The sequence below is a fragment of the Amblyomma maculatum genome, chromosome 11, assembly GCF_055883805.1.
Source record: "Amblyomma maculatum isolate TAMU_Amacu chromosome 11, ASM5588380v1, whole genome shotgun sequence".
NCBI classification, from domain to species: domain Eukaryota; kingdom Metazoa; phylum Arthropoda; class Arachnida; order Ixodida; family Ixodidae; genus Amblyomma; species Amblyomma maculatum.
In genome coordinates this window covers 27,724,663-27,841,508 of record NC_139354.1, presented here as the reverse complement: position 1 = coordinate 27,841,508, position 116,846 = coordinate 27,724,663, and the positions used below count along the sequence as shown (strand labels likewise).

Here is a 116,846-nt window from a genome sequence, read left to right as displayed (position 1 = left end):
CTGAGGCCCTGATGCTTTGGCTGGGGTATAGTGCTCTAGAATAGCTGGGGCAGCGGCTGAGCAGCTGAAAACCCAAACACACCAACTCCCAGGGACGTCCCGTTCAAATCCCTACATCCCACATCCTAACAGGGTAATCCGCAGGACGTCCCTGCGAGCTCTCTTCTGGGCTATGTTCGAACCTCCAAAGAAGGATCTCCGTGGGACGTTCTATTTACTTCTCAGACAACACACATGCGTCCCAGGGACATCCCAGGGATTCCGATTAACGGAGATTCGGATGTCCTAGAAAGTCCGGAAAGTCCCAAAAAAGTCCCGAAAACATCCCAAATAAAAGAAGTCGCTTCCTCAGGACGTCCCCAACAATACCGAAGTGGGACATGTTTGGGGTACTTTAGGAGCTTATTGGGACATTATTTAGATTTTCCTCTGCATGTTATTCTAGGCCCTGTCTTGTCGAGGCCTCATAAGAAGCATGCAATTATATGAATCTCAGCTCATGTTGGGTGTTATGAGCAGCCTCAAGTTGCCATTAATTTCTATTGGGGCTATTAGGGCAGGGATGATTTGGGAAGAATTAGAGGCAGAGTTGCATTTTAACTGGAAAACCACTATGCTGGATGTGACCATTCTCAAAATTTCTAGTTATAATTATTTTCTGTTGAACTAACGATTCAAAACATATATTATTTGCCTAAAAACCTTTTACTCGATAAACGCCCGCGTGCAAAGCAATATTCGGGAGCATTAAACACTGCATGCTGCAACATGTACTATACAGGCTTTCAGCATGTGCCTATATACTGGGTGTCGCATAGTATGTATAATAACCACACAGCGAAAACCTTGCGGTTCTTGACAAATTACGTACACCGAACTTACGCACATTATTCACAATTTGCAAAGAACAGAGGAGTCGCAATTTTGAGACCACCACACTTCTCAAGCACTTCAATATATACTCCACAACAAGGGTGTCCTGATATGTGCAAGCTTACACTGTATATGTGTAAAGCTATATAATATTAACCGGGTTAAGTGGAGAAATATGGGAGAGGCCTTTGCCCTGCAGTGGGTATAGTCAGGCTGATGATGATGGTGATGATATAAAATTATCTGTTGGAGTTATATTTTTTAGCAGTACAGTACAGTTAACCAAGGTCACATGTCACATTCTGTTAACTGAGCTTCTTCATTTCTTTGCCGACAATGAGAATAAAGCCATTAGAGCTGATTTGTGTTCTTCGGAGAAGTTGGGCACCACGTGCTAGTTGGGTGCCACGTTTAACTGTTGCAATTGGCATATGCCCTTTTTGAAAACACGATTACCATTGAACCTTACCTCTAATATCATGGTAGGCTGCATGTAATGCAGCATATTTTGTGACCGCCTTTTATATATTTTCCAAAGGGGCCAATTCCCATGCATCAGCTAATGCAGTTATGAGCTTACATTCGCTGTTCATATGCTCTGAAAAACCACGATGAACAATAAGTTGCAACCCCCCAACATAGCCTCTTGGAAAAGCGCAACTGAAAATTAGCAACTGTTGAGTGTCGTAGCAGGGATGGCGCCAATTTCTAGTTATAGTGATGATGCTTTTCGTTTTTTTACATTTCAGGCGAATTTGTGTAGTTCTTGTTCACTAGCTTTTTTGCGACAGGGTGCATGATCTCTTACAACTGCCCTGGAATGGTCTTATAAAAGAACAAGTAAATGGGATGTCCCACGGAGATCCTTCTTTGGAGGTTCGAAAATAGCCCAGAAGAGAGCTAGCAGGGACGTCCTGCGGATTACCCTGTTAGGATGTGGGAAGTAGGGATCTAAACGGGACGTTCCTGGGGGTAGGTGTGTTGTCTGGATTGTCCTTTTGTAAGCCCATGCTAAAAAGATTCCAAGGAAGTTATAAGGGATCATGCACCCTGTCACACGATAGCGGATGAAAAGAACCCCACAAATTCGCTTGAAATGTCAAAAACAAAAGACATACTGGTCATCACTATAACTAGAAATTGGTGCCGTCCCTGCTATGATACTCAACAGTTGCTAACTGAATTTCAGTTGCGCTTTTCAAAGTCCATGATTGGGGGTTGCAACTGATTATTCATTATGGTCTTTCAGAGCATATGAACTGCGAATGTAAGCTCATAACTGCATTAGCTGATGCATGGGAATTGGCTCCTTTGGAAAATATAGAAAAGGCGGTGACGAAATATGCATTACATGTAGCGTACCATGATATGAAAATAAGGTGTAATGTGAATCGCGTTCGCAAAAAGGGCGTACGTTATGCAACAGTTAAACGTGGCACCCAACTATAACAGGGTACAGCTTTGTGGCGCCAAACTAGCACGTGGTGCCCAACTCGCCCGCAGAACACAAACCAGCTCTAACTAATGGTTTTATTTTTATTGTCGACAAAGAAATGGATACTCAATTACCAGAATGTGGTATGCTACCTTGGTTAACTGTACTGCTAACAAATTATATAACTATTGAACAGATTATTTTATATAGCTTAATTTGCACATATGCAGATTATTGCTTGTACATGTCAGGACACCCTTGTTGTGGAGTATATATAGAAGTTCTTGAGAAAAACAATGATCTTAAAATTGTGACTAATCTATTCTTTGCAAAATGTATGTGCATAAGCTGTGTGAGTAATAGGGTACAACTCTGTGGCGCCCAACTTCTACGAACACAAACCAGCTCTAACTAATGGCCATATTTTTATAGTCGACAAAGAAATGAAGAGGCTCAATTAACAGAATGTGGCATGTGAACTTGGTTAACTGTACTGCTAACAAAATATATAACTATTCAAGTGATTATTTTATATAGCTTTGCAAATATGCAGTCTATTTCTTGCATATATCAGGACACGTTTGTGGAGTATATATAGAAGTGCTTGAGAAGTGTGATCTCAAAATTGTGACTCTTCTATTTGCAAAATGTGAGTATGTGCATGTAATTTGTGTGTTTTAATGCCCCCAAATATTGCTCTGCACATGGCTGTTGAGTGCGTAAAATGTTCTTCGCTAAATATTATTCCATATGTTTTGAATCATTAGTTCAAAACAAAATAACTGCAAATGTTGAGAATGGCCAACTTCAGCGTAGTGGCATTTCCTGATAAAATTCAAGTCTGCCTCAAATTCTTCCCAAATCATCCCTGCCCTAATTTTTCCAATACAATTAAAGGTGGCAACTTAAGTCTACCCATAACCCCAACCTTAACTCAGATTTATTTTGAGAACTGGAAACAAATGATTTTTGAAAAACATATAATTGCATGCTTCTTACGAGGCCTCTGCAAGACAGGGCCTAGAACAAGCAGAGGAAAATCTAAACAATGTTCCAATATAAGCTCCTAAAATACCCCAAACATGTCCCGCCTCAGTATGTTTTGGGACGTCCTGAGGAAGTCACTTCTTATTTCATTTGGGATGTTTTGAGGATTTTTGTGGGACTTGTCCAGACTTTCTTAGGACATCCGAATCTTCCATAATCGGAATCCCTGGGATGTCCCTGGGTCACATGTGTGTTTGGGAATGCACGAGCAATAGGTATCCCATGTCCTTTCCGTAACAGCAAAATTTTTAAGCTAGTGGTTTTAGTACGAAACCTATCTGTGATCGGAAATGATGCTCCTCCTCTAGCTCGCTGAACTTAGCAAGAAAAAAATTCTAAGGGGGACTTAGGTTAGTAGAGTGCCCGGTCGGCCCTGACCGCCGGCAGTTATGTTTCGATGGAGGCGAAAACAAAGAGGCGTCGCTGTGCGATGTCAGTGTACGTTAAAAATCTACAGGTGGTTGAAATTACTTCGGCACCCCTTTCTCTTTTCGTTTTTCACTCCCATCTTCCTTCCTTCCTTTACGGCACGGTCAGGTGTCCACAGAATAAGTGTGACAGATATATACTGCCCTTTTCCTTTCAATGAATTATTATTATTACCTTTGGACCACTAAAGTGTGATGAAGCGAAAGCCTTTATTGCACAGTAAAAGGAGGGATAGGGATTACCATGCTAAGAGGTGCCTTTAGTAAAGGCACCTCTTTCCTTCTTATATAGCGCCTTTTTATTCCTGTAAAATCAAATTGAAATGTCGCTGATTCCTGCTTTACTGCATCTGTGACGTTCGAGGAAGTGCCAAATGAAAGACGGAGCACGGACACCTGGATCGGACGCCAGGCATTGCGTGAATCGACTCCGACCAGACATGATGTCATGATGACATCAAATTTGTCACATCTCTGTGATTATTCCTATTAACTAACACTATCATTATCGGTAACTATATCTACCTAATGTTCTTTACTGACAGCTTTAAATGTAAACAGCTGGGCGACGGATCTCCATAGCAATCGTGTTGGCATGACACTAGGGCCATTTGTTTAAACTCAGCTACACCAGTGCAGCAAAAGTCCAATTTCCTACACTGGTGTAGGCGAAATTGCGTTTCTCGCGGGCCCGGCGTGGATGTCAGGATGATTGACAGCTATAGTTTGACGGAAGTGTACGTGTGACAGAATTGTGGCTGACACTATGAACTAGCCGCTCGCTTTCGCCTTAAAATGAAGAAAGCGAGTCACTTGGGAATGAGGGAGCACATATATCCAGCATGCTCAGTGACGCCACTGCGAAGGAGCGCACGGGGACATGTAGCCCAAATCGGTTGCAAGCGCCAGGCCGGAGCCCTTCATAAAAAAAAATATTCATAAATTATATAGACTATGCAAAACTTTTAAATTTATCTCGGATACTTACAAAGACCAGCTCTATAGACCTTTTCAAAATTGGCCAAAGGGCACTGCCATATTGGAGACTGGGAGGAAAAAGCTGCAGATTCTCCCCCCAAGCCTGCTTCACAGCCCAGTCAAACCGGTTTCTCCCAGGGTCATGAAAAGGTCTATACAGCGCGTTGCACAATTACATGCGCGCTGTAGAATGCTTCTCTCCGCTAAACTGCTGAATCTTCACAGCTCAAATTTCGCACAAAAATGGCATTTGGTCGGCAGCATTTTTGTATACCAAATTTGTTTAGGGTACTTCAATCAGAAGAAGGCGGCAAGTTCCAAAGTACTTCCAAATTTAAGTTCCAAACGCCAACTACAGGGTAGTTGCAGTGGTCTACATTTTTTGATAAGTAATTTAACATTAGAACTTGCCTAAATTTTCTGAAATCGATGAAAAAAAAAGCTACCAAAAAAAGCTACCTTGTCGTTAGCCTTTAGGCCCAAGTAGTCGAAGAGTTTGAGTGGGATAATTTTTTACAACCTGGACAGCTAACTACAAACACCCTGTATATAATAAAGATTGCATGACATAAAATTATATGATATGCCATTGATGATGAGTCCTAAAGACCAACACAGCACTGATTCACCGGCTGTGATTCACCATCGTTCCGGCGTTCAATGCGCTGTACTGTGGCAAGTCATAACTTTGTAATTACATAACATTAATATCTTTATTCTTCTCCATTTGTAATAAAATTAGTGCAACTGTGCAGTGATGTAGACTAGGTGCTGTGCTGCTCAGAGCAGCACGTGGAAGCGCGGGACACGGCTGCTGTCGTTTGCCTCCCAGGCATACACGTCGCCCTGGCTGTCGACAGCGTATAGATGCTGCTGGTCCTGAGAGTAGGCCAGACTGCACAAGAAAGACCGCACATGGCATTAGTACGCTAGCACACCGAGGAAGGCATACGAAGGATGTCGTCAACTATTTCCAATTAGACTTTTACTGTTACAGCAGTTCAGGCAAAGAATATGACAAGACTCCTCAACCATCAAAGAACGTCACTCCATAACATGTATATCATATATGTACAGAACAGAACAGTGATCCAAACAATCAAAATTCAAATCTGCGCTTTTTCATCACCTATGTTAAAAACTCTCTTTATTTTTTTATTTTGTATAATTAGTTAACACTCCTATCTGTAACGTCTCAGTGGGGCTGATAGTAACCAAATAAACAAATAAACAATGCATCAATCTATTCAGCTAGTTCACCTCTTCATTTTTTGTCAAAATTTCGACACTGAACGTCTTAAACAAAAGTCATAACATGTTACAAAAACAAATAAAAAAATTGCAAAATAGTTCGATATAGCCGAAACTCATAATAAAAAATTTCATAGGAAATACACGCAAGAGCACTTGCAGATTAGTTACTGAAGGGATGGAAATTCAGGTGAGCCTTGCTAGAGAAACAGAAAGGCCTTTTCTCATGTTTCATTGACATTTTCGAAGATGCTTGTGGCTATTCAAAAGATGCGTTGCTGCTTCCATAGTGCTTTCGAAAGGTTTGAGAGGCGTGGACTGGTGCTGACCGTCGGGATTAGAAACATTCATGCCACATTATCTTTCGTGGCCCTTATGGCGCCTGTGAGGTAAGTTCACTATAAAGAGCGAACCTTTGCATGAACGCTCACTGAACTATCAGTCATCAGAGCACTCCAGAGAAGCCTGCCGCCCGAGATCTGAGCAAGATGTGTGTGTTTTGTGGTGAGCTGCATTCAATACAGAAAGTATAAATTACACGTGTTTGTTAAAAATATTTAAGAAGGGTTTGAAACAGCCAATAATTTGTAATATTGTTACTTAGCGGTGTTCGCTGGTTTGTGCTGAGGATAAAGAAGTGCAACAAACTCCCAGAAGAAGACGACGCAGACGGGTGCTGAGATCTGTGCTGTGATCATCGTTAGTGGTGCGGACAGCTCTCAGACTGTGGATCTTCCCTGTAACATCTCTTAGTGGAGGTGAATCCTTCGATCCCCTGTGACAAGCTGGATATCCGCAGTGGCCGCCACGTCAGTACCCCTATATTGACTACAGACGCTGCTACATCTACGGCCGCTGCACCTGCTGTCGTCATGGCCCATCCCCGTGACCCCGGAACCTTCTGTGGGGCCAACGAAATTGATGTAGACTGGCTGATCCTATACGAAAGTGTCAGCAAGTACAAAAGGTGGGATCCCACACGTATGCTCGTGAATGTCATTTTTTACTTCACTGGGACCGCGCGGGTGTGGTTTGAAACCCATGACGATGACCTCGCATCTTGGGATATCTGTAAGAAGCTCCACGACCTGTTCGGAAAGCCTAGTGGCCGCCACCTTGCCGCCAAAAAACCGCTCGCATCTCGCGCCCAAACGTCTACAGAGTTTTATTTCACTTATATTCAGGATGTCCTATCTTTGTGCCGCAAAGTCAACCAAGCCATGCCTGAGGAGGATAAAGCCGGCCACATAGTAAAAAGCATTGCCGACGATGCCTTCAATCTCCTGTTATGCAGGGGTTGTTCCACCTGCAGGTGTACTGACGTTTCGAGCAAGCGAAACAGAGGTGCATATCTCACCGTTTCTACCAGCTACTGAACACTGCTATCGGCTCCTCCTGTATCGATCTTCCAACTTTCTGATCACCTGCTAAAGACAGCACTTTGACCCGCATCGTCTGCCAAGAGCTTGAGGAAATGACTCCCGCAGCCTCACTATAGCAATCACCCGACAACACCCTGGCTACAATATCACTCATTCAAGCTGTTGTTCGCCAAGAGGTTGTGAACATGGGTCTCCCTTCTACCAGCGCTGCCGACACCGTGGATTCCGGATGCCCCAGCAGTGATTGCAGCTGCCTCATCCAACGCCGGTTACTCACCCCGATATCAGTACCGCAATCCAAATGAATGGCGTACCCATGACAATCACCCCATTTGCTTTACTTGTTCATGTGTTGGCCACATTTCCCGTCACTACCGTAGCCGCTGGTACACGCCATCTCGTCAGTTCACCTACGTCGACCGCCACGAAGACTATGCCCCTCGCTATTTCTCACCTTGACCCGACCAGACCCATGTTGACCCCGGTGTCACTGTTCATGCTGCCAACCGTTCACTATCCTCGCAAACTCGATGCTCGCATTCTCCTCTTCTTCGCCGCAGTTCATCACCGTCCTATTCCAGCCACATACCGGAAAACTAGCCAATGCAGCTCCAGGAGATGATGCTGCATTTGTGACCCGGACTGATAAACCTCCGCTGACCCCTGCTCCCGTTTCTGCTCTCATTGATGCCGGCGCCCAACTGTCTGTTCTCAGCTCCTCACTTCGCCGTCGCCTCAAGGAAGTCCTTACTCCAGCCGTCTCGCCCACAGTTCGCATCGCCAATGGCAGCTTTGCTGCGTCATTGGTATGTGTATGGCGCGAGTTACCATTGGTGGTCATCCCACCTCAGTGTTGCTCATCGCCCTACACGAATGCCCCCACGACGTTATCCTCGGCATTGACTTTTTAACAGCCCACTCTGCCCTCATTAACTGCTCTACCGGCCTACTTAGCTTGGACCATCTGCTCTGCTCTGAAGACCCCTCCTGCTCACCCCGCCTTCAATCAGCACAGTTCTGCCGCCTTCCTCCTGAAGCTGCCATTTACATCCCTAAGTCGCCATTCCCACCCGTCCCCTACGGCAACTATCTCGGTTGCCCCATTACTGATGTCATCCTGCAGCGGCACATCACCCTTCCTCATCTAATTGTGCATATCTCCCAGAACCGTACCACTCTTCCAGTCCTTAACTTCAGCTTGTCAACTCAAATTCTGCCCGAGGAAATTTAACTAGCTGTGCTCTCCCCGATGACCGATTGTGCCATTTCAGCTCTGACTACAGATCATCCAACTGCCGTCCCTGCAAACCCTCCCTCGTCCTCTACATCGCGCCCTGATCTTGTTAACAGCATGATTGCAGCTGATCTCCAACATAATTTGCCACGGAGTTAAACAAGCTTTTGTTCACCTATAGTGACCTTTTTGACTTTGGTACCCGCCCATTGGGTCAAACTACAGTTGTCAGCCACTGCACACCGGTGACGCCAGTCCTATTCACAGGCGGCCCTAACGAGTTTCGCTTGCTGACAAGCGATGCGTAACTCAAACAGAGGTCGAGAAAATGTTGGCGAACGACATAATCGAGCCTTCCAGTGGCCCCTGGGCATCCCCTGTTGTGCTGGTCAAAAAGAAAGATAGCAGTTGGAGATTCTGCGTTGGCTACTGTCATTTAAATAAGATAACCAAAAAAGATGCCTATCCTCTTCCGCATATCGACGGCGTACTTGATACTTTGAACGGAGCCAGCTACTTTTCGTCCATCGACCTTCGTTCCGGCTACTGGCAGATCTCCGTCGACGGCCTCTATCAATTCAAAGTCATGCCTTTTGGCCTTTGCAATGACCCAGCAACCTTCGAACGCATAATGGACTCTTTGCTCCGAGGCTTCAAGCGGACCACTTGTTTGTGTTATCTTGATGACGAAATAGTTTTCTCCTCTAAATTTGAAAGCCATCTCCTTCACCTTTCTACAATCCTTGCGCTTTTTCACCCCGCCGGACTTCAACTCAACTCCAAAAAGTACGGCTTTGGTCACCGAGAAATCAAAGTCCTTGGCCACTTGGTTAATGCTGCCGGCATTCAGCCTGACACCGACAAGATTCGTGCCGTCAAAGATTTTCCGACGCCACGTTCATCCAGCGATGTTCGAAGCTTTATTGGCCTACGTTCCTATTTCCGACGATCCGTCCCGAATTTCGCAGCACTTGCTCGTCCTCTCATTCATCTCCTCAAGAAAGACGTTTCATTCTCTTGGGGACTTGAGCAAGTTGCAGCTTTCTCGGAGCTTATTGCTGTTCTCACTAATCCATCCGTCTTGGCCCATTTAAACCCATCCACCAATACTGAACTCCGCACCGATGCAAGTGGCCATGGGATTGGAGCTATACTCGCCCAGCGACAACATGGCCGCACAAGGGTAAATGCATATGCCAGCCGCCTCCTATCTACGTCCAAACAAAATTACTCTATCACAGAGCGAGAGTGCCTGGCGCTTGTTTGGGCTATTTTAAAATTCCGCCCTTATTTGTTTGGCAGTCTTTTTACTGTTATAACAGACCATCATGCCTTGTGTTGGCTTTCCTCCCTCAAAGATCCTACTGGCCGTTTGGGGCTCTGGGTGCTTCGATGACAAAGATATACGTTTTCCAACGTGTACAAATGAGGCCGGCTTCACCAAGATGTAGACTGCTTGTCCTGTCATCCCGTCGACTCCCCTAGTCCTATTGATGCTGACGATGACGCATGTGCTTTGTCTGTCTCGGCCTTTTCTAACATTACCGACGAACAGCACTTAAATCTTTCGCTCCATTCCCTTTTCCTCCGTCTTACCTCCGGCCCCATCTCTCGCCTTATTTGCACTCCGCAAGAACACCCTATACCGACGCAATATGCAACCAGATGGTGCAGACCTTTTGCTCGTCATTCCTCAACATCTGCGTTCCACCATCCTTGAACAGTTTCATTATGCTCCCACGGCTGGCCATCTGGGTGTCTCTCGCACATACGACAGCCTGTGCCGACGTTTCTGCTGGCCGGGGCTCAACCACTCCGTCCAGCAGTACATTTCTGCATGTGAATTGTGTCAGCTTCAGAAGAAGCCAACAATTTTGCCTTCAGGCCATTTGCAACCGATCCCCATACCTACTGTCCTGTTTTCTCGTGTAGGCGTTGACTTTCTTGAACCCTTCTCAGTTTCCACCTCAGAGAACAAATGGATCGCCGTCGCCACCGATTACGCCACGCGGTACGCTATTACCCGAGGCATCCCGACCAGCTGTGCCACAGACGTCGCTGACTTCCTTCTAGAAAATGTAATTGTTTATCATGGTGCCCCTCGTGAACTCCTAACTGACCGTGGCCGCTGCTTCCTGTTGCGAGTGGTTGACGAAATTCTCCGTTCGTGTTCCGTCCGCCACAAATTCACCACCACCTATCACCCCAAGACTAACGGCCTCACGGAACGTCTAAACCGTACCATCACAGACATGCTGGCCATGTATGTGTCTGACGACCACTGGGATTGGGACGTTCATCTACCCTTTGTGACATTCGCCTACAATTCATCTGTCGAATCTACCGCTGGGTACTCTCCATTTTATCTGTTATTTGGCCGACACTCGTTGCTGCCCTTCGACACCTCACTACCAGCAGAAAATGCCACCAGCACTTACGCTAGTAATGCCGTCGCCTGCGCTCATGATGCCCGCCGGATAGCTCGTGCCAGGCTCTCTGCATCCCAAGACTCCCAAAAATTCCGGTACAACAGTCACCACCGTGATGTCCACTTCACTCCTGGATCTCTCGTCTTGCTGTGGCTCCCGTGCCATCGAGCGGAGTTGTGCGAAAAACTTTTGCCCCATTACACAGGCCCTTATCGAGTTTTGCGCCACGTGACCGAGGTCACATGCGAAGTTGAATCTTTAAATCCGAAATCCTCGTCCAGAGGGCCATCCTCCGGAATAGTGCATGTGTCCCGTCTGAAGCCCTATTATGCACGTTCTCTTTCACAAAACTAGAACGCACCGGGACAGTGCTTTTCCCAAGGGGGGTAGTGTTACTTAGCAGTATTCGCTAGTCGTGCTGAGGATAAAGAAGTGCAACAGACTCCCAGGAGAAGACGACGCAGACAGGTGCTGAGATCTGTGCTGTGATCATCGTTAGTGGTGCGGACAGCTGTCGGAGTGTGGATCTTCCCTGTAACCAATATTCATGCTTGTCATATTGGGGTTTGATTGTACTGATTTTGAAGTAAAAGTGCCTCCAGGAAGCAAGTATGCTTGTGTTATGGGACTCACAGATTTGCCTTGCTACTTTACTCATTAACTATTTTACTACACTGCAACACTCAACTTCTTAAACTATTTCCATTCATATGCAGATGCTTCCTTGTGAAAGCATTATGACACTCTAAATGCAGTGTGTGACTTGGAATCAGTTACATCTGTGTAGCTGACCTGGCCAGGAGGCTCTTTTGGTCTCATGAGGCGATAAAACAAATAAACAAACTAAAAAAGAAAACATATCAGGAGCTCGACTACACAGACAGAAAAGGAAACATGTGAGAAGCTTGACTACACAGAGCTTCAAGCACCCAACAACTTTAAGGGCCTCACAAGACCCTCAGCTCTACCATTATCATATTCATACGAATATAATAAGTCTTTTACCTTAATTCATTGGTTTTAGATTGTACGAAGGCAAGTCCACTTGTCGAAACGTTGGCTCGACCTGCTAACTGCTACCCTTCTTCGGTGCTCTTTCATACTAAGTTAGCTATGAACCTTGTGGCACAGATGCTGAGTTGAGCAAGACAATCATGTGTTGTCCTTTGCTAAAGCAGAGAATTATGCATTATATTTCACTGCAGGTACTAAAAGGAGTCACTGTGCCACAATTTCACTGTGAAAGGCAACATGACATCACTCTGAGTTGCAGTGCGTTCAGCAGTACCCTATCCGATAGCCTCAGTTTCATGCACCAATCACAAATATTTTTCCAATTGAGATGCAAGCTGAAAAACCCAAAAAGTTTGCAATCAAGCCTGCAAAACTGGATGGCTCTCTGCCTGAATAGTCCTGCAAATATTTCGCAGACAGCACACCATGGAAGTGTGCACTGAAGTTCATTTTATTAGTCTATTAACTGCAAAACCTCAGGATATATAGGAGTGAATGCCACGCGACAGTCATATTCACTAAACTTGCCTTCAATGGGTCTCAACGTTTTGAACCGAAGAATGCTAAAGGTTCGAAAGCAGCAAGTCTGGAGCAGTTTAGCACATTTTGTTCCAAATCTTTACCAATTTGATGAAACTCGTGCGGTTTAGCGTATTACAGCATATTTGTCACAAGGGTAGTACCACTACGGTCATCCTCAGGTAATTTCTCAGCAAACTAGGCTTTTGCTCACCTGATGATGGGGAAGACACACTTATCAGAGGAAATATCTTGCACTGGACTCAAGTCCCATGAGCTCCAGAGCCTTCAGAAATGACCGGAAAAGTAAAAAAAGACAGGCCACAGCATGAACACATTGAGTTCAAATATCTAAGAGTAGCCAGGCTCACATCAGCATGCACACAACTACAGTGAAAGCTCATTCATTTGAATCTCGATAATTCGAATTTCCGGATAATTCGAACTACACTACTTGGTCCGGCCAAGCTCCATAGAGATCTGTGTATAAAAAAGCCTGTTAATTCGAACACACGTCGGTTCCGCTATGGATAATTCAACTACGCGCCGCCGCGTCTGGATGGCTTGGCGCACATCACGCGGCACGAAAAAAAAAAAGTAAAGAAGCACCTCCGCGATAGGAAGGCATAATTAGAGGCTGCGCACGTCCAAAACGGGGACAGAAGATGGAACCAGGTAAAACTATGGAAGAGTAAGTAAAACTTAAATGGTGCCATGACCGGCGCGGCGGCCAGCGGCATTGGAGGGGGACGGCGGCCACGGCCATGGGCGCCGGCTGCCTGCTCTCTCTTCTGCGCAACCTCCGTAGCTCGCAACTAAATACTCGTTAATTCCAGCCCTGTGATAAGCGCTGTCGGCATGGTCCCAGCCAAGCCCAAGAAAGGCTAAGATATCGGATGAGCACTATGGGTTAAAGTTTTTCTTTTGCGACAGCTGTCCATCCTTCCACCCATCAGTCGTCAACGTAAGCATGCGAGTCAGCCGCGATCATGACGCCAGCTTTTAGCCTCGTTCGAATCAAAAGCCACTTGCTGCTATCGCGTGTTTCAATGATTGGAGTGGCAGTAGATGGCGCCGGCCTCAGTCGCTCATAGCATGATAAAGCAAATGTACTGAAAAGAAGCCTTGCACAACCGGACAAGCGCCGGCACTTTGCCAAGTTTGCTTTCCCCTCCCTCCCCTCTCCTGGAGCGAAAGTCAAAAGGTAAGCACGCCGTTACCGCTGCGCAGCATCTTGGAACACTGCTAATAAATGTGTTGTGGACCGTGACGGTGTGAAACGGAGGGACGACTGACGCCATTTTTTTGTTCAGATTCGTAGACACAGATCGGGGCAGGGTGGGTTCATTATGCGAGCGAGTTCGGTATACGACTAAATACAGTACATTTACCATAATACAAATGGTTCTTGTCAGTTTTTTTCGACGCCATTTGATAATTCAAACATAGGATAATTCGAACTTTCTTCCGGTCCCATGAAGTTCGAATTAACAAGATTTACTGTACCTGTCTGTGGAAATAAAAAGCCCATGCAGTATCTTACCCTTCCCAAGAGAGCTTCCGTAGCATCTTAACACCTTGAGTGCCGAATATTTAAAAAAAAATTTACACACCTGTAAATTTTTTTTATTGCTGTTTTTCAACAAAAATAAGTGTGAAAGTCCAGATAAATAGGCAAAAAATTTTATACAGAGAGAGAGTACTACAGTCAGAGCATCAATGAAACTAAACGGGAGAGCAATGACACCCCGTGAGTGTCAGTAAGCTGAGAGAGCAGAACAAAGATAAAATCAGCCTTTACGGCCCTCTGCTAGCGTCCCAACAAAGACAGAGGTCAACTTTCGCATTTCCGTTGCGATCGCGTGGAGAAAACGAAGCCACGAGGGTGAGTCGTCGCAAACCATGCGTAGCACAGAAGGTCACAATCATTTTTTTTTTTGCTCTAAGATGGTAGCTTAAACAATTTTGCAACACTTCCTGTAAGTCCTAGAAGGTCTTCATGGGCCTCCGTTAAAGTTCAACAAAGACAGAGATCAAATTTCCTCTGTCTGTTACGGTCACGTGGAGAAACTAAAACCGCGAGGGAGCGCCACCGCAACACAACAGTCGTGATCAGTTCTATTTTCCTCCGCAACACGGTAGCATAGACAGTATTAATAACGCTTTGAGTTCTAGAAGATGGTAGCATGTCCCAGTTAGTGCATGTCTTCAGGAGGGCGCGAAATTCCAAACGCACTCTCAGCGCAGTATGCGTACGGCAAAAACCCTGCGGGACAGAATGCCAGAGTACCCGTACGGCAAAGACACTCAAAGGACTGAACTCGGGCAGGTGGGGTTGCAGCGCCCAACACGCTACCCACCGAATACGACCATCCGCGCAGCCGGCAGCGAGAACATTGATGGAGGTTCCCTCGGGTGCAGCAGAGTAGCAGATGGCTTCGATGACCACCTCTGTGCTTAACTGGCCCACGCGGGCACCGTTGATGGTGTGAACCTGAAGACAGCTGCCCCAAGAACCTGCCGCAAGAACAACCAACATTTTAGACACCTGACATTCACAATGACAAAGGAAAGCGGCACTAACAAACAAATAATTGCAAGCACACAAGCGTAAACAGAGTGCCCATCCTTCTGGACCTCTGCAGTGAGTACAAAAACTAATTCTACCACAGCAGTGTAAGTTTAGAATGGTCATTTTGTCAAGAAAATGAAAGAGGATAACAAGAGAATGGTAGCAAGATGCTGGGTTGATTAGCAACTTGCGCCAAAAAGCAGTGCCAGTTCGATATGCTTGAAGGAAACGTTCTCAGGGTCAAGCATAGCTGAGAATCACAACTTATGCTTTTCATTTGAACATGAAAAATTTGAGAAAGCAATGTAGCCTTTATGCATGGTTGCATATACAGTCAATTTCAAATGTACTGAACTAGAAGGGAATCACAAAACAGTTTGATATATCGATAATTTGATATATAACACATGGCCCGGATGCATGAATGTGGTGCACCCATGCTAGCAGCATGCTTTCTTTAGCAATGTATTGCCCACCTGGACACTGGCAGCACCCCCCGGCATAATCAAAGATGAACAGCAAACGCACGCTTTGAGCGCCATCTTGTGCAAGGTATCAGGAACAGGAGCACCATTACGTGCCACTCCATGGTTGCGAGTGCACCCTTTGGCAGATGGCGCAACTTAGAGGCCCTAACAATCAGCCCAATGCTGGGGGTATGTTGGCAACAGTCGGCCCTATATAGAACCGGTATATTGCCAACACACGCCAACATTGGACCAATGGTTTGTGCAGCCTAAGAAGTGGCACTGGGGTTGGGGCTCGTAACAAAACTGCAGCGGACAGTGCTTTGGGAAAAGCCGCTGCTGATCTTAACAGGACGGATTCTGTTACTATCAAACTATAAATGCAATAACTGAATTAAAAATGGGCCAATTTGATTGCTGCGTCACCTTTAACAGCGAAGCAGGCCATGCGAAAGCTGCCGCAAGCCCTTAGCCAACACGGTCGACTTCACTGCACGAATTTCGGTGCATCAAACACCGGCTTCCCCGCATGACAGCAGCATGCCAGATCAACGGTCACTTTAAGTGGACTCGATGTCCACGTCGCCGCATTGTTTTACAGCTTTAGCGATTCTAGCCCCAAGGCCACGAAGTTAGCTCGACTCCGCGCACAAAAATTGGCAGTGGCAGCCCCATTAGGAAAAGCATCCTTTGCATAGTTCGATATATTGGATGTTCCGTTCAATGAGAGTTCAATGAAAGCACACAACACTTTATTCTTATGCATAAGCTTTTCAGAGGGATATCTTGAGAGTCTGATGTAAGTAATAATTCTATATATATTCCAGACAGACTATTAGCTGTGCTAAAATAAACATTAATTGGACTTCTTTCTTAGGAACCTACTTCACAACTAACTGCACCATTAATGTTACCAATCCCTCCACCACTGCTTCCTATCATAGCTAACTATAAGTGCCAGTTCATCAGTGCTATCGTTGACATATTAATGCGGTAGCGTTAGAGGCCCCATTCACCAGAAAATCTGGCGTCAGTGCTATGAGCAAAAAATGACAAGCATGGCGATGGCAGTTGGTAGCTGGCAGCTGACATGGCCAAGCATAGATATTTTGATGGTTTGCGTGACTTAACGAGACTATACGAGATCAGAAAGTTGGGAGGAGCAGCAAACTCTGGTTGCTCAAGCACGCTACCCCCAGGCCGCGCAGGCGTGCTCATACGGCTCAGTTAAATCGCAGCTTTACATGTCGGGTGGTAGCCTACGCTATCGCACCATACCCTTTAAAGGCGGAGCCTAAGTGTCCCCCATCATATTTTCTTTCTTGGCATCCTAGTTAACAAGAAAAGAATGTCCTTGCCAAGGCCGCGACAGAACTCAGAACAATAAATGTTTCCGCTACGAATTTCCATCCCTGCTCCCACACGCTAGCTACGCTAATTTTCTAAAGTACATCATATAAAAAATTTGCACGACAAAATGCTTAAAGATACAATGGGGCACCATCTGAATCCAGATGTTTATGTACGGTTGGTTTTGAGAGTAGAGCTCTCATCACAGCATGCGTGCACAATTTCTAAAATGCTTTCTTCATTTTTAACAGCATCATTTCATGATTCTTGACAGCTCCATAAAATGTCCAACACTGTAGATTTACACAGACTTGAATTGCTGAAAGAAACATCTCAAAAGTAGTATGCAAAGCAACTTCCATTTTTAGATCATTAGGAATTCCATTCCAAATTTGAGTACGATTAAATTCTATTAGTATTCGACCATATTAGAACGTTTGAAGTTTATATTACAAATAACTTGAAATAACTTATACTGGACGAGCCACACTAAATATATCAGCAACAATGCTAATCACAAGTTGTATTATCTCGACCACAATTTTTCACGTGCTCCATTCCCCCTTAAATAGCTGCTTTTTAAGATGCTAATATGACCAAACTTGATTACATGTTATCAGTATGTGATCCTGCTCAAGTCACTCCAACCTGTTAGCTAGAACTTGTTTCAAAATAATTCTACACGCTCCTTTTTTCCGATAACAACCAAACACCTAGGACTTCAACCATGAAAAATAACCTTGAGCCATGTCTTAAGCCTGTCGCTATAAACTTTTGCCCTTAGTCTTATGAACCGTTTACACAACCTCGTTCTTATTAAAAAAAAAAAAAAAAATTTCTTAAACCGCTCTATCATTCCCATCAAACTGATCACATTCATAAATTCAGCCTCAATCAGTGTAACAAAAAAAAAAAAAAAAAAAAATGTCAGTCTTTTATACTTCTTGCATCTTACAACTGGAGCCACCGTTCTCTTGTAATTGTGTTCATAGACAATAACCAACTTTCTCCCAACTGTTTAGCTAAAATTTAGATCAGAAGAAACTCGTTTCTGTAATGTTTTACTGCATTCTTTTATTCGCTTAAGTAGTATCTTTTAGCGACTTTTTTCTGTAATGCCTGTGGCCCTGAGGGTAAATAAACAAGTACTAAATGAAGCCGAAGCTAGAGGTGCAGGTTCTTAAGAGCAAGCAACACTATGTCTTACCCTCGGCTGCTTGAACAGTGGCAATGTCACCAAGAGTGCTGCTGATGCATGCCAGCACAATGGGAGAGTTCCCTCGGACCACTGTGCGGACGTACTCCAGCCTGCAACAAAAAGTCAATAGAAAGTTGAAAGTGTTCACTGAAAGCTTCACTCATAACCGACAACCTGTGTGGAAACAATATAACAGTAGTGCAAAAGTCGCATCCATTTGGCGCTGTATGCCAAAGAATTCAGCGGTGTTCTTGACACCACTCCCACCCCATGTGGCCTTCTATGCTACAGCCACCCAATGCATCAAGTTCCCATACTAAGTGATGTACAGATAAAGGCCTCTCTCAAGGCCCATTATCAACACATCAAGCCCTACACAACCCACCAAACTCAATAGTCACTCAAGCGAGTTGTACCAATAATTTCCAGCCCCAACACACTGCGCTTTACAAACACAGCAAGTTTCATCTAACACACAAAGTATTCACCATTTGAAATTTTTCAGAAATGCAATGGTCAAACGAACGGGCACAACTGAAGACCTGCTGCAAAATTTTGTCAAATTCTTATCTGTATTCTGTATCCTACAGGCTAGCACCACCCGCAAATAATTCATGCACAAGATTACTTCCCTGGCACTTCATCTATCATTCAGACAAAGAAGACATGATCTGTTTAGACTGTACACACTATGACTCCCTCGGTGCAAGCTGGCATTTTATCGCTTGTTCTCGGCAAAGCTGAAATTGATAATGGGCAAACTTCATCAAGAGGTAAAAACTCCAAAATCGGTTGGAAAATAATATTAGTACTTCTTAAGGGATCAAAAGCAGAGATTCTACACTGGTGTCTGAGGAGCAAAGCATTCCTCAGCATTTTTTCAAGACAGAAGGAAGAGTTCCTCAAGACTGACATCAGACAAAAAAGTCACAACCTGAAAATGGTAAGTTAATTATAAAAAGAGATAATACTAATACAACCCACTCATTCTGCCTTGTTACACCCTGCACTCCTTCTACAAGCCAGCTAAAAGGTGGCACCCCACTCCATATTCAAACTCCCAGTCGCCCCCCCATGTTCCAATCCAGTATTCAAACCAAAATTCCTATCCCAACTTGCTCCAGTAGCTCAGATGCATAATACATGATAGCATCATATCTCTACTTCACTCTATGACTTTATTCCGCTCTAGGTTACTGATCATCACTCCCATTTTCACACTTACAGTCAAAGGATTGGCTTCAAAATTAACCAAGAGCCCAAAAGTTTCACCAAACCATCCAATTACGCAACTACCCTGTCACCATCTCTTGCAATTCAATGCTTCCTCTTTCGATCCCCTGTCAACATATTCATCTGTTTGTCGTAAACAGAGACAAAAGAAACTGCAATTTTCATGGCATGTCATCATCAGTTCGTTTCTGAACACTAGCAAAAGCGATGCCTCATCTGGTCCAATGCATCTGGTGCTTTGATTCTTTTCGCAAATATCCGAGCTTCCATTGTTACTTGACTATCTTCAATGGCCTCTACTAAGTGCGACTAACCAAAAACAGCAGGCACCGTAGCGACGCTAGACATGCAATCACTACCTATTCAGATCCCAGGCAATACAAGAACCGTCACGGCTGGTCGTGACCACAAGGCCGAAGGCCACGCAAATCTCGATCCTCGTGACAGCGTCCGTGTGACCCAGCAGACAGGTGGGCTGTGAAGAATGCTCCACCTGCCATGGGAAACGAAATAAAAAGCAACAAAATCTTGTGCGTTGCCTTGGACGTGCCCTCGCACAGGAACATAAAATTACACATTCTTCATTTTACTTTGGTCACCTGATGAGTGATCATAATCGAAGTGTTTTTCAGGCCACAATGTACAATGTGAAAAGTATTCATGGCCAATTTGCAGGTCAACATCAAACTTTGCACGCTTGTGTGCAAATAAACACAAATAACACTATGCACACTGTAACAGCCTAACGACCACACAGAACATTTTTAACTGTTGATTTGAAGGGCCACTAAGAAAAACTGCGAAATAGGTTGATGAATCAACAGTTTGATGCATGTAAAATGGCGGTAGACATCTTCTTCCTGTCTATGCTGACATTAGTATTAGGCAGGAAAAAGAATTTATTGAAAAAAAATGTTGAAAACCTTCCTGCCAGTCAATTAATCCAAAGTGGCGATGTCCTCACCGAAAGTGACGTGCTGCCACGGTTTTGAACTGAACGGTGATGTTAAGTAGCCTAAGAGGTCCATGCCTTAAAAGCTGATGTCAATGCAACCATTTTACTTGTGAAACCTATCAGTGATGATGACACCTGCATTCTTTTTTTTTTTTTTTTAGCCTTTTTCTAGCTGCAAAAAAGCCCCGTATTCAATGAGAGTGTTCTCTCTGTGATAAGAATACGGCACCCCATCAACGCAGGCCCGTATTATGTCTGTCCCAAGTGTATCTTAAAAAGGTCTAAATGTCTGCACTGGACTGTTATGTGGATTTTAATAAATATTTTTTTATAAATAAATGTATAAATATGTATAAATAAGTTTTATACACAGAAGTCTGAGACCAGCATTTTTCGTCATCTTTACGAATGCCACAGAATGTGACACGGGCTACTAGACCGACTCCACAAATATTCACAACTGGTTCTTGTATTGCCTTCACTGCACCATGTGCATAGACAGAATCCACGTCTTCGCATCCTGTCTCATTTTCGCGTCACCAGTTTTGATGTCGTCAATGTGGTGAACATCGTGCTTAAAAATTTTACGTTCTCCGATCTGCAAGAAATTAGTGTTGGCCTCTTAACTTTGCTGCAGCACAGGCACCATACCTTTGAATTATTGAGCTTGATTTCGTGGGCAGTCAGGAGACCCGAGGCATAGCCCACGAAGACAAGTGGGCTGCCAGGGGCTGCGGCACATGTGGACACCTGGTGCAATATAATAACAATAGCAGCAATGTGAAGTACAGATCGTTATGTGAAAATGTCAAAGCCACAAACAATCATGTAGGTGATAATCAAGAGAAGCAGCAATCCGTATGCAACTTGCGTAACTACTCGAGAAGTACACCACATTACGCAGCAAAGAGGCCACACAAAACAAAAAAAAAAAAACAAATAAGTACACAAAAAAAATAAAATAAGGTGCAGTGTAACCAACACACTGTACAGTGCTGCATGGATGCTCTGCAAGTACAGTGGTTAAGCAGTCGCTCCAAAAGTTTGCCTTAACCAAAAGGTTAAAAAAGTTGTCTTGAGTGCACTTCTTATTCTTAATGAACTTTATTCAGAACCAACTGGATATTCTCATTTGCTTATCGTCATAGCATTCACCTTAAACAGGCTGGCATTTATGAGAGTTGACTCTATTATGCCGCAAGACCCTCCTTGAGACCGTCTAGGAAAAGCTCCTTGTAGTAAAGTCAGCACTCGTACAAAGAACTTGTGTGACATAACAGTATAGGCTACACATGATTTAACAGCCTCGTGTGATTGAGCACGAACATACCTCAAAGCATCGTCACACTGCAGGCTACCACTTGGGGTAAAGCAGCAATCATAATAGAGAAAGGGAATCTGCAAAACTACCTCGATAAAATCCCTTTTGATCAGTATTACAGCACGCACCGTGAATTAGATGTGCCCGCAATGTACTCTCCATAACTGCATGACATGCTCATATTAGAGTGTTAGCCCTCAATGCGAAGGGCACAAGTGCATTTCAGAGGTACCCTATCAAAGCATAGTTGGCAACTTCAGCCTCTCAACCAATGCCCCCTTCCTTTATGTCAGCACAGCAGTCTACTCACCATGTCACCGGGGCAGGGCGAAAGCAATGGCTGCGCTGGCTCGTCCTTTTGCACTTTGAGCCGAACAAAGCCGTCCGCGTGCTGCCAGGACACGAGGGCTGTGCTCTGGATGTAAGTCTGCAGAGCAGCCTTTGAACCCCCTGATGAAAGAAGGAACGAAGGATATGATTACCAGCTCAACTATTTCCCAACAACAGTTCCCTGCTGTCAGGGAACAACAACTGTTGTTTCCTGACAGCAGAGAAATGGCAGTCAGGAAACCGTTGTTGCCTGACAGGGTGGAGCTATCATATCACTCCTGAATACATCAAACTTTCGTTAATTCAGCCTTCAAGGAATTAGAAAACCATTTGTATCACAGTATTTTTGTCTGATGAACACCTGTATGATAAATGGCTGCATACAAGATGAAACTGAAGTAAGAACAAAGTTTTTTTTCCCAGTCTAGCCAAGCGCTTAAAAACCAAGTATTGCATATATAGAAGCGAAAATTCTGATATTTATAATGCTTTGCTTAAAAAGCACAAAGTAAGGGGCAATTTTAAGACGAAAGATTTATTGCACCCCGTACCGCGAGTTTCGACGACTCAGTGGCTTTTACCTTCAGCGACATTCAGCCACTCCGGGGCTGCACAGGCTCGACCACGGGACTAGTCGCGCCACTCGCTGCGGTGGTTCCGTCGCTGGCGTGCGCTCTCTGCCGTTGCAGCTGGAGCCACAGCGCATGCAGTCGCTGGCTGTCAGACCATGTGACCCATCGTGCGCTTGGCCGCAGTTTGAAATTAAGTTCACCCCTCTCATAGGCAATGTGCGCTTCGCCATGAATAAGAACAATTGAGCAATGCTGGGCCATCTTGGAACATTAGGCAGAGGACCTTGCAACGTCATCAGCAAGTGATGTGCTTTCACTTTGTATAACTAGGCTTAGAAGAGACAAACCTTCAAGATTTTTTTTATAAATATTTCCTCTCCCTCTAAAAGTTACAAAGTTATGTTTTTCATTCTGCAAGATGATATGGGCAGTAGTTAAGATGCCCAATTTCTGTACCGTAGTACCCAGGTTCGATCACAACCGCCGCCGGCTGCATTTCAACAAAGGCAAACCGGAGAGGCGTCCGAGTGCTGTGCGATGTCAGTGCCCATTACAGATCACGAGGTGGTCGAAACTACTCGTAACCCTCCACTACGGCACCCCTTTCTCTCCTTGCACATTCAAGCTCACCTTCCTGCTTTTCCTTACCATGCTGTTCCCGTGCCCACAGAAAAAGTATGACAGATAGTACTGCACCTTTCCTTTCCTGTAAACCAATTATTACTATCATTAAGATGATATGGATCAGAATTTAGCAGGGTGAGATTGCAAAAATGGATGGATGGAAGAGTGACAAGAACAGAGTACTGTCTTTCTACAGGACTTCTATTTATGAAAGTTATGGCAGGACACAGCACACATATTTACAGAAGAGGTGAGTGTTATTCTTCCATCCATGCTTTCAATTTCGCTGTGCAAGTTCTGCTGATCATCAACTTGTCCGAAACGATGCCCTTACAGGATGAGGACAACTTCAGACATTATCTCAGCACTATCTCCACGCAAATGCTGTCTTTCTGTGGGTTTGGGGTATTGCTGAAGGGTACTTCAGGCACCATCTCAAAGCCAGCAGGCCTAGGGAGCAGGGGCAACCTGTGACTCACCCGAGGACTGGCTGTAGGTGAGCAGCAGGCAGGAGTGGGCAGGCAGGCCCCACACGTCGTTGGTCCGGAGCGATGCCAGCTGGCTCACGGGGCCCTGGTCTTTCTGGGTGAAGCGCCGGAGCACTAGACGTGGCGGCGGCTCGCTTGGGCTCCCCACATAGCTGCCCCATCTCAGTCCACGCACCTCCGCCATTGCCACCTGGATCATCGTGGAAAGAGGTGTTGCGCTCCACTGATGTCACACCACACACATGCTCCAACAGTACCATGTCTTATTTCCTGTCATTCCACAACTTATTCACCCGCTCGAGCCACGTCTGCCCCATTCATCATCATCATCAGCCTGACTAAACCCACTGCAGGGTGAAGGCCCCTCCTCCCATATTCCTCCAATTAACCCAGTCCTGTGCTAGCTGCATCCACTTGACCCCTGCGAACTTCTCAACTTCATCCGCCCACCTAATTTTCTGACGCCCCCCTGCTACGCTTTCCTTCCCTTGAAATCCATGACCTCAACTGCACTAGAGGCGAGCTGCTACTCCATGATGATGATTAACAGCTAGCGCCCTCCTGTGACATCGCCTGGAACTATATCCTCCTCAGCCGCCACATATCCTAACAGAGTGGTAGTCTTGCTTTGTGCTGCAAGCTGCTTCGCCTACAATCATTGCATTAAGTATGAGGCGTAATATCACAGCATCTTCCTTAGCGGACACTTCATCAACCATCAGTTGCAGACAGATTAAGAGCAGGGCCCGTATTCCGAGTTTGCGTCATTATCGAAAGTGTCGCTACCTCCGCGACCTTGCACCATCTGATTAGTCGAAACGCCGGAACATGATGTTGTCACCTCTTCTGGTTTCGCAGTGGCAACACCCGGTTCTGGTGTTTCGACCAGTCATATAACTCGAGGTCACGTGAGATAGCGACACTTCGATAACGACGCAAACTCGGAATACGGGCCCAGGAAGCACACCTCCCTCCACAGCAGCAGTAACAAGGCAAGGCTTCACGCTGCATAGTGATGTCCTTCATCTCCACATTGCATCTTCCTCCTCACAGTGTTAAGCAAAGCTTAAGTGCTGAAGGGTTGGTCCTTCCACAGCCCTTCAACTTTGCAGGTCACTAGGTAGGACATGCTACTCGATAACAATGCTTGCACTGCGTTACCCGAGAGTTCATGTACCGACAGGTGAACTATAGAAGTTATAGGCTCTTAGAGGATATCGGCACTGCACAGAAGAGGTAGTAAATATACTGTGAAAGCGGAAGCTGGCCACTGAGCTAAAGGAAGAAGGAGCTTCCATATGACTAACATGACCTTAGACGAATGCAGGGGCATCTGCCATTTTTTTTAAGCAAGAGAATGCTCCCATGTTAAGTTGTGGCCTTTTGACACCTTCATTTGGTAGACCTGTGCTCCAGGATGTGGGTTCAGATGACCTGGTACACTTGCCTAAAAAAGTAGTCTGCGCTAAAAAGACTAAACAACACTAGAGGACAGAAGCGCAACATCCAACTTTAATATAGTGAAAGCTCGTTAATTTGAACCTCGATAATTCGAATGTTCGGAAAATTCAAACTACTCTACTTGGTCCGGCGAAGCACCATAGAGATCTCTGTATAAAATAAGCCTGTTAAATAGAATGCGAGTCGGTTCCACTAAGGATAATTCAAACTACGATCCGTAGATTCTGCGCGGCTAGGCACACAGCACGTCGAAGAAAAAAGAAAGCGCGCCATAGTTAGAAGCTGCACACGCGTCCGAAACGGGAATAGAAGATGGAACCAGGTAAAACCACGGAAGAGTGGGTAAAGCCTAAGTGGCGCCATGACGGCATGGCGACAGTCGGTGCTGGAGGTTAGGGGTGGGCGGCAGCGGTGGCGGCTGCCTACTCTTTTCCGCGCAACCTCCGAAACTCGCAACAAAATACTAGTTAATTCGAGCTCTGCTAATTCGGAAATACGAATAAGTTCTGTTGGCGCAGTCCCAGCCAACGCCCATAAAAGGTTATGACTTGGATGGGCGCTACGAATTGCACGAATTTTTTTTTTTTCTTGCGAGAGTCGTCCATCCTTGCACCCATCAGTGGTCAACGGAAGCAAGTGGTCAGCCGCAATCATGACGCCGACTTTTATCACCCATGGCATGATAAGGCGAACGACTGAAAACGAGGCTCGCAAAAGTGGACAAGTGCCGGCACTCTGCCAAGATCACTTTCCCCCCTTGCAAGAGCCAGAGTCCTTCAATGTTTTTACTGGTCCCGAAACTCTTCAACGCTACGGGAGAGGTTCATACACTGGCCGCGAATGCTGTGACGTGCCGCCACTGGGCACTGAAAAGCACCGTTGAGGAGCTCAGCATTGTCGCGACTGATCAGAAAGCATCGGCACTGGTAATTAGAGTGCAAATTTAGACGCCTCTTGTTAAGCTGTGCATTGACATCATGCAACTCGTGCGCATGGAATCATGCCGAACACTTGCTGCGTACAAGGATACCATTTCGGCTACAAACGCGCCAGCGAGAAAGTCCCGTTATTTCGCTTCCCAGCTGACAAGGAGCTGTTACAAAAATGGGAGCGTACAATACCACGGGAAGAGACTGGCGACTTCACTTTTGGTTCTAAATATGCGTGTTTGTGAAAAGCCCTTTCACATTGCGGACGCCATTCGTCTCGAGGAATTCACTGTGAATGGCAATGCGGTATCATTGCAACGGGGGAGGCCGGTGCTCCGGCCTGACGCTATCCCAAGGATTGCCGAAGGCCTTCCAAGCTATTTGACAAAGTGTAAAACACGTAGGCGGTCGCCAGTACCTCGGAAACGGGAGAGACCGCGGTGGTCTTGAATTTAGTGACAGCAGAGGGAATTCAGCTGGCTCAGCTTACGTTTTACGTGACGTAAACAGCGATATCGGTTTGTAAACAGCTAGTAAACAGCCGTAGTGCCGAGGTGCAGCTGTTGCCATCGGTGCATTTTTGAAAAACATCGCGCACACTCGCAAAGTGCAGAATCTTGTGCTATTATCCTTAAGCACTCATTTTTCAAATTCATGACATAGGTAACTGAAAAACAAGAACCGGAAAAATCTTGAAGCAGAGATCAAAATCAATGCCACGGGAGCCGTAGCAACCGCGCATCGCGGCTGTGGGTGGGCCCAAGAAAAAACGGCGACAGAGAGGACAGCAGGGCAGCGACGACGTGCACGCCTGCGAACTCCAATCTCGACGACGTGGTGGCACAGGTGGCACTGTACGCCGAGATCGGCACACCGCTGACCATCACCATAAAGCAACAAGGGCAAAGAAAGCACAAAAAATATGTTTGCTGACAATCTGACAACCGATATCGGCCGACGAAGATCTGTGACTGCGCCTTAGCATAGCGATCACGCGCTACGTGTTCAACACGGGCTGCGGTGCCATTTTCGCTTGCGTGCTGCAAGTTTTGCGATTTGAGAGAACAGCGTGTAGGCAGGAAACAAGTAAACGGTGCCGCAGATCGTTCAGTGAATGATAAGGGTGCCCTGCAACATTATAAAGTTCGTTCATAGCAGGTTTTATACAGCGCAGTTAGTTTCACGTCTGGCGTCTGCTCTGGTGTCTTGGTCTTGGTTCTCTATGTCTTGGTTCACGCATTGATATGCAGTTTTCTTCCTGATACCAGCGATTATATAAGCGCACCTGTATCTACCCTTTTCTGTCATTAAAGTTAGAAATTGCACTTCTTTCTTTTACCCTATACTTTCCTGTGTTCGTCTCTTTAGTGCAGAGTACTTTTCAATTATCATGTACCAACTAGCTCGTCAGAAGGTTTTACTTTGGCACACTTACCTGGGACGAGGCAGGACCTGCAGCGTTGCGCTGGCTCTCGGCCAGGCTGAGAGTCACCAGGGGGTGAGGGCTGCTAAACAGCTGCTTGGGCATCTGGCCGTACGTGCGGATCATGGTCTCCAGCGCCCTCTGGGACACCACGTCGTGAGTGACCGAGCTCACGTCCACACCGTAGTAGGTCTGCAGGATGCAACAAAATAGAAAACCCGAGTATGAAAAGCAAATTTCAATCTTCAGGCAAAGCTGCCGTGTACAAATGAGAGTTTGCATTTGACTTGCAGAGCAGTGTCATCTGCTTTTGGTCATGTGCGTCGTCTATAGCAAACATTTCTTTTTATGCTGCGTGCTTAAAGCGGCGTCGTCTGCTTTTGTCATATGTGTCGTCTGTAGCGAACATTTCTTTTTATGCTGCGTGCTAAGAGCAGTGTCGTCTGCTTTTGTCATACGCATCATCTATAACAAACATTTCTTTTTATGCTGCGTGCTTAGAGCAGTATCATCTGCTCTTGTCATATGCATCGTCTACAGCAAACAATTCTTTTTATGCTCTGTGCTTAGAGCAGTGTCGTCTGCTCTTGTTATATACATTGTCTGCAGCAAACATTTCTTTTTACGCTGCAGCTAAGCACAAAGACAACACAACTGTCATTAAGGAAAGAAAAAGAAATGAAACCATTGGAAACGGTCTGCTTAAGTGTTGAGAAAAAAAAGAAAAAACTACGAACAAATGGCTTCTTAGCGCAAAACAATGTTCCTAAGCACTAAAGTCGCATAATACACAGTCATGTAGTCCAATTGTCCAATTTAAACCTGCTTCTGTTAGCCCTGCCTTACACTACCCTACACACATCACAGACTATTGGTTAGTGACTTTCACTTAACACTAGGGAGACCAACGTTACTCACTTTGCAATGCATCAAGGTTATTGCATAAAAAACGGAGCCAAAAAGTGCATGACCTTCATTGCTGCGGCTAATGTGGTGTTATTAGGATGCACCTTTATGATTTCTGTTTTTTCTCCAATGTCCAAGGTTCGCCCTTCCCCTCTGTAATGCATTTTTAACTCTGAAGGTACTGTAAATAAATAAATTATGCGAGGTGCTAAAACTGCTTGCCAACCTCTCAAGCAAAACTCAAGAAAACTATGATTGAAATCAATGCTTCAATATGTGCAGCGTTCGTCCGGTTTCGTGGCCGCCCAAGTTGTATCATCCGTCTTGGCACCGAATACATGCAGGATGCTGGCAGACAGCGTGCCAATGAGCCCTGATTATGTACTTTAGATACCTAGATACCTTATATACCTTATTTTAGAGCAAATTATGTTCCTTGTAGCACATGTATGAAAGCCTCCCAACTCAAATCTGTGAAACTAAGAAAAAGACAAGAGACTGACAGCAGGATGGAAGACATTGATGGCTTCTTCAGCAGCCTTCCCAGTCTGCTTGTAGCCAAAGACCAGGTCAATCCAGTGGCCCAAGTGCTCCGTCACATAGTCTGACTCCAGGACTTGTCGGTGGATCAGAATAAACAGACGAGGGTCTCCCCGACACCAGGGAGGCAGTTGTACGTCGGAGACAAGCTCTCCTGTCTGCCGCTTACCAAAGTCAAAGCCTGCATCCAGCATCAAGGCAGATTAGAACAGACTATAGCGATCAATGAACAAAACACAATTAAAAAAAAAGCTTCTCAATGGCTGCTGCTCTGTTTCTTCCTCCCAGTGTTTATTATATCATTCTGGTGCAAATTACGCTCTTTATCTCCATCAATTGGTACTTGTAACTCTTACACCAGAAATATGTTTTGCTTCTTTCCTCATGAAGGGGATGTTAATTGCACATTTTCTTTCTCCAATACAGTCAAACTTTCACGATGCTTCATTTTAGAAGTTTCTTTAGTCACTAAGCTAACTACCATTCCGTATAGAACATTATAATACACGTGAATACTTTAATGTTGCGTACACTCATAGCTATCTATGTGCTTCAGTGACATGTAACATTTAATAACTAGAGGCTGTTCAACATTAAATTAAGTAAGTGAAGTAAACCTCGTTTTTACAAGATGAGAATACATCTGGTCTACAGAGGATTGTACAGTGTGGAGCTACGGACTCGTTCCGACCATGAAGACACTGCAGCTCGAGAGCACAAGCATTCTTGTTACTCCAGTTTGTCAAAATGCAGCTTCCACAGATGTGAAGTGAAGATCGAAATTCATGCTCACAATCAGTGAATCACCAGGGGCATACAAGGCAAGAAAAATAAAAGGAGTTAATGTCATTCTAGTGGAAACCAAGAAGAAGAAATGGGCAGGGGCAGAGCATTTATTGCGTAGAGAGGATAACCGATTGTCACTTAGGGTAACAAACTGGATTCCTGGGGAAGGAAAGCGTAGCAGGGGCGGTAGAAAGTAGGGAGGGCAGATGAGGTCAAGAAGTTCGCATGGGGTCAAGTGAATGCAGCTAGCACAAGATCAGCTTAATTGGAATAATATGGGAGAGGACTTCACCCTGCAATGGATATAGTCTGTCTGACGATGATGATGATAATGATGATACAAGGCACACACACACACTCCTAGAATCAAGCCTTGCAAAGAGGACAAGAAAAACTACACGGTAATAAAGGACCACGGCTGTCTCAGCCCTTACCCTGCATGTTGACAAGGAACTCGGGTAGAAAAAAGAACTCGGGAATGAGTTCCTTGACGTCCGTTGTGGATTCGCTGCTCGCCAGTCGCCATGTTGTGTGCATGCTGTGGAACGTGCGGTCCGGAAGGTCGAACTGCTTGTCTGCACAAAAAAAGACAGGAATACCAAAGTGGAAGCAATCGCTTGGTCTCCCAGCCGTCACACCATGCATCCAAGCTACAGAGGAAAAACACAAATGCCCAAACATAGAACTTACGCGTACTACCCGCAGATATTTAGAGGCTGCATTTGCACAACACTGCCAATGTCGAGCAGCAAAAATAAAGATTACGCAATTTTTGCAAGTAACTATTAATAAACCCTCAAGGATAGCTTGACAGCTTTTTTTGGAAGCTTTGCAGCTTAAGAGCAATCTGTTCTTGCCCAGAGTAAAGCAAGGGCCCCCATCTACGTAGGCCAGTCGTCCTTCCAACCAAGCTAACCTAGACGGTCATTACATGGCAGGGCGAGGGCAAATTAAACACTTTATAACCACTTTTCTGCGCTCGAATGGCTGTCGCAGAGTGATCACCATTCAAATCGGTTACCTTGGTAAGTGAGGAACATCTGGGTGAATGGTGGCAACCGGACCAGAAAGTGAAGCACAGAGCCACTGTTACTGTAGTGTGATCCATAGTGGTAGGGACCCAGCCACGGGTGCAGCCGTTCCATTGAGGTGTTAGCCGACCCTGCACGGAAGTTCCGCCGATAGTGCTCTTCACGTGCCGGATCCTGGACAGCCATGGGGCGCTCCAGGCACCTAAGAAAGGACAGACCAAAAAATGCTTCCTGTTTTATTTCATTCTTTTTTTAACAACAAAATCATTTCGTTAATTCACACTGCGCTAGTGTACCCGTGCAGTTCAAATCAGTTAACAAGCTTTAACAGATTACAGCTTTAATAAGCTGTAATCAAATACCTGTACTTTCGCGATTTTAAGCACTCCATGAATCTAAGCATTCCCTTTTGTTAACTAAATGAAATGAAGTGTTATTTCTAGCCCCCGTCTGGTCGAGATAACAAGTTATCACTGCGATAACACGATGACAAGAGGGGGGGGGAGGGATGTGGCATTTTAGATATTTTGAATCTAAACAGCCCCCTCCCTATCTCGACATCGTGATCGTGAAAAAAAGGGGGCGCTTAGAATCGAGTAAATAGGGCATTTATTCCAAGAGTGCCAGTTTTCAAATGCGAACAATATGTATCGCTTGTCACTGGAGTTGTGTAAACTAAATCAAACTTTTTTGAATACCTTTGAATAGAATGAACAACACAAGTCGAAATACTTGGCTCATAAATGGAGATTGAAACGCTGCAAACAACTTGCACAGAACTAAGGAAGGAAAGTCAAGATTCTTATGCTGTACTATCAACTAAAGTTTATCGCTCTAACCTTACAGTCAAATATTCCTTATTAACGTGTGATATCCACTTACCAAAAGGGCACAGCAATAAACTTCAGTTAACGATTCAGCGTTAACGTTTCATGTCACATTCCATTGTCCTGTCGAAGTTTACTGCACCGTTTTCAATTTTCAAATATCAGTAAGGTAGTTCAAACTAAAGACAAATGCTTTTCCACAAAAACAGCTAAAAAAAAAAAAAGAAACAGAGACCCTGAAAACCAACTACATGTTAGCACCAACCGGAAGCTGGCCGCATCCCGCAGATCCAGAGTGTCCTCAGCGTATTTGGCGAGCACAAAGGGGAACACGGGGTACTGCATGAGGTCATTGAACGAGCGGCCGGCCAGCTTGTTCAGCTGGGTGAGGTAGTCAAAGTTGCCCAGGTAGCGCTCCTGCCACCGATGGCTCAGCGACTCCAGCGACTCCGACGGCTCCAAGTCCAGGTGGGGGCACTGCCACAGCTGGCGGCAGAACTCATTCCTGTCCTGGGAAAAGAAGAGAAGGAAATGTATCGATAGGCACATCACGGGCTGGTTCTCTCACGCTTGTCTGCAACCTGTGGCAATACCAGTGCAGATTACACTAAAACAAGCACTGCTTATATGGACCAGACGCGCATAAACTGCCAACAATCGCTAAGTGGGTGGAAGTAAACATCAGCGTGTTACAAAGCAACTGCAAACGTTACGATAACGGGAATGAGGTAGATGACATGACGCAGATGAAAACGTGAGAACAAATGCAGAATCAATACCAATAGCATAAGCAAGGCACGAAAAGTGGGTAAAGACGACACATTTAAAAGCAACCAAAAAAAAAAAAAGCTCAGGAAAGACAGCAATCAAAGGTGCAAATAAAAACAATATAATTGTGCAGAAGTAACAAAAAAAAGAAAAGGCAGAAGAAAAAAAAAAACCTTAAGAGTCACGCAGACAGAAACAATACCGTATACACGCGTGTAATGGCCGCACCCCGAACTTTACAAAGAAAATTGGAAAAAAAAACTTTTAAAAAATTTCCCGAGTAAAAGTCGCATCATGAGTTTCAGGAAGTTGGGCAGTGCCGTCTACTGTGCGGTGCAAGAAATATGGAACGTTTTGTGGTTACTGCCGCCAGGTGGGGCCCAAAAATCAAGTGAAAGCCAAAATGAAGCGTAAGGTTAGAAGTAGAATTGCCAATAAGAATTAAGAACAAAATATTTGAGAAAAAAAAAAGTCGAGCATGGGGGCAGCGGCCACCACCTCCGTTACAACGGGGGCACTCCTAGCCGCAGCAATGCCCACCCGTTACGAAGGGTGAGGCCAGCAAATCCAATCCAATCCAATCCAAGTCTGTTCGCTCCTCCGTTTTACAGCCATTTCCTTGATCGCCCGAAGCATATCACGTGCGATCTCGCAATCGGAACGCATCGCTGCCCTGATATGTTCTGCACTCGTGAGCTGAAGATTTTCTTTTTTCTCAATGGGAAAATATGTTAGTTATACCGCTCACTTTAAGCTGAAAGTGATTCACTACGCGAAAGAAGAAGGAAAAAGACGAGGAGTGATGTTTTGGACACGGGACGAGCCTGAAATCCCGACGAGTTTAGCGGAGGAGGACGAGGAGTTTTTTGACAATAATAAAGGCAGGTACCACCGCAAATAATTTTTTCGCTGTCTTTTTTCTCATGTAATCGCCGCAACCCCTGATTTTCACCCCAATCTCAGAAAAAAAGGTGCGGCCATTATACGGGTGTATACATATGGTAATTGTCTCTGCAGGATAATGCATTCTCATTCCAACTGCTCCTTGCTTTGTCCTATATTCTGAGCACAATTAAGCTTAGGATAGCAGCCCTCGCAACTTCGACAGTGAATGGCCAGGCATGGTACCCCAGACCTTTCTTTTTCCGTTTTTTGGAACAAAACCAAAGGACTGCTCCTACCAATACTAAACATATTTTCACAAGATGTAATCTTCTGCAATTGTTTTTAGGACAAACCCTACCTAAATGCTCATTTCCATAAGACAACAGAGTAATCCTCACAAAGAAAAAAAAAACATTGAATTTTGCAAAACACCAAATGGTCTTAAAGCAATGCGCTTCTTTCTTCAAAAAGCATAGACTTATCCAGATGAATACTAATCTTTGTCTAGTAAGCTTGGAACATACTTGGAACAACAAAACAAACTTGAATCACACTTCCGAATATTTAAATATATATATATTGTTCGTAATCACTACGCTCCCAAAGATGCGGCTTTTTATCACCACTACACAGGCATGCAGCATACATCTTCTCTGAGGAAAAAAATCTGACCCAGTCTCTCTAACTAAATTTAAGGCTACAACACACAGGACTGTAACCTTTGTATAACCAGGGAATGTTTTTATTTCCTTATGCAAGAATATCTCTGCCTTCTTTTGCTTGCCAATTTCCTGCCTCAGCGTGGTAAATTCAAAGATGAAGTTTTTAACAATGAGCAGTTGACGTTTAACTGTAAACAGTTGTCTCTTCTTCTTGTTTCCCGTTTGTGTTGTCTGCCAGCACTGCTCTTCCTAAGGCCCAGGACAAGAAGAGCACGTAGAAGCTGTACCCCACCATCCTCTCACCTGTGTGGTGTGGAAGGCGAGAAGTGCAGTAACCCCGTTTCGAAGGAAGAGCTCAACTGCGTTGTCACGAAGGCGGAACCGTCGCAGGAGTACCTCCTGGACGTCCTTGTAAGGCCACACTTCGTGCCTCGCGTCCACTTCCCCCAGTGAGCCCTGAACAAGGTCACGCAAAGCAAAAGCCAATGCCAGTGGGTGAGAACAAGCACGATTTATTGACGCCACTATAAAACCAATGCTTTGGCAAGTTGGCGGTGGCTATTAAAAAAAAAGTGCAAGAAAGATGAGGGTAAGAAAGAATGACAGAACAATGTTCGTTATGGTTGTTGTCATCAGAGTTTCATTAAGATGAAAAATTTAATTACTAAATGTTTGAATAGCTAGCCATGAAATGCAAGGTATGATTGGCTAGGCTAGGCTAACCATTCAACCTGACGTCTCCATTCCCTTGACGTAAACTTTCAGTACATATTTGTCCAAATAAGTGTGGTGGTATTCCTACCTCAGATAAGCATTTAAATATCCTACACTGCCTCCAACATCTCTTGCTCAAGAATGCAACCAAAGCATTCAAGTAATAAAAAATTAGTTGTGGTTTAGTTCTGGTTAACCCTAGTTGAATTGTGAAAGCAACGGCGGAAGCTTCTTTTGCCTGCTACATTATTCCCCTATCACGCCCTATCAGTGTAAGGTGCTAGATTATTGGGGACATTTAAGCTCATCCTTTAAGGGTGTGATGTGAGAGCATAAGCTACCAGCCCACATATAAAGTCACGCTCCAACCAAGCCACATGGACGTGCCTGCGTGTCGTATGGGTAACGAGAATGCAAACAGTTCTGGCAGGCTGCTTCTGATATCACCCTCCCATATCAAAGGAGTGACCAGAGTTGGCAGCTCCTGTCCGTGGCATAGGGGTAACGTGAATTCAAATGTCATGGCAGGCTGACCGTAGCTACACCTTTTCACTGTGTAGCTACCCCTCTTCACGGCGTGACTGCGGCCACCCGAGGTCTCGCTTTGGCTTTCGGAGTATTGCTTTCACAATAATAATTAAAAGTTTGCACTTTCATTAACGATGTGCCTACTTTTTACCCTTACATTAGGATTCGAGGCACAGCATGGCAAATAGATTCCACAAAGCAAAGCTGTATGGCAGGACTACTTAATGGCAAGACAGCAAGCAGACAAACAGATAATTTACCATAATGATACTGAGGGAAGTTCAAAGTACATACTGATACAGTTCATAATACCAAATGCAAAAGGTGGCTTCAGCTATTTATTTGACGTGCATCTTTACACTCACCTGAAATTTTCCCAGCTGGTCGGGCACAAATTGAAGGCTTTTTTCACCTGTATCAAAGTAGATATAGATATAAACGATCTGAGTAACAGTAGTTGGAGCACATAGCAATGCAATGCCTGTCACTCATATCCAGCCTTACCAAGCAAAACTTCGCCCGGCATGTCTGACGAGGGGCAAATCTTGCTGCACTTGCAAGTGTGACTATGGGGGAGAAAACAACTCAATTAGGGAGCTCTGGGGAAAAGAAAGGTACCCAGGAGCCAGGAACGCCTACTCACGTGATCCTTTCATTGATGTACAGGTGGTGGAGAAAGGCAGTGGACTCCATGTGAGAGGTGTTCGTGTCGTAGAGGAAATGAAGAGGAGGCAAGGCTGTCTTTTGACCTGCGCCATTAGCCAGGCACGATTTGAGACCACCAACCAGCCACCATATACGAATACAGCACTAAACGAAGGAAAACGCACCCACTGGGCCAGAGTGATACACAGCAATGTTCTTCACAAGTCTCAGACATTATAACCAATAATCGGCAGTGAGCTATCAAGACCATACGATGAAATTTGAACGTGATCACTTTTAGCTCAACCTAACCAGATCAAAGTGCTCTAGCCCACCTTATTTTTACTAGAACCTGGAAAAAATGCTTGTGCTTAATTAGTATTAGCTTGCTCTTGCAGTGTAATTTTTAGTCAAGAATATGAGTGACCATTATGGCAGGAAAACATAGACAACACTCAAGTAACCTTATGTGTTGATGCGCTCTAGCCCACCTTATTTTTACTAGACCCTGGAAAAAATGCTTGTGCTTAATTAGTATTAGCTTGCTCTTGCAGTGTAATTTTTAGTCAAGAATATGAGTGACCATTATGGCAGAAAAACATAGACAACACTCAAGTAACCTTATGTATTGACGCAATAGATTTGCTGCATGGTCTCAATTAAATGATAATTAGTAGTCCTCATTCATAGTGCAAAATTTCAGTACTCAGTAGCAGGACAAAGAAGTACCAGTGCTACTTAGCAGTGTTAATTAGTGGTCTTATGTACTGCTATAATATAACGTGCTCCTGCTATCTATTTGACTGTATGAAGCAGACACGCAAGGTCTTCGACTATTATGCTGAATGAGCACTCCTCACTCGTGCAGAGGCAGCACACACCCTACTCACACCCCAGAGAGCAGCCATAAGATTCTGCTTGAGCACCCTTTTTGTTTTCAGGGAAAGTGCTTTCCTTTCTTTGGAGGCACTATTTAAGAGGTTGCGAACCTGTGGAGGATGCCAAAACCTTCCATAAGCCCCTTACTAGAGCACCTGCCACCTATGCCATGACAAGCGGTCTTGTAATGCCAGATACCTTGCTGACCAATCAGCCATTCAGCGCTCTGATAGGTCACCTGCCAACTTAGCTATATGCATTAAAGCAAATAACGGCAGTACTAAAGAAAGAATCTTTCCCATGCAGATTTCATCTCAAAAACAGATAGCCAGTACTGGGTGCTCTGGACTAAATTTATAGTATGGTGCAACTGGTTTGGGGCCAATCGACAATTCCCAACTTTCAAATAATTCGAAAATTTTTTTGCCAATGCAATGAAGTCTGAATTAAAAAGCTTTTACTGTACATTTCCAACATATCAAAGGAACTATACTAGCATCTGGACAGCTCGAACAGCAAAACGTACCGAGTAACCTATTCAAGCAAAGCCCACAATATTGCCTGACAGGCATCAGTGAAACTGACTTTTCTGGTGCTCGGGAAGCATGAATTTGGGATCGACAGCCAAGAAAGCCCTCCGCAGACGCCGGCGAACCCGAGAGGGTCCCTCCGTGGGGTCCAGCTCCCACGATGTGGGGAAGCTCTCCGGGAGATGCCATGGGGCCCTGGGTGCAAGCCAATAGCACAGTGAATTATTAAAAAATAGCGGTACGATCACCACTTGGTATCACCTGCACAAATAACAGCAACTGCACTGATAATTTGCATCACACTGCACAAGATATCGGGCCAATATTGGTACAATATTGGATCAATAACGTACAATATTGAATGTTGTAACATGTTGGTAATGTACAGGTCCCATGTAGGGCCAGATATTGCCAACTCAGTCCCAACATTGGGTTGATGTTGTGCTGCCTGTCAACTCCACAGCAAACAATCACACAGCAATACAAACCCCATAAAAGGTAGTGGATAAGTTAGCTGCAATAAAACACATAGGTGCATTGAAAGCAGATTGCAGGTGAGTGCAAAAGAACCTAACAGTAATGAAGTCACAGTGCTTCGAGAAGCAGACTCCAGACATAATCTTATGAGCGACAGATCATACTGAGCATGATGCTTCAATCCCATGACTTGGGATTCCTAAACGGACATCAATGAACTGAGATCATTAAGCTCACTGCATAAATGCCAGGACTATGCAGGCCCCAAGGCACCAATGTTCCCCACAGCTTTGCTTAGATTTGCAGCAGCACTGAGACGGAAGCTAAGTGTGGCCACACTGTACTTTTAAAACACTGACAAATTCCGCTAGGCAGCACAAACTTCTTAGTAGACACAGCGTAACAGGTTTTCAACAAGGGGTGGATAGAAGGTACAATGCACTAAGCGCATAATTTTTTACATTGCAGAATCAAGCAAGAGAAAACATTTTTTCACAAAATTCCTTTATTAACTGGGACTTATTTCAGAAAGCACATTAATTGCACTAAATATGGGAGAGCTGATCTTTAAAGAGATAATATTTCTGTTCTCATACACTTCCAAGTTTCAATTACAGTTGATATCAAAGTGTCCCAACGAGTTTCCTTTGGTGTCGTTATTAGCCCACATACGCCCAGCATCACAAACCATGGTCCGATATTAGTTCTTTGTTGGCAATGCCTGGCTCTACATAGGATAAATGCATTGTGAACATAGTGCCAATATTGGCCCTGTGGTCTGCGCTGCCTGGGTAAAAGCCACACAACAGACATGCACCTTTCATGCGTGAGCTGAGCGGCCAAGCGTGACCATGTCTGCTTGAGAACCAGGTCCCGGCCCGACCTGGCCTTGGCTTCGCGAAGGACCTCCTTTCGGAGAGCATGCAGCAGCTCTGCCACTGAGCGGGTCACCTTGGCACCCTCAGCGACCACCTGTGATGCCTTTGCTTCCAACTTTCGCAGCCTCCCATTCTTGCTGCGATGAGTAAAAAAAGAAAAGAAAGTAACATAAAATGTGCACTCCACTGTCTAGCACAAAGTATCACTTCATTTTTTGCACATGCCTGGGATGCTGGATTCAGATTAATAGTAAGGTTGCATAGTGGCTTGTATGGCCTTTATCTTGCTGCTTTCAGTACATGTTGTAAGTGGTTAGGTCTAAGAAATGCTCGTGTACAGAAAAAACAAACTGAAAGATGGGCAGATATTGACGCAGATAGTATGCTAATATGGCATGGATAATTTGTAAAGGAACAAGGTTCATGGTTGTGTAAGGTTAGAGTGATGTAAACAAAATGCATGGTACAGTGAAACCTTGTTATAACGAACAGTAAAAAAATCGAAAAATAGTTCGTTCTATCCATAATTCGTAATATAAAATTTCGTAGAAAATACATGCAAGAGCAGCAAAATTCAATCAGAGAAGACACAGCAACTCGGAGGGTGCTTACTTGGGCCACGTCCATTTATTTAGGCGCAAAGAACTGCGTTATCGCGGCCTGCTTTTTTGAGTTGATCGCGTTCCGTATCACGCCCCATTCCACAGTTTGCAAGCATTCAACAAGGGCAAACCCACTGCCCTCAATAGCACTGCAGTGGCGGTGCAGTAAATCCAATGCAGCGAGCGCTTCTTGTGAACTCGGAATGTTCTCATCGTCTGTAGGGTCAGCCTGAGCTTCGTCGGGATATTCAGAGACTTCCGCAGCTATTTCGACGTCCGTGAGTACAGCCGTGGTCGGTGCGATGTCGTCGCCACCTACAAAGTCTTCTACAGTCATTGCTGCGGGCATGTCACCAACATGATGGGAAAAATCGTTCCAGGCCTCATCGAGCTCGCGGAGCTCTGCTTCTGCTTCGTCGGCATCAACATCGTCACTTGCTGCATGGGCCTCTGCTGGAACAAAACCAGCGTGCCGAAAGCAGTTGGCAATCGTTTCGCCTTTCACATTGTACCATGCCGCTTTAAGCATCTGGATTGCTCCCAGCAAGTCAATCTTCAAGTCCTGCTTCATACAAAGCTTCACGAGAGGAGTGTCGATCAGTCTTTTCTTGTAAATTGCCTTGAAGGCCCTGATGACGTCCTGATCTAAAGGCTGCAGCTTGGCTGTAGTGTTAGGCGGAAGAAAGCGAACTTCAATGTTATTGAGTGCGACATCTGTGTTGTGTGCGGTACAGTTATCAACGAGGACGCACACTTTGCGACCCTCGCGCACAAGCTCGCAGTCCCAAGCATGCAGCCACTTCGCGAAAAGTTCACGTGCCATCCAACATTTCTTGTTGGAAGCATACTCTACGGGGAGTATGCGGCCCCCTTTCATGCATCTCGGGGTTTTAAATCTCCCGATGAGGAAAGGTCGCAGCTTCACAGTGTCGTCCATGTTGGCGGCAAGCAAAACAGTGATCCAGGCCTTTCCTTGCTTCCCGCCATGGCACAGCTCTCCACGCGCGTCAAGGTTATGTCTGGGTAGCATCTGCCAAAATAGGCCCGTTTCGTCCGCATTGAAGATGTCCTTGGGCTGATATTTTGCAAGGATTTGCGGCCACTCTTCTTCCAACCACGTTTTGATGGTCTCGCAGTTGACCGCTCACTTTCACCAGAGATCGCTTTGCCTACGATGTCGTAGCGTGCCTTGAACCTTAGCAGCCATCCGGAGCTGGCGACGAAGTTTTCGGCATCGAGGATACAGGCAAAGTCTTTCGCTTTTTGTTGAAGCATCGGTCCTGACACCGGTATGTTTCGAGCTCTGACATCCAAAAACCATTTGTAGTGCGCCTTCTCCACGTCGCCGAACGCAGGGGGCCGAAGACGCTGTGCACTTGTCCGTGTGGTCTCTTGTGCCTGTGCCTTGATGACTGCTTTGTTCTTGAGAATGGTACTCAAAGTCCTCCTTGGGATGCCAAATAAGTCCGCAAGAACGCACTTCTTTTCGCCGTTCTCCACACGCTGAATGATCTCAAGCTTGGTCTTTAACGTCAGTGCTGCTCTTTTTTTGACGTTCACAGCCACCACAGCACTACGCACACCCACACACCACACTCGACTCAACCACTGACACAACCTCCACAGAACGCTCTATGCTACGACCTACGACGGCCACGCCGCTGCTAACACTAAAACGCAAAAGACTGAAAAGGACAAAAGCACCAACATTCGATTGTGCCGCTGCCACCGCTGCTGAAGCGGTGCTGTCAGCGATTGTGAGATGCGAACAATGTTTTTGGCTGTCTACTCTCAATGCCGACGTGGCGGGTGTGGCGCTGTCAGCGCCTGCTAGGTAGTCCGGAACGTTTGCTGCGCCGCATGACACACCTGTAGTGCAACGAAGCCTGCCTCCTGCTAATAAAGTGAGGTAGTGCTCGGCGTCCCGAAGTTCGTTTTATCTGTTTTATACCGAACCGCGTTCGCTATAGGAAGTTAAAAATACATGTGTTTGACAAAAATATTTTAGAAAAGTTCGCTATATTCAATAATTCGTTATATGCGTGTTCGTTATATCGAGGTTTGACTAAGATGCTGGAACGCAATGTTAATGAGACTTTGTCAACCACTGGACTGACAAGTTAACGGTCACTGTATGTGTATAGTGTTTCTGATGATGAGTGATTTTGTTTAAATCCCTCTAACTTTGCATGAGTGTGAACCTTGAGTGAATCCCTTTGCAAGTTGTCCATAGCACATTAGCACACCCCCTATATCAATATCATCCCATCTTTCTGTTTGTTTTCTCTGTGCATGAGCATTTCTTAGACCTAAGTCCCTACACTGACATGTACTGAAAGCAGCAAGATAAAGGCAACACCAACCCCTACAAAACAGTTTTGCTCTTTCAAAAGCTCTGAAGTATCCTGAAACAATAATGTGCTCGAGCCCAATCATTAATTAGAATTTACACTGATTTTTCATTACCACAGTTTATTCAAACAAGTGTTTCAGTACTCTTCAAACAAATTATTACTCTCACTCATTCAAGCAAAACATAATTCGAACATATTTTCAGTCAATCCCATCTGAGACAAAATTAACAACTGCATGAACTGCATGTGTTCAGGCACCCTTCGCAAGTAATCATCACATCTGCCCAAGACTGTTGCATCCCAGCCCACTTTCTCGTACCGGTCGGAGCCGAAAGTGTTCTGCAAGAGCCAAGCGTCCCTCTGAGTTGTCCACTGGTTCAACCAGCGCTCTTTGATCTGATCGTCGTCCAGCTGCACATCCTGACGAGGATTCCGGGGCAGGACACTGGGAAGCTCTTGGGCCAGTACAGCCACGAGTGACACGACCGCGCTGCTCGCGTTGGCATCTGACCGGGATGCTGAGGTGCCAAGCATCTCTTGCACAAAGGTCCTCACTTGCAGGCGAACCTGAGCATGGCATGTTGCGTGTCTCCATGATAGCAGGAACATGCAGAGCTCTCAATTCAGCACCCAAAAGATAAAGTTATTTGAAAGGGCTACAAGCCTGCTAAAGTAGCAATCTAAAAATTTCGAGGAACAATTAAATCACCTCGCATGTAGCAAGGGGCTACCCTGCTGTGATCCTTGGTACGCTCCCGATTCCTCGAGACAGAGAGAAAGAGGAAAAGCGTCTCCCTCTCTCTCTACTCACTGAAGTAAGGTTGAGGAGAAAGAGAAACAGGAAGAGAGTCTTCCACTCTAGAGAGAGAGAGATTCTCTCTCTCATCACTGACAGTAATTATCTATCACAAACTATAATATCAGTCACTATATACCAGAACCCTGCTGATATCTCACGGAATCTCACAGATACATCTCGCGGACACAGCTCACCCATGCGATTTTCATGATGAGTAAGGCTTTCGCCTTAAAAGTCTCATACACAGTGCTACATTAGAAGCACTTGTGCAAACATACAACATAATGCACTTATCTTCCCCAGAGTGTCATTTAAAACGAATCTTAATTGTGAGACATAATACTTTTACCTGTCATGTATCTAGCATTCTAACCTGTTCGCTTCTGGGTCATGACAAACACCTCAGTTATTGCATAGGAGCGCTAACGATGCTCTGTTTGCTTGCCAGTGTTATGCACAACACAGAGAGGGAAGCTTTGCTTTGGAGACCAACACATGAGGCAGTGTGCTTACATCACTGGATGATCCCAACGTGACCTTCAGGGCCTGCCTGTGGTGCTCGCAGGACATGAGGACTTCGGCAACATGAACACGTAAGCCAGAGTCTTGGTCAGGAGCTAGAAGGTTGACGCAGAGCCTTGACAGCTGTTATGAAACAAGATACAGTTATATGTAGCCTGACACTTGGAGTCACCTAGCAATGCTTAATGCTCATGTGCAGTCAAAACACGATTTAAAGAAGACATCCAGATTCCCCCGAAGACATTCATAGGGTACAATGCTTTAACTAGAAATAAAGAAGCCGATTTCGTGACTTATCCTGATTTAACCAAGCTTTCTTTTTCAAAAAAAATGAAGTGTTGAAAAGTGTTTAATTTTGTCTTTTTTTGTAGACAACTCCAAAAGTTTATTGATCCCGAGCAAACGGTAACATCACGGAGCACCCATGTTCCGCTTTCAGCAAACTGTGCCATACAGAATAAAATTTATTTATTTATTTATTTACATTACCCCTCAGGGCCAGAGGCATTACAGAGGGGGAGTGGTAATTACACAAAAATGAAGAATAATTTTGAAGCGAATTCATCACATGGCGGCTGAAGTGGTGGGCGCTCTTTATCGGCTGCAGCAGTTTGCCAGGCCACCCAAGGGGATGATAGAAGCATTGGACACACTTCAAACTTTAGCGGGATCCGTGTGGACACTGTTTAAAAAGCGCATGCAAGGAAAGATCAATTCATTTGTCCTTGCCTGCCTTGTCTCTCAGTGCATACATCTGATCTTTGCCTACGCCTAATTTCCTCATGACTGCTTTAAGGCTACCCCTATTCTTTAAAGCATGCTCGATTTTCTCCATGTTTACCTCCTTATATCAGTTACTTTGTTCTTATTGATTAACTTTGATATCTCTGCCAGTTCTATCCTGTCTGTTGGATTGAAAGCTTTCATACTTTGGCGTTTCTTAACGAAATCTTTCGCTTCCTCAAACAGTTTGCCGGTATCCTCTCTAGCTATCCAATTGCCTATTTCTACGTTTCTACCACGCACTCAGTAATGATCTCTGAAATTGTTGTTCATTGCCTCTAGGCTAAGGTTGTCATCCTCGGTTAGAGCTGAATATCTATTCTATAGCGAGATCCTGAATTCTTCTGCCCTCCCCCTCACCGCTAATTCGTTATGGACTTCTTTCTTACAAATCTGTTTTGTTTCCTCTTCAAACCCAGATTAACTCGAGACCTTACCATCCCGTGGTCACTGCATCGCACTTTGATCACCTTTACATCCTGCATAATGGCGGGGTTAGAGCACAGTGTGAAGTCAATTTCATGTTTAGTTTCAAAAATGAATGAAGTGCTAACGAGACATCCACGCTCATTTTTTAAATATTGCACCAACTAGCCCAGCAAAAAGTTCTTGAATTCATTTTTAGTCTCCCTGTTAGGGCTGTTCTATGTCCACTTCTGGTTCTTCCGTTTGCTGAAGAAGGTATTCATTCTTAAGGAAGGACGTGGCGTTCGAGATCAACTTTGCCATTTCTTTATAAATTTTGATGAAAATTGGCAGAGTTACTGGTAGTGTTGTTGTGATACTACCATAAACATTTCAAACCAATATCTGAAAACTTTTTAATTATACAATTTTTATAATTTTCATCTTGTACCAAGCCTGAGCGGCTTGCAAAACATGATAGAAGACTTCATAGTGCTTCATAGGTCGTGACATTCTCAGATTTTTTTATTTACAACATAAAGGTTTCCAGTTTTCATTTTTTTAAGGTGACCGTACAACAGGCCTCTAGACTCTAAACAACCAGATGAATCAAAAAGTCAGCAAACACTGTGCCAAGAAAGCAAGAATGTCCCGACCTTTCTAAAGGAATGCAGCGAAAAGATAGCATTGAAATAGACTCAACGGTCGCGAAGGAATCAGCAGAACCAGACCAGGTGACAAAAAAAAGCAGTTCTGAGAAAATAGCTTCCAAAGTTGTACCTCTTATTGCACTTTATCAAAAGGCAACAGGGTTGTAGTCTTTAGTGTCCTTTTCAACACTGGGTTTTTAAAATGCCTTGCCTCAGGACTGAAGTGCTTTTGCTGCCTTTCTTTTTCGCAATACAGCCTTTTCCGCTGCTCTGCGATGAGCATGCTGGCCAGTTTGCAGACCAAGTGTGGCACAGTATTCTGCATAAGCACGGCGGGTCTTTGCATTGTACTTGCATACTGCCTTTTTGACGGTCATCTCTGTTGCAATCAACAACAAATTTTTAACTTTTGGCAGCAGAGACCAGATGACTGAACGCAGGCTCTCAGCAGCATTTTGCGTTTTTTCCCCCAAAACAATGGCTGAAGAGCTCGACATCAGAAAGCCGCTGGTACACATGTAGCAATGCATTTGCAACATGCCTTGCAAGCTGGTACTGATGAGGGGGTGGAGCTTTGCCCTGTTCTTTGGCAGCCTGGTGTTTGTACCAACTCTGCTGTCCTTGTGGGCAAAATTCATGGCGTGGGTCTTCATTGGTGGATGGTATGTGATAAAAAATTGCCATCACGGCTTTTTGCATTTCTTCAATTTTGTCATATTCGTGTGGGGCCTTGCCATAGTAGTCTGTCAATTTCTTTACAAGGTTTTGAGTATGGCCACCTTTTGTGACAAGCGCACGCAGGGCTGTGCCCATACTTTTCTTCATGTGGTTCACGCAATTCTCCTTTGTGAATGGGATAAAACCGTAGGCCTCATCTTCGCAGACTGCCACGAAGGTTCTACTCTCCCTATCGCAATGTTTGTGTATCGCAAACCAAGCTTATCAAAGGACCTTCTAAACAGGAGTAAGGCAGTTTTAACTTCCATTCAGCCAGGTTTCACAGCAGTGCTCTTTTGGTAGATATGTGATGACTTCCACTCATTACAACCATCATCTCCTTCTTTGGGGCCTAGTTCCCATCCATGACACCTACTTGATAGCACGACAAAGTCGAGCTTAAGTCCTGCGTAAAACTCTATCACAGTGACAACACCTATGTGAGATGTGTGGCCCCGTGTCAACCATGTCCCATCATAGACCACAGTTATGTTATTGTGAAGTTATTGCACACTGCAAACTCAACTAATAACTCCCCCTGCTATTCCTAGAGCTAATGCCATAGTCACCCACAGTCTGGTCTCCAGCCTGCTGTTTCCCTTGTTTATGCCACTTATTAAGCTTAATTGCGATGCCTGCCACCCTCTCATTAATGCTACAGAATTCATCTATATTACCAGCTATATATCCTTATTGACAAGAAACCCTAGTTCTCGTCTCTCCAGTAAATCTCAATAACACACAATACATGCTCGCCCTTCAGTACAGTATTTGCCTCATTTGGCCTCCTAGCCTCACTAAGCCCTATGATATACCATGTCATGCCCGCTAGTTCTTCGAAGAGGACTGTTAAACTATCCTCACTAGCTAGGGTACTAGCATCCCCTCACTGTGCCTTCATTCCAATGCCCAAACATAACATCGTGACAAAGCAGCAACACACTTGCAAAGTTCAACAATGCGGTAATGCCTACCTGAGGTTGAAACACGTGCTTCAGAGACGACAGCACTTTTTCTGGAGACGAGAGCTTGCGCTTCGATTTCTGGCAATGGAGATAAATATAACATGAATGCAATGAAACTGCATCCCATAATTTCTTCAATACAGATATACACTTCCAAAGCCTTTTGATCAAGAGCACAGAAAAGCAATGATATAATAGTGAATAGTGATTTCACTTATTAAATTACTATATTAAATCAGAAGCAAGGAGAGATAACAAAAGTTGGAGATTTCTCTACATTTTTGCTGTTATGCTACTTTGTAGCTGCAAGTGATTAACAAGGGTGCTTTCCTACACACTATAAATAGCATTCAGCATCGAGCAAATAAGTCAATCCTCACTTATATTCTATGCAAAAACAATTCTAAACACAGTCTCACACTGATTCCTGTCAGCAGGTATTTGGCGGGCAGACACTACCACAAAGCCCAGTTTCGTATTTATATTTTTATGCCATGCCTGCACAGATGCAATAAAATGCAGGTTAACGCCCCAAACAACTAAGACATAATTCAAGCCATGCGCTGGCTTGAACAACTCTATACAGCAGTAGTCCAGCTGCATTCAAGTGCAAAAAAAAAAACAGGTTTCCATTCATGTCTGAACACTACAGCTGTAAACCCTGCTCAGATACTTTATATCAGACGCAGACATAATCTGCTCCACAAAGCAAACTGTACTCTCAGCATAGCCTCTGATATCCCATCTGAACATTTCCAGGATAATATAGAATAACAATAAGGGAGCATCTCGAGGTCCACAGATGTAATGTGTGCCGAGTACTGCATCGAAATTCAACCCTCATGCACAGCATCCTATGCAACATAGTGCTGCGGCTGTACGATGACTGTGTAACCGCTATAGTTGAACTTAAAGCGAAGATAGACAAAAGACGTAGCCTTGCTTTCAAAGGATGCTGCAGTGGCAAAGGACACCAGAGGGCTGAAATTTATCCGGAGCCCTCCACTACAGCACCCCTCAAAGCACCTGCATGCAGCTTGACATCACACACCTACTCACCCTAGTTTCTATTAGTTAGCTGGGAACTTCTCATTCAGCCCTGCGCTGTAAGTGGCAAGCTCTTTACACAATCCTAGCTTCGATTAAAACCGGATAATCATGTAAGCCTTGTTTTCAGAGAACAGGCTACCTCCTTGCTCACCTTGCTTAGGTGACCCAAGGCGGTCGCTGCAACCGCCTTCTTCAACAGCACTGCAACCAGTGAAAGCTCCGATGGTGGCCTCTTGGAAGACAGTTCTAAGACAGTAAAAGACATGCCAATTCCGTGTGAAAAATGCCCAACTTGGGGCCAAGTCGTAACAGCCGAAAAACAGGCCTAGCACTAATATGTGAATGCAAATACTACAAGAAAGCATACACACACACACACGTGCATACACATCCACGCACATGTGTGTCACGCACACACGCACACATACACATGCAGACAGGAGAGGTTTTGAATCTAACCTACTGCAAATGCTCTTGGCCCTTGCAAACTTGGGCATTTCATGTAGGCTTGAAATATCCCACATGTCGGCAAAGCCACTAGCCACAGCTTCTGCCAACTTGGGCATGTCACATGGTCTCGTGATACAACACAAACCTGATGACATGTCACTGCTCGACTATATCACTTGCCAACTGACACCTTCCAGAACATTTGCCAAGTCAGCCACCTCACGGCTCGTGATGTCACACACACTGACAACGAAATAGCCTTCAAAAATCAGGTTGATGTGATTGTCGAGCATTGATTGATTTACGACATCACAAGGTCTTGTAACCTCCCTCAACCAATCAAGAAATTTCGTTACAAAGAATGCAATGTTTCAGGACGTGACAATAGCTCAAATGCTATTGCATTAAATTAAAATAAGCCAGCTCGAAATAGCGCTAGATACTGCAGAAAGCAACAATCCAAGCAGTGCTAGTTCCCACAACTACCTTTGGTCATCTATTTTATAATTTTCTCTGCGGTATCCTATTACACAAAATGAACTGTGGCCATAATTTTAATGTGAGGATCACTGTAATTAGGATGGAACAGTAAAAACTGATTATTCAATAATACTGATTCAATTATCAGATGAATGACAATAACATTTCTATAAACAGTAAAAAGTCGCATTACATTTCAGAAAATGCGAAAGTTCATATTAAATTGCTAAGCTTTCCCAAGGACTGAAAATGTGCAGTATTAAGTACAGTAACAAAAGAAACAAATCACCAGAGTTTACCATCTTGATGCAAAATATGCTGGGAAACAGCAACAAGGCCTTGAAGTAGTCCACAAAACATGCAGTTGAACGGTGAGTTCACCAAAACCTTATAAGGTGCTAAGACGAGCCTAATGAAGAGCCTATAAGCTTGTTCATTATCTTCAAGGAAAAGAAGCTACAAATAACACCCGTGATGAATGTGAAAAAATTGAAAATTTTCAGCCCTCCAGTTTTCATACCCGTTGAAACAAGATCACTACACCTGATCTGGAGAACGTCAAGCACCCTGTACAGCAGATAAATTTTGTGACACTGTTGACAGTGAACGCCACAACTGCTGCAAGGACCCACATACATGCGCATACACACACGCACCTTGATATATGACAAAGTCGCAGGCGTAGACAAACCAGGAACCCAGTTCCCGTGACAGGGAGGACATGGACGGCATCACGTGGTCACGCAACGGCCCGTTTGTGTCGGAGTAGTGCACATGCCGAGCGCCCTGGTGGACGTCAGGCGACAGCGGAGCCACATCCGGCACCAGCTGCTGCGTTGGCAGAGACGTAAATGCCTCCAACAGCGATGGTGATGACTGGCTTCTTTTCTCTGTGAATAAAAATATTATACTTATTATTGGTATTCACAGCCCATGCCAAAGGCTGCCATTATTAGAGTACAGATGCGAAATCTTGGTTACGTTTTCTTCTTGTAATTGGCCTGATGCATTACTGTACATAGAATATCCCGTGGTAGGTGGTTACAGCTGCTGAATGATATACAACCGAGTTTCTCCTCTCAAGTTTGGATTTTAGCTTTGTCAGCCGAATGATGACTGTGACATCAGAGATCCACATAGATTATGTGATTAATGAATAAAACTCTGGGGCTTCTTCGCTCATTCTGATTCATGAGGCAGCTGACTTTATCACTGTAGTGAATCAAAACGAAAAAACTGCTATGCAATATAATTGCTGCTTTTTAGTTTTAATTATATTGCATAGCAGTTTTTTCATCCCTCATGAGACCTGTACACAACTTTGGCATTGCAGCCATCACTCAGCTGTTGAAACCAAAACAAACAAGTCAAAGAAGAAATTTGAATATAAATTATTTTGCAGCTACACGCAAAGACCATGTGGCGACCTGTATATAGTAATGTCTTACACATCGTCACAATGAAGAAAAAGCGCAACGAAAAAAATAGGTGTCTGTAATCCTTTAAGCCCGGGGCCTCAATAAAGGTTGTCCTCTGAACTTAACGACCACAGCATATGAAAAAGAAGAGCGCAGCCCTCACTTATATTTATCCACCATTTCTGACGAATAGAAATATAATTCATATCATATTCCATGTACAGTCAAACCTCGTTATAACGAAGTCTCATTTTGCGCGGAAATTTGTTCGTTATATCCGATATTCGCTGTAAAAGCACACAAAAATTCCTACAAAAAAAATTCTGTTCATAAACCCAAGTAAAGGCTACCCTAAAATGGAAAGCACAGAGCTGAAAAAAAAAGCATTTTTTTCCCTTTAAAGCGTGGTATAAGCATGCGAAACCTTACCTTTCATTTTGCACTGCTAAGCAAAAATGAGCACACAAATCGGGATTTAGGCCACGCAGAACTGATTTATTTAAAAAACGATGTAATCTTCATTTGGCGGCACTTCACACTATTCAATAGAATAAATTTCTCAACGAAATCGACACTGTGCAGCGCTTTCCAATGTCAGCTGATTTGGCCACAGGTAGGTTCTCAAGGTACCTTCTCAATTTCCTCGCCATATCGACGGCCTCGGTGCTGCTGAGAGCTCGCTCTTCGCCTTCTTCTTCACTCTCATCGCTGCTCGTAGCATCATCTGTAGAAAGCAGCTGATCGACAATTTCTTGGTCGGTCAATTCGGGCGCCACAGCCAAGTTGTCATCGGCAGCAATAAAGTCCTCGAACGTAACATTCGGAACCGCCAGTTGACGCCATGTCGTCTCGTCGAAATTGTCCGCTTCACCTTCAGAATCGTGGGTGTCGTTGGGCTCAGTCTTGCTGGTGGATGGGGCTAGGCCAGCATCAACAAAGCAATTTCTTATTGTCGACTGTGCCACTTCGTTCCATGCACCGTACAGCATGTCCAGCGTAGTTTTGAGGTTTATGGCCGTTGATATGCCTCTATGTCAAATACGAGCTGCATAACCAATCGCTTTCGGTAGCTGCATTTGAGCGAATGATGCCCCTGTCTAATGGCTGCAGCACTGAGGTCGAGTTTGGCGGCAAAAAAACTAGGCGGACCGCTTCAAGTGGTACAGACACCTTATGGGCAGAGCAGTTGTCCAATATAAGGAACACTTTCCTGTGCTGCTCTGCCATGTCTTTGTAGAAGGCCTTCAGCCATGCTTCAAAGAGTGACGACGTCATCCACGCCTTTTTGTTCGAGCGATAGTCCGCTTGGACATTCCGGGCGTTGCGCAGGCACCTGGGGCGAGCAGATTTACCAATAACAGTTAGCCGCCTTTTATCTGACCCATCCATGTTGACACAAACAACAACGGTGACGTGGTCTTTGCTTTTCTTGTCTCCTCGACACAGTTCGTTCTTCGCAACGAGTGACCTTTCCGGGAGCAGCTTAAAAAAAAGCGCAGTCTCGTCCACGTTGTAGACATCGCGCATCTCGTAGCCATCCAGTTGCATGCGGAAGCTTTCTGCCCACTTCTCGCAGTTCTCTACATCGACGGCTGCTTCTTCGCCCGACAAGGTGTGGCAAACAATCTGGTGGCGGTCTTTAAATCGCTGCAGCCAGCCACTGCTTGCATAGAGTTCATCGTGGCCTAAGACGCAAGCGAGACTTCTTGCCTTCATTTGAAGCACGGCACCAGACAGGCAGGTTGCGCGCTCTAACGTCCTTGAACCCCGCGAACAAGGCATCTTCAACATCCTGGTGGTGACAATACCTGACGCGCTTCCTGTCGTTCTTCACGGCGCTTGCAGGGTGCACGTTTTCTATCTTCTGCCTTGCGCTCAGTATGGTTGACAGAGTGCTAGGCGCAACGCCGAAGTCTGCGGCAATCTCTTCCTTCTTGCGCCCGCTGTCGACCGCCCTGAATATTTTTATCTTTGTTTCAAGAGAAACTGCTTTGCATTTCGGCGCTGCCATGCTGCAAGACGACGGCATGACCTCGAGGAAAGTGAGCACACGCGCGGGTCGGCAAAAAGTAGGGGCAGGGGCACGCGGGCGGTGGTTCGATCACGTGCATGTCACATGCCAGACAGCCGTTGATGCTAGATTCACTCGCGGTCCCTAGATGGCGTGGCGTGCGAAAGCGCGGGTGATTCAAACACATTTTAGGTGGAGGCGCTCGATAAAACCGAAATTTAGCGTTCTGAAATTTTCTTTTTGCTTCTTTGCGGATTTTGAGTCGTGTGAATACCAAATATGCTTCGTTAAAACCGATTTAGTGTCAAATTTTCAGTTTTTCATTTCGTTATACAGATAGAACCCCCATAGAAATAAAGCACAGCCAACCAAACTTTGCTTTTACTTCGTTATATCCGATAATTCGCTGTATCTGTGTTCGTTATAACGAGGTTCGACGTCATATTGTTCCGTATCATACCAAATAATATCGTATACTATATCAATGACACAATAAAATCGCCACAGAAATCAAGTAAAAATGGCTCATGCCTGTAAGTGTAGAGTAAGCAGAGAGCCAATGGCCTTTTGAGATAGAACAGACTGAATCCTAGGGGAATGTACCTAGGTAATAACCAAATATTGGTCCATCATTTGTCCAATATTGGCATATGTTGTTATTGCAATATTGCCAAAAAAGTCCCAATATTGGTCTTATGGTTTGTGCTGCCTAGGTGGGTTTTTCCAAATGTCAGGATGAGATTAGGAAATTTGCTGGGAGAAGCTTGCCGGCCAGAAGAGAGCACGTCTGGCAGTAGACACGATCCACACTAACGTGACTGCATGGTACTAATGCATTCAAAGAAAAGCCAGTCACTTGAACTTCACAAAGTTCGAGTGGAAGTGGTGGTATCTCACCCTCAGTGCAGAAGCCCACGAGAAGTTCCAGAGCAGAGATGTACAACTGAGCTTGGCATTCCCGAAACACTGGCACGGCCTTGCAGTTCTCACCTACGTCGCAGAAGGAGCAGGAATTTCATACGCACTGAGTTTATCAGTTCAAAATTTTTTTTACACTTGACACTGTAGTTCGTTCACCAGCCATTAATTTTCCAGTTTCAGAAAGGTGCGCGAATATCTTCAAATAATAGTTTCTACCAGATTGTTTTCTCGAGTATATTGAAGCAGAATTACAAGTGTTCATTCATGATGCTCACAGACCAAGTCGTATTCCCCTCTATTTCAGACCATAAGTCAGTGGTGCACTATGTCTCGTAACAGTTCAATTTTCCTGTGTGACAAAAACAGGGCAGTGCTACATTAGCAGCACGGCAAGAAGGAGAAAACAAAGACAGCATTCACTTGCCACAGCGTGTGTTGTGTGCTTCTGAAAGTCGTGCAAAGAGGGAGCAGAGGGAGTGGAAGCATTCCATGGAGATCTTTCCAGTCTGTTCCATTGCAAGCCTGTCGCAGAACAAAAAGGAATGCGGGACCATCGTAAACCAACCTTAAAATGGGGTCAAGAAATCAACGTTCCAGTTAATGTCACATGCATACATCCCTCTAATTAAGAAAAAAAACTAAAACTGATGTGAACAAAAATTCTAGCTTTGTTGCAAATGAAATAATTGGTTTATGGGGGTTTAACGTCCCAAAGTGACTTAGGCTAAGAGAGACACCGTAGTGAAGGGCTCCAGAAATTTCGACGACCAACGTGCACCAACATCGCACAGCACACGAGCACCTCTATTGAAAAGTGGCCGCTGAGACTGGCATTCGATGCCACATTCTTGGACACAGTAGTTGAACACCCTAACCACTGCACCACGATGGCAGGGCTAATAGCAGTGAAAATATTGAGAAGAAATGAAGACCTCAATTTTCTTGCCAATATCATTTGCTTTTATTAACTGCAGCATAAAAAGAAATTCCACCGTATAAAAAGACATAAAGCAGAACATTAAAAAAAATCTCAGCACACCATAAAATTTGTAATGCAATTAAATTAAGACATCATACAAGCATTTTTCCTTAATGCAATTTTTTTTTGCGTCCATTTTCTCCTTAGTTGCAACGCTTACCTGGAAGTTGCAAGTGAAGCACTCCTCACGAGAGCCAAGATGAGATCCACAAAGCCATCTCCATGTTCTCCACCCAAGCTGTACACGTTGGGAGAACAAAATAATGATGCAGCATTGAAGCTGGTACGTGTAAAGCCTGTAGACTAACTTCTTAGATGGAAAAGCAAATGAAAAAGTTAAAGTTAAATATGAGGTTAATGCACCTAAATCAAAAAAGCAACAGCTCCAAAAGCAGTTTCAAAGAAGCTAGTAGCGTAATCGCATGAAGCACAGTTGAATCTCGTGACAATGAAATTCACGGTGCACGAAAAAAATTCGTTATCGCGGAACTTTATTGTCACGAAAATTTGACGCGAAACGCAAAAAGGATTGTCCAAGCAGCAGCAAATACTTTTAACGGCAAAAATCGGTAAAACAAACTTTCCGGCCCTGCCGCTTCATGTCACGGTCGAATGCCACCACCAATTCGGTGAAAATAGCGCGGCTCATTCATGACTTTTTCTTCACGATGTACTGCACAGGTAGGCTACAGCTTCCCTTGAAACAGCACGGCTTGTCAATTTTTCCAATAACTAATAACGGACGCTGCTTATCGAAGCCATCCATGGTCGTGCAAAACAGCACTGTGACACGCTTTTTACTGTGTTTGCCGGGGCGACAGCGTTGCCCCTTGAAGTTGAGCATCCTGGCCGGCAACATCTCGTAGAACAGCCCAATCTCATAGGCGTTGTAGACGTCTGCCAGTGTGTAGTCGCTTAAAATGCCGGCCACATTGCTCGCCTTCCAAGCAGTCGCTCCGTCAAGTCTGTCAACATCGATTCGCCGCACAGCACTTTTCTGACGACGTTATGGCGGGCCTTGAAATGATTCAGCCAGCCAACGCTGCCGTTAAAATCGTCAATGCCGAGTAGGCATGCATAGTTCGCGGCTTTCTGTTGGACAAGCTTCTGCTTAGGGGAAGTTCTTGGCTCGTGCTTCAATGAACTACGGTCCAGCTCTTCACAAAGTGGCTGCGTAACCTTTTTGTGCTTCGAGGACATGCCTGAAGCAAGTGCCTTCTTTGTTTTCTTTGCTTCCGAGTATCACGGATAGCAAGCTTGCAGCTATTCCAAAGCCTTCAGCGATAGCCATTTTATTCCTTCCACTTTCCGCTTGGGCGATGAGTTATGCTTTCTTCTCGAGCGAAAGAATTTTGACCCTTTTTGAGTGCGTTGACATCGAGTCCCGCAGATGAAAGCTTGTTGTCATTGTAGACTCTGGTAGTGAAAGATTGGACCACGAAACAAAGCCAAAATGACAGAAAGAACAGCTGGAAATATACAATCACGTGATTACGTGCCAACTGTGGCTTTGGATTTGACTTTGACCTTTGTCCAGGCAGTAAAACGTGATTTAGTTTGGTTTTGATTTTGCTCGGATCAAGTTTCGTTGAAGCGAAAACACGCCACAGAAAATGGTTCGCAGTTCAGAAAACGTTAGAGCATTAAATCCTATGGGATACTGACGGGGAATAAAAGTCGAGCAATTTTGTTGTTGGGGGTTCAACTGTAGACCACTTTCACTACTTGCAAAAAGTGACTGCCGAGTATGTTGTTGACATTAGTTATTAAAATTAAGCGACAACAGAGAACATGTACAGTCTTTGTCAAAAGTATACGGCCCAAGGATTTTTGTTCTAAGCCCTGTAACGAGGCTCGTAAAGCAACTGTCGCGTTCGAAATCTCGTAGATGACAAATCTCACCCTCATTCTCCTCTAGCTTGCATTCATATTCCAGTACTGCTGCCAGCAGCCGCGTTCAAGTGCTTAGAAGCGAACCTTGACAAAGACTGTACATTTCACTATTTCACTAACGACAATTAGGCACATTAAACGAGTTTAGTCACCAATTCATTTTTTTTTTCCTACTTTGTAATGATGTGCAAGACACTAAAGGAGCTGACACGAATCTTTTCTTAGTGTAATTCTGCTTTGAAGCTCTGCGTATGAATTACTAGGCGTCGATAATTTTTAGCTGATTTTTGTTAATTTTGCCATTTCAGTTACGTGCTGCTGAACGAAGTTTCTGACAAAGTTTATAAATTCTGAAGTTTTGTGGGTCTTACATGATCTCACACTCAGTTATGACATCAGAAACACTGTTTGGCAACTTGAAACCGTAACTGCGTGGCAGAACAATTTTAATTATGAATTATTTACTGAGCATAGGCTAATTTCACGCCGTGGTCCATGTCTACTAATGTATACACGCATATTACCAAAGCAGAAATACTACACTAAGAAAAACTGTGTGTCTGCCTCTTTCATATGTAACGGTCACCAAGTGGTATTCATCTACGACCACTCAATAATGAACAGTTGAATTTCTTGTCTCATCTGCTTTGGTTTTGGTATCAATAGCTTAACACCATGGAATTGTAGACACCCACATTTAATTAGGTCAAGGCCACTAGAAGGTCAAATTTAGTGCCACGCAAAGAGCAGCTTTACCTAGCGAAGTGAACCTTTAATTGTAAATTGGTTTATAAGAAAGAAAAAGCGCAGTATCTGTCAAGGTCACTGAAGGTGAAAACATCAATACCCAGCACTATTGATAACATATATCATGTACCGTATCAGTTGCATTCATCGTTTGGAATTTTCATGTTTATCGAGTTAGTCTCCATGTCATTTGAGTCTGTTGCCATGCGGTGCATTGCCAGTTTAACAAGTTATAACACATTGCACGTGTCATTGAAAGCCTATACCTGCCAAACCATAGTCTTAAAAAGTCGTTAAGCAATTCAAATGTCAAGAGGTCAGTATAGGTTATGTGAGACACGAAAAAAATTGCAATATATTTCTCAATGTGTTTTAATTATCTACTCCGCTAAGGCCAGCCTGCCTCAAGAGCCCGAACCACAGTATGTGAAGAAGCAGCAATTATTTCATAGTATTCTTCATGCCTCAAGTGATCTTTACAGATTTCGACGACATGTCCATTACTCGAATGATAAAACTAAAGCCAAAAGTGCATCGCCAGAAAAATTCAACTGCAAATTATTTAGCGGTCATAGGCAAATATAGCTCATCCATGTACAGTAATATCTGATGCATCATTACAAAAAATAGAACATTCAAAGCAAATTTGGTGTCTATGCTTTTTTAAGAGCATTACAAGAAAAAATAACATAGCAAGACACCATTATCTTCAGCCAAGAAAGCCTTGCCAACTAACTTCCAAACGTAACACTGTCCTCGCAAATATCTCTAAACTCATTTGGTCACCCGACACTCTGGAGACACCTGCTACATGCTCTTGGAATGCACACCATTGCAATGAATGGCCACCGGTCAGCAACTCTTCCCCAACAAAAGATAACCAACAACAAAGAGAGACGTGTCAACATGGAAAAGACAAAAGGCAAGCCAGAATGTTGCCATGCAGTCAAACTAAGCTTTTATGCCAGCAGCAAGCTTTGCAACATCACATGAGGAGAACCATGAAAAAAGGTCACAAGGAATTTACACATTACTTAATAAGTTTTGCTCTGTACCTTCGGCTGAGGAACAGTGCCCTAGGAGCGGCTACAATTGTGGTGGCCAGGGATTCTCCCAGCCCATTAGAGTAGAGAAGACGGGCTGCCCCTTCAACGTTGTCACACAACTGAAACATAAGCAGAAAAATAGACAGGGCAATTATTTATAGTGGATTGAAGCAAGAGCAACCAATTAGAAACGAGGTACTTCGGCTCAGTTGCCCTATGCCTACTAGTCAATGAGCGACTGTGGCAGGTGTTCTACATGTATTTGCCACTTCGCAAATTCTTCCTACGTCGGGACCTTCCTAAGATTTCTCAAGATTAAGTTCCTATTTCCTCTTGATAGTTCTTTAGTCTTTTCTTTTTCACTGTTTTGACTGAACACCTGGATATATATCTAGCAACATGTGTGCACACTTGATACACATACAGTGTGTTCAGCATTTGTCTGTCCGAGTTGTGAAAAATCCTTCCACGCAAATTTCCGGACTATTCGGGCCAACCACAAGGTAACTTGTGATGGTCTATGATTTTCGATAATGTAATTAAATGTCTGAACTAACCCGCATTTTCCGAAATCAGCGAAAACTGCACTGCAATCTTCTGCGGTGGAACTTTTCGCTGTGGTGAGCGCATCAGCCCATTCGACAGGCTGCGCCATCTGGCAAACAGCGGGGCGTGATGTGCCTAACAGTTCGCCAGATGGCGCAGCCTGTATAAATCGGGTTCGTAACGAATAAAACGTTCCGCCACAGATGGCTTCAGTTTTTAACCGAGTCCAGAAAATGCAGGCAAGGCCGCAGAATGTGATTTATACAATAAAGTCATCAAAGCATAAAAGCTACAAACACAAGGAGTGAATTTACCCTACGATTAAGCACATAGTTATTGTTGCGGTGCCTCGTCAAAGTCCGTGGAAGTAAATAAGCTTTCTGAAAGGCAATTCCAATCAGAAGTTTTCCGTGGGTAAAAACTGTGCATGATTTCATTTTTGAATGATTGGCTGGAAAGCTTTATCGCAGACATGATGTGTTCAATTAATGTCCAGTTGTTTCACACATGGAGGAGGGCTGAGGTATAGGTTGCTGTTTAACATTTTATATAGAAACAGCAAGCAAGTCATTTTCCTTCGAGTTTCTAGGGGCAAAATGTTGTTCGCAACGATAATGTTAGTAGGAGAATGTTTTTTTGTATTTACCAAAGACGAACCTCACCGCTTTCCGCTGTATTTGTTCTAGGCGATAAATACAGTCGAACCTGGATATATCGAACTCCAGAGCATGTTTTGAACCCTCTGTGCGTGGCGGGTGAGGTGCAATGTGCATCTTGTGTCATCGAGCTGAGCGTGTGGCTTAGCATCGTGGCTGCGGGCGTTAAGATGTGGCAGATGTTTTTCTTTCTTTTTTTTCGACAGTCGTCTATCCTTGTCGCCGTGCTTAGCGTGTGGCGCAGCGTAAGTTACGGCGGCTACGAACGTTAAGAAGCGGAAGATTTTTTTTTTGCTAGAGTCGTCCATCCTTGCATTTATCAAGCAAACGAAAGCACATAGCTGCGATCATGACACCAGCATTTAGCATTGTTTGCTTTAAATGACGTTTGCTGCTATCACTTTTTCCAATGATTTTGTGGCAGTGGATTACACCCACCCCAAATGCAGAGTGATAAATCGAACCAGGCTTGTACAATCAAGCCATCACTAGCACTTTGCCAAGTTTGCTCCCCACCACCGCAGGAGCTAACATCAAAAGTATAAGTCAAAAGATAAGCACGCCATGATGTTATCGCTGCGCAGCATCTTGGCGCGCTGCCAATAAATGAGCTGTGGATGCGACGGCTGAAACAGAGGGATACGCCATCGACTAATGCATCTTTTCTTTTTAAATTCTTGGCGGCAAAAAAGGAGGGTGGGTTTGTTATGCGAGTGGGTTGACTACGCAACAAATACGGCATCATTTTTCACAATCGGAAGCGGCATCTCAAGCCGATTTCTGCATATCGAACTATTTTGTGATCCCTTTCGTGTTCGATATAATCCGGGTTATACTGTATCTCCTTTTTGTAGAGTATGATGTGCCTTAATGTAAACCACACCTCTGTGTCAACAAGCCGCAGTACCTGCCGCAGGAGAGAAAGCGTCCCACAGCACAACACAGCATCATGCACTGTTCGAGGCAGCAGAGACAGGAGCAGTGTCACAGATGCCCGGTTCGAGGCCTGGTCGGGCAAACTGCCACGCGGGATCTTCCTGCACAAAACAGCACCCAAGGTGAGAATGAGGTATACAAACAAAGGCCAAGCAAAACAGCGACAAAGTCTGAAATAAGAAACAGGGGGTTGCCACCAATTATGATATGTACTGTATTTACTCGCATATAGGTCGGCCACTAATATAGGTTGACCCCTATACACTAGGCCTGCCGAGGAATAAAAAAAAAATTATTCGAATATAAGTCGACCCATATTTTTTAAAAACTGAGAAACATATACACGACAAACCTTTACTCAGAATAAACTTGGCCACTAAATTTCGCTAGTCGCTGTCAGAAGAAGCCACGTCATCGTTGGAACTGTTTTCCTCTTGGGATGCTTCGCAGGTGACCTCGGCATCCCGAATGGCATCGTCCTCGCTGTCGTCGAGTGCATTAGAAATGCAGCATTTTTTTAATGCTGTCGTGTCTATCTCCACTGGAAGATCTTCCCACGCATCCTTGACCCATGTCGCCACTTCGCTGAGCGGGAAGTTTTTGCAATGTCCCGTTGGCGTCATGGCTGTACTGTCCTTCGCTAGCCACTCCTTGTAGTATTTGGAGACACGGTTCTTAAAAAGTTTATTGACGGCGATATCCAGCAGTTGCAACTGAGACATCACACCACCAGGTATGACAACCAGGTCCGTGCTTGCCTTCTGTAGGACTTCCTTGACGCCTGGGCAAATGTGGCCTCTGAACGAGTCCAAGACGAGCATGTTTGGAAGGCCCAAGTCAGCACCTGGTCGCTTCATCTAAACAGTCTTGAACCATTCTTTGACCATCTCCTCGTTCAAAAATTCCTTTTCATTAGCACGGATGATCACTTTTGAGAATTATTCATTCTTTGGAAGTGTCTTTCAGTGAAACACGATGTATGGCAGCAATTTCCAGCCATCTGCAGTGCAGCACAGCATAAAAGTAAAGCATGTATGCTCGTGGCCAGTCGTCAACAAGCGCATGTCTTTTGCCCCCTTTGTTGTTATGGTGGTATGACCGGGCATGTCGAAGTATACCTGTTTGGTCGGCGTTCCCGATCTGGCCAATACCATAATTCTTTCGATGCTGGAGCTTCAGAACGTAGCGTTGGAATTCCATCAGCCGTTCCTCGTACTCTGCTGGCAAATTCTGGCAGATGGTCATTCTATGACGAAGGAGGAGTTCGTTGTGCCGCATAAACTTTTGAACCCAACCCCGACTCACTTTAAGCGTTGGCCGACCTATTCCTTCTCGCTGCGCCAATTGCAGAGCCTTCATTTGTATGTCCTCGCATGACACCTGGAGACCCTTCACAAGCTCCTCTTCCACATGAAGCCTCAGTTCCTTTTCGAGAGCTTCACACCTCCCAGGTGCTGACCCGCGAAAAGCACGACGCCACCCGTTGCAAGCAAACAGTCGATCGTGCTGTTTCTGCCAACCCCTAATCAACTTTTCCTTTACGTCGAACTCATGCTGAGCAGCACAGTTGTTCGAATTCTTCGCAAAAAGAATCACTTGTCGTTTGAAGTCAGCGGGGTAGCTTGGTCGACGTGACATCGTCACTCAAGCGCACAACTGCGAATGCAATCGCAAAACTGCGACGCAGAGGGGAAACAACAAAGACACAAAGACAGGTCTTCCGAGGTATGCGAGCCTCGTAAGAAACCTGCAAAGTAGACAACATGAAAGTGGACGTCAGCGCCACCTTTATGAATTGGTTAAACCAGTGATTCTTTTAATCAGCAACTTTGTTGCGACTTATTAATTGCACTGGCACTTTTGCTGGATTTAATTGTCGCAAATTTTCCATTTTTAATATTTGTATTATGTGCGAGTGCGGCAACTGCGGCTTTTACATGCATGCCGGAGCGTATGTTTTGGTCACGACCGTAACGACCCAGGATTTCCTTCGCCTGTTTGAAGCCTAAGACAGGGCATCGTTGGGCGAGTTGGTCAATCATGGTAAATAAAAGGGGGGTACTGCAAACAAAGAAACGAGGACGAGAAGGGAACACACCAAAACAAAATGGAATGCGCTTGTTGTGTTCCCTTCTCGTTCTTGTCTCTTAGTGCGCAGTACCCCCTTTCATTGTCCACCGCTTGTTCCGCTACCTGCGACTTCAGTTTTTAGAGTCCCCGATGGCCTCACCTGGCCAGGTAGAGGGGCCGGCCCAGGAGGATGCGGCAGCAAGACTGGACCAGGGCTGCAGTGGCAGGGTACTGGGCAAGCTGCAAGCCCAGCAGCTGGAAGCCCCGTGACTTGAGAAAGCGCGCCTCCGAATCGCTGGAGGCCTTGCTCAGGTATGCCTCCAGCACCTGCAAAGGGGGGAAGCAGCCGACAGGAGTGAAGGCCACCATGCATCCCTGCCACATCAGGCCGGTACTCTTCCTCCCCAGGCATAGCAACACCACACCCTCTCAATTTAAAATTCTCTCAAAGCAAGCATTGTTATTACCAACAATGCGTAGAAAAGTGTCTTATCTGCTACCTCCTGACAGGCTTAAGGTGTGCCATTTTGAGTGCTCGAATATGTGCTGGTATGATGGCTGCGTCTTAATCTGTTCACATTAGCTAGGACTCAATCTGTGCTGGCTACTGCAAAATAAACTCTGTACGTCCACGGAGTGTCGTCGATGTTCCTGCATATAAGCTACCAAGAAGCTCATAGTAGAGAAATGTGTCGACATTGTGGCAAGCGCAAAAGACTGCAACACTGTACTCACACACAGCACTTGGTTGCGAACTAGTGCGTTCTCATTGTGAGCCAGGATAAGCAAGGCCTCCAGGCGAACCACAGGCTCCAGCTTCTCACGAACCACATTCTCTGGTGCAGCCACCAGGATGTCTTGCAGCAGCTTCAGGAGACCTGCATACAGTTGCAAAGCAGGCACAAAAAACATTGTTACAGTAAGAACATATGCACATATGCACCTGTAGCCTTAGCCAACGTAACGATGGAAGCATGCCAAGGCCACGGGATGAAGGAGTTTACCTAGCTGCTTTCATTTTTAAATAACTTCTTTTCAGAAACCATAGCAGTCTTAGGCAGTAACCAAAACTATTTCTTAAACAAATGACAATAAGACCTGGATCTGCATTCCAACAGTGAGGTCTAGTAAACTAGCATGCTGACACTCAACTATCAAGACCGTAAACGAATGACCGACAAAACTGGCTCTGTCGGGCTTAGAAAAACGAAACTAAAGTACTAGAGCAATTCTTTTTGACTGCCCATAAAATGTTCCCCTGGTATTTCACACCAATGACAATAAATGAATCTAGAACTACTTTTCTTGGTGCAACTCGTGATCAACTCACCCAAAACGAGCCCAGTCATGTCGTCCTCCACTTCTGATGGCTCCTCATCCATTTCCACCCAGGGGTTGGGAGAGAGAGGCACCGGCGATGATGTCATGGGGCGCCGAATGCTGCTCTCGAATGGGCAGCTCGCTCTCGACTGGTCTAAGCTCCTGATGTGGCTTTGGCTGCTAGCTTCCATCTCCCCAGAGAACAGCAAGCTTAGTGCCTCAGTGGCCGTCGGCTTAGGCCCCGGCTTGGCTAGGGCGGGGCAAGGCAGCTCTCCGTGAACAGATGCTAAGTTAGCGTCAACCAAACTGTTGCCGTCGAGGCTGCTGTACAGCTGAGCCGGAGTGGCTGTGGGGACGACCTTCACAGCCTTGGGCACATCTGGAACGTGTGGGAAGGTAACAGTTCATCCGTACTTGTGCTCTTTTGACCTCTTTATGATGAATAATCAAGCTCTTCCCTGTGTCAAGAATGAATCAAAACAATTGAGCAGGAACTAGAACCACTGGAACATAAACAAGTTCGAGGAGCGTAGAAAACGTCACCATAACATTTGATGGAGCACGGTAGTATGGAAGCCAAGGGATCTGTACTTTGTTTAGAGGCGTATAGGCAGGTAACTTTTGGCAGCATGTTTTATTCCTTGTAGTGGTGCCCAACACATTACTGTATACAAATTTTGTCTCACCTGCTTCAATTTCGATTTCAGTGTCAACAGCCCCGGCATGTATATGACATCAATGTTCTATGTAGGTCACATGACGGATGAAAAAAGAACAACTCTGACATAATCATTGCTTCTTCATTTGTAATTTCTGAGGCTAACTGTAGCATTGTAAAGAATAAAAGTAATTAAGGACGATTATATCGCAGTTATTTCAATCCTCATGTGGCCTGTATGGAACTTTAATGTCATATCTGGGATTCCTTGGCTGTTGAAACCGAAGCAAGTGAGAGAAAAAAAATTCAAATATAAATTATTTAGCGGTTGCAAGCGAATGCCCACATGGTGATTCATGTGCACTAATGTATAATAAATTATTAACTAGAAGGAAGCATGCAAAACAAAACTTGGTGTTGATGCTCCTTAAATGTTGAAGGAAACAAATTTTTGCATACAAGCCATGGATGGTAGTATTTATAAGTTAAAAAAAAAATTAAAACATATGCTAACATAAACCTCACACTGTCACCACTAGTATCATGCAATGCTACTGAGCATATGTAGTGATGTTAACACAATTATATACTAAAACAACTATGCATTCCACTAGTATCTACACAGCAAGACAAACTGCCTAAAAAGGAAAGCACACTAGAAAGCTTCATAAAAGTAACACAAGACAAACGCTCAGCCTATTCTATGCAAACATGTTGCCGCTTTGTAGAGGGCTTACTTTTCCATTATCCATTCCATTCTCTTCCATTATCTTACTCTTCCATTACCACTCCCAGGTGGACAGAACCAGCGATTCAAAGGCAGTTGAACTGATGCAGTGGGCGCTTACCGGGTTCTTTCGCTTTCCTGACTGCCTCATTCGCTGGTGATCGCGAAACCATTCCAAGCAAATGGCCAAAGCTCCCCGACAGTGGACTTGATGAGAGCGACGATGCAGTCGCACGACTGGTCTCCACAATAGAAAAACCTGCGCTACGTTGCACCAAACATTAAACGCAGGCCAGGTACATATGAAAAAAACCTCGGCAAAAAACGTACGGCAAAGATTAGAAAGGCTCAAACCAGCGGTACACTCTAGCGGTTCCTACAGCACCTTGCTAGCTTCTGTACAGGCCGATCTGATTCGCTGAACTATTCACTTTGCTTGTTTTTGCTGGCACACTGGTAAGTGGTACCTTGGACAAAGTAGTAAGGCCAAATAGATCTTTTCACATGGGGCTGACATGGCTATATGTACCATGGAATTAAGCAGTATTAAAGGCTTGCCCTCTTAATAAATAGCAGCATCAACCAACAACAAAATGTTGAGAAAAATCAGAATTGTACTGAATAATAGCGCTGCGATAATGAACTCAATTTGCTTGCAAAGAAGCCCCCTTTCATCACCTCAAAATTCTGATGGGGAGTGCATTCATCATCTGGTATAATATACAGTCAAAACTCGATTTAACGAAACCCGATTTAACGAAAATCTCGATTTAACGAAGGTATCCTAATTCCCCCTCAGACACCCATAGGGTTCAATGCTTTGACTAACCCGAAATAACGAAACCGATTCCGTGATTTGTCCCGATTTAACAAACCTTTTTTCGAGAAATAAAGGTGAAAAAGTGTTAATTTTTGGTCTATTTTGTAGACAGCACCCCAAAATTAGAATTTTAGTAAGAATTGTTGTTGTTTCTTTTCATACGCGCTAGCGGCGCCGGTCGTGGTGTTGGCGCTACCCACTCGAAAGTAGCACGGGGGGTCATGACGATGACCATACGGACCCCCAAAGATTGCGCTAGTTGTATGATTACCAACTTTGGCGCCAATTTGTCATTAGCTGTGTGGCTTGCCGTCCCGTCGGCGGTATTTAGGGAAGATTGTTGCGCCGCTAGCCGAACCGTCCTTTGGGTCGGTGCTACCGGCGTGAATTCGTCACGCGCGAGTGCGACGAAAAGTGAAAATGGTACGTGCTAACCGTTACGACCGCGATAAGCTGGTACGGTTTATGCGGATGCAAAATGCATTATGTTCAATGGGTGCTCAGTCGGGGACTTGACTTTACTACTTTTAAAACGAAAGTACTGTTTAAGCGGGTACGTTTTAACGAGGTTTTACTGTAATCGAATGTACTGAATTATGTGCCCAAGAAATGCCTCATTCAATTTAACGAAGTTCTCAATCTAACGAAATAATTCACGGCTCCCCTCAACTTCGTTAAATCGAGTTTTAACTGTACGGGCAAAAATTTATATTTTGGCAAACAATGCAGTGCAAGTGTTTACAACACGAGTGAGTCAATAGGTGGGTAAACACGGCAAGCATGCTGACCAGCTTTTGTTATGGCAAGCTATGTGTCAGAGTAAGTAGGCAGTGGGAACTACACAGGAGAGATAACCACTGGGGAAGTAAAGCACAGGGAAGTTATTGCCACATGTATAGGCTGGCTAGTTCGTGAACAGTCGTGAAGTGCTATAAGAAACTTTGCAGTAACTGGAATTGTATATACTCACATCATGAACTCACTTTTTTTAAAGAAAAAAATTATATCAGCTTGGGGAGAGGGCTCATTATGCAGAAGAAAAAACTTGAGATATTTTTTGCAAGTACCACCCGCCAGCCCCATCACAGCACTCATCTATACTCTCGGACAACTTTTTCTGGCTATGCAGGCAAAGCTACAGAGCCAAAACGCATCAGCTTACTGCGCGGCAGAGTATAGTCCCTTCATAAATTTCATGGATCGTGCTCTGGATTATTATACCATTACGGAAATATTCACGTTATTACTACATCATGATTGCACTACACCTCGAGCGTGTACAACATTAGCGTAGTGCATTTTCAAATCAGTATAGTACGCCGAGCAAGCAGAATGGCTGCGTCATCTGTCAGTAATCTCCCAAAGAGTATGTCGGCTGCATCTACCCGCCGGTTTCTGTATGCTTTCACAATACGCTTGTTTCGGTAATGTATGCAGCGTGTGATATTCATTAATCACAAATTTCCATTCACTTCAGCCTTAAGCATTTCAAAGAAAGTCATTTCTGCATCGTTGGCGGCTCAATAACTATAATTTCAAGCAAAGGAGAAACTGAAAGCAAGACCGTAACTGAGACCAGATGTGCCGGATGTACATGGCGTAGTAACAGTGTGACGAAAGCTCCACCCCCGTAACCTTGGCTACATAGCCCAAAAAAGTTGTTAGGGAGTACAGGGCCCTGAAAACCGGAGGCGCCTTGATACATTAGCCAGTGAAAGCCACGCAACACGGTGTGGGCCTGACCTGTAGAGGCAGGGGCGCAGTCCTGCGGTGGTAGAGAGTAGAAGGCCGAGCGAGCCTGGGCTACGTGGGCGTTGGCGGCACGATGAAGCAGCAGCAGCAGGTCGAGGCATGCACTGAGGCGCTGCGCCAGCTCCCCAGTGGCTGGCACCAGCGCCCCCAGCAGCTTCAGCACCAGCGGCAACGTGCCAGAAGGGCCCAAGGTCACCTGGCTGTCATCCACTAGGAGGCGCTGGGTGAAATGAAACAAGTGCCCGGATAAACTGGCCTGGGAACTTTATAGAACGGCCAAGGAAGAAACCATTGTTCTAGTAGTCTTCTTCTAGTGGTTAAATTATTTTTAGTAGTGTCTGCTCTTTTCTTTGTCATCATAGTTGTTTATGTTGTATAGTAGTTGTCACTGCTTCTACTGCTGCCCCTGACAACAATGTTGTTAGTGTTGGTGGTGATGATCCCGTCGAATATTTGATTCCTGAATGGTAAAAGTTTGAAGCTACAAATGATATTTCTTGTTGAGACAGGCTAGACGGAAAAACAATGTAACATGTTCGAGTACAGTACAGCCCAAAACCGTCAGCACTCCACACGCACTTTGAAGCAACAAAACAGTGCAAACGAAATCAAGAACCAGGAAGAGGAAAAGAGCACTGGTGTGTGACTTTCGTTTTTTTTTTTTTTCCACTGTTTTGTTTCTTCAAAATGCAATACCAACTCAACAATGGTGCTGCGTGTTACTCCACACATTTGACTGAGCTCTTATTAATAACAGAGCTATTGGCTTTGATTTTCGCTTGCGTGTACCTAAGTAGCATTGGTTATCCCAGCCCGACACTTAGGGTTCAACACAAATCCCAATAGCGGGCACTCACCCTGAGGCTAGCCAGGAGAGACCCCAAGATGGGTGCCGCCTGCATCAGGTTGTGCTCGCGGTGTGGGTGGCGCTCGCGAAGCAGTGCCCAGGCAGCAGCCAGCAGGCGGCGACGCCCGGGACCTGGCCGCCAGTGCTCCAGGAGGGTGCTGACCAGCTGGGGCCACACCAGCAGGGGCTCCTGACCCGTCGGGTGGCGCACAGCCTCCACACTGCCTTCCCCATCCCACTGGAGCAGGGGCCGGCTGCTGCACGCATTGACCGCCACCTGCACGGTACATTCACCCTGGACCAGTCAATCCATCACAGGATAAAAGCATCTCCCGCGAACTTCTGCCGCTAAACCGGTGGCCCTGGCAGCACAATGTTGGTACTGTGTTAGTAATGCATTTGGCTGGATATTGTCAACACAGTCCCAATATTGGGTACATTCGATTATCAGTCCCAGACTGTCTAGGACTACTTGCTGACCCTTGTCCGGCGTACGATTTTACTCGGGCAACCCAGAAGCCCCGCCCACCAGTAAAGCTCCTGGGCCGGTGGCCATTTTGAGTTTGACCCCGAACACGAGTATTTTTCGCGTTTCTGAGTACGATATCGTGCGCTAAGTAATGACACAATCTCTCTAAGCAGCTACGCTTGAATCTTAAGTCTTCGCTTTTTCAGTCTTGAATTTCACTACACATGGAAACGTCCAGAGCCCCAAGCCCGGATTGCTCTTTCGTGGTCCTCTTAAGCGATCTTTACAGCGCGCAGTTTTCGAAAGCATCGCAAGCGAGCTGCTTTGTGCTGCAGCAGCTACCGCTTGTTGCAAATACTTCCGCTTGCTTTCGAGCGCAGTGAACTAGGCCCTTGGAAGAACTTCGTCAGCAACGACGGCAAGAAAACCTTGCCAAACTGAGGTCAGCAAAATGCTTCCCATTCAGGCATGCCACATTCCGTTCGCAAAAAGCACCAATTGATTTGCATCTCTGTTATCTATCTTTAGTATTACACATACGCCAAAAGATAAACGTGCATGCGGCGTCACTGCGAAAGAACCAGGTTGTAGTGACTGATGGTTGGCATCATCTGCCAAGAGCGGCCAAGGGTAAACGTTCGAGGGAGATCACAAAGTCATGTGACCACCACGCTGCTTGCTGTCAGCGCGGAAGCAGAGACCTTCCAGCAAGTAGCCCGGGACTGGAAAATCGAATGTACCCATTGGGTTGACGGTTTGTGCTTCCTGTATGAATATCGCCTACAAGTGAGAATGTGCTACCCCAGCCATGTAATTCTCAAGCCGTCACTTAATTCTCAGCCACTGCCACTCTTGACTGCACTGCCCTTGCCACTCCAGGCAGCAAGAGCAGCCGGCCCAATATTAGAGTATATTGGCAAGACACCGGTATATATGGGGCTGGACACTACCAATATGGTGCCAATACAGTCGAACCCGGATATATCGAACTCGAAGGGGACCTCGAAAAAGTTCGATATATCGATAATTCGATATACAGAAATTGGCTTGTGACGGCACTTACGATGCGAAAAAACGATACCGTGTTTGCCGCATAATAAACCCACTCTCCACTTTTGCACCCGAGAATTTGAAGAAAAAAAAAATGCGTTAAGGCCAACTCGCTCACATGCAAGCGATTGAGCGATCTCAGCGACGAGCGGCAGCGACAGAGCGAAAAATTTCACTTGTTGGAACTTCGTCCCTCTCGCCGCTCGAGCCACAGCCAGCCACCGCGACAGTTCAATACAAGATTATACAAGGTTTCTGTGTCGCTGCGGCAGAAAATCGTGAGCGTTTTCGCTTGCATGTCGATGGCGCGCGTCACTCAGTTTCGGTCGTCGCATCCACAGCTCATTTCTTGGCAGCATGCCAAGATGTTGGGCAGCGATAACGTCAGGGGGCGTTTATCTTTTTATAGCTGCTCCGGTGGCGGGGAGCGAACTTGGCAGAGTGCCCGTGATGGCTTGATTGCACAAGCCTGGTTCGATTTATCACGCCGCGCTTGGGGCGGGCGTCATGATCGCAGCAGCTGACGGCGTGCTTCCGTTGATTCATACATGCAAAGATAAACGGCTCCCGCCAAAAAAAAAAAAAAAAAATGCCTGCCGCTTCTTAACGTCCGCAGCCGCCATATCTTACTCTACGTCGCGCGTACAGCGCAACGATAAGAAAGAATGACTCTCGCAAAAGAAAAAAAAGAGAGAGAGAGAGTTGCAGCTTCTTAACGTCCGCAGGTGCCATAGCCACGTCAGTCGCCGCGCGCAGAGGGTTCGCAACACACGCTGGAGAAAGCGTCCCACGTCTGTCTGAAAACGGGCTGAGCTGGCTTGGCGCATGCGTAGCGCGTGCTGAAGGAGAGAGCTCGGCAAAAGAATGGGCACACCCACGCACATGGCTTGCAAACGTCGTGTTGGCGCGCGAGAAACGATAACTGCAGATGCGCGCGCCTTTGGGGAATGGGCGCGGCGCTGTCCAGAACTGTCCCCTCTCATTCCTTCCGCGCGTGGCCGCGGCAAACGGCCAAGGGTGATGCGATCGTCTTTGGGGAAGAGCACACTTTCAGTGCGTGGTGCGGAGTTCGATATATCGAACGACCGGCGAAATTGAGTTCGATATATGACGCGGCTTTCCTATACTTTTACATGGGATTTTCAAGGGGATATTCCGTGAGTTCGATATAACCAAAATCGATATATCCGGGTTCGATATAACCGGGTTCGACTGTATTGGGATCATCATTTTTGCTGCCTGAAATGGTATTCAACAAATCACCTGCGAGCATGGAGCCAAGCAGAAAAACTCCACCAAAAGCTTTAAGTCATGTGTCACCTTACTACAATGTGTACTTAATTCTAAGCACCTGTTTTTTTCACAAACGCAATGCTGAATGTAGGGAGGGTGTGCAGTTAGATTTGAAAAATCTGAAATACTCTCCCTGGTTTTGCGGCGATATCTTGATGAGATGGGTGCGAGAACTAACACTGTATTTGGCAAATGTCTTTGGCGAATGCAATTACAATTTGCTTGAACTTCAAGCTGTAGGCAGCCCTTTTCAAACTCATTCCAACTTCAGTTAAGGGTGTCAAACAACTGACACCAAACAAAGCAACGCGAGCCTATGATACCTGCCAAACCTGTCAAGCTCTGCCGAATGGCCAAAATTTCCAGGTCCGTGTGACAATACGCTGATAGAAGCTATCAGGGTAACTATTGGCCAGCTTTTGCTGTTTTCTGCCACACTGTCATGCAGTGTCAGAACGCAGCAACACAGAAGCTGGAGATCGCACCATGGATGTGCACCACCTCGGGACTCCGACAGCTCCAGCTTAACGACTGAGTGAGCAAGTGCACTGGTTGGCTTGTCTACAAACTGTTCCTCACAATAAAGGGGGTGCTCAGTCACATAAAACTTTCTCTCCAAATTTTTGTTGTATTTTGTGAAATTAAGGAGGTTGTTTAGAAACAAGGGGGGGTACACAGATTTGCTAAAATACAATACAACTCTAATCATCGCTACTTTTACAGTGCATTTTATACCATGTCCCATCGAAACGCATAGGATATTAACTTAGTGCTTGTTCCTTACACCATTTTTTTTTTCTAAAGCTACACCTATCATCCTCTAGGCAGCACGAACCATTGGCCAAATAGTGGTTCTGTGCTAGCAATTTCTGGCCCAACATGGGACCAGTCCATTGCCAATTCAGCCCCAATATTGGGCCTATGGTTTGTGCCGCCTGGGGGGGCCCCCCTCTTCAAAACTTGGCCTGCAATTTTTTTAGACCTCAAATTTTCTTGTCAACATCCATGTTTTGCCACAGGTCATTTCTGCAGGTTGCTTTAAGTGAATCTTTTTCTTAAAAGAAGCCAGCTAAGGTACTCCAGTCCATCACTAAAATAAATATTTCAATGCTATCAATGGAGGAACAGAACTCCCCAATATTTTCCACAGTGTGCCAAGACATCCAGCACAACAAAGACAGTGCTGTAACAAAGATGGACACAATGCTGCATCTCTCTTTTTTGCCTTCGACTTGCACTCCGCCTACGTAAACATGAGAAAGGTCACGACATCGCTCCAAATGACCTCAATGTCGGTCATACCGAGATCACCAAAACTCTTTGCTCTCCTCTATGGGAGACAAGTGACCACAATTCGAGTGATATCCCTACTTTCTTCTCTGCCTGCAGCAGTTTAAGCAAGCTCTACTTTGTCTCTCATAGCATCTCTTGTAGCCTGAATAGCTTTGGGACGTTAAACCCCATAAGCCAAACCAAACCACTCACCAAAAGACAGCGTGGCGAGTCAGCAGCCCACCGTGGGTGCTCTACCAGCTGTCCCAGAAGATTGAGCGCCTCGCTTGCACCCACCAGGATCCTGGGGCTGCCCCAGGTTGCACTGGGCTGCCCCAGCATACCCAGGACCAGCTCTAGAGCAGCTGCCTGTGGCCCATCGTCTGTTGTGCACTCCACCACCTGTGATCAGATGCAGAGAGAGATCAATGAGCTTCAAAACTGCAGCCGGCTTTGGTAATTTCATACTTTGTAACAGTCTTGTGAAGCTGAGACCGTGCCAGAGTACAGGCTTGTTTGTTAGCGAGTTGCTATAAACTTTAGGATGACACACACAGCATGGTCATGCAACATGACAAAGAGTGAAAAATTCATGCTTCAAAGTTAAACCCCTTCCATAAATAAAGGTACATGATCGAATCTTGAATATAAGAATCTCACTAGATAGTGAAAAGTATTTCTCATCAAAAATGAATAAAATTTATATGCAGGAGCAGAGAAAATGCATTCATGAGATCTGTTTCTGGCTGATTGGATTTATTTACCACTCCATGCCTCCATTTACTGCTCATAAAGCACACTTATGCATGTCATTGATGTAGTAGAGGCCACACGCTGCTGCTAATGGCTACGTACCGCACAACTGGCAGTTGCAGCCTCAACCATGAGTGGACAGTGCTCAGTGCTCAAAGGTGTGGTCGTGGCTAGTGCGTTCATATTGCTACAGACGAGCAAGAAAGAAGAAGCGGGCAGTGGCGCGGACAGGAGCACTCGCGCTAGGCCAGCTAACATTTAATTAAACGTCATCTCATCGTCATCGAACATCTTCTCTCTGTTCCCTATTCTCCTGTTTTCATCGGCCTGCCGCTTCGTAGCATTTGGTTGGAGGTGCGAGGTACTTAATCATTGCCCCCTCATCCTGGTCCGGAGCTTTGGCGCCCTGAGACTTCTTGCGCCGTCGGCTGAAGGTTAGGAGGCATCGCATGGCTGTTCCCCAGCCTGCCGGACCCAGCAAGACCTTGCTGTTCCTCTGCCCCATCCCCCCGCCCCGACCACAAGACACGACGGAGAGACTGACCCAAGACGCCACACATGACCACAAGACACAAAGAGAGACCCGGACGACCATATGTGACCCCACTGACTAGATGTGCCGACCAAAGACCCCACGACCCAACACTGCTACACTTGGAGACATCCTCCCCTGCCTATGCCATGCGGTGCGTGCCTTGGCCTCCACCATCGAGTCATGGCAACATGTGGCCCGAGAGAGTTTTCGGGGCCCAAGGTTCATCGGGAATCATCGTGCCGGCAAGCCGTTCTATTTTTCCTTCTTCCTCTTCTTCTTCGGCATCCAGTCACGCCCATCATCATGCCATGGAACTATCAACATCGGTAAACTTCCTCGTCCACGATTGGGACGATTGCTCTGTGGCCCCGGGTCATGCTACGGACGAGCAAGGAAGAAGCGGGCAGTGGCGCAGACAGGAGCGCTCATGCTCGGCCCACTAACATTTCATTAAACGTCATCTCATCGTCATCGAACATCATCTCTCTGTTCCCTATTCTCCCGTTTTCATCGGTCTGCCGCTTCGTAACAATATTATCTGCAGTGGCACAGGAGAGTGCTCGGAGCAAGACATCACCAAGACATTACCAAGACATCAAGCCATTTAGGGTGCAAACTAGCAAGCTTCTTAATTGCCAGTCTTAGTTACCACGTCACTATGCATAGCAGACCACATGATGTGAGACACGCTCACATAAGCACCCTCTTTAACCAAGCTGATCCAAAGTGTATGGCGGGCCTAGGGGTATCGACTCTCGATCCAAAGGACAGGCGTTCAGCTCCTTTATCTGATTACGAAATTGCCTTAATGGCATAACTAACTTACATTGTTGTGTGTTATATGTCTACAACATAACACAACCTTAAAATTGCAATTTACCTCTTTTCATCCTGCACCTGCAAGGGGCACGTCCTGCTATCTCGATCAATCAGGACTTACCTGACATGGCGACAATGCCGACATAACATTTTCCGTCAAACAAATGGGATCTTTGACGCTGTCGCAGTTAAAATCAAATTTCCACACAGAATTGGCAAGTCCCAGGTCGTACGAACAGTGCGGACAATATTGGTACTGCAGCGTCAATGTCTGGCCCAACATAGGACCGGTGCATTGCCAATACAGTACCAATATTGGTTCGTGGTTTGTGCAGCCTAAGGTGGCACCCAAAAGGATTAAAGCAACCTTGAGTAGAATGCACATGTGCATTCCTATAATAATTATAATCAATAATTATTGTAGAATGCACTTAATAATTATAATAATTCCTATAATGCATGTGACCATGCATTATAGGCCCGCACAGACACAGTGGTTCACCCTACCCTGGCCAGGAGGAAGAGGAACAGGCCAGGCCCTCCAAGGCTGGCTGCCGCGTGGTGAAGCTGCCTTTCCCACTGCACCTGGACTGGCGAGAGTCTCCTTGCCGCTTGGGAGCGCGGAGGCCCGTTTCGCTTGCGCTTTCTGGCATGCAAAAAGAAAGCATACATAATGCAGCAATCCCTGAAAACAATGATGGCGCCTCTTTTTGCTGATTTCACTCTGTGTCATGACTAACTCAACTACTAGACTTTTCATTCCAAGCCATCACTGCGCGAACTCTCCGACACTGGTGGCAGCACTCTCAGAACCCGTTGTAGAAATAGAATGGGGCCCGTTACAGTTGGACTCGCTGCTGACTTGTGAGCTGAAATTCGTTTTCCATACCTAGCACTCAAAAGATGACTGCACACTCGTTTCTCAAGCTCGTGAAGTAAGAGCCTCACAACACAATTAGCAATCAGCTCTTTGCTATAGTATGTGCACATGAATGTGTGCCACGAAGGTTACATAAATGAGTGTGTGGTCAGTTACCCTCAAAGGCGACAAATGCATATGTAGCATGTATACACAGAGAGGTGTAGTAAAATACAGTGAAAGCTCGTTAATTCGAACCTCAATAATTCGAATTTTCGGATAATTCAAACTAGACTACTTGGTCCGGCCAAGCTCCATAGAGATCTGTGTATAAAAAAGCCCATTAATTCGAAGGCGAGTCGGTTCCGCTACAGATAATTCGAACTACGCACCGCCGCGCCTGGGCGGCTTGGCGCACATCACGCAGCAAAAAGAAAAAAAAAAGTAAAGAAACACTTCCGCGATCGGAAGGCATAGTTAAAGGCTGCGCACGTCCAAAACGGGGACAGAAGATGGAACCAGGTAAAACCAAGGAAAACTGGGTAAAACTTAAATGGCGCCATGACCGGCGCGGCGGGCGGCGGCGTTGGAGGGAGGGGACGGCGGCCGCGGCAAGGTCAGTGCATGGGCGCGACGGCGGCGGCTGCCTGCTCTCTTCTGCGCAACGTAGCTCGGAACTAAATACTCGTTAATTGCAACCCTGTTAATTTGGAAATAGGGATAAGTACTGTTGGCGTGGTCCCAGCCAACGCCCATGAAAGGCTATGATCTCAGACGAGCACTACGGGTTAAACTTTTTTTTTTTTTTTGCGATAGCCATCCGTCCTTCCAACCATCAGTTGTCAACGGAAGCATGCAAGTCAGCCGCGATCATAACGCTGCTTCAAAAGTCGCTTGCTGCTATCACGCGTTCCGATTATTGGAGTGGCGATAGACGCGCCTGCCCAATCGCTCATAGCATAATAAAGCGAACATACTGAAAAGGAGGCTTACACAACCGGACAAGTGCTGGCACTTTGCCAAGTTCGCTTCCCCCACCCTGCTGGAGCTAAAGTCATAAGATAAACATGCCGTTATCGCTGCGCAGCATCTTGGCCTACTGCCAAGAAATGTGTTGTGGACCGCAACGGCGCCAAATGGAAGGACGCTGACTCCTTTATATTTTTTTTTGGGGGGGGGGGGGATTCGTTGGCACAAATCGGGGCTGGGTGGGTTCATTATGCGAGCGGGTTTGTTACGCGACTAAATACGGTACATTTACAGTAATACAAATGGTTCTTGTCAGTTTTTTCGAGGCCATTCGATAATTCGAACATCGGATAATTTGAACTTTTTTCCCAGTCCCGTGAAGTTCGAATTAACAAGCTTTTACTGTATTCTCAGTTCCATAATGACAGCTGCGTAAAATCCGCTTGCCACATCAGTGTGGATAAGACACTGCTGTAGGCAAGCAACATTGCGAACAGTGGCTCGTATATGCCTCCAGCATAGCCAAGATTGCATTAAGATCGCTAGGAACAGCAAGTGACAAAGTTTTTTGCTGGTGAGCTCTCCCATTAATTGAGTTTACAACCACATATATACTGAGGCCACACTTAAGTACCGATATGAAGGCATGAAACCTCCTATCTCCATGGCCTGAACGCACTTTGCCTTATCCAGTACATCGTTGTGCCTGCTGGGTTTCCAAAAACTTCTTTTGCTGACATGTGACGACAAGGCCCGCCGGGTTTCATGAGCTATGGCCTGGTTGCGTTTTCGACGACGCCGGTGGAACGAGACGCTTTGAGTGGCCACAAGGCACCGGCCGGCAGGTTAATAGAGCAGTCGTTGTGCCATTTCCGTTCGTAGGAAGACTAAGCAGTACACAAGCCACTGAAGAAGTCTACGATGTGCACTACGAGCTGACCAGAGGCGAGTCCGCGCAAACCGATACCACCACTTTGAGGCGGGGGTGGCGGCGACCGATGCTGGAGAGAGGGACAACACGGCTGCCTCTGCAAGTGCGGGAGAAGGCACACGGAGAGTTGAGCGGAGACAGGCGAAAAAGAAAGACGCAAGATTGTGCTGGTCGAGTCAGCGATGAAGAACCTCCCCAGAGCCGCTGTAAACTGACCACCAGCCGACACATCCGAGAAGTCCGAAGCTCCGACCTGTTACATTGACTCTTGCCGAGAGGCCCCAAGAAAAAAGAAGCAATCGCGTCAATCGCTGAGCCCACGACCAGCGTTGACGAGTTGAACACCACCCCGTCTGACGAGACCGCGAGCACAGAGACCTGCAAGACTCTTCCAACAAGCCAGTGAGTGAGCGCACCTTCAGCCTTCCCTCATCGCAGAGAGCAAAAATAAATAAAGGTTTCACAGAACATTGTGTATTGACTCGTTTCTCCTCGCTTGAGCAAAACCCAAAGTGCAACTCAGAGGATGCATTGTGATCGTTCTAGAGGGAACGTCACACTGACAACAAAGAAAAATGGCGAAGGCATTACCCTGTCAGGGTTTATATTTCATCCGGTAATTAAGGCGTGAAAAGAACAAGCTAGTTCACTAAGTTTTCAAAGTATGTTTTCTTGTGCCTGCCTTTAAAAATGTCACAGCCTGAGCCTTTCTCATGATATCATCACATCCTTTCAAGACATCACTGGCCTTTCATGACATCACCGCTATGGCGATCGTGAAGTAGCTGAAGAATAAAGAATAACACCTCTATGCAGCCAGTGCCGACAACATGGCTAAAACATTGCACACATTTTAATTCAGTAGTAGTAAAAAATAAAGCAACGGTGATCTCTCCCAAGTTATTTCATCTGTACCACACCTCCTGAGCTTTATCCTTTGTGGGGTTTTGCGGTGTCTGTAACCCAGCCTGCGCTGCCCCCTACAACAAAATCGAACCCCATTTGCAAAGTGAGGCGTGGTACAGCTCAGACTTAGCAGTCATGCACACCACAGTTTCCTGCTGCACCAGCCTACGTGCACCAACCTTTGCCTGTTGCCCAGGTGGGTAGTAGCTGAGTGAGAGCAATACAGTGCTCTCTGTATCATAGTTTTCTAGGCAATCATTGCATGTGCTAATTCTCTATGAGCAAGAGCACACACACACAGGTGCGGCAAGAGCATACCAGACCCCCTTCGGTACAATGCTCGAACCCTGTTGTGGGTTTCTCTCTTAAAACAGTGCCAAGACATGCAAGAAAGCCCACTCTTGGGCTGTGTACCAACACTGGAAGTGGAAGGATTAAAGCAGACGCCCACACCCTCTAGCATCACGCTGCACAGGTTGAGCAGGGTCCATATTCAGAGTTTGTGTTGTCGTCGAAAGTGTCGCTATCGCCTCAATCTCGGGTCATCCGATTGGTGGAAACGCCGAGACCCGATGTCACTGCCACTTCTGGTTCTGGTATTTCCATCAACCAGACGACTCGAGGTCGGGGAGACAGTGACACTTTCGACAATAACGCAAACTCGGAATATGGGCCTGGAAAGAGGAGAAGAAAGAAAGCACAGGAATCTTGCAGCTATTCGACAGAAGCCATGCCCTCCTCAACAAGAGCAGCTCACTTGGGTGTGCCCAGAAAAGATGGGAAAGCCTGGGAGGCATGTGGGTAGCTGACATAGGAGTCGCTCCGTTGGGGTGAAAACCACAGCATGAGCTCTCCCTAGAAAAAAAAAGAAAAGAAAAATAAAAGAATGAGTTACAGCATGAAAACAACACTAAAAAGCACAATTACAGAAGACCAACTGCAAAGACTCATGAAGTGGCAGACTTCAACAGGAAGTCAACAGAAAGTTCAATAGGACTTCAATAGGAACCTTTCCAGCACTGTAACTGCATTTGGAATGATTATGGAAATCTTTAAGGTGTACAGATGAATAGCTCATTTCAACCAATCAGCATCCACTACTATAGCATCTTACACAGTCCACTGAATCGCTCAAGTTTTCAGCCTTGCCCAACACTGTTTTAAACTGTGGTCAGCAAGAGAACTTGGCAAATAGCTGCAAACAGCACATATAGCTGCAGCATAAATTTTGGTTTGCACTGCTGAAATTACAGCACAGAAAAGAAGAATATAATGCACTGCAAGACGTAGGGCATATCCCAAAACTTTCACAAATCGCAGCCAGCCAACTATATGTGGCCTCAATATGACAGTCAAGCCACACAGACGGGCAGCAGGTTGCAGTTTTATGAAAACTGGTAAATTAAAAAAAGGTCATGGAAGAGGGCAACAGTGAGCAATGCACCAAACGATAAAGGTGCAAATCAGTTTTATGAAAACTTATTTGCACTTTTATCATTTAGTGCATTACTCACTATTGCCCTTTTCAATGGCCTTCCTTTTTTAATTTACCAACTTTCTGCGCTGTTCTTTCCCTCCCTCCCAATTCCCTTTCCCATGCAGAGTGCCATGTCAGAGATTTTTAAACACTGCCTTAATTCTTTGCTTTTCATTGTACTGTCTCGCTCTCACAGCTTCACAACAGAATTGTAGCGTAAGCAACCGATAAGCTAGGAGAGGCACCAAAAACAGAGAACTCCAGATTAATTTCAACAAGCTGAGGTTCCTAAACATGCGCGACACTGGACAGATCAAGGGTGCCTTTCACATTCCACCTCCACTGGAACATGTCTGCAGCAGCCAAGATGAAACACGGGTCCTCCGGCTCGGTTGCCAAGCATCCTCAAAAACCTCAGGTGTTAACAGCAACAAAATGTCAGCAGTTTTCAATAAGGCTGTTTGCGAGCAATACGCAGATAATTTTAGTAACAAGGCCTCCCGTACCTCCAGTGTGGCCATCACTTCGTGGACTTGGCCCGCTGCAAGCCACTTCTTCTTGAGTGAACCTTTGCGGATCAACCCTGGACTGATGTCCACTCTGGTCGACTCTTCATCTTCGTCAAGGAGACAAGATGTCGGGGCAACTGCATCAGCACCTCTGGAGTACAGAGCCAGGCACTCAGCTGAGCCAAGACAAGAGCCTGCAATCAAGTAAGTATACATGCCAACAGAAAGCATGTCAATCGCTGCTTCTCTAGGACATCTATCGCCCCAACAAATGCTCCTAAATTTCCAAGAATCAGCAAAAAATTGTGGATTTGAGCTTTTGCGGCAGAATCACATGTTAGTAGAAATTTTTATACTAACTACATTTACAACATCAATGAGAACAACAAAAGAATAGCAAAATTATTAATTTACCTAAACCAATTAAATTAACTAATAATTATTTCGTTACTCGATATATGATTGTCTAGATTTAAAGAAACTGCAGGCAGCATACTTACTTTAACAAATATAGAATCAACGCATGCATCGGCATTATCTAAAAGGTAATGCTTCAGATGTGCACCCTGCAGTCGAGCGAAGCAATGCCCACCATCACTGCCAAACATTGCTACTGAGTGTTTCGCTAGTCCTTTGTTCTCCCTATCCCATTCAACTCAGCTCTTTCAATGGTGCCTTTTCATATCGTATCGTTTTCTCCATAAAACTTAATCATTGTGCACTTTGCTTTAAGGTCAATGAAAAGAAAACTTCTCTTAGCAGCCCACAAGCCTAGTGAAAAAGGTCATCTAAAGAGAAAAAAAAGAGAAAAAAAAGTAAAAAAAAATCAGGAATCACCCTATATGCATGCCATGGTGCCAATCATAGGCTGCATTCTCTATCGTTCACTATCAGATTTAGCGGGTGGCAGGTCTGGCAACTAAGTATTGCGGCAGCCGGCATAACGTCGTATGTTTCTGGAAGACCTGCTGCAATCTCATAGAGTTCACTCATTCTTTTCAAATCCAAGAAACAAATTCAGCTTGTGGCTAAACCTGGAGTTACGCAAGAGCTATCTGCATGGCTATGCTTAGGTTCAGCTTGAAAGTAAAGACATGGCTTTTGCAACATAGTAGTTTACTCTATGGTTTCAGCTTTATTTATGCCATGGGGGCCACTTTTGACCACTACAGCGCGATGAGGCGAAAGCCTCTATCGCAAGGTGGTCCGAAGCCCTTCACTACGGCACCTCTTTCTCTGTTTTCACTCCCACCTTCGCAATGCGTAAGCTATCAGCCAATAAATAAAGCCTCGCTTTAACCGAGCCATATGAGCGTGCCTGCGTGGCTTAGGGATAACGTGAATGCAAAGGTTTTGGCAGGCTGATTGTGATGTTGGCAGCTCCTGCCAAACGCAATGTGAGGAAGCCTTACGTCCAGTTAGTGCTTGGCCATGTCAGCTGCCAGCGACCCCCTCCAATGACGACTACTACTACTGCTACCTTACTTCTTTACTAATACTACTACTACCATCACTACCACCACCACCACCACCACCACCAGCACAATCACCACCAGCACAATCACCACCACCACCACCAACCACCACCAACCACCACCAACCGCCGCCACCACCACCACCACCACCACCACCACCACCACCACCACCACCACCACCACCACCACCACCACCACTACTACTACTTTCTCTTTGCTCTTCAGAGAGGCATGAACAGGCACGGCGAAATGGTGAGACTGCGGCTAATGTAGCTCTCGCTACAAAAATTAGGGTTACTGCAACAAAGGCAATAAACCAACATTGTCACAGATTGGCCATGTCCAGCTGGGGATCACTAACGTTCACTATAACTCGATCGCCGCCTTTGGCCAGCAGTCCTTCGCTACTATGAATGCCTCGTAGCACAGATTGACAAAAACACATCAACACTTCACACGCACTTTACACATCCTAGGACAGAAAGCTTACCTATTCGTGCACAGCACAATACAGTCGACTGAATTTTCGGACATGCCCGATATTCCGGACATCTTCGCGGCACCGCCATGAGCCCCGTAGAATCAATGTATAAGGGCATCTGAAATTTTGGACGCTCGAACCCCCCGCCATCCAATTTTTCTGACTTTTTGATGCAACGGAAGGTCTGCAACCGCAACTGTGTCATACAAAGCCGCCATTTTGGCTATCTCCCAGTCTACGTACCATGTCACAGCTTTGAACAACTCGCCGTACCTAGCTGTCACACACCGATTTGGTCTGGCTATGCTGGCTATGTTTACCAGCGCCTCTTTCAGAGTTTCCGGAAGCGCCGTCGACGCCGCGACCGTTCCGCCTTCTCATTGCGCAGACTCATCGCAGACCACATGGCGTTTTTCGCTACGCTGGTGCATGGTTTTGCTATGTGCTACGTATTGTGTCAAGTGTGCTCTGCGACGCTAGGCCTAGGTGCTTCGACACTTCGCAACAAGATTTTGCTTGCCTGCGATGGCCCCCACTCCGTCCTCGTCGATGGCATCGAAGTGGGGAAAACAGTACTGTCGGTTAACGATGAAGAAAGCCGCCATTATTAAACAAGCAATGAGTGGCCGATCGCAGACTGACGCAGAATGACGTGGGCAGTTGGCATTTCAAAGCAAACAGTCTCGAATTTTCTCAAGAGCAAGGGCAAGATCCAGGAAGCGGCCGAAAAACCATCTGATGCAAAAAAAAAGAATGCAAGCCAAAGTTTTCACCCAGAGCTTGAGGAAGCCCTCATCGTGTGGCTTAATTCAATGACTGCAAAGCAGTTGCCAGCCTCGAACGGAGTCTTGAAAAAAAAAGCGGAAACTCTCGCGCTTCAAATGGGCATTGACGATTTTAAGTTTAGTGATGGGTGGCTGAGAAACTTTAAACATCGGAATGACCTCAAGTTCAAGAAAGTAAGCGGTGAGAGCGGCGCCGTCGACAATGCAGTTATTGAGCAGTACCACAACGGAAAACTGCAGTCTTTGTTGCAGCAGTTCTCTGCTGACAATGTTTTCAACTGCGACGAAACTGGCTTATTTTATAAGACAGTGAACGAAGACACGATTCGCAACTGCTTTCACCATGCGGGCTTCGCACTCACCACAGAGGCAGCAGACTTGCCTGAACGTGACAACGTGATTGACATGTGCTCGCCCATGGATAACGCGATCAACGACCTCTGCTCTGCTGGGATTTCCATACTGACGGAAATAACTTTTGAACAGTTCGTCAATGCTGACGAGCTCGACTTCTGTGCAGAACTGACCGATGAAGAATTAGTCCGTCAGGTTGTGGAGGATTCGGAAGACTCCAATGTTGAGAATGAGGAGCCAACGTGTGCGAAGCCTACGAGCGCCAAGTTGATGCGAGCATTGCTCACGCTTTCATCGGTGTACAGCGCTGTCATGACTTGCTCAGATCGAGGCGAATATGATCGCATGCAAGCGGAACGCCGTCCAAAAAAGGATCGACAAGTTCTTTAAGACAGTGCAGCAATAACACCGGCTGCCGTGACAACACATGCATGATAAACAGGCTGTCGGCTACATGGAGTTTTTGAACGGCTCTTTTTCATGCTTTGGTGTTTTGGAAGTCTAATACCTAGTCCTTGACTGTTTTGATCCCAGAAATATTCGTAAAATGGTACGTCTTTTTCATGCATTCGTTTTTTCGGACTGCCTGAATTTTCGGACATTTTTGCGTTCCATAGAGGGTCCGAAAAATCGGTCGTTGGCTGTACGTAAATTTGTTCAACTGGAGCGAGCGATGGATATGATGTAGACACGTCTTCAGACCCGAAATGAACACAACTGCAGAAGCCACAGGAGCCTCTTCACATTGCACACTGAAGTGCCGGCCCACTCCACCCTCTCAAGTTTATGCAAGTATACACATACGCTGGAATTGACTCACCGTGCTCGTTTGTTGCCGCATAACACTCAGATTGTGTTCTGAGAGATGCTTCAAACCAGACTTCAGCATTGCTGTCACATTGCCAATAGAATCAAACCGCAATGACGTCACGTTATTCTCTATATTTTCAAATGTATTCTCTGAACCACCTTTTTATGCCTCCCAAGAAATACTTCGATCAATTTTTATTTTCAGTTTGTGGAATTTAAAATTTTCCTCCGCAGAAGATTATGGGCATTAGCCAGAACTGATTACCGACCGGAAAAGACACAAGACTTGTGAAGTACCAAAATATATTACCTTTCTCTGCGCTTTGAGACATGTTTCTGCATTGGTGCAAGATGGCCCTGCATTAAGGTTTCTGCACCTTTTTTTTGGGCAAAATTCATTTCTGATTTCCATGCTCCTAATTATTCTGCATTCTTGCTTTTTTGATTTATTTGTAAATGACCATGAATAAATTTGCAGTGTTGGTAGAGCTTTTCAAGCCATCGTCAAGCCTACTTCCTCACTTGCAGTCCATGTTGTAGCAAGGATACTGAAATTATGGTTTATGGGATTTAACGTCCCAAAGCAACTCAGGCTACGAGAGACGCCTTAGTGAAGGGCTTCAGAAATTTTGATCACCTGGAACTCTTTGGCGTGCACTGACATCGCACAGCACACGGGCGCCTAGCTTTTTGCATCCATCAAAAAGCAGCTGTGGCTGGGATTCGATCCCGCATCTTTGGGAACAGTAGTCGAGCACACTCTAACCACTGCAACACCCCGGTGGGGTGATCGACATGATTTAGATAATGGAAGCGGCATACCACAATGTAAGTGCACACGCAAACACACACCTCGGAACAGGAGCAGGTTTCCCAGATTCCAGGAGATGCCGCCGTTGACTACAGCGATTGAGGTGGTGGTGTCGGTGCCCTGACCAATTAGCAGCATCGGCCCCGGCTGGTGTGAGCAGCTGTCTCTGCCCTGTCCTTCCAGGGGCAAATGCCACGAACGACTGTGGCGGCCGTCAACCGTTACCGTCACCTGCAGAGGATGCATTTCTTACACACAATGCAGTGGCGGTCATTTCAAGTTGAAATTGAAACACATAAAAATTGCTGTGAAAAAGGACAAGTGCAAAGCTGTCATATTAGCCAAAAGCAATATCTGAGTCAGCCGGCCATGAACTATTGTTGCACAGATATGGATAAGAAGACTAAATCCAAACCAATAGTACACAAGACCAAGCAGAAGTGCTGGTAAAAGAGACTCCAATGTGGAAGGAAAAAGTCAGCCTCCACATGAAAGTAAATTCCATAGCTACTAAAACCTGTAGACACAATGAAGCCCATAGCAATGCCACAAAGCCAGGGAAAAGGTTACAGTACAACTTCGATGCAACAAATTTCAATTTAACGAAATCCCCGATGTAACGAAGTAGTTCAGTTTCTGTAACTTCGGGCACATAGAACACAATGTATTTTCAGCCCCCCTATAACAAAGTAAATTTTGCCGAACTTTCAATGTAACAAAATTTAGTTGAAGGCTCAATGCCTGAACAAAGGTGTACCATGAACCTGAGCGGTTGAGAGCAGCGCCCATCAAAGCGCACGCAGCCTCAAAACAAGCGCAGCGCAGCCAAGATAGGTCGACCTTGGCGCCGCAGCGCAGCAGAGCTGAGCGCGCTTAAAAATGTGACGATGATGATGATAAGACGTGGCATACGCTGCGCCATCTGATGTACCAGTGCGTGGGAGACGCAAACACGGTGTTGAGAAACTCCCTTAGTGGGACGAGAATTGGCTCAGTTTAGGTACTGCGGCTCAGCATGCAGGCTCCCTACCCAGTTTACGATTATTTTTTGCGCAGCGCACGTGGGCGTGCAGCGTGTGTGCATTTATTTGTTGCCACACTGTCGCGTGATCTGTCCCTCGTCGTCGTAGCCGTGACGCTTGTGTGGCAGCTCTGTTCCAGCAGCATGAGTGACAAACGAAAAGTGCTCTCTCTAGATGTGAAGGCCAGCATACTGGATGTCGTTGCGAAGGGCGAAAAGAAGAAAGATGTCGCCGCAAAGTTCGGGATACCACAAAGTTCACTCTATACAATTTTGAGCTCCAAGAAATCCATCATCGACTCTTTAAAAAAGGGGACAAGCAGCCAGCGGAAAAGGTTTAAAGCAGCGACCTATGAACACGTAGATAAAGCCGCTTTCAAGTGGTTCATGTCAACCCGGGCGCAAAATATTCCCATCAATGGCGCGGTCCTACAACAAAAAGCAAAGGATTTCGCATGCCTGCTTGGTCGCGACGACTTTCAGGCCTGCAGCGGCTGGCTGCATTGGTTTAAGGCTCGACACTCGATCATTGGCAAAAGCCCGGGTTGTGAGTCGTCATCGGCTGACGCAACAGAATTGGCTGCCTGGATTACGAACGCAGTGCCAGATATCCTCAAGCACTACGATCCGGCAGACATCTATAACGCCAGCGAGACGGCATTGTTCTACCAGATGCTGTCCAATCGCACACTGGCTTTGAAAGGTGATCGTTGCCACGGCAGCAAGCATAGCAAGCTATGGATCACAGTCCTCATGTGCACCAACATGGATGGAAGTGACAAGCACTGGCCGCTTGTGATCGGGCGCAGCAAAAAACCACACTGCTTTAAGAATTCGCAGCAACTCGAGATTTTCTATACATCGAACAAAAAGGCATGGATGACCCGCAGTTTTTTCCGCAGTTGGCTGCAAGATCTTGAAGAGGACATGAAAAAATTCGGACGCCATGTGTGCCTCATCCTCGACAACTGCTCCGCGCATCACGTTGATGACTTGGAGATTGCACATGTGGAAGTGAAGTTGATCCCACCCAACTGCACATCCCTCGTCCAGCCGCTCGATCAGGGCATAATTAACAGTTTGATATGTGCCTATCGCCAAAGATTAATTGACAAGCTGCTCCTCGACATTCGGCTAGAACGGTCAATGAAAGTTGATTTGTTTCAAGCGCTCGTGATGCTGTCCACATCTTGGAAAGTAACGCTGAAGACAATCATAGAAAACTGTTTTCGAAAAGCAGGCCTTGGAGCAGATTTGTCCACAGCAGCTCGACCTGAAGGTGGTTTGTCCACACTTGAAACAACAGAAGCGCAGGCACTTCAGGAGTCTTGGGAACACCTTCGCAGCGGTGGTGCTGTGCCGGAGGGCGTCGAGATCTACGATTTTGTTCTTGGTGATTTCTGTGTCTTCGCAACAGAAGAGGTGACCACAGAATCCATCTTGAACGATGTGGTTCAGGAATTGTAAGGTGAGAGTGACGGCGAAACGGAAAATCAGGACGAGTGTGATGACGTCCCCACCTCCCGTGAAGTAGTCAACGCGATTGATGTACTGAGGTGTTTCGCGGGCTCTACAGGAGAGGAAGAGGCTATGCAGTCGTTGTGGGCCTATGAATGATGGATAATGCGTTGTTGAATGCAAAGAGAATCAAAAGAAAGTGACGGACTACTTTAACCACAAATAAAAGTTCTTCCGTGTGTGAAATTCGCACCAGCATTACCATTTGAGAATTTTATTTGCACGTTAAGAGCCTAATTTCGACATAACGAAATTTGAATGTAACGAATTCAAGTGCTGATTTTACCGACTTCGTAATATCGAGGTTTACCTATAATAATGAATTCATGCTGTAAAAAGCGTGCTTTTCATTCAAATTTATAGGGTAGCCATAGGCCAAGTGCAAATACTGTATTCCTTTTATATTGAAGCTACCTGTACAGGTGTGCACAAAATTATTCATAAGTTCAAGCTTGTTCTACTCTTTTGTTCGGCTGTTATAGTGAACACTATTATGATATTCATTTGGAGTCATTAGTGGCAGAACTAATATACTAACTAAGTTTTAGACTTGAAGCCAAACACATACCAGTAAGTGCATTGAAACCGAACTGGTCAGAAATGCGAGTTAGTAAGGTATGAATTGAAAATATGTTACTGTACACTTCCTCAATGTGCACAGCAAAAACAGTTCCTATGGACAACCCTGGTTACTTTTTGCCATATTCATATAATCTGAGAACGGCAATAAAGGACACTGTGCTCAATCTAGTCAAGAGCAGCTTGGTCAGCCAACATAGTAAAGAGCCTTTCATATTTTGTAAGTTTGCTACACAGCTCCTTTTATTCACTGTTTTCAGCTTCATCTTTCCTAGACTCACCCTTTTCTTCCTAAGTTCAATAGCAGGCCGAACGGTCACAAACCTCAAGCCTTTCATTCAGCAGATACAAACTCACTCTCTCTGCCAACTCACCGAAGCATATGAACTTGTCTCGCTAGCGCCACCTCGTGGTACATGTTCGTGGTATGCCAGAGCCAGGTGGTGCCATCCATGACCTGCCAATGCTCTCTCAAAGCTACACTGGGAAGCAGCGTTGCAGGCGGCACCCTCTGCCACACCAGCAGCACCACCCTGTGTCAGCCAAAGCGACACAGTGCCCTTCTCCACGTCCTCCGCCCAGAGCTCGCACAGGAATGGACCACAGCCAAGGGAGACCAGGTGGAGACGGGAGCTCCCTTCATGACCTGAGCAACCCCCGTGCAAACATCAGACTCATCACATGTCCTGTGTCACCACATCACATCCTCACTAGGCACCGCCACGGTGGCACAGTGGTTAGGGCGCTCGACTACTGTGCCCAAAGATGCGGGATCAAATCCCAGCTGCAGTGGCCACTTTTCAATAAAGGCGAAAAGCAAGATGCCCGTGAGCTAAGTGATGTCAGCGCATGTTAAAGAACCTCAGGTGGTCGAAATTTCCAGAGCCCTCCACTACGCAGTCCCTCATAGCGTTGGGACGTTAAATACCCATAAGCTAAACTAAACTAAACATCCTCACTAGAATCTAGAGCAGACCATGTGTGGACCTTTTCAGCATAAACTGAAATGCACCCTATTAATGTGAAAGCATTTGCTGTCTCATAAGCGGTACCACCAGAGTATGCGGACAGAGCATGTCCGCACAAATAAGCAGGTAATCTGACCAAATCTGGCACCCAATCTAAGTTGAGTATGGAGAACTCGACGATGACCTCCAAGTTTGGAGGGGCCACCCCCAAATTTTGGCCTCGTCAGAATTGGACCAAAACTTATCTCTAACTTCAACTGAGTATGGCTAACTCAGCGGTGACTTGCTAATTTAGGTGGGCCACCCCATAAATGTGGCACCCCTGGACACCCGAAATTCGACTTCGTCCGATTTTGACCAAAATTGGTATCTAGACTAATTTGAGTATGGCTAACTCAATGGTGACTTTCAAATTTGGGAGGAGCACCCCCAAAATTTGGTCCCTTGGCCCCCAATTTTGACATCGTGTGGACTTGAACAATGGAAACAGCAAGAAATGTAATAAACAACGAAACGAACTCACAATAGAACTTGGCATGAAATTTGCAATGCTTTCGCATTTCTGCTCGTAAGAAATCTTAAGTGAACGCCTGTAGTTTTTTTTTATGCCATCACAGGTGGTGACGAAACCCATGTCTACAAGAGACAGACAACGGGCAAGGTGTGCTTCCGGAGTCAGCACAAAAGAGTGTGGGAAAATGATCCACTGCCGCCACTTCCGGTTTCAGCTTTCTCCTTCAACTTGCTTGCTCCGTTACAATTACTGAACGAACATCACTAATTCTCGTAGTTTAATAAAGCTGCAATGCCCCTAATTCCACAGCATCATCGCAAGACCAACATGACATCTACTATACTCAGCTTGCGACATGTTCCCACATGAAATACGAGCTGCGGTGCATTGAACTGAAAATTGAACGAGGCCCTCTATGCGCATGCCATATGATTTGCTGACAAGTGCAGGGCAAGTAGTGAGAAGTATAGGTTGCTTGCAAGGGGCAGCTTTACATGCTGCACAGAAAATACACCTATCGCCTAATCAATTGAACAGGTTATGTAGAAGTTCACTGTGTAACAGACTGGTGTGTTAAATGCATTCACATATTTGGTTTGGTTTGGTTTATGGGGAATAACGTCCCATAGTGACTCAGGCTATGAGAGACACCATAGTGGTGGGCTCCAGAAATTTTGACCACTTGGGGTTCTTTAACGTGCACTGACATGGCACAGCACATGGGTGCCTTGCTTTTCGCCCCTACCGAAAAGCAGCCACCGAGGACGGGATTCGATCCTGCATTTGGGCACAGTAGTCGAGCCTCCCTAACCACTGCGCCACCCCGGCGGAGCACATTCACATATTTGTAACAACTAACCTTATATTAACATATTAACATATTAACTATGACAGCACACTCATACCTTTCGGGGTTGTTTATTTTTGTGCTGGCACCAGGCCCATATATAGAATGTGCAAGTCTCGCGACAATGCAGTGAAATCAGTGATGCCGCAGTGCAAAATAAATAAGTGAATAAAAAATTCCAACAGCTGCAGTGACTTCTATGAGAAAGCGAGGAAAAACAATTCTAACCAGAAATAAAGTACATAGCAGGCAATTTTTGAGTGGTTCTTAGTGCTTCTTTGAAGCAAACCTCAAAGAAGCAAACCTCACCCATTAGGTCGAGAGAGGGCTCAAACAATGTAACGGACAAACCTGCGACTTCAAACACAACTTGGCAGTGGAGATAGTCGCAAGTGAACAAAGCAATCGTTGGGATAAGAATGTCCACCATTCTTAGCACTGCCCTAGAGTGGAATCTCGGTGATGCAAATCCAGTTAATACGAACTTTGGGATGAGACAAGTTCAAAAAATTCCCTGACCGAAATGACTTGTGTACAATGTGCAGAACTTCAGACCTTTCAAACAGTCTCCTGTACCACTACTGATAATCATCATCAGCAAGCAGCCGAACTATATGCCCACTGCAGGGCAAAGGCCTCTCCCATATTCCTCCAATTAATCTGTTCCTGTGCTAGCTGCATACACTTGACCTCTGTAAACTTCTTTACCTCATCCGCCCACCTGTTTTCTGCCGCTCCCTGCTACGCTCTCCTTCCCTTGAAATCCAATTTGTTACCTTAAGCGACCATCGATTGTCCTCTCTATGCACTATATGCACTACATGCCCTGCCCCTGCACATTTCTTCTTCTTGATTTCCACTAGAATGTCCCTAACTCAAGTTATTTCTCTGACCCAACATTACACCTACCATTTTCCGTTCCATTGCTCTCTGTGTTGTCCTCTTGGAAGATACTACGAAAGATACGAACGTGAAAATCGCGACTGCAGCCTTGAGCACTAAGAACTTCCCGCGCATCATTGACTGTGTGATCACTAGCCATGCTGTACGCACTGTGGGTGGTGAGCTGTAGCCATGTAGCCATGAATAAATCTCTTTGGCCATACACAGATCTGTGTGAATGCCTTTCCCATACTCATTTTTGTTCGTTTTGATGATATGAATTTTTTCTCAACCCTGTGAGATTCGCATCACCAAGATTCTACTCTATATTTATTATGACTTAAGAAATTTCTAGTGGCCAAGATGCTAGTGGACAGGACTTCATAGAAACTGTCACACATAGTGACGACCATTGCTGCACCTGCTGAAGCCATACTGTCCCTTCAAATGCCCTAAACTCAGCTGCCTTACTATCCACCCCAGTGCATGCTATGTTTGAATTGTTTGAGAGTGTGTAAGTACGAGTGAGTTGAGTGAACTGAGTAAGTACGAGTGAGCTGAGTGAACTGAGAAAGTATGAGTGAGTTGAGTGAACTGAGAAAGTACAAGCGAGTTGAGTGAACTGAGTGAGTGAGTGAACTGAGTGAGTGAGAGTGAGTGAGTGGAGTGAGCGGAGGCAGTGTGAGCAAATAATTGAAACTTCACTTCTCAGCAAGAAATTGCGGGGCGAAGTCCTCAGTCCAGGACTCCATTGGAGAAGGCTGCTTTTCTCACCCATTGTACCAGAGAAAAAGTCCCTCAAGCCATCTGCAAAGCAGACAGCATACTCGCCCAGGACAGAGCTCCAGCGCAGGGCAAGCCAAAACGAGAGGGAGAAGCCTTCCCGGCGGGGACACCAGCCACCGTGGTCCACCAGAGGCAGCACCAGTACAGCCTGGTTCGACGCTCCTCCATGTGGGAGCTCGGCAAAGTGGCCATCTCCTTCTTCCTGTACCTGCCATTCCAAGGTTAGTCACATTATTGCCCACAGAAGGCTGACAATTGCATACTATTACCATGACAAGCTTACTGAATGGCACAATGTTTGCCAGACATCTCAGGGTTCTACTGGGGCCTCGGTGAGCGTCCCGTCTTTGCCTGTCTTGGATGCACTACGCATTTCTTTGTACCATGCACCAAAAGGCCCAAATGTCTACCTTCATAAATCCAGAGGTCAGGAAGTTTACTATACTGGTTACAGTGCAAGTAGCTTTCAATTTCAAGCTACGTGTTCAGGTCATGCAATAACCTGCCCTTTTCACAAACTGCGGCGCCCTCTGGGGAGTGCACGTGATTTGATCAGCTACCTGGAAAATAAACCCATAGAGATGACACAGGCATGATACACTGCACTTTGTCTGTTTCGAAACACAGTTCTCAAACCAACAGTGACCAAGGGGCCATTTCCAAACACGGCAACGGCAGCCTCAGACCACCACGACAGAGCACAACAGACTTCTCCGCAAAAATTAATCCAAGCAACTTTGCACAATCTAACAATGATGTGCTTCGCTTATCCTACAGCTCTACAAAAGGTGAATGGATAAACTGAGGCTCCCTCCTTGAAGTGTGGTGGTAGCAGGCGCCACCTTGCAAAGAAAGGCTAAAGCCATGCATCGCCATGTGCCAGTAGCAGGCGAGTTTGCATGACTGTGGGACACGCACATAGTTGTATGTGATAAGCCAAATCTGAGAACAGTTGATTAGCCGAGTACCTCCTGAGCAGAAGGCAGGAGCAAGACTTCATCGTCGTCGTCTGCTGCCAGCGGAGGGAACTGGAGCCAGCACTGGGGTCCACGGTCTCCACAGTTGGCCAGGGCCAGGAGACCCTGCAGTATGGGACCCTGGGAAGATAAACATTGTGCAATGGTAAAAGAACTGTACTTGTGCATGTTTGCTCATCCCCAAATTTCTGTGCACACCTCACGAGCACTTCTGCAATCCTTCGAGCATCAACCATCAACACATTGTAATCATTGCGATAATTATAACTCCTCACTGTTTTTCCCATGCAAAAAATTCTAGGGGCACTTAAGACTGCTAGGTGCAGCAAGGCAAAAAGCATGTTTTTTCTTTTTATTTGTTTTCATTTTTTCCTTTTATTTTCATTATTTTTATTCATATTTTATTTCTGCGTGGCTTTTACCTATTGATTACCTAATGTTTAGAGATAATAACACGAATACCATCCACATATTTGAATCTTCCTTTAGTGTGCCATTCAATTCCATCAGTTTGATGAACAGTGTGAAATGGCCTGCAGGATGTAACTGCAGCAATTTTTGTTTACGCAGATAATTCTGCTGTTCAGAGAAGTTAAAAATAGAAATAAATAAAAAGACCTCGAAACAGCTATGTACAATGTCCTCAAATTATATAACCAATGGGTCATGCTTCTCAGTGTTAGCAAAAGTGTGTATCTTCCAAAAACCTGAAATGAAATTGCCAGGAATCTAGCACACACATAAATTATGTTCACTGTCCCTTGATCATGTGTACAATTATACTTACTGCTAATAAAAAATATAAAAGTTATACTGCATTTTGCGAAATTGTACTGCCTGTGAGAAATTTAAATTTAGAACTGCCCCTCCTATAACATTTTACCTAGTACTTTGTTTTTCTCCAATAACTAGACTGAAACTGGAATATGCATGCATAGAGCAGGACCTAAATTCTGAACCTAAAATTAAAAAAATCTAATGAGAATACAGGGATAAGCCATTTGGTGTGCCTTTAATAAATGTACAAAGTCTAGTTTACCCTTCCTAAAACAAAATTAACAATGTTGAATAATTTGAAGTATTAGGCAAAAAGATTACATCAGAATTTTCTAGTTTTCCTTTTAGACAATAAGCTTTGTGAGACCCCTCAATATATGTCACCTCGTTACCAGCAAGACAAACTCGGCAAACACAACCCTAATGCTCTAATCTTTACATTTATAAGTTTTAATTCTTTTCCACATTCAATAACCGACACCAATCTGATTCAGTTAGCCCGAGAGATATTCATCATGTTCTACTCACAAAGGCAGACTGGGCTCCCTTCAGCAGACCCATGTAGGACACCAGGTCCTGTGAGCTGAGGCTTCGCCGACAGAAAAGTACCAGCAGCGACACCAGGCTCTCCTGGAGCTCTGAACCGGATGATAATCATAAGCTTAGCTTATTTGATTTAGCACAAGGTGTCACAACTATAGCTGTAATGGCTTGGCAAAGCACAACTGGCCGACCACACATTTTGGAACATGCGATGAGAGGAATGCCTGCGTCCTACATTTCAGCTGGCATTTCCAGTATCGAATGAACAACTTTTTGCGGTATAAAAATGCACCAGAAATGAGAAGACACAGATGATTATAGATGCAGTTTGAGACAAAGCGTTACAAAACTGAACACAAGGGAGGAAATTCCTGCATATGCTACGAGGAAGTAGATATAAGTTTGTAGTTTGTATGTATGTATAGAAACTGTGCATACATGGCTAAGATTTAGGAATAAAGAAGCCTGCCAAAAGAAGGCTGGACATATAACAAAAGTGCAGAGCTGTTGCTACGTGCCACTATAAGCTGGAAGTAAATGGGCGGGCTTAAACTCAAAATTCATATTAACGCAACCAATTGGAGTTTTGCAGCATACGCAGTCAAAAACACAAATGAGAACAGTTAAAGCCAAAGAAGGCATGCATGCTTTATTTCAGACCAAGCACAAGCAGTACATTATGCACCTAATAGAAAACTATATATCTGAGATGGCAAGCAAGAGCTGAGAAACAAAGCGCAAGGCCAGTAATCTGCTTCAACTCAAACAAAAAAACTGCCATTACAACGAGCCCGGTTACCACAGTAGTCAGACCATAACATGCTGCATAGCTACAGGTACCCTTCAAGGTGCCTACAATTTAGGCATTACCTTTAGAGAGATTACAAATAATGCGTGCTTACATAAGCTAAATGCGAGCATTTTGCAGTCCCTCATACAATGGCTATCTAGTTCAAATGGCTGAAATCTGCTTGTCCCTGGTCATAGTTTGTCACAAGTGAAAGTTACGAAAGCAATCAGGAAAAGCAAAGGTTGCTTAAACCTTTTTTTACCCTTAGCTATTTTAATCACAAATGAAAATCCTGGTGAAAGAAAGTGTACCCAGGGTGTGGTGCTCAATGAGATCAGGCTGGTCAGGCAGGTGGAGGAGGCAGCCAAGGCCATGGCACAGCTTTCCCACAGCACCCTGCATGTGACACAAGTAACGAATGTGTAAAGACCAGCTCCGTACTGCTTCCCCTGTTGGTGAAGTGTACTTCGAATAAAGCGCTAAATGAACCCGACTGCTAAAACAGGATGTGTGAAACAACAGCCACTCCCCCATTGTCAGCAGCTTCATCTTCAAATTTTTCCTTTTTTTAGCAGAATCATTGCAAAAAAGATGAAGACGGGTTTTTTTAGCAGAATCATTGCAAAAAGATGAAGACGGGTTGCAATGTCAGTGATCAGTGCATTTCCTGCGGGATAATGAACACAAGAGTTGGTGCTAAGAAAAAGAAGATGTTAATGAACTGCCCTGATGTTGGACGAAGCACAAAAAAAGACAAAGGGGTGAATTCGGTGAGTTGGCTGAGAAAATTGCAGTAGAAGATAAAGGCATCGGTTATAGAATGTATTCACTGTAGTCCCAAATAAAGTGTTACGTACGCCAGGAAAAGAGGCGTTGAAAAGCACAGGGTGTATGGCTCAACATAATATATGCAAGCAATGTCAGCACCGGTGGGCACTAAGTCAATCACAGCACAGTTTCTTTTTTTTTCCCATAACTTCAGATGGCCCTAAATTCTCCACTGCAAACCCCTTCAAACTTCGATTGAAAGGTAGCACAGTATCTCAGCAGTCTAATCAACAAACAATACTAGAGGAATGTGAATATTTGGAAGTTCAAAGTTTTCGAATAACATTCGCTAAACAATTTGCTCCACACATTCACTGATCAAACTATGTGACCCACTTAAAGGGACACTAAAGACACCCAAATATGCTATCAAAATCTAAAAAACGGCTTTTGGTGACACTGTCGCCACATATATGGCAGCAAAAAATCTAATTATTGCTGAAATATTGTGATAAGAAGTTGAGTTTTTTTTTGTTCCCGCTGGTCGAATTCAAACTGCTTTCTCCTACTACGTAGTAGGGTAAGATGATGCACACTACGGCGCAAGAGGAGACTCCGTGATTGCTGGCTCGCAGGGAGCGGAGAATACTTCACAAGTGCGTGCCGAGTCACGACCTTCATTTGATACGCACTTAGGGTAGGCCCATCTGCTGCTCTGAGCTCGTATTTCAGGCGCCGCAGGCCCAAACCCAACTATCCAAGCACGCACGAAGTGCCTGAGCCGGATCATAAACAAAACTTAAGTGGACGCCTGTAGCGCTGTGTTAGCTGAGAGGCAAGCGGCATCTACCGACAAGCGGACGAAATGAGTAGATTTTTATATTTGACTTGCAACATTCACGTTGTCTTTTCGTCTTTTCGCCGTCGTTTACGTGTAATAAAAGCATGTTATCATATTCGAGACAAAACCGACTACCACATTCGAACAGTCAACGTAATTCGCATTTGTCAACCTCCGGGATCCCTTGCGCGTCGCATGATTTTAGTTGCGAGCCTTGACCGTTTCGGCTGTGGCGGCGATATCTGTATTCCTGTTCTTCCTTTTTACTACCTTATAACAGCTCTGTTATAAGTAAGAGTGGCTTTTTTGTAATCAGGAACTGGCATTCTTTCGATGCAAGCCCACTTCATTTTTCTTTTTAGTGTCCCTTTAAACATTTGGAAATAATGAATTTATTGTCCGCCTAAACTTGCAGCGTGCAAAAGACAAACACAAAAAAGGCAAGATAATGCAATGCTGGCTATGTACCAGATGAATGGTTTATCCCGAAAGCGTGTCTGAAGATGAATGGCAGATAGAAATAAAAGACAAGAAAGAAGAACAGCTAGAACTGGAAAAAAAAAAAAGATCTCAAATGTGCAGGCAAGCAAGATATAAGGTGGTGGCGGTAAGGAAGAAAATTAGCCGCATTTATGAAAAGTGCTTCACAACCTAACACATAGTACCTGCTTCACAAAGAGGGTGAGCAGGAGTGGGTGCTGGGAGCAAAGTGTAGTGAGCCTCTGGATGGCATGCAGCGCCACGTCGGTGCGGTTTGGGCACAGCCGGCACACCAGGTCCAGCACCAGGGAGCAGACCTCCTCGTAGCACACCACCGACACATCTCCTGCACACACACAACAGTAAATTTGCAACTATGGTAACAGGCTACAGCCCGCCATGGCAGCAGGCTGTGGCCTGTCACATAGCCCGTAGCATAGGCTGTAGCCTATAGCCTATGCTGTTGTGTATTTGGGAAGCGCTTGCACAACAGCGCACAAGAAAAGGACAGGAAGTAAAAATGACACTTGTGAGTGCGGTAGGCTAGTTGGTAATTCATGACAGCTAAAATGCAAAACAGCGCGATATTAAGATAGACAAAAAAAAAAAAAAAGACGAGGCACCACAGCAATGGCTTCAACCTTAAAGTCAGCTCTATGATGCCCTACCTATTCTTTGTCCCTGTCAAAATTGTGCTGCATTGCATTTTTAGGTGCTCAATAAGAATTTAAAAAATTAGCTGTGGTTTAGCTTGTGGTTAAACCTGGAGTTACGCGAAAGCAATCTGCATGGCTACGCTTAGGTTCGGCTTTAAAGACATGGCTTTTGCGCATAATAGTTTTTTTTTTATTTGAGAAGTTTGCCATAAAGCATAAGTTGAGAAAGGGGGAATGGAATGCAGGAGACAGAAAGTTAAAAGAAGGAGTGAAGTCCAGTTTCACGGAGGTAGCGGCAGAGGTTGGCGGTGTACTGGCTGTTACTCTATGATTTCAGCTTTATTTATGCCATAGGGGAATCACTTCACGTATGAGCACCCCTTGCCTCTCGTCATTGACCATTCTCATTTGGGTGTAGAAGATTTCTAGTGGTATGACATTGTCTCTACGTCGAACTCCAGGCCACACTGCCGTCACAATGTTCAAACCGACCTTCTGTTCATAGCCACTCGTTCGCTTCTACCAACTACCGAGTTATCTGTCTTCTCCTTCTTCTTTTCCTTCTTATTTCCCTGCTTCATATTTTTCTTTTTCTTTTCCTTCGCTTTCTTCTTCTTCTCCATTTTCATCTTCCATGGTGCCACGGTAACACGATGTTACGCTGACGGCTTGAAAGCCTACCGTAGTGTAGCTTTCGCTACAAAAAGCTAGCATTAGCTGTGTATGTTTCAATTTATATGAACCACATGTAAGCTGATGGACATCGTAGTGGAGTCCCCGATAAATATGGCCACCCCAGGTTCTTTAACACACTGCCAGGAACAAAGGCCTCGATGATATGCAAGCAGCGATTCAGGCATGCATACGCAATCCATGACAAAGAACACCTGATTTAACTCGCATGTGCTGAAGGAGGCAAATCTATCACCTCCACAAATGTGGGGTCTCAGACCACAGGAAAATGACCCTGTTTACCTTTTCTTTGTTGCTCACACGCCCTGGAGACTTTTGTCTCCGAGTGTACACCCACATCGCACAAAAGACAAGCTACTACTGCATTCTGCCTGCACCGAAATGTGGCCACTGTGGCTACTGTGGCCGGGGTTCAACCATACAGCCATGGATTCAGCAGCCAAAGCACCAGTGACACTCAGACACTGCAAAAGAGTAAAAGTGTGGACCTCTCACCAGCCTCCCGCGACATGGACAGTGCCCCATCCGATGTTGCGTAGTCATCAGGACTGGACTCTGAGTCGGCTTCATAGCCAAGCTCTTCGTCGGCTTCAGGAAGGAGGGATGTAGAGCTGGACTCGTGTCGGAGTAAGGCCGCACGTGACACCAGGCTGCTGTCCACCTTGGAAACAAAAGAAAAGAGAAGGAAAGTACAGAGACCGGCAGCTTCCCAGCGAAAAGGCACCCACAGTAATTTTTCTAGTCTCTTCTATGCTAGCAGAGCAACAACTGTGTTTTCTGATTAATTACATATGCAGCCTACGTTACAGCTAAACCAATGATGAAGCATTTGCGGGGAACAATTTCATTTTTAATGCAAGGTTTATTGTTTGTGAAACTACTGTTCAAAACTGCCAATAAGATGATGAAAGAAAGTGGTGTGTTAAGGGGGGACGCGGGGCTAAAATCACAATTTTCATCAAAAAAAAAATGTGTTTTTAAATTTTTGATGTTTTGGATTATGCATATTAAGGAAACTTCTGTCCAAGTTTGGCTGTCACCTCCACAGTAGAAAAATTCTAATTAATGTTTTTGCGAGATGGGCTGCACTAATCACCAAAAGCGCCCACGAACACCGATTTCAAGATGCAGCAGGAAAGAAACTGTATGCGGAGTGCATCCACAACTTAGGATGCTTGTTTTTCGTGCTCTCCAGCCAAAAAGAACCTGCTAACAAAACCACAGCAGACAACTAAAAAAGAAAGACGGAAAGAAAAGGCAAATTTCTGACCGTGGCAACAACGGTTTGCTAGTAGACCAAAAATATAAGCTTGGATTGACTAAAATGCAGCACATATCCTTTGAACACTTTTCACACCACTGGAAGCCTTGCTAACTAAAGAGCTCGACAAGCTGGAGGTAGATTATGGACCCTAGATGAAGAGGCACGCCTAGCAAGCAGCTAAGGAAAGCATTTCAGAAGTGTAGACAAGGGTGCTGGACAGCTCTAAAGCTGAAAAAAAAAAATAATAATAAAAGAGGCAACTCGAAGCAATCGCCAAAGAGCAGTGTCGTATTGAAAAGCACTGCCCAGCGTATGCACCAGGCTGCATTGATTTATTAATTTAGGCCATAAATTCAAATATATCATGCTCTGGAATCTTTGAACACATTTTTCTCAGTTTTCACTTTTTGGAAGAGCACAAATGTTAGAAAACCTGCCATTTCCAGGCTATTTTGCCAAAGGGTGCTCTCAAGGTGATTTCTGTACTAAAATCTTGTTGGGAACAAGATAAGGTACTTTTTGCATTCCTAAGTACTCTCTAAGATATATAAAAAATTTAGTTTGTTTTTAAAGTGGTCAAGTTTATACAAAAAAATGCCATAAATAACCTGCAATCGGCCGTATCCTGCATAATGAACTACCTAGAAGTTATCTAAGCACAAACAGTTAGTATATCTTCATTAGTTTTGAAGTGATACTTTTCCTAAGCTGACAAACTAAATTACTCATGATGACAGCTACAACTTGCTATTAGTGCTAAAATCATGAAACTTGGAATATATTCAAATCAGAAGAAGATACGCCATCCCTAAAAATTTTATCGAAACAACAGTTCAAAAGGTGACCCTTTAGCACTCACACACTAGGACATTCAGTGGACAAAAGTGAAAAGTAACACATACTCAAAAGCTAGCATGCTAATTACTCGTCCCCAACTGAATCCATTCAGTCGTTTTTTTTCTGTCTGAACCAGACTACAACATGTTGCATGTGTGCATATGTGAAAAGAAGAACAAAGTTCAGGATGCAACGACAACATTATTGAAGCGAAAGCCTTTCTAGGCTCACGGGCTGCGGAAACGTTCGCACAAACTGACACTTGAAGAAAAAATGTCTCCACCGGGAATCGAACCATTACCCCTCCGGTCCCCAGCCGAGCGCGCAACCACTCAGCCACGCCAGGCTCATAGGAAACTGATTGAAATTGTCCTTGTCTGCTGTGAAAATAATAGTAGTGATGACTACATTGATGCAGTCAGTGATGATGATAGTGGTAATGATAACAATGATTGTGCATTTGGTTGATAACGATGATAGCGGCGATAGTGGTGAGGACGAAGATAGGGATGACAATAACGATACAGCTAGTGAAAACAGTCCTATAGGGTGTCTTTCACCCTTACCGCTTGTAAACAGAATTATGCACTTTCCTGTAATTTTTTCACAATCGGAGAAAGGGGTGAGTCGCTGAATGAGCTTTATCAAACTCTTATCTCTTCTTCCACAATTTCTGTTGGCTCCATTCATACCTCCCTTGCTTTAACAAAACTTGACAGTGCCACGATGGGGCAGCATCTCACGCAGAGCCAACACAGTGCCATTACTTCTCAAGTCCTAACAATAACAATGTCTGCTGTGATTGGCTCCGATCACCCCCCCCCCCCCCCCTTGTGCAAACAAAAAGCACTAGGCCTAATCTGCCATATTTTCCCAAGTGCATTCAAACTGGACAAGACTTATCTAATCCCATTTCTTCTTCCTATGGCTGTGCATGAATGTGAATGGGCATTACACAACACAAGGGCGCTTATGTGAAGTTGTAAGTCAGCCTATATGAACTGCCCCGAAGGAAAAATCTGGCCCACAAAATGAACTGTGATCTTTAAACTTCGAACACAACAAAAACACAAGCAACTAGCACCTTCGGCCGGCTGGAAAAAGTGGGCACACGTGTCCAGTGCACAAGGTTGCCAAGCAAGGCGTCAAGAAGGCAGCGCCATTCAGCCGCAGTGCGATTCACGCTGGGGCAGCCATGCAGACGGTTTCGCAGCTCTCGCACCAGTTCCTTGCGTTGCAGGCACTGCAAAGAAGACCACACCAGTAAGATAACAGGCCAAGGCATCACTGGAACAATGGCGGCCAGATGCAACGCTAGAACAAAACAACAAATTCCCATCGAAAGGAATTCCTTCAGCCAATTACATCGACATGCCATACTTGAAGACCACGCCAGTCAGATCACAAGCGAAGACGTCACTGGAACAATGGCGCCCAGATGCAATGCTCAAATTCCCATCGAAGGAATCCCTGCAGCCAATCACATCAACATGCCATTTTTACTTGAGCAACGAACATAACTCTTTTTCTAAAGAAATAGTAGGTTGGTGGAATAAATACTTCATCTGGTGCGAGCAACCCCTTGAGCACGATAGCCACAGTCAACTTTTCCCTTAAGCTGAGATGTAATTCACACAGCCACTCACAATGCTGTCCACAGAGAGCAAAACTGCACTTTACGCTACAGTGTAACTTGCAGCATTAAGCATGAAGCCCAACTGCAAAAGTTGCTATAATCTTCAATATGGCAGCTCGGTTTGGTTTGGTTTGTGGGGTTCCCAAAGCGACTAGGCTATGAGAGATGCCGTAGTGGAGGGCTCCGGAAATTTCGACCACCTGGTGTTCTTTAACGTGCACTGACATTGCACAGCATCATGGGCGCCTTGCTTTTTACCTCCATCGAAAAGCTTCTGTCGCTGCATCTTTTTGAACAGTAGTCGAGCGCCGTAACCATTGCGCCACCTTGGCGGGGCCATATGGCAGCTCGAATTGAAAAATATTTTGTGACCTAAAGAGCAATAATTGGGCCTAACTGGTTATGCATATTGAAGAACCGCACCAAATGTTTTACAAGGAAAAAACATGAGGACATAGCAGAGAAAAAATACTTTGTAAACTGGAGTGCTCCTATGGGTTCTTGAATTTCTTGCAGGACATACCCAAGTGCAGCCATACAGTTACAAAGGAAAACTAGACAGCTTTCATAGAAACTTCATAGTTCAGGAAAAGAACTGGGACGTCATCTAGTGGGGTGAGTTACAACAGTCTTGACATTTGGCAGATGCCACTTTATATACGTTAATGCCACAGCATTTAGGCTATTGTTGAGAGGAAACTTTGTATTCTGTGCTGCGAAATTACGATTGGTCAAGTGTTGTAACATCATTAAAGTCACATGACATCAGTGAACCAATCACATGAATGTGCCAAATTGAAGAGTGGGCCAAGGACACCTAAAATATGGTAGGACCTCCAAAATAAGGCAGTTGGCCAACTGTAAACAAAAAATGTCGACCCTCCCCCAAAATTTCCAAATTGCGCTCAATATGGGTTGGGCCACCGGAAAATTTGGGGTTAACTTCGGTTAGTGAAATAATCTGTCAAATTAATCAGTGGAATTTCCTAGACTATTAAAAAAAAAGGTGACTCATGCATGCTCATATGATATTGCATTATTTCTTTAAAGGCCGATTGAAATGAAATTTTATTTTGGCTACAATGTGATGGGTGAGTCCTGAAACTACTGCACAAGAACTTTCATAACACTGCAGGAAACTATTTCTGTAATTACAAGCATTTCAAACCAGTGTAGCAGACGGTGCATGCACCTAGCGACGTGTCGTGGAGTTGAACAATTTATCGGATATTGCATATAAACGGGCGCACGAGAAGAGTCTTCAACCAGCACTACCTAGACTCAACCCAGGCCCACTAAGTGTGAACAGTCTGCGGACAGCGTGCAATCAAGAGCTTGAGACTGAAGCATGGCTTGGTGGAGCTAAATCCGTTACACTGCTTAAGGTTTTATAAATTCCGCCGCGATTACCGTGTTGAAACTGTGTGCAGCCGTCAGGGGCATGAGCACATGCGGCGTGCAAGAAACGCGCGCGACGCATGCTTTTCAGAAGTCCAGGAAACACAAAGCCAAAACCCACTATAGTCCATATTGATGGCTGGCTTTCATTCGCAGTGCTGTATATTGATATCATGAAAGCTCACGTCTTTCAGAACACCCGAATAAAAACCCCGTCCACTCGCTGAGTTTTTCTGCAACAAGCAACTACAATGCCTGACGACCCGATTGCGCCTGTTTCTACGTCATTTCTGGCTTCTAGCAATGGCCGCACTATTTTCGGTTTTAGCTTGAGAAGCAACAGGTTTTGTGAGTGATTCCTGAAACACTAGCTTCAGTTACTAATGCTATATTTCACTTTTAGTGCTCTCTCTTAACACACCACTTGAAAACACTGCTTTTAAGGAGCAATAAATTTTGGCTACAGTTGGCCTTTAAGGGAATGCGTAAAAGGCCCCTTACTGAGGCCCCCAAGTTGTTTTTTTTATATATAATGTGTATTGCCCCAGGGCATTAAAAAATGGCATAAAAAAAGGGGGGAGGTGTATTAATAAAGTCCAAGAGGGAATGATAATGTGGTCCCTGCCTCCAAGCAATGTATATAAGATGGCGGGTTGTTTGGTGAGCGACCCATACTGCCAGGTGCCGAATCCTCATTGGCTTGAGCGCCGAGCAAACCCATGACACGTGGTGAATATATGCCTCAGCATTCTGCGAGATGCAGAACAGGACACCCTGGACATAGATTTAGGTGACAGAAATGAGGTCCCCAAGTTTTTATGCAACTGTTTCAATATACAAAAGGGGTGCCTATTGATGCTCATTATCATCATCACTGTCCTCATCATACTATGCCCCAAGAGAATGGGGCACATTATTAGGTAGTACTTAAGCCAAAGCATAATGGTACAAAAATAATGGGCTCATTATGACATACATATCGAAGGAAGCCCTTGGGTTCTACAGTTAAGTGCCATAGCCGCTGAATCACCACAGCAGGGTGGAAGAAGAAAAAACGTTTAAAATAGTTAAATAGAATTGCTGCCATGACATGAGGACTACTTTTTATACCTATGACTAGAACAAAAGAGACGCATTAAATTAGTGCAACCACGGCAACTGCACTCGCCGCCCAAACTATTTGAGACTCACAGGAGTTTACGTACGTGCACAATTATTCTGAATTCTGAAAGCTAATACATGCATTAAATGTGACTTGTGATTTTGGAAGAGCCATCTATTGCACAAGCAAGATAAATTTGTAATATGCTGAATAGCGACAAAAGCACAAGCCTTTTATTTATGCTATTTATTTGTTGTTTCACTGTTCAGCCTGCTAATAACGAAAATAAATGGTTTAAATGGTTACACAGAGAAAAGGACCAGCAAACAATGCACTAAGAGTAGGGACCCAAAATTCGCCATGAGGAAAGGAATGAAAGAGAGGGTGCACATGAGGAACAGACAAAAAAGCATCACAGTAAAGTGCTCCACATCAATTTTGGCCACCTAGGTTAATCAACGTGCACTGACACAGCACACAACTGGAACACCTTTTGCATTTCGCTTCCACTAAATTTCAGCTGCCATGGCTGGCGTCTGGTTTTGATGACCCCAGGATCAAAAACCTCCAAGTTACCATGGCGGATTTAATACAGCCCACTAGGAATACATTTCGCCTTATTTGCATTACTTTTTTTTTCCCTGATAATGCATTGGGTTTATTGTGAATGAAAAATTTAGGATGCATAATCAGAGCTTCTTCGCTGCGAGTGTTACTCTTTCAATGAGTTCATCCCCCATACACCCATCACCCTGCCCTTGTCCTGAACAGAAAAACATTACACAATGAAGTCATGTTTTTTAGTGTGCTCCATGACCTTTCACTGACATCCAGCTGCTTCCATGGAACAATGCCATTGTTTACTTTTCTCACTACCTTATCCATTCATGAATTCTCAAGATTACACACCGTTTCTATATTCTCCCTCCCCGTTGGCAGATAACACCGCTGCTTATCACAATGATTGTCTGGCTTCTTCGTATTTTTAGTGCACTTTCAAAGGCTGTGTTTGGCATCTTTCCTGCCAAGTGGTGCACAACGAAGTGAAGACGCCTTCACCTGACTACAGGTGCTTGGCTCCTGTGCCACGTGGCTATATAGGACCACTAAAACACAACCGACACACCTTGAAACAAGAAGCAGCTACCAAGTGTTACACTCCACCACAAAAACACTGCACATAAAAAGATGAAGGTCAACAGAAAGTCAACATGACATAGGCACTGCCACCCTATTCATATTTTGACCCTTTCTGACACAGAGCGTTATTGTCACCAGGAGTTTCCACCAATCTCAGCTTTCCATTTCACTTCCAGTCTGTTGGTCAGGAGTGCACTGCTGATGGGCCACATACAAGTGCGACTAAGTATGTATAGGAAATGATACGGGAAATGATACTGGAAGTGATACGGGAAGGGATACGGGAATTGATATAGGAAGTGAAGTCGTGACGCACTCAGTCAGATGTTTCATACAGCCCTATCTGAAGGGTCAACATCCTGGCCACCTAGCAGGAGTGTAGAAGCATTGGTTATCAAAATCAGTGGTCCCACGTTACTAAGGACCAGACAAGCAGCAATTTTAAGGTAAGCCTACCCACTTATCAGCCTTTCAGGATGCGAAATAAAATTAGCAATCCCAATCCTCCAGCTAGTAGAATGACCATACATGACATGCTGTTTTGCTGATGTGAAAAAAAAAATATAAAAAGAGCTTTGATGAATATCAACATAGTTTGCCAAACATTGAACGCAAGCTCCACCAATGAAGTAAATGGCACTAGCAGTAATTAGTGCTGAAGGTTTTAATACTTGACTCCATAAATTTTGCTGCAGTAGCAGCAACTTCCCGACCCAATCTCCGCATTTTAAAATCTACATGCCATGCTATGCTTTTAAACTGACGTGCTAGCAACCTGCACTGCGCATTTCGATTCTATTTCATCACGGCAACAGTGCCAGGTTATTTATGCTCCCATCCCACTAGCTGTTGCTTAGTGCACCAAACGAGATGCACACAATAAAACTCATGTAAATGCCAATTTCTATTCAGTGGATAGAATGCGGCAAGAAGCATAGTTATTAAAGCTTTCATGTATGCAGGAACAATTAGACGAGGAAATTTCTGTTCATGGTAGTGCCAAACTGTTCAGTATGTAGCAGCTGATGCCAAAGCAGCTAACACCTCTACGAGTTAAAGCATTTACAGACTGTTCTATATTGTTGCCGCCAAACTACTTGGCTATTCTGAAATAATTAAACAGACCAATAAAATGACCCCATCCGCCAGCAGTAAGCAAGTGACCTGCACCACTATGTGACAACATTGTGTGCAGTCCGACATTTGACAAAGAAATTAAATTTTCCTCAGGGCTCAGTGCGCTATGATGGGTCACGTGGCATCTTCAGCTTTACTTGCAATGGCGGCAACACAAAGTCACTCATACAATGGGGTGCTCGCCTGCAGACGAGGCCCGACAGTATGAACCATCAGCCCAATATTGGACCGTGTTGGCAATGCACTGATCTCATCCAACCGGCCATCACCAACTTACTTCCAGTACTGGGACAATGTTTTGTGTTGGCTGAGTGATAACGCCTCAAAAAAGAGAGTAAACTTAACAGCAAAAGCAGCCCGAGGTGAACCATGAGGCAGCACAAAGAAGTGCGTGATCCTACTCAAGCATCTTACATCTTTCACAGACACTACCCAGAAATGATGCCAAAGTATGTCAATAGCTTGTCAGACCAGTCTCAAAGCTTGCCCCTTTTAATGAGTCCACATGAACATGGCATGTGGGCCTCGGAAAGCAATTCTGCATTAAAAACGAACAGAAAGAGAGGTAAGGACTGAACTCACCTCAGACTGATGCCACAGGCGCACCGGGCACAACTGAAGGAGCAACGCAAGCAACGTCTCCAGAGCAGGAAACACTTTCCGGCTGCACGGACCGGCTTGCACCGTCTCGTCGACAAGCCACAGCAAGAGCCGATAGGCCTCGGCACAACAGCTGCCCGTCCTCAGATGGGAGCGCACCACACTGCACTGTGCCACGCGACGGCAGGACGACCACAGCTCGGCCAACGTCGACAGCTGCGCCTCCTGATGAGTGGCCACCTCCACATTTGTGCTTTCCTCAGTAACGGACTCGTTCAGCGACTCAACGGATTGCATCGTAATAAGAGGCCTGACCTTCCGCAGGAACTCCTTCGTTTCAGTAGCTAGAAATTGCGTGAACGCTGAGAGCGCGTTAGACTCGCCATCAACCAAGGGCTGCAACAGACTGTTTTCAGTGCTCCCGCTGTCATCTTCTTCCTTGACAGTATTTACATAGGCAAGAATAAGGGTTTCTATTAGAACCAGAGCTGCATGCCTGTACACTGGGGCGACGGCAGGTGCTAGCAACTGGTACAAAAGCTTCATCTGCAAACTGTCAGGCAGGAACACTGAGGAGGCATCAGCGCCCAGGAGCGAAAATGCAGAGACCGAAAACCACAATGGGTTCAGCTCCGGCTCTGCGTTCACCGCATTTGCAAAGTCAAACTCCAGAAAACACGGCAATGCCACCTGCATGCAGATGAGCTCTCGAAATGGTGATCGAGCAGCTTCCACAACAGCTAGCAAGTGCCTGCCAACCGAAGCCTGTATATCTGCATCACCATGATTCAAAAGTGAGGAATACGTTACGCACGTCCCCTCTCCTCGGTCTTGGCGTTCACGACAAGTGAAGCACGCGTGGGAGAACAGGCCCAACTGCGCGCACAGGCACTTTTGCAGCAGCTGCAAAATCTGCTGTTTTTCTTCCTCGGGTCGTGAGCCAAAGTCTGAGAGAAGCGGCACAAAGACCTCATCAAGCGCCATGCAGCAGCAGATGCCGCAACGGGACAGGGCTTGTGTCGACAGAAACGGAGCATTCAGAAGGACACTAGACAAAGACGCAATGCAACATCCTGAAGAGAGCTCCGACATGCTGTGCCTCAGCTGTGTCCCAAGCAGTGCGTCGTGGTGATGAAACGCAATGCCCTGCCTCCGCGCAGTCTTGGCCCGCTTCAGCGACAGGACGATGTCCGCAAGAAGACTGCTGATGATGAGGCAAGACGAGCGATCAGAGGAACACAGCGTTGCTTGAAGGCTGCTGTGAGAACATAGCCGATGCACGGCTTCCACAACCCAGTTCAGGCTTCCCTCTGAGGACGGGAAGCTTCGAATAGCGTCCCGAATGAATATCAATGCAGCACACATGCTTTCCACCACCGATTCCGAGTCTCCAGCATCCAATGCGGGTTGACACGTGTCAAGGAGAGTCGAGAGGACACGGTACTTGCGGATGGATTGATGCGAGTAGCCGCACCCAGAGTGAAGAAGCTGAGATGTCGCTGTGATGATGAGGCGCAAGACTCTACGCTGAAGAGATTTGGAACTGGGCTGTCCCAGCAGCTGCTTCAGCTGTGACCCTCCCTGAGGCGAGTGAGAGAGGCTGTTGAACAGCTCCAGTGCGCCGGGCAGACACAGTCCCGATATGGATGTAGCAATGGCTTGCCAACGATCACCCTTGTGAACTGCCCCACGACAGGACTGGGTCAAAAGTGTGACAAGGCAGTGCAGTAGAAAAGATGGTGCAACGCGTGCACTTGCGACCTTGGTTTCTTTGTCGGTAAGGGCCTCTTCGAGAGGTGCACTCCGGCGCGGGTCTAAACGATCTTCCCAACCCTCGCTTGCAGAGTCCAATGGGTCCTTGTTGGAAAGAAACAATGCAGTAGACGTCCGCAGCAGCAGCGGTGAAGGCACTTCCATTTGCTCCGAATCCGTTGAGTCGGAGCTGTCCGATGCTGATTCTGCTTGTGGTTTCTGTCGACAGCGGCGGTGTTTCAAACTTGTCTTGGTCGGACTTGCTGGAGTGACGGAGCAAGCCATGAGGTCCCTCTCCTCAAATTCCCACTCGAATGTTCCTTCAAGAAAGTCAAAACAACAGGAAGTAAACTTTTGCAAACTGAAAAGCTGCACGTTTGCTGATCAATAAGTCAAGAAAGGAATAAATTGTGTTTCAACGATTCGTAAACCAAACTTGGAGTAAAATTTTATGCTCTTCATACTGACAAGCGTTTAAGCATGTGAGAAAAAGTGTGGCTTTTGTTGGGCTGAAAGCTTCAGCAAAGGCAGGATATCTACTTCAAAATCACCATTGCAAAGTGTGAAAAAGCAGCCCAATATAAATGCAGTGTAAGCCATAACTTATTCACGATCTTCTACAATACTATTACTCAAAAGAAAATGGTTCGCACTAAATTGCAATGAACACAGCCTTATTAGTAGCAAGGTCTAAAAGCTCTGCTGCTGTCTGTCTGTGCCTAGCTCGATTTCCCTTACAAGCTCTCCATCGTCTCTTAAAAAATGTAGCAGTGAAATCACAGAAAATTAAAATGCCACTGAAAGAGGCAGATGCCCTATCGTGACCCCAAACAACTCGGAAAAAAGGTGACCATAAAGTGATGTGAGAAATTTGCATAAAATAAGACTTACAATGTTGGCCTAAACTTATAAATGCTCATATATTATAATATTATGCAACTAGTATTTGTGCACATGTTACCTGCATTTACAAATGGAAAATTTTGCGCGAAAGCAGCTTGAAAAGATATGCAAGTAAAATGGAAAGAAGTCACATGCAGCGCTGGTGTTTGCGATGAAAGCACTGTCAAGCAAATGACAGCCATGCATTACCTGGCGACCATGGCTCTTCGAGCTTGGAGAAAAATGCCAAGAGGGATATTGCCACCCTGGACAGCTCCTTACAGCACGGCAGGGACTGCGGTCCAGAAGAAATTTATGTCACACCACAGAAGGGCTGTGTGCTGTTTGTTCCACTTGTTCTGCCTAATTTAAAGTGGCCTCAAATCTGTTGATATTTTCTCTCTTCCAATGCACAGTGACAGCACTTTGTACACATAGCTGAAACTGGCGTCACTCATCGACATAGAAATTTTAGCGTGCTTTATAAGTAATACTCCACTTCGCCCAACTGCCCCTCGCTTTTGCCCAGCCATTTTGGATTAGCAAAATGGACAAGATAAAATGAATTTTCGTTAAAACCCTAGAAAAGCTGAATGAAGTGTACCTTACTAGAATGCATTAGCTCATCAATACTTGCTGCTGATACCCCAAGACAGCGCTTGAATAAAGTGCTTAGGAATAGGCCTACAAAAGTGTCGCACAGTCTCCTTAATATAAGCAGGATATTTTCGCACCTTGGTATCTCGTAGCTCTAAGTCACTCTTAAAAATAAATGTGAAACACAACCAAGGTTCAGTTGCAGCCAGAATAATACAGAGCACATTCCAACATTCTAACTCTTTCTTAGCACATTACATTGAGGACATAGAACATATCCTTCCATTTAGTATTTTCCATTTACAGCACAAATGTTTTTCCCACTGTGTGCTTCCAGGCTGTATCGTCCAGGGTGTTTTGCCAGCAGAATTTTCCAGCCTTTGTACCAAATGTTGCCAAATTCCCACTTGGTAAGGATGACAGGAGTCTGATAACTGAAGTGTGCGCTTCATTATTACGGGTGCAACCGTAACACGCAGCACAGGAGGTAACCTTCCACTGACTTATTTATTTCTGGGAAACCCGTGTAAAAACAGTTACAGGCAGTAGCCATTTCACCAAAAGTAGGAATAACCAAGAGGCAAGCTTCAGGAAACAATGCGAGAACTTTAGGCCCACATCTGAAGCGATCCACGTGTACCTGGGAGCCGATGCGGACGAGAGCCCAGAGTAGTTTCCATCCACGGCCGGACAGCAGGAACTCCCGGCAGGGGGCCGGATCGTCCCCGCTGCATGCCTCGTGCACTTCCAGCATGAGCTGGTGAGCCAGCACGTTCCCAGCACTGATCCACTCACTGCACGTGTCGACAGGGGTGCCACGTCACCGAATGATAGCACTCACTCCAAGCGGGAGCCATGAATGCACGCGAAAATGGCTTATTCGTATGTCATTGGTTCACAGAAAGGGAAAGGCGCAGTATCTGTCACACTTGTTTCCATGGACCCCTGAACCACGTGGTAAGGAAACAGAGGAAGGTGGGAGTGAAAGTGGAAAGAGAGAAGAAGGAGCTGTAGTGGAGGGCTATGGAGTAATTTCGACCACCTGGAGATCTTTATCGCAAAGACGAAACTATGACATCCACAGAGTAACACAACTATACAAGTCAAAAATCTTTTCATCATCCACATCCATTCACTACAGTGGCGAACCGCAGTTAGTTGGCAGCTGATAAATGGTCGTCTGCTGCACAGACATTGAGAAACAATAGATAGATGGCAGGGCTTTGATTTACTCTGATACATAGCACAAGAAAATACTTAATACGTAGGTAAAGATAAATGAGTGTAACGGGCGATGAAGGTATGGCCCGATTTATTCAGCACTGCACTTAATGTGAGGCCAATTTCTAAGAAAAATGGATAGCTGCCTCACTTGAGTAGTGATGCCCCTGATTCTTCGTACTGTTATCGTTTTGAAAAATGCCTTTCTTGATGCAATCTGAGCTCCTTTAGCAGCCGCAATACACATACCAAATGTCGCATATTGCGCAATATAAACCACGGTAAACAGGTGAACACTGCGTCAAGCTTTCTTCCTATAATTATTGCGCCTACTGGAAAAAATATATTGCCAACCTCCTTACAAACCCCTTTTACAACAATATAAAATAAAATAAATAAATATTATAAATAATATAAATAAAATTCAGCGCAATAACAAAGGCATCCCGTAGGACACAAAAGCCAGCAAAAATACGAGAACTCGTTAGGCAACTTGTAGCAAGACACAAAAAGCGATCACTTGTCATAGACGAACATATATAGATGCATGACCTAAGGTAAAAGGTAATCCCACTTTACTGCCACAGGCTCAGTGTGTTATCAAATGTTATAAAGCCACTAGTCAGAGCAACACAATGGACCAAGATAAAAGCAATGGTGTCATGAATAGAAGGGCTACTGATAGCATTTTAATTGCTTAGAGAGTTCTAAACAAGCCTTGAGTCACACACATAACAAAGTATATATAAATTTTATAACTTTTTCCTTGCATTCGTGATCACTTATCTTGTTAGGACAGTGAATGCTCATTCCTCAACTTATTACATATGAGAATTACTGTTTTCTTCTTTTCTCTCCATACACTTTCCGTGAACAGTGGAAAAAAATGGAACACGCAAATTGCAAACAATATAAGTGCCCCAGAAACACTCACGTGAGTTGCACCGAACTTGGCACATCTTGGTACTCCACTATTAGTTTCACCAGGAATATGTCAAGCAGCTGACTCTGCAACTGTCAATTGAACCATGATAAGCAAGAAAGCTTACCGAGGCCTGAAGAACATGTACAAACTATGCTTTTGTCAGTAGAATTAGATACACGCCAAGTGATCCATTTCTGCTAGAAAACTGAAAATTCTTTCACTATTTGCACAGTTCAGGGTAAGCAAAAAAATATGATGTTAGTTGCTAAAGCGGTATGCTCTTACGGCCGACACTTTTGAAGCAAAGGCTGCACTGTTGCTCCGGAGGAACTCCACTTTACACAACAGTCTCTAAACCAAACTACCGGTAACCAGCGTATCATAACTTCAATTTTGATACAAGATACACCTTATGAGGCACAGCAGCCACTTATCATATGTCTCCATGATAAAGACCATATCCTCCCCAAGTGCCCAAGTATTTTTCTACAACAAAAGATTTCCACCCCCCCCTCCACCACCACAAAAAACATCACCTGAATTATACTTCCTATTCACTCATCAAGGGAAAATATGTCACCTCATGCCAAAATTAGTACAAACAGGATGCCTTCTTAATTACAAGCCAGTGGCAAAATTAAAAGCCAATGACACAATAATGATGTGAAAAGAAAAAGCCTACCAAAAGACTCTGAAACAAATGCAGTCAGTCCAATGCACCACTCTTGCTACCTAAACAAGGGTTGTGGCAATGCCGTAGTAGATTTTGGCTCATTTCTGCATCATGCTGCTTTTTCACAGCAAATAAAATAGACTCGGAAAATACAGGTGGGGGAGGTACAGTAGAGAAGGAATGAATTTTAATGACATTCTAGTGGAAATCAAGAAGAAGAAATGGGCATGGGCAAGGCATGTAGTGCAGAAGAACGTAACCGATGGCCACTAAGGGTAACAAGTTGGATTCCAAGGGGAGGAAAGCATAGCAGGGGGTGGCAGAAAATTATATGGGCAAATGAGGTCAAGAAGTTTGAGGGGGTCAAGTGGATGCTGCTAGCAAAGGACTAGATTAAATGGAGTAATATTGAAGAGGCCTTCGCTCTGCAGTGGGTATAGTCCAGCTGGTGATGATAAGTGAAAACACGGCATAGTCCTCGGATTTATAATTACATGAGAATTGAACGGTCTGGTTGGTTAATGTACATGCTATGATGTATAGAAGTAAAATTATAAAATGTGATAACGTGAACTTCTTGTGAGAACCGGAAGAGTTGCAGACCATACCTACATTCCAGACTCCACAATAAAATTGAAAACAAATAACTTGAACAACCCTGCAAACTTGACCTGGAACAAACTCGTGGTGCTGTTTTTCTGATGCAAAGGAACTCAAAAGAGTCTCTGCAAAAGCCTGCTTTATATGTTAAGAAAGGTATAGGATCCTCAACCCATACCCTACAACACTAGGCTTCAGCAATGACTACACAGTATATAGGTGCCAGTTCTCCTGTATATTAGGATAGCTAGCGGCAGTACAAAGTATACTCTTCACATAAACACAGAAACGATGCCGAAGCATTCTAAGCTTGAGATTGCTGCAAACAAATCCCCATAATTACACACAAAAAAAAGTTTCTACTAAATCATACATGCCCACCCTTTCCAATTCATAAACTCTTCATCTTTATTTTCAGGACTTCAGTTACACAAATGTAACCGGTATGAAAAGCACGAGCAAGCCATCAGCTATTCCCCTTTTGCACATTAGCGATCCAGCATTTAAGCTAAGGGATGCTTCAAACTGAAGACATACAATGCACATATATAGAGTCGATTGCCAATGTAACTTCCAAAGAGCATTATTTTTTACAGAGAAATAAAATATAAAATTACATTAATGCATAGACATAACCTAGGAAAATACCTCAACCTAGCAAGGCACCTACGATAGAGAGACCGAATTCTCAGTAAATTTTCACTGAGGCATTGCTCGATCACCATTACAGTGAATTTTCAAGTTTAGAGCAAAGGAATTGGTAGCACTGCTGCATATCTAAAAGCCCCTAAAGTGTCAGTGTCTATCGCATGAAAGTAAAGGGTAAGAAGCTCGAACAAATTAGTGTCAGTTATATAATTTTAACATTTAGCACTCATTTCTTAAGAACAATTTCTGGACCAGCACACTGACCTATTTGCACTCAGAACAGTGGAAGATAATAACTGATAAGATCTGGGCAATAACAGATATAGTGTGATGCATCATATGTTTATCATTCAACAGATAGGGAGAAAGGTCAGTGACAAGGATCCTTACAACATTTACTATTAAGACTGGTATAGTGCTTTGCATGTAACGGTTTGTGAGCTGTGGTAGTCAAACTTATATGTTGTGACACCTTTTGTTTGAGGATGCATGACTCACACATTAATTGCATGCTCAATTTAAAGCGGAAAAAAATATCCCAGAAAATTAAACCTGCGTACCGCACTGTGATCATGGAGAGCCAGTTAATATGTCTCTGCAATGTGACAGCCCGGTACGTGGCTGTGACAGCTCAGGACAGCAGTCAATTCATTCAGCTAATTTGCATTTGATATAACTCAGTAAATCGATCAAAAATTTTGTATCCTGTTCAAATATGAAAATAAAACTTTGTGCACGCGGTCGGATAACCAGCCAGAACATGACGCACATGCAAGGACCTATGCCAACTCTGGAAATTAGGATGCAAAAACCGTTAAGCCAAACCGCTGAAGCATAGCCGCGGCAGCAACGAAACCAGTACACAGCCTTTGCAGCTCCCGCGCGAGTGCATTGTTTCGATCGAGAAATGAAGCGTGCACACCAGCGAGACACGAACCGCATAACAAATGCAATTAGTGATCATTACCTCCCGACTTCGACTCGGCGCGGCGATGAATCTGTGCCACGCCTCTTTCAGTCCGCGGCTCACTTGCTTTTCCGGCATTTGGCTCATCGTCCTCGTTTCTGGACATGCCACTGGACGGGGAGCATTCGCAGGGAGAGAGGAGAGAGAGACACAACAACACAGTCGGCGTCACTCCACAGGTGGTCGATCGGTTTCACGCATGGAATCGCGCACAACACACCACTACGCCACACGTGCGCGTGATCCCTCGATCCGGCGCTACTGAAATGCGAGTGAAAATCTTATCGCCAGCAATGGTGACGCATCGTCGCGTGAGTTCAGTGCAGGGGAACACTAATTCAACCTTATACAACGCGACGGTTCCGCTGACATGTCAGTCACAGGTCAAACAGGGCCAGAACAGAAACTACATGCACCAGTCAATTATTTAGCTCCACAGTGCGCGGTACGGCTATAACTTCCGGCCGGCGGTCAAGGAAGCCGCCAAACATGACTGCGTTCCATCCCTCGACGTTCCCCTCAAGTGGAGATCGAAGCTACCCCGATATGATGCGATTACGACCGCTTCCCCCGCTAGTCGGAAGTCGCCAAAGCGTGCGATAAGCGCCTGACGCCGATAAAGTGGGCGTGCACTCGCCGCGACGTCTGAGTTGCGTAACTTACCAGCCTGGAATCACACTTGCGATTGGTACCGCAACGCAGGAGGTGGCGACCACGGTAATGGCTCAGCGTCCCTTCCTCAGGGGTCGAACTAATCACAGGTTATCCCTGCGTCGTCGGCCTCCATTTCTAGTGAGTTCGGCAAGCAGTCGACGTACTGGCACGTGACTGAAGCACCACGGGACATTGGACCCAATGTTTTGATCCTCCAGCTTGATGACATTCGACAAATCCGCACTGAGCAAAACACGCACAGGAAAAGGGTCGAAATGAACCGCTGCGGCGACACTCGAGAGAAGTAGGGCCAGCTGTTCCAAATTTAAAACTGTTAGAGCGAACACGGAACAAAAACATGATACACGATCTATGGTAGGGAATGGACAACTACGATCAACATGGAACACCTGCAACGCCATATTGTGGCAACGCGACTGCAAATGAATCATTGGACTAGCAGACTAATTGATTTATAGGAAGGGAAAGGCGCGGTAACTGTCTCACTTGTTTGCTGTGGACACCTCAACCGCGCCGTAAGGGAAGGGAGGAAGGTGGGAGTGAAAGTGCAAAGAGAGAAAGAGGAGCCGTAGTGGAGGACTACGGAGTAATTTCGACCACCTGGGGATCTTTAACGTGCGCTGACATCGCACAGCACACGGACGCCTCTTCGTTTCGCCTCCATCGAAACGCAGCCGCCGAGGTCGGGTACTCCGGCACAGTAGTCGGGCGTCGTACCACTGCACCACCCCAGCGGGGATTAATTAATCAGACTAGCAGAGATCCGTCAAACTTCTAACCATGCTTCTAACAATTTATTCCCCTCTTCTTTCCAATGCAGAAAGAATTCGGAGGTATATGTCTGCCTCGAAAAAAGAATAAATGAAACAGGAAACGAAAAGCGCAGTATCTGTCACACTTG

The 116,846-nt window shown here is 45.2% G+C and overlaps 1 protein-coding gene across 2 annotated transcripts; it reads right to left on the bottom strand.

Annotated features, from left to right (window-relative positions):
* Positions 1-5,448: 5,448 nt before the first annotated feature.
* Positions 5,449-116,280, bottom strand: mv (lysosomal-trafficking regulator mauve). Of its 2 annotated transcripts, XM_084583257.1 has the most exons (54): positions 115,934-116,280; positions 115,271-115,380; positions 112,392-112,471; positions 110,877-111,030; positions 109,850-109,934; positions 106,988-109,077; positions 101,077-101,235; positions 98,387-98,552; positions 96,728-96,888; positions 94,765-94,849; positions 93,649-93,758; positions 92,335-92,463; positions 91,412-91,574; positions 87,744-88,015; positions 84,293-84,482; positions 79,533-79,729; positions 78,307-78,404; positions 74,392-74,530; positions 71,991-72,179; positions 67,704-67,970; positions 66,838-67,066; positions 64,396-64,533; positions 62,900-63,268; positions 62,305-62,447; positions 61,730-61,896; positions 59,471-59,600; positions 57,371-57,480; positions 53,836-53,913; positions 53,121-53,218; positions 52,673-52,765; positions 49,003-49,236; positions 47,568-47,662; positions 46,376-46,444; positions 42,838-42,969; positions 41,845-42,092; positions 38,509-38,706; positions 37,270-37,409; positions 35,804-35,909; positions 35,665-35,726; positions 35,526-35,572; positions 34,222-34,374; positions 31,869-32,113; positions 30,767-30,978; positions 30,180-30,320; positions 28,923-29,140; positions 27,526-27,705; positions 23,692-23,890; positions 21,997-22,136; positions 21,017-21,115; positions 19,770-19,903; positions 18,187-18,287; positions 14,951-15,107; positions 12,805-12,876; positions 5,449-5,656 (listed from the first exon to the last, which is right to left on the bottom strand). In XM_084583257.1, the coding sequence occupies exons 2-54, from the start codon at positions 115,355-115,357 to the stop codon at positions 5,542-5,544; spliced, it is 9,873 nt and encodes a 3,290-aa protein (XP_084439383.1). In that variant the 5' UTR covers positions 115,358-115,380; positions 115,934-116,280; the 3' UTR covers positions 5,449-5,541. The 2 variants fall into 2 exon arrangements, with proteins under 2 accessions (XP_084439383.1, XP_084439384.1); XM_084583258.1 differs by lacking the exon at positions 115,934-116,280 and having other exon boundaries at positions 115,271-115,868.
* Between the last annotated feature and the right edge of the window lie 566 nt (positions 116,281-116,846).

Bases quoted from the DNA above. Each gene is read 5' to 3' on its own strand.
- mv (XM_084583257.1), bottom strand. From the start codon at position 115,357: ATGAGCCAAATGCCGGAAAAGCAAGTGAGCCGCGGACTGAAAGAGGCG. The intron at 53,914-57,370 runs GTACAGAGCAAA...CAACGTGTACAG, and splicing joins GCACTGTTCCTCAGCCGAAG to CTTGGGTGGAGAACATGGAG. The intron at 46,445-47,567 runs GTGAGCAAGGAG...CTCCATTGCCAG, and splicing joins CCTTGGGTCACCTAAGCAAG to AAATCGAAGCGCAAGCTCTC.